Genomic DNA, 132,387 nt, shown 5'->3' with positions numbered 1-132,387 from the left:
GGGCAGTGTGGTGTGTAGGGTGAGTCATTCACACAAGGGAGAGCAGGTTTGCGTCTAGGCTGTGATAAGTTGTAAATCTGCATTTGGGATTCCACAAGTTAGGGAGGCAAAATTGGCAGAGGCTGTTTCTCCTTACTGCACTACAGCAGACCCTACTGGCTAGGTGCACGGTGAACTCAGATACCTGCAGGGCTGGCCTTTTTCCTCAAAACAAGGGTAAAATAATTGGGCATTCTAAAAGTGTAAGTTGTTTAAACTTGGAAACATAACATCGCAAAAAATAAATAAATAAATAAAATCAGTAAAATACTTTGAATTACTATGTTGTTTAAGCATTTTTTGTTTTGCTTGACTAGCTTTCAAATTGCACAGCCTTGAGCTTCATTGCTTGCTGTTATTTAGTCTTTCAGATATGGATTGCTTTGTTATGATGTTGAGGGTCATTGGGAACAAGCCTTTTCCCAGTTGATCCCACAGGTGTTCACTTAGTCCAAATGTCAAACTTCATTCTGCTGTATTTAACCATTACCACTTCAGCTCGGAGAATTGCACCTATGTGAGATTTCCATTTCCGTGTCACATAAAATGTGATGACTCCCTGTGACAAGGTAGCATCACTGTCAAGGCTGTTACCTTCAGGGAGAGAGACTCAGACATGAGGAGCTGCAGTTTCACCACTATTGCGCACTTTTAATAAAACACAACATACAAACAAAACACACTAACAAACAAAATGGCGCAATGGCCACTATAAAATGGTTTAAACAAACACAACAAAAAACACAGCTGTACCTTTACTCTTCGACATCACACAACACAGCACACACGAACTACAGCTCCTTCACCTACCCTAGCACCAACATTAACATTAATACCACAGATTTTCCCCTTTTTATACATCGGTGGCTAGAGCCTAATTAATCATCAATGATTCCATTATGGCCCCAGCCACATTCCTACATGTGTTCTGGCAGAGGGGAATTTAACCCCTTCCCTGCCAATGCAATATTCCCCACACACACATACACATTACACCAGCAGGGCCTCTACCCTGCCACACTCCCACACATTAAATGCTTTGACAGAACACAATTTATAACATAGTGCTCCTTCAAGCACGTGTGTGGCCTATACTCCAATCTTTCCTGATGGTATCTTTGGGAGAAGACCTTCTTTCATTAAGGTTGCCTAAAATATTTTAACATGGTAGTATTTCTCACACAAGCCCCATTTTCAAGGGTAAATTGCAAAGGCACATTTTCAGAGAGCAATAAAAGTATATAAAAAATATAAAACCATAATTTACACTTGCACGTGTATCAAAATAGGGTCTACCATATTGTACCATTGGGACTTCACCCACAGTTCCTGTCTAAGCATTTCTGTGGCAACAACTGCTGATTTAAATGTTTTCTACCACCACTGACTATCCCTAATACCAACTTTCAGCTTATGTCATTGCAGTTTGTATGCCAGTGGAAGTTTACAGCAGAATTAATTGTACAGGTAAACAAAAGTAGGAACTCATCCATTAGTTCCTGCAGAATTATCTTGTGTAACGGGTTCAAATTGACCCGTTATTTCCCCTTTTTTATTTTGAACTCTTATTTGTTTGTATATTTTGATTTGTACGTGTTTTCTGTGATAGCGCACTTTATGATTTATTTGTAGCACTTTATTGTTGCACCCGAAGCTGATTAATTAATTACTCGGCAATTGAAAACAATATAGTCACCTGACTAAATACCCCTTGATTTAAAATTTCTCGATGGCCATTCACCGTTTGTCTTGTCTGTACGTGTAGGAGAGAGGGGACCCGAGACGGAAAGAAATAGTAACCCTAGTGCTTGTTGCTGCTGCTGTGATGATGATGATGATGATGATGATGATGATGATGATGATGATGATGATGATGATGATGATAGTAATAATGTAGTTGGGAATAATGTTTATCGATGTCCCCTCCTCTGCTCACGCTAGCGTTTTGTGTTCTGTGTTTTGTGTTTGTTTTTAAACCGGTTGTTTTTATTTTCAGACCCTTTCATTGTGATTTTAAATAAAACCTTTCTTTGTTTGTCTTTTTGCACAAAGCACCTACGTGCTTTTGTAATGATGTGCTGCTAACTCGTTTAATTCTGTGCAATAAAACATTATTTTAATTGATAATAACTGTGTTCTGGTTGCTCTGTTCCTTGATTTTCCCTCCGAAAAAAAGAACTTAAATTCTGAGGATATAGTTCTCTCGGTGGCATAGCCAGGGCTACCTTCCAGGTGTTACATTAATTACTTTTAATGTGTCGTGTATAAGGTATCTTTTAGTTTCTAAGCTGTTCATTGTCTTTGTTAACCTAAATATCCCCCCTAATTATTCCCATAAAAAATAAGAACATAAGAAAATGTATGAATGAGAGGAGGTCATTTGGCCCATCTAACCTTGTCCAGTTCCTAGAATCTCATTGATCTCAGAACTTTGTCAAGTTTGGTCTTCAAAGATCCAAGTGTTTTTGCCGCAACTAGGTAGCCTATTCCATACACTCACCACTCTCTGTTTTAAGAATTGTCTTCCTCCCTCTGTCCTGAATCTTTCTTCACTTAATTCCCACGGTGGCTTTGATAGTATGCTTAAAGTAATAGTTTGAGTTGAATACTGTGTATCTACTTCTTTAAAGATTTTAAAGACTTCAGTCTTGTCTGCCCTGGTTTTTTTTGGTTCCAGGGTAAATGGATTAAGTTCTTTCTGACTTTCTTTGTAGCGCAGTCTTTTAAGTCCTGGCATTAGTCTGACTGCTCTTCTTTGGACTCTCTCCAGGGTCACACTGACCCTGTGGTACTGAGACAGAATTCCTAGTGTCTCACCAGTGGATTATACAACCTCATCATAACCTCCCTCGATTTGTGCTCTACATTTTTGGCAATATACCCAAGCATTCTGTTTGCTCCCTTGCACTGTGTGGTTGCTGATAGTGACTAATCTATTACAACACCAAGGTGTTTCTCTTGGTGTGCCTGTTCTAGTTCTATCCCCTCAAACTATTTGGTATTGATCTTACATTTCTGTGACCGTCGTGTACCACTTTACATTTGTTGAGGTTGAATTTAATTTGCTATATTTATGCCCAGTTCTGTATTCAGTCTAAATCTTTTTGGATTTCCTTTGTGCCTGTAGGCATGCCTGCCACTCCACCAAGCTTTGTGTTATCTGCAAATTTGACAAGTTTGCTAATTATCCCCTGATCAAAGTCGTTGATGTAGATAAGAAACATGAGTGGTCCTGGGACGGATTTCTAAATGTTTCCTAGAAATGTCAGTTTTCATTGATTTCCAAAATGACAATTTGTCAGTAGATAAGAATCATATATAGCTTCCTTACATATGCTAGCTAGTGATATTAGATCATGTGACATATGTGCAATGTCTGAAATCGCCACAAAACTGCATATAAAAATTGTTCACATCAAAGCTGCTTGGTGCAATAACAATGGATGCAAACATAGATTACAGATACTAGCTAGACATAGAAAATTAAATTAATGTATTCTTTTTCTCCAGTGAGAATTAACAAAAAGCACACCGAATGTAACCACTCTTGATCTCTTTTCATTTGTAAATGGGGGAATGGAATCATATGCTTTAGCTATTTTTGCACCAGGGTCAGACTGTCACTTTCTCAAAGCTTGGAGCTAGCTCCGTCAAAGCAGTCAAGGCTATTCTTTGTTAGAAACAATTTGATTACATTAATTTAAAAGGTCTTTTTCTAAGAACAGAATCTGGTCAAATAAATCTCTAGCCCACCTGGCTCATTGTGAACTGTTCTTCCATGTAAAGGAACATGCTCAAATGCATTTGCCAACTGATTACCTTAAATACCAACTCACTTTACAGTATGTGCATACTGGTATATGGAGATGCAGTACTTTTGAGCAAAGCTGCATAAAGCAACAGTGAACTCTGTTGAATATTTTAATGCAATATCCCTTTCTCATTGCGTTTGCAATTGGAAAATGGAAAGAATTTTACATGCCAACACCCAATACACATGAGATCAACACTCAAATACCTATTAATGAGTGCATGTTGACATAACAGGTGATTAAACCAGCAGGTTAGGAAAGACATAAAAGTAATTGTATGTGGCCATAACTGTCTAAAGAGATATTGTTTATTTTACAGCGCCTTATTGAGGAGATGCTGTTGTATGGTTGGTGAACTTCATGTTTTCTCACACCTTCTTTTGACATTATGTAACAAACCCCTATGTTTTTCCCTTTTCCTAATCATCAGGAAATGTATCCCTCACAGCCTTCATTTAGATATAAATTAACATTCTGTTTCACTGGAGAAATGAATTTGCAGTCACCTGGGGAGATATCTCTCCAAGGTTGACATGTCATGTGTTCTTAAGAACAGAACAACCTGAAAAAAAAGATGATCTTAATTCCCATGTAAACCATTCTAAAGACACATTGCACAAATTCTACAGACAAGAGCTGGGGAGAAGCACGGTTTATTACAGGTCTGAACACTACATTTTTAATGTGGTATGGAATAGAAAGGAGTTCTCTTCTCTTGTGACAGCTTACCACTGTTGTAAAATTAGGCGATCAGGGAACATAATTCTGTCATGTGAATGTTGTGATCACATGTTGAAAAACACGACTGCCTCTGCTTAGAAAGATGATGAGTGGTGGAATAATGCAATTAACAAAAGTAGTTATGGAAATTTATATATATGTTTAATGAAGCATATCCTTCTTTACATTATTTTTACAGCTGAAGTGAAGAACAGCAACTAAACTGTCTGGCACTGTATAATCACATGACTCAAATCCAAGGAAGCACAATATTGGCTGTAGCACCATCAATGTACAATTGTAGTATGCTTCTTACATTCACTTCAATACACTGCACCACCAGTGGCTGTTGGTTTGGGGATCCCATTAAGAACCCAGCAACAGTAGAATCTTAATGTATTCTGAGTAATAACACTTTTCAGATTATTATTATTTATTTATTTATTTATGTATTTATTTATTTGGCAGACACGTTTATCAAAGGTGACTTACAGTTGTTACAGGGCAATACAGGGTTACAATGTAAGATTCATCTTTAAATGAGGTATAGTTTCCAGGAAGTGTAAGTAATACTGCTAAAATACAATATAAACTAGGATGCAACCAGTTAGGATTACAACAAGTTATATCTACAATGACATATTAGTAGTGCAGTAGTGCAAGGATAGTGCATCAGCTGAGGATCCAGTAACAGGGTGCTTAGATCAGGCATTTGCCTGCGCTGGGCCTGGGGAAAATAAAGCTACAACTCCTGTAATCCACGTATGTCAACAACGCTGCTTTCTCATTTAAATCTGGATTAATGGGATAAACAGCCAAGGGGTTTTCCACACCATCAAGCAGTGACGCACTTTATTTTTTGTCTACCGTCTCAAATGTTTTTAAATGTTCCTGCTATTAGGATGGATTTCTTTTTTTTGCTGGTCAAAATCTTGTTCCACTTCACTTATAATCGTGTATACTCAGTGAAGCAGTGCTTCAGCAGGGGGACAGGAGGGTTTGAGTTGCTCCTCCAATTAAAACCAGGGATCAGAGTATGTCATGTGCGATTGCTAGACTGTAGCTTATAGCAGATAGGAGTTTGTAATTGATGCTTGTCTCCTCTGATGAAAAAAAAACAACTCTCTGGACCCCTCCAATTACAACTCATACTCACGTGATCTGCTACTGCTAGTACTGTGGTTAGTAGCAGACAGGAGTTTATAACAGAGCATTGCCTCATCTGAGGAGCCAGAGCTGCTGTTACAAATGTTGAATCGAGGATTTAGGTTAAAATGTATTTTTTTCTTGCATTTTAGACAACATTGTATTGAATAATATAATATTACAATGCTGCACAGAAATATATATATATATATATATATATATACATACATATATAAAATGTATTACACTACATTCTTAACCAGATGAATGTATCATGTATGCCTGTGTTTACAATTCAGTTTTATGTAGTTGGCATGGTTATAAAAGGTCATCTTCCTATGCCTCTTTAAAATTCTATGATGCTGAGAAACTGAATACTAACTGTTACTGTAACTGATGTGCATAAGTAAGTGCAAAACTGTCAGGACTATTTTATCTTAATGTCTCCCATGATACTGATCTTATTAATGCAAGTTTCCTGGTGAAATATTATCAATAATGAAATAAACTACCAACATACAAAATTATTGCTACTCATTTAAGAAAGAAGAAAACAAGTTATCTCTAAAACACTACCAAAGACATGGGCAATGATAAAGCTTAATATTACACAACTTACACAAACTGACACAAAGGTTAGATAAGCTTAACAAAATATTAAAACCTTGTCGATCCAAATCCTTCAAGTAATGAAATCAGGATAAGTGATTGAATATGAATGGGTGTAGTTACCACTGCCACTTATTCATTTGTTTAAAGCAAATGGCTTGTGTCATCCTGATCATCTCTCATATTTATGTACCTCATATACTCGTGATTTCAATGACTTAGCTCTTGACACTTTCTACCATTTTATTAAACATTAATGCGCAAGTTGGTGTGGACGGTTTTATGCTGAGGCAAGTGCATTCATCTACTATCGCTTGCTACCATACAGCTGATATTTTAGTATGGTATAGATGGCAATCTAAAGTCCTCTGTGCTTCAGTGTTGTACCTTCCAGACTAATACACTACACTTTTTCATGTGTGGTGTGGCATAGCATCCCAGGCAAGGCTGGTCTGTGTCCTTGAAAATAAGAGACTCAGACACAGAACTGGAGTTTAAGCACTTTTTGCTCAGTTTTAATGAATCACAAAACAAACAAAAACACAGGAACAAAATAAAGGTTTGAACCAAACTCTCCAAATAAAACTCTTCAAAATAAACACACCCCAAAACACGCAAGCTTTGCTACACCAGTGTTTGCTACCTCTCTCACTGTTTTTACACTCTACACACTCTCATCAGGCAAACCTCTTTGTTCTCATTTTATACCATGTAGCCAGGGGATGATTGACAATGAACCTTTCAATCAACCACCACCTGGCCACATTCCACATTCCACTCTCAATCAAACAATTAAACATTCAATCCAACAATCAACAACCATGTGTCTATGCAGATGGTGGTCATCTTGGTTACAGGCTGTCCCTTCACCAAGATGGCCACCAGACTCACTCACTGACAGATGCATACACACCCGTGCACCCCCATTGGTAGAGCCTCTGCTGTACCACATATCCTCTCCCTTGTGTGAAACACACATGACTACAAAGTGGCCACCCCACTTAAGAACACAACCACCACCACTCCCCCTTAAAAACACAACCACCTGCATTCAAGTCCGACATTGTCCATATTCATATTCTCTTCTTGAGGGAGGGTTGGCAGTCTGGCAGTGTGCCCCCACCCCGAGACCGAGACCCAGCGACAGGGAACCCGGGCTCAGCGGATGGGGCATCAGGAGCACAGGTTGGTTGACCGGAGGTTTGTAACAGCCGGCAGGGGTGAGAGCCCCGGTGACTGCGCAATGATGGCTGATTTACCAGGGGGAGTGGAACAGGAGACCAGACATGGTCTCCTCAACTCCTCCTCTTTCATTCCCATATGAGGGGCAGCGTCAACTCTTCCCCCTCGGATTCTAAAGATGGAAGCTGCTCCTCCCCTTCTGATTCTGGTGACGGAAGCAGCGACTCCGTTTCTGGCACGGGCAACACTGGTTTTGGGGCAGGCAACTATGGCTCCAGTGGCAGCAACAACTGGGTGATGGGAGATCCACAGCTCCCAGGCCTTCAAAGTTGCCATCAAGGCACAAGGTTGCTGTTGCTTAATCCTGGCTTGCTTCTGGAGGGGAAGACTATAAAAGGGAAACAGCATCCCAACCTTCTTGGTTGCCGGTAACCCGCTGTAGCACCCACTATTCCCCATCTACAGGACGGTCAGCAACCTCTGTAGCAGTTGCTCCATTTTCTTTCTTTTTTTTTTTTCACCTGCAGTTCCATGTTGGGTTAGTAGGGGGCACTATCCCACCTGACACCACATATGCCATAGCATCCTGGGCAAGGCTGGTCTACGTCCTTTGAAATATGAGACCCAGACACAGAAGCGCAGTTTAAGTACTTTTTGCACACTTTTAATAAACAATTAAACATTTAATAAAAGTTTGCAAAACTCTACAAATAAAACTCTTCAAAATAAACACAACCCAAAACACCCAAGCTTTGCTATCCCGGTGCTTGCTATCCCCTGCATTGTTGTTATGAAATTTGGCACTAACATTATTTAACATAAATTATTAGGACTATCAGATTGTGGGAATGTATGGAAGTGTCTCTCTCTCTCTCTCTCTCTTTATGAATCCATCTGACTGTATGTACACTTTAATGTTTACATGCTGTAAATCATAATTTTAATATACTTTGCTATGATATTAACAAACATCTAAATTTGCTTACCTAATGACATTTAGGTATTAAATACTATATATCCAATGTTTATTCATTACCATTATTCTTAACAGGTAATCATCTTTTTCACCATGCTGAGCGCTCTAATTTGGGATATGCATATTTGTTATATTATTCATACACATTTTGGTTTCCTTAAGCAAAAGCATCTGATTAGCGGGCATTACTGTCTGGCAGCTGAAGGAGAGGAAATATTCTGAGCCTTGACACATGCGAATACTCAGGGGTGTGTGGGGGTGTCCTGACATTTAAAGAGCAAGTGAGAGGGTTCAGAACAGTGAGTGCACAGGACATGAAGTACTGATGGTGTAATTGAAGAGACTCAGCAATCAAATACGCAAGTCACGCTGGGGAAATAAGGAGAGAAGCAATCATTAAATAAACTAACAGAGCACTGTTTTACAATAGGTCAGTCCAATCGAAAAAAAAAAAAACAAGCAAGTTTCAAACTAACCCTGCTAGATAATGGAATGAAAATGAAAGGGGAGCGGGAGTTTCCACCCTTGAAATGATGAGGATTAATTTTCCTCCCACCCCAAAGAACAAACGGTAACTTCATGTTTTAATCTTAAAACACTTTTGAAGGCTTTTGTCCAACTGTCCTAGTGACTTGCCTTGGGTACTTTTTAAAGGCGGATTAAATAATTGGTCCCTAATTTCTTGTTTCCAAAGACTGGGGGGCTAGCTTTCCTTTTCGACAGAGGTCCCCTATTTGGAAATATATTCCCAGGTGAGACACTGCTGATGGCTGAGGTGTTGCCTTAGGAATGTGTACAATTATACACTAGGAAGAAATTCTGGTTGACATGAGGGCTGAGATAGACAACCGCAATTTTGTTCTTAACAAAACTGTAAACAGCAGGGGTATATTGAAGCTTCAGTGCAATTTTGCAGTAAACCTATCAGAGCTTCAGAAGCTACATTATCAGTGGAATCACAGCTGTAGACATCCACGACCGCAGCACTGGGGTGTAGCTTTTGACCCACTAAAGGGATGTTGCTGTATTACTAGTTGGCACTGTATATTCTTTGTACAATGTGCAGTGCCATCTAGTGTTTAAAAAAGACAAGCTTACAGTACTTCAAGCACGGCAACTGACAAATAGGGTGTGTTTTGTTAACCTTCATATCTATGTAAATAGTCATTCACTAACTGCTTACTGGGATAAATATTAGTTTGTTATTTGGGCAATACCGTTGGGTATGTGATATTTTCAATAAATATTGTGCATATTTGACATGATGTTTTGACCTACAATGTCTTGTATATTAAACAGTAAAAGTGATAAATAAAACGTATTAAAAAGAACATGCAACTCGTTTGATTTGAAAATGATTGTGAAGACAAGAAAAACTAAATGAAGAATCCAGTTTTCTTTTCTGAAAATTGAATGAGCTTTGACAAAGCATTGGAAAAACAAGCAAATTAAGACGGGTTTTCAGACATTAAATGAACCGCTACTTGTTTGAAATGGGCTGTTACCAAAGTCGTATGTTAGATTTCTAAATTGTTAATAGGAAATTGACAGTATTGCATGGTTGCCTTTTAGCAAATGAATGTCAAATGCCACTGTGTGAAAGTAACTCAAGCATTTTGCAAGCAAGTGAAGAAGACAGTAACACTAGGCGATATCAGTGAGTGCTATAAATGCCTGATTAAACTGAGTGGGTATATCAGAACATTTTACAAGTTTGCTTAAAAAAGCTTGCCAAATCTAACACTGCAAACCAGGGGTGGTGAGCTCAACAAGTCAAGACATAATGATGAATCTGTGTACATACTTAGTGCACGCATTATCACATCACACAGAACATGGTTAATCTCCCTTGTATGACACTGCCTCGTTAAACAGTTTGAGCCACCTTGTCATGCAAGCAAGTAGCAGAAGGAAAATAACTGACTATTTATTAAAGCATCAAATACATCCAGTCAGTTTTTCTAGTATCCGAGCAAGAATCCAGAGCAATTGGAGACCTTATCAACAAGCTTGGATGGCTTCATTGTGTTCTGGAAGATGTGATTTTAGTTTACATAAAAACTACTTCATAGAACAGATTTTAAACAGTTTATTACAACATTATTCAAAGCAAAAATGTTACATTTCTGAAAATGTTTAATAGCATTGATCTTGAAATTATATTTAAAAATACAATACCCAAAACAATTCTCTCTGCGACAAATTGCAGAAATATTTAATATTGAAACACAATTATGACTGAAGACTCTTTCATTGATGCAAGACATCAAGGCAATGTTTTGAACTGCACAGTTTTTCAGTTGTATTTTACATGTTGATCAGAGACAATCTCATACAAATGTGAGACATGATTACAAGCACATAGCTAACAAAAAATATTACCTGAAATCACCATAAACAATCACAGTTATGACATCTTACAGACGATCACAATCTCTGATGCACTCCGGGGGTCATGATTGTACACATGGATAGTCTTGCTATGGTGTTATTTTAAAAGCAAGGGCGCCATCTGCTGTTGAAATAAAAATAACGCAAATATGACTGAAAAAAATAATCTGTGTTTTTGATTACATGCTCCTTCTATGCAAAATACTGGTTTGCGGGAGTGTTTTTAACAAAATAAATATTTCCAAGTAGGTATACACTGCATTTCAATACTTCGCTAGGAAAAAAAAAAAAAAAAAAAAAAAAAAACAGCAAGGCATATATTTCAGGTTTAAAATAGCATGTCTATGCTATTATAAAAATATTTACTTGTTTAGAATACAGTATAACACATGTCTAAAAAGAGAAGAATGTCAGCTGACAGTGTACTCAGTGTTAATTAGGTAAGCATGCTGACTTTGCTGTTCAGAACCCTTAACCCTATACTACAGCCTTTTTTTTTTTTTTTTAACGGGCTACGTTTACAAAAACAAGTGTGTGTAAAATTATAGAAAACGCAGAAGTGAACTATATTCTACATTGATAATATAATTTATGTTATCAGTGTAGAATATGTATATTATCAGTGTTGAGTATTGTTTGTATATTATCAGTGTAGAATATAGTTCACTTCTGCGTTTTCCATAGTTGTACTGTGTTTCTGTTTAAGTTTAGGTATTGGACACTGCAGCTTTAATGAATGTGTTTTACGTCGTCGATTTTGACATAAGTATTTGTTTTAGGCGTACGACTTCAGTAGAGAGGAAAGCCAGCTGGTTTCTAAGATGTCCAGTTTCCTGAATATGTCTATCTGTGTGTGTGTAAATCCTCCCTTTTGTAGTAGTCTGTTTTGCTCAGCTGGTGGAAATGTTTTCTGTGATGCGCCATGTGCACAGCTGACTTCATATTCCTGTTTGCTTTTGTTTTGCCCTGGACTTACGTGAGTAGATGTTAACCCAAAATCTCGACTATGTTGACCATTGTCGTCGCCTGATCCAGATCGAGATTCCAAAGAAACACGCTCCACGGTGACTTCTTTTGGAGACAATGTTTTCTGGTCCAGTGTCTGGTTAGTGCTGCCCCCTTTCGTTCTTGATACTTTTAATCTCAGTTTGTGAGGCAAAAATGACAAATGCTTCACCCAGTTTTCGACGGTGGTCATGTAGGAAGGGGGTGGGAACTCTTTCCCCGAGTTCCCTACACAGGTAGATTCCGTTCCTTTATTCTGATCGCGTTCTTGTATTGATCTATAATCGTGGTGGGTTTCTTGTGTTGGATCACCGTTCTGACAGTCAGGTGCATCGTTGATTGAACTTTTTTACCTTTATTGTAGCTTAGAGATGTACATTTTATTAAACAATGAAGTGTAAATACATCCGAGTATAGAAAGAAAATAGATACAAGTAATGTACTCGATTGTACACGTTATCTTACCAACTTTAAAGCAGCATTTTACCTTATGTCCAATTATTAAGATGAAAAGGAGCTGCACTGCAGAAAGTTATTGGGAATGTCACGCTATAGATCTTTGAAAGAGATTTCAATCAATTGTTCATTCTTACTGGCACACTGTCCAGTGATTAAAGACTAGGTAATGACTTGAGAGATTCTCCTAGTTTGCCTTTAGGGCTAAGAATCTAGGGGAACATTTAGTCAGAGAAAGATCTATCAACCACCGAAAAATTTCCTTTTAAAGGTACCACCTGGGAAATTGTAAATTGTAAATAGTGATTAAAGGTGATACTTTTTTTTTTTCATTCTACTGGCAAACAATTGAAAGTTACAGGCAGAACAACCTGTCAAACAAAATATGTGGTGTATTTATTGAAATGCTGATGTTGATTATGTTGTGTGGGTAAAACAAAAAGAGAATTAAAAAACAGAATTTGTGAATACAAAAGTACTATAAGGAATCATGACCCCGTTCACACTACTGCGCTGGCCCAGGGCCACCCCAGATTTAGGTCTGCAACTCTTTTCACCTTTGACGTTCACATATGTGACTAAAAAGCAGGCCTAAAATGTGGCAAATTGTTTTTTTTTTTTTTTTTTTTTAATGGAATGATAGCCTGCACTCAGAATGGAAGAGCTACCGGGATATACAGTAATCATTGATTATATATGCATATATATATATATATATATAATATATATATATATATATATATATATATATATATATATTATTGACTATTTTGACTTAATGTTATGGTGTGTAACGGGGTGACGGTCCAAGCTTAACCCCACCCACAATCACATTATTCTCCCAAGAACACAGAGATATTTAGAATGCAGGAAACAGCAACTTGCTAGTATCCACAGGTATAAATATTAATTTTCATAACGGATACTTCACTCAGATTGCAAATGACTATCAAGTTGTATACAATGACTGACATTCACAAGACAAGCTTATGACTGACCACATAATACAGTAATAGTACTACTGCTCCATTGTAAGGAAAGACATGACATTAAAAACACGTTTCTTCTCATTTATACATATATATATTTAATCTGCATGAAGACCGTCTTTGTTTACAAACATGATCATTAAACGGTTATATTGTTTACTCGTTATTATTATCATTGTCATTATTATTCTATACTGCCTAACCATTACCACTTCAATGAGGAAAGCACCCTAAATCCAGCAATACACCGTCATATATCAAAATACACTTTGCACAACAACATGCATGATACATAATAAACCACTGCTCTAGCGCCAGTAGAATAACATTAACAATAATAATCACAATAACAGGCATTGAAATATTACAGTGAGGGTCTCACCCTCACATGGTGCATCAACCGTCTTAATTTTTGTGGATGAGAACAGTATTTATTGTGTGTAAAGCAAGCAGCTAAAGAAATGATCGGTATTTTAATGTAAAGATGCACACTTCTGTATATTGTTGTGTGCAAAATAAACAATGGTGGCTGAATATGCCAAGTCTCCAGCACCATTATTGGTCATTATTCAGATCCACAATCCTGCAGTTTTCATATTTAATCCTTATTTATTAAATAACAGGAAGAAAATGTAACTGTGTGAAATTAAGCATAATTTTGAGTGCACTGCAGCTCATATATTACGTGAAAAAAAAAAGTGGAGCCTTCTGTGCACTCTGCTTCACCAGAAACCACACACTGCTGGCTTCGATGGTTTGTGCCTGCACCCTCAGTCTGGGGATTGTTAGGCTTCCAGTTTTTAAGCCTGTTTAAAAAGCCAGCTTTTGTTTGAATTTTATCTTTTCTTCTGCCACCTTTTTGGCAATTAATTGCCTCTTCTTTTGTAAAGCTCACAGTGTTTACATTACATTAAACTGGGGAATTCAGTTACAATGAGAACTGAAATTAGCAACAATTCTTAGATATATCAATATCACAGATACACACTCAGTAGAAACGTATATATTGTATGACTTTATTGGATACTCCATGTGGCTGGACGTACAAAATATATGGCTAAATTGTGAGCTGGATACAAAGATATTATCACTTCTGTGAGGTTTACAAAAATTATATTGAAAATGTAAGGATCCTTCTGCCAACAGTAAAAGAAAGGTAATACCATTTAATAAACTCCAACCAAAGAGGACAGAGCAAACATTTAAATTACAATATTCTCAAAAAAAAAAAAAATCAGAATACTTCAACGAGAAAGCTATTCAGATAATAAAAACATATAAATTACAAGTCTGTACAGGGTTTCCAATAATAAGAAGCAACACATCAATTTACAAATTGCATCATTATCAGTACAATCATTGGATGTTTTAGCCTTTGCACGCTCTTCAGCTGCTTGGAAACTTGTTACATTCGTCATGCAGATGGTATTGAGATTTTACTTCCAATGACTATGCTGCTCTGACATCCTCAGCAGCGATTTGTTCTTATTCCAAAACATTTCATTGTTCTTTGATGCCATTTGCTTCATAACATTCTGGAGTTTATATTATTTTATGACCTAAAATCCAGGATAAAACTAGCATTCTTCATTCCTTAAATCTGCATTTTGTTCCCATAAATTCACAGAAAAAAAAAAAGTATTTCATTTGTTTGAAATATCTTGATGTAGTTCACTTTTAACCTTCTCCACTGAGATTTTATCCATTTAACTGTTTTTTCCACAATTGAGAGATTGCAAATGCAAATGTAAAGACACTTTTAGTTCTGATATGCAGTGAATTTTCAGGTATTTTATCTTGCAACACAACTTGAAAAAAGCAGTTTTAAAAAAAGAATCATTGTATTGCTTTATGTTGCACAGCAACAGTTAAAAAAAAAAAAAAGAAAAAAAAAAACACACCTTACCCTAACGGTATGCAACATTTATGCTAGAAATACTGCCCACCATTTGGAACTGCACACATTTCTACTGGTTGTAACAACTTGGAATATCTCTTAAATCACCCACGGCCATGAATTGAAATCCAAAACAAAAAGGTCACAGACAGGTGACTGCAAATACCTAATGTCATTCAGTCCCTTCACATAAGGTATTTTGTCATCACAAAAAGGATTAGTTAGCCATGGGTAGTAGTACTTTCTATGCTTCTGATTGTATGTCTGGATCATCTGTCTGCAGAACATCAATGTCTCCCAGTAGCTCCGTTTCCGGCACTGAAACTTCTTCATCTTGAGGGCCAATCTGGGACATTCCATCTGTCACACAGTTCCCTTCTTCTGCAGCATTTAAATCATCAGGAAGCAAAGTGACCCGCTCAGTCATGGAAGTGTTTGAAGGGGCAGTTGTGACATAGCCTGTGCTGGTGGAACCGCTGCCACTGTGATGAGACCCAGGTTTGGGTATCATCTGTGGGTGCATTTGCTGCGGTGGCATCTGCATAGGGATCTGCATGGGGTAGAAGTTTTGTAGGTAGGCTCCATAGGCTGGCATAGGCTGATAACCATTCATTGGGATGTACAGCTGGGGAGGTGGATGCATGGGTCGAATCTGGCCCTTCATTGGGATGAATTGGGGTTGTGGAAAAGGTTGGTTTTTCTGCTTCGGACCAATATACCGTGCAGCGCTGACATTGCTGACAGGACTGGTGCTGATGGAGCTTGTTTGGGTGGTGTTACTGGCACCAGAGGTCTGAGCGGAGCTGTTGTAATTGGACAGGCTCTCCCATGTCCTTAGTCTGGTGTGGATATCTTTGAATCTTGGCCTTCTGGCAGGGAATTCATTCCAACACTCCAGCATCATGGTGTATATCCAGGCAGGGCAGTCATCTGGGCAGGGCAGCACCTGGCGGTTCCTGACCATTTCTATAACATCTTGGTTGGAGTAGCCACAGTATGGCTGCAGCCCGTAGCTGAAGATTTCCCATAAGACCACTCCGTAGGACCAAATATCTGAATCAACTGAGAACTGACCATACATGATAGCCTCTGGAGACATCCAGCGAATAGGGAAAGGGTTATTCCCTATCAGTTTGTTATAGTCAGCTGAGTAGACTTCACGAAACAGCCCTAAGTCTAAGATCTTCACATTGAGTTTATCACATACTAAAATGTTTCTGGTTGCAAGATCTTTGTGGACCATGTGGTGGCTGGAGAGATACTCCATCCCCGCAGCAACCTGAGTCACAATGTGTAAGAAATCTGCTGGCTCCAGAGTTGATTTCACTGTCTTGTCGTCATCACTGCTGCCTACGTCAGAATGTGGTGACCTCATCACCAGGAACTCGTGGAGGTCCCCATGGCCGGAGTAGCTGAAGATCATACTCATGGGCTGTTCCTTGGTCACCAGCCCAAGCAGACAGACTATGTTGGGGTGCTGCAGCCGTGACCTCATGAGGGCCTCATGCTTGAATTCCTCCCGCAGGTTCATCTCAGCTTTGTCTTTTACAGTTTTGATGGCAATGACTTGGGTCTGCTCCCCGGGGGCTGTGCTGTACAGGTGTCCCTTGTAGACCTTCCCGAAACGGTCTTCTCCCAGCTCTTCCATGAACCGCACAGCAGACAGATTGATTTCTTTCAGTTTTCCCTAGGGGAGCAAACAGAGAGAACATATGAACCAATTGGACTTTGGCAAAATGTTAAATAAAGTGGACTTGCTGCCTCCATCTGTATCGTCACTCGATATTTGTAAGGATGTTGAGCCACTATGAGAGCGTTCAGTGTGCTCGGTGAGTACACTCCAGTAATATCCAGGCATTACCGCTGTTTTCATGACTCATTTACCACATACAATGACCAGGAGTTTAGAAGGCGGCATCGTTTTTCCAAGAATGGTGCCAGAAAATGGATTAAGATACTTTAGCCTAGTTGGCTTTGGTTTTGTAGCAGCCCTGAGGTGAATAAATGGAACCTTTTTAAATGATGCCATGCTGGAACACACCTGATTAGATTCCTCACCTGGTAATCACACACAGCAGGAAGGCTCTTCATTAATTCATTACAATAAATACACACTACTTAAAATATACATTTACACAGAAAACCCTCTTCATGTGCTAGGCTCCTGCCCTGCCACAGTGCTGTTAGTGGGGTTACTTTTTATGGGGGGATGGTTGGTTGGGGGTTAGCTTATGTCAGTTTTCTGATTCACTGGAGTCAACTATCTGCCCCCCCCACCCCTCTTCAGTTCCTGTTTTGTAGCACGCTACAATAATGAGCTTAATCCTGAGTTCCAGACTAAAGCTGTGCATCAGCTAGTCACCAACTTTGAGATAGTACCATATTAGCTAATCCGCAACTTAGTACGGAACATCTGTACTAAATCTACAAGTTCGTTGCAATTGACCCACTGTGTCTACATGGAATTTACAAAGGCCACACCTAGTGGCAGTCTGTCAGAACTGCCACATATGGCTTTGCTTTCTGTAGTAATACTGTAGTAACAGCAGCTAATACATATTCCAGTATGGAATGGACACGCGGCCCAGTCTTCTTCAAACAGATAGAAAGAGAGATCCTTTAAAACAGCCAACAATCAGACATCTTTCCTTCTGACAGAAAAGCCCGTTCAAACCATTAAACAATATAACTTCAAATGGATTAACGCTCTGCAGCAGTGGTACTCAGCTGGCTCTCAAGATCCAGTCCAGTCTAGGATTTTACTCCAAGCGTGTTCTAATGTAGTTAACTGAAGCTGTTAAGAGGCAATTATCTAATTTAGGACCTGCTTGAAATAAAGACTAGGACTGGAATAGATCTCCAGGGCCAGGGTTGAGTACCACTGCTCTAAAGATCTAATTATTGCTAAAAGCTTTATTCTGTGCACTGTTATATCACATTAAAAAAGCATTGGAGGCTCACATTTAACGTTTCTGCCCCATAGTGGAACAATAATTAAAAATGTAGGAAACAAACCTGGGTGTACACCAGATTCAAATCAGCAGGCTATTTGGTACAAAACATGTTAATTGTTTTAAATAAGGCACAGATTATTTTAGAACATTAGATTACCAGCACTGATATAATATCAATGCAAATTTGCCACCGAGGTTTCTTTCTGTCACTTAGACATGATTATTTTACCAGTTACCACAAAAAAGCATTATTTTTCACGAGCTGATTTTTTTGGGTTCGATGAAACTGAGCAGTCTTCACAGAAGCTAGTGATTGTAGACTCGTGTTAGAATTCTCTGATGTTACCTGGTGTTTATGTTGGTTAATGAGAGGCATCTCCATATCCTGGCTGGGTGACGCAATTAGCTGGCGGCGTGGAGGAGTGTCTGTGGTTGCCTTCTGTTTGTTCCGGCACATGCAGACCAGGAAGAACAGGCAAGCGATAACCAAGGGGATGGCAATGCTAGGGATCAGGATGTAAAGGATCTCCATCTTACTGTTTTCTCTGGGATCTGAAATGCAGGGAAGAAAACTGGAACATTAGATTAAAACAATTAATTACACTTTCACATGTATGAAAACAGTGATCGGCAGTTTAATTTTCCTCTTATCATTTGTGTATGTACATGGAGAGAAAGCTGTGTCTACTTGGCATTTACAAAGTCCCCACCTAGTGGCAATGTGGAAGAATGGCCATACATGGTTTACTTGCCATTGTAATAGCAGTTAACCCATATTCCAGTACGGACTGGGCAAGCAGCCCAGTCATCTTCAAATAGATAGAAATAGAGATCCTTTGAAACAGCCAATAAACCGGCACCCTTGCTTCTGACAGGAAAGCCAGTTCAAAATCAGTGCCAATTACCCCTAAAGGCTGTTTTTGTACACCACTGTAGATTTTGTGACCTAGAAAAGTGGCCTAACTGATATCAACTGTTAAATTAGAAGGTCAGTCCTAATTAGGTTAGAGTATGACGGGCATTGCAGACATGCCAAATAAGCTCAATGAAGAAAAGCTGCCAGCTCCGTGTCTGATCTTGCGCTGCTTTTTTATCCCTGTCTACTTACTGCATGCAGGAATGTCGCATAGTTCCACTCGCACATTCTCATTCTGTGTGAAGCACCAGGGGCCCTGCATCTGACCACCAGGGTTGCGGCAGTAGTTGTGCCCTCCTCCCAGCTCTGGGAACTCCACACCAGTGTGCTGGTGACTGTGAGGGAACTGGGTGTGCCAGCGCTGGCACTTGTACCCAGACTTGGTGACGCTGACCGTACCTCTGTAATCAGCTCCGCTGCCATTGTAACACTTGTGATCTGTGGGAGGATCTTTCACAAGGATTTTTAGTGAGAGGTGTTGAATTACACAATATATATTCACAAAAACAACTTCTTTTTTAAAAACAAGCATCATGAATTCAAGAAATGACAGATAATAACCCCCCCCCAGCACAATTTAAAACATTAAATCTACTCATCCCACAAACTTTAGGAAATTTGTTTCCATCACCCTCTTCAGCTGTGGAAGGCTATACAGTTGAAAGTTGATTGCTAATCTAGTTCTTCATCTACAGTGTAATAAATCTAAATATATAACCTTTTACAGCCTGCACAAAAACAAGGCCCCCTACCTTGCACTTAGTTAGTGATGTTAATAACATTGTTGCTATAACACAGTTTTGAATTAAAAAAAACATATATTTGCAAATGTACAAGACTCAGAAGTTGGTGGCACTTACATCTGCCCAGTTTCTCCGCAGGGATGCCGATCCTCATGCAGTTGGCTGCCTCCAGGGTGTCGGGTAGTGGCAGCTCCTCACACTTTGGCAGCTGGAGCTGCATGAGGATGAGGGGGTTTGAGCGAGCGATCATGTACTCTGTCCGGCACAGGTCGTTCTCCAGCGCCTCGCACTCATCACGGCACAGCTCCCGCTGCCTGGGGGTGCGTGAGCGCTCGTCACACAGCGGGAACACGTAGTGGCAGAACGAAGGGATCGCAAACTGGGAACACTGGTCAGACAGGTGGGTCGAGGTGCCGATCATAGTGAACGCAGCTGCACAAAAAAAAGACCAGAGATAAAAAAACAAGAATAATAAATGCCTTATTTGTTTCATGTTCTGAAACCTACATCTATAAAATCTACCCGAGCCACCTTTTCATGAATTTTGAGGAATATTTATTCTAAACAACCAAAGGCTTTATGCTGGTTCAGTGTGGCTTCCAACTATATAGTATGGTAATTCCTTAGTTATCCTCAAGGTGTCTCTCTTCTCCATGTAAACCTCATATAATAATAACCAATACAGTTAATGCAAATCAAAGTACTGTAATTTAACAAAGTGAAGCATTTGATAGTTGATTCAAATGTACACTTGTGCTTTGCTATTCATTATACAAAAACATGGCTGCTATTGTCATATACTGTTGGTGTTAACAAGTGACAACACTTGAAATTTGACTTTAACCGTACATGTTAGTGTATTACACGACTGAGATATATGTGTGGGTGTGTAATATCAATAATACAAAATATGATACTGTTCATTTTACCTTACTGTAATACAACTAACCTGAATAAGGATGAAGATATGGGTGCACTCCCATAACAAACAATTATCTACAGGAATTTATCAATTACAAAACTGCAGTAGAAATAAAGTAGATACTGCCTGCATTTGCATAGGCCCAGGAAAATATGGTAATTGTTTGGCTAGAAGCATGCTCTTCCTACCAGTGATTCGGTTTTCAATTTCCCCTTGCATCTGAAGGGAGTCCACGTAAATGGTTGTGTTTCCAATGAATCGAGCACATGCGATCCCCCGGTACGGCTGACAGAAGCCTTCTTCACGGAACTCGTCGCTTTGAAAACACAAATGAATTCTATCAAACATAACTGCAGATGTCAAAGTCCCAAATTATCATGGTTCCCTCCTTTGTCAGGAGGCTGTGTGGTCCAGTGCTTAAAGAAAAGGTCTTGTAACCAGGAGGTCCCCCCGTTCAAATCCAAGCTCAGGCACTGACTCATTGTGTGACCCTGAGCAAGTCACTGAACCTCCTTGTGCTCCATCTTTTGGGTGAGACATTGTTGTAAGTGACTCTGCAACTGATGCATAGTTCACACACCCTTTGTCATGGTGGTCCACTATGAAAGGTGCTGTATAAAAATAAAGATTATTATTATTTGTATAAACTGCCCTTTATATACCGTCTTTACCGTCTTTTATATCCAAAGGAAGAGAGCAGTGGGTACATTGCCAAAGCATTCATTCACCCATATATGACAGCAATCCCAGGCTATGTTTCATAAAAGCAGGTCCATATATTTAAGTGACATTTGTTTTTAACATTTTAAATACTTCTATGTATAATATGTAGACATCAACACGGCCCAATAGCTGAAATTGAAAAGGGCTTTTTAAGTAATCTCTGTAAGGCTTTATCATGTTTTATTATATAATTGTATATGAGCCCATATATTAGCACACTGCAGAACAAATCTGATAATTTTATGTCAGACTATGTTACCATCCCACTGGGAGGAAGCCAGTGACTTTAAAAGTTAGCATGTACATTTTAAAAAAAAGTTATTTTAAAGAAATCCTAAACTATAATTGCTTAATAGGTGCAGTTTAAGTCAATTTATAAACGTTTCCAAAGGAATTTTGCAAATATGTTATACTTATGCAAAGTAAATGTTTCAGTATGGGGTGAACACGCAACTGTCACATACAAAAATCTTTTGTTCTCTCATCACATAGTATCCATCTCTGAGAGCGGCCAGTATGCCGAATCTTTGTTTTCAATCAGGCTGGCCTTGTTTTCACCACATATAAAATGTGGTTATACATAACTGTAATGTTACGGCAACTGATTTATCATGCAGATTGTAATTTAAGACTTACAATTTTTCACAGTCAGCATCAAAATTATTTGCTTTGCATTTTATTTGGAGAACCACAGTTCGCAGGATATCAGCACCCCTGTCATAGATGTGAGGAGGACTTGCGTGGATACAGCCAGTGATGAACCTAATGATCCTTGCGAACCCGGTCAGACAAACCAGCGTAAGAAAGAAAAGAACCTCAACGGGCACAAGCCTGGAGTTAAATGGCCAAGAGCTTGTGAAAAAACTGCGTGGGACACAGTAAACACGGATCTCTGTTTTACTTTGGAAAGGTTAAATGGAATAGTTGAACAGAAGCTGGATAAATTTAGGGACATCATCTACGCATATGGAAGTGAGAGGTTTGGAATTGAAAAAAGGAAGGAAAGAGTACAAACTATTCCTGTCTAGACAGCAGCAGGAGATTGAACGCTTAATTAGAAAAAGGAGGCAGTTGAGAAAGCAATGGAGAAAAGCAGAACAAAGTTCTATCAAAAGATAAGCTTGCAACATTGCGCAGAGCTGAGCGCCTACGGAAATGCTACAAAAAGAAACAGCGTGCGAGAACTAACTTTTATAAAGATCCACTCAAATTTGTAAAGAAGATATTCACCAGTGAGAAAAATGGCACACTAAAATCAACTAAGTTTGAGCTAGAGAGATATTTGGAGGAAACATGTACAGATTAAAAAAGGCAGGAGCCTATGTCAATTCCTTCAGACATCCCACCTATCAATCCTCCCGAATACCAAATGGAGGACTGTGCACCTAAGTGGAAAGAAGTAGAGCAAGCTATGAAAAAAGCAAGGGCATCATCATCTCCAGGGCCTAATGGAGTTCCATACAGAGTGTACAAGAGTGCTTCTGGAGTTCTACGAATCCTGTGGAAATTGATGAAAGTGGCATGGGAAATACAGGTTGTACCAAGAGCATGGCGCCGAGCTGGTGGAGTCTTTATACCAAAAGAAAAGGATTCTACAAACATCGGTCAGTTTCGTCCTATTTCCCTATTAAACGCAGAAGGCAAGATTTTCTTCAGCATTATTGCACAGAGATTGTCAACCTACCTATTAAAGAACTGCTTCATTGACATTTCAGTACAAAAAGCAGGCATTCCAGGTTTCCCAGGATGCTTAGAATACATCAGCGTAATCTGGCAACAAATTCAATCAGCAAAAAAGGAGAGGAAGGAGCTCTATGTGACATTCCTGGATTTGGCTGATGCATATGGTTCAGTGCCACATGAACTTCTTTGGGCAGCATTTGATTTTTTTCAGTGTACCAATGACAATAACAAATTTAGTGAAAGCCTACTTTGGAGATTTGCAATTTAGTTTTTCAACTTCAGAATTCAGCACTACATGACAATGCCTAGAAGTTGGAATAATGGCAGGATGTACCATTTCTCCACTGGCTTTTACAATGGCAATGGAAGTAATTATTATGGCATCAAAATGGGTAGTGGGAGGAGAGCGCTTGGCTACTGGAATGCGACTACCACCAATTCGAGCATACATGGATGACATGACAACAATGACTACAACAGTAGCCTGCACTAATCGGTTATTGGGCAAATTAACCAATAACATTGAATGGGCATGAATGCAATTCATGCACACTAAATCAAGGAGCATCTCTACAATTAAAGGCAAAGTAGTAGATAAAAGGTTCTACATTAATGGTGAGGCAATACCAACAGTGTCCGAGAAGCCAGTGAAAAGTCTAGGGAGATGGTACGACGGGGATCTAAAGGTCACAGTTTGTGACGTTAGACAACAAGCAGTGGAAGGGTTGAACAGCATAGACAGCAGCACTTTACCAGGCAAACAAACTCTGGTGCTTTCAGTTTGGTCTACTGCCAAGACTGCTGTGGCCACTGACTGTGTACGATGTTTCCTTGACAACAGTTGAGAACCTGGAAGCTTTAATCAGTTCATACGTCAGGAAATGGTTGGGAGTTCCACGCTGCCTGCAGCTACTAATCTCTGCTCCAACCGAGGAGTTTAAGAGCGCCAAAGTCTGACTGGAAATTACATTTGTAGATTCATGCGAGAAATGCGTAAGGGAGGAAGCACCTGTGTGGAAAACTGGAAGAAAATGGACGGCTGTGGAAACTGAAAAAATGAAGCTGTGGAAGATGCTAAGGCTGCCCTTTGAATCGGATATTATGGGGCAAGTTCAGCATGAAAAAGGATGATTTGGTCTCAGTTCAGTTCCTCCTACATGGCACAAGGCAACCCCAGCTCAACGGAGGAAGCTGGTAGTCAATGAGGTGCAAAAGCAGGAGGAAAGGATCAGGTGTGTAAAGACCATTTCCCAAGCCAAGCAGGGAGAATGGATGAGATGGGAAACAACACAAGATCAGCTGGCAAGACCTGTGGACAATGGAACAGGATCAGTTTCCTCATCACATCAGCATATGATGTTCTCCCATCACCACAGAACCTAAACCTCTGGGTGGGTGAGGATTCCTCATGTCCTTTGTGTTAATCACCTGCAACATTAAGGCACATTTTGACAGGATGTAAGGTGGGTCTTAGCCAAGGACGGTTTACTTAGCGCCATGACCATGTGCTGCGATGTTTGGCCTTAGCATTGGAATACAAGAGTAACCTGACCGATAAGTTGCCACCAGTTCCATCAAAGCATTACACACAAAAGAAAATATTCCTCCGTCCAGGAGAGCAACCACCAAGAAAAGGTTTTAAAACCAAGCCTCACCCAGGACAACTGGAAGCTGCTAGAGACTGGAAGATGCTGGGAGATGTTGGTCAACGGCTTATTTTTCCACCTGAGATTGCCACTACTAACGACCAGACATTGTCTTGTGGTCTGGATCAGCATGCCTTGTTCATCTGGTAGAGTTGACAGTGCCATGGGAAGATGCTGTGGATGAGGCGTATAAGAGGAAGAAACTTTGGTATGCTCAACTAGCTGCTGAAGTGGAACAGCGAGGATGGAGAGTCAGAGTTTACCCAGTGGAGGTGGGCTGTCGAGGATTTGTAGCAGAGACGTCGGGTTCAGTGGCCAAGAGTTGCGTCGCACAGTGAAGAACTTATTTGAAGCAGCAGAAAGGAGCAGCAACTGGCTGTGGTTGAGACAGAAAGATTCTGGATGGGGATCTCAAGCACAATAGAAAGAAAGCAACGCTGATGTACAGGTAAGTAAGCTGGGCTGAGCTGAACGGCGGATGGAGGGGGGAGATGTTGGAACGCCAGAATCACTGGTGAGCCCTCTTGAGGTGTCGTGGGCTAGTCAACGAAACACCGAGGACCGAAGGTGCCCACTCGAAAACCCCAGAGATGTACCCTACTTAGCTCAATCTAGACAGTTGTCATGCTGATAGGCTGGGGAAACCGCACTGGGTTGATCCCCGGAGCCAGCATCACAGTCGTTGTGTGTTCTGATGTGCTGGGGAGGCAAAATGAGCTGATCCCTGGAGCCAGCATTACACTTCAGCAAGCAACACCAGACAGAAGGATATCTACATCATCAGATGGAAAACAACGCAAATGGATGAAAATGCAGATGGATCACATTACTTTACTGCAAAACTACATCTTAGTTGGTGCTTATCTTGGTGAGAGCCGAGTTCAAATCAGCATGAAATTCAACATCTACTTTCATGTAATGGAAATCAACCTCTTCTCACACAACTGCCGTCAAATTGGCTCCTGCTTGGTGTTTTAATTAAACAGCTTGCCAGTGAGAAAGCAATGTCTCATTAAAAAGAGCTCCAGTGCACCACGCAGATCCACTCATATCAGTATAGGGGAGAGATAATATAAACCAGTCAAGGTCTCTGCACAGAGCCACCTGCAAGGTCAGGACTATTTACAAGCAACAACAACGCAACTACAAAATACTATTATATAAACGATTTGAGGACTAGAAATCCAGTGGTTTATCCCAAATACATACACTATACAAACACAGAAATGCCTTTTCTAATTTCATTCGTAACCAGGTGAACATTAAATGTTGCCAATGTAACAAAATAACTTGGTTACTCTTTTGCCAAACCTCAAGGTAGCAGAGAAAGGGATTTTACGTGATGCCTCAAGAAATGCACTTTAGATTACTTAACTTAATTTGTCAAGATTAATCGACAGATACTTGAGAAACAAAACTGTATATCTAATACCCCCATAATGTTGTTTAACAAAAAATATAATAAAACAATACAAAAAGGGACTAGAAATAAAAATGCAAAAAACTGCCAAAAAAGCAGTGATAATTCTCATGACCTTGTGTGGGCCATGCTAATTAAACATTTTTTATGTAGTACAACTTGAATTTGATGAACACATATTATGGTGCATATAATTGTTTACATTCACAGACTTGTTTTAGGATAAACAGAGATGCAGTGTACCAGGAATTTGTGTCTGGAAAGCAATTACAGCTTAAACAACTGAACTTCCACTGACTGGTGTGGACTGATCTTTGCCTGCCAAACAGAGGATTGTGGCTGGTTTCCTTTTGGTAGGTTGAGTATGTCAGGTTTTAAAAGGAGAACATGGCAAGGGAGAAACCTTGTGGGACAGTCCGTGCTTTGCAAAGGTGAGCTGGGGAGTATTTTCTGTGCATTCACCACATGTAGATTGTTGCACAACCACTGAATGAATATTAATAGAAGGTGTAACATAGGATAAAAATCCAACACAATGCTGCTTCTGTTTTGGGCCCAACTCTTATTGTATTATTTAATAAGATATACTTTCATACTGGGGTGATTTAACCAAACACAGCATTAACGGCTTGTTTTTCACACTTCACTTTGGGATATTATACAGATATTTGAAATGGTTGTTTTCTGCCACTTAATCATGTGTTGTAGTTCAAACTCACTCCATTGTTTAGCTACAACTAGAACGTGTGACCTGCAGCACTGTATCAGGATGCAGCAGGTACTAAATAGAGATGCATTTAAAATATTTGCATATCATGGACAAAAGAAATACAATTGTTATGATACAAAATTTTTTAATTCTGACAGAAAGGGGGCATTGACAGTGTTAATAAAGTTCTCCCTCCTAATCTCATTCTGACATCGTTCTGCTTTGCTGTATGACTCTTTGAAGGCTTGAGCTGCTTTAAAAGTCCTCTGAAAACAGAACAGGAAGACTGAGCTCACACTGTCATGAGGTATGTGAATATGTTTATTATGCTTTCTGATTGATGGATGTTTGTTCCCCAATATGCTTTTTCTTTTCTTTAATTAAAGCAGTCTGTTTTACATACAAACTTCCTCCGGGGCCACAGTGCTTTCATTTTCTTGTCTTCTTCAATCTGAGGTTCCAGCTCTCGACTCAACAGCCAGCCAGTCCTTTCAAAGCACACAATAAGTCACTGTTGTGGCGCTGAACTCAGGCTTAATTGAGGAGTAAGACCTTGTGCTTGTTACCTTGTTCTGTTAAGAAATATCTTCATAGTAAAAGGTAACAAGCACCAAGTCGCTCTCTGTCTTTATATATATATTTTAAGACACATCTGTATGTATTTTAATTATAATTATAAATTCTCTCTGCAGACGGTAAACCCAATTTACATTTTGCTGTCACCTACCCAAATCACCAGAATGTTTTATTTTGTATTGCTTTTAGGAAAAACTAGAGAAATATTAGACTAAATTTGTGACTAAATCAAACAAACAAATTGTAGCTTTACTGCCAAATGGAAATAAAAAGGAAAGTTTCCATATAAGTACAACTCAGATATTCATATGACAGCCCAAAGAATTTATAAGCTGTGAAAAAACATTCCAAATTCCATGAACTGAAACAGTGTACTGCATTATTCATTAGACAGCTTATTGGAAATCCCCAGTGGTGGCAGATTGGAGATGATCCTTTAAATGGGACATGGATTGTTTTTCCAAATGGAAGCTCAATAAAAGTAGCTGTAATCTATTTTCCACACATGTAAAAGAAAGTGTAGTATTGAGCCCAGCTGTATAATATCGTGATTTATGATATCAGATAGCATTTTGTAACAATACAGCATTGGGAATAGACGTAATTGAGAAAAATACAGTGTTCTAAATATTGCTGATGTGCAGTACTTAAAGAAGATAACATTTCAAAGCATTCTGACAAACACCAGATTATTTGTGAGCATAGCTGTTAAAATGTGACACTGGTATGTGGGTAATGTATCAACAAATTGCAATATGTTTGGTTCACAGTCAGAACAAATCAACTAAAATACAAAAAAGTTTATGAAAATGTTCTGAATACCAAAAACAAATGATTGTAAAGTACTGTGGTCATAATGAGCAAACCAGCATTTGCAAAGATATGAATCGCAACATCTACTGTATGTATCAACTTCTATATTAGAGGGATTGGCATGAACTGATGTAGCTTTGATCGACATGAAAGTATGCATGAAAGTTTGCACATATGTATGTAAATATATGCATCCTTTTTAAAATGCATACATGCATTTATGTTTTTCAGTTATGGTATGTAAAACTGGTTTCCTTCCTCTTCTGCTGCTGTCTTTAATGCTATTACTCCTTGAATTATTACACTGTCAATGTACAAGGTGAATGTCAAATTTCTTTCTGGCTAGCACCGAGCCTGATTTTTCAGTCATCTGAAGCAGGGCCATGTTTATACTGGCTAGCAGCTTGTGGAGATACACATCATGCTGCAATGTGCTAACCTCCAAGCATTTTACAAGATCAAGTGAGGGCCCTGCCACGCTGCAACGAGACAAACTGCAAAAGCCAAGGACATACAGAGCAGGGAGAACAGAAATAAATCAGATATGTTACATTGCACTTAAGTTCAAGCTGCAAAAATATTTCACACCATAAACTGGGTTCTGTAAAATCAAACATACTGTAATAATCACAGTTCTATGATAAATCAACTGTTTGGTTTTATGAGCATAAAAGGGAAATTATGATTTCACATGCCTTAATTTATCTTGCATAATATATTGATATAAACATAAATATGGATGTCCAGTTACTTTAGAAATGTAAAAACATGATTCATTTTGATCGAAATAAAACACGTGAAACCTGTTTGGTTCGTAGTGTTTTCCAAAAGCATTGTTCCACATCAAAGCTCCAACTGTTTTTGTAAGTTTTCTAGAATGTTTAACCAGTAGAATATACATTATATTTAAATGGTCTTGTCTTTCTTTCCTATATATATATATATATATATATATATATATAATATATATATATATATATATATATATATATAGGGATACACACTAAGATCTAATTTATATGTAGTTTATTAATAAAACAAATTTTAACATCAAATTGTAGTTTAAGCTGTTTCTCAATATGTGTATCACGACAAACACCAAAAGGCCAACACTGGTTAAACTCCATATTTAAGAAAAAACAACCAGATTCTTTATTATTATTATTATTATTATTATTATTATATTATTATTATTATTATTATTATTATTATTATTATTTTATTTTTTTTTTTTTTTATTTTTTTAAACTTCCATTATTTAATCTAATTAACCATAGTTGCCAAGAGAAGGTGTCACTGCCAGGCCCTCAAGTATTTTGAAGTAAATAAGACATGTGGTAACAATTTCATTGCAATTTGGAATGACTTGTTTGTTTTTTTATTCAGATTTTTCAAATCTGAAGAGACAAAATTAAAACACTTGAGGAAGCATAAAATAGTAATCAAATCCTAAGCTAAGTAATCCTAAGCCATCAAATGCACTTAGTTTACCACCTCTTGTTTACAGGCCCAGTGCCACTACAAAAAAAATACTGCAGTTTTACATACTATGATATAATATATCTTGAAATTAGAACTTATTTATAAAAACTACTATTTCATAAACTTTTCAAAGGTGGTCATTATTTCACAGCTAGCAGTTACCTACATTCATTTTTTAGTTGAGCTATTTTAATCTAGTCAGCTAAGACCACAGAAAGGAGTATCAGTAACAGTGACTGACGTTTTTGCAAGATCCTTGATAAAGAGTGATCTACCTAAACCTAGCAGCTGTAAAAATCAGATTTCTGATTTAAGTTCATTAGCTGCACCTCACATAGGTGGCACAGAAAGGAAAGCATAAAGGGCAAGGTGCTAACATTTCATTGAATGGAGCCAAGTATTTTGCTCTGGTGAACAGCTTGAACAGAGGAACATTTGTAAGACTTATTCTGCACGTAAGTAAGGCCATTTATAAAATGTGGAGAAACAGAAGAATCTATTTTGGGTTTATTTTCCTGGTAAAACCAAGCGTCTAGTACATGTTTACAGACTAAACTTTATTTTTATTTTCTTAAGTGTAATTGTGATACTACTCTATGGTATACATTTTTATACTTTTTAAAACACAAAGTTAACCTGTCTTCCGGGAAAATAAACTTAACACACAGTATCTGAATTTTTAATCGCAATGTTACAGTGTGAAAGCAGAGGAATGTCAAAAGTAACTTTTGAATTTCACACAACTATACCACAACCTATGCAATTACAATTCCAGCATTCCTCAATCAACAGCCTGTTCATTTCTTTTTTCTAAAAGAGGAAAAATAATGTATTGTTACAGCTGGAACCTAAGAAAATAGTTCACATGTTACAAACGTCTATTAGCCTGCCTCTATGGATTTTGCCAGACGGCACTCTGTTATAATAACTTGGGCTTCTTCCAAGAATAAATAAACTTTACTAAAAGTAAAGAACAACTATGTGACAAGAGATACCTGCACTGTGTCTAACAACTTTTCCAATAACTTCTGGTCTCTTATCCTAAGTATACTGTATCAGAAATTTCCACTACAACAACAACAACAACCGTAGACCCTTTATTATGGAACAGTTTAGGTCCAAAGAGGTCAACCATTTGGTGTTTAGATAAACAATAATGTATTGTTATCTGGGACACCCTGTTCTGACACCTAAACTTGTGTTTTATGTGGTACTTTCTTCCTACAAAAAGGAACATTTAAAAGGGGTGTGGAGTAAACAGCCTCTGCTCTGGCATGCAAAGGCTCTGATTCACAAAGGTTTATGGTAACAAAGAAACTCTCAGACTGGAATTTATGATGTCCAATATTTTGCAGCAATCCAAGGAGCCAGTCTGTGACCTGCAGCTGTGTGAACTACAGTACCTCCCCATGCCAATATGTAAAATAATAAAGATATTAAATAAACAAAATGAGAACAAACAATCATTATTTTTTTCAGGATATAAAAACAAGTAGCAGGTTTCAGAAAAATATAGCGTTATACGTCCCCACATGTTGCCACAACTGTTTAAATAATGTACCTGTAATTTTTCTTCATTGTTAACATCCTGAAAACGTTTTACGTTTATAAATTTAAAGTCTGTTTCAAAGCTCTATTCAAAATGGCTGCTCTGGCTTTCTGTTCTGTAACACATCACGGATATTCATTGCTGTTACCGGTTTGACAACGTGGGCAATAATCCTTACACTATCAGTGCACTGGAGTGGTCATTTTGAAAAGAGCTTTGAAACAAACTTTAAAGTTATATATAAGTGTAAAAAGTTGTCAGGATGTTAACAATGAAAATAGAAATTACAGGCACATTATTTAAACAGTTGTAGCAACAAGTGGGGACATAAAACTCTAGATTTTTCAGAACCCTGTTACTTACTCTAAGTAACGGTGTCTAATAATTGGAGTTGAAGATTGGAGTAATTATATAATCTCAGCATTACTACCGACATGTTGTATAACCCTGGATAGGCACTCAGCCTAACCTGCCTGTCTCGTTCAATTTAAAAACTGGATACATTCATTAACAGTGGCAATGTTACATTGTATCCTCTGGGTTACTATTGTGCAAATTACTCCTTTGAAACAGCAATGCAATTCTTCTTGTCATCATCTTCCCTACACAGTGATAAACTCTTTCAAGTTTGTCATTAAAAGTAGCATTAAGGCAGGGTTTCACAACCAGAATGCTGGAAGGCAAGATGTGCAGGCCCTACTTGGAAAAGTCCAGTCTCCACCCCCTCATGCCAACACCGGGCTTTAATGACAGTTATGAGCACCCTACCATATAAATCCACCTACAATCCCATTCTAGAGTTATGGAAGGAAAGAAGGGTTAATTAGAGAAAAAAGTCAAACTTGAAAGTGACCAAGTACCTTCATCAGTGTGAAACTCCTTAAGTTTTACTAAAATCTAAAGATTTAACTGAATCTCTCTTTTTGAAGTTGTGGTTAATTAATGACAATTAAAACCCATATGACATTTTAAATGTTCCTTCTTTGTGGAATCCTGCAATGCACTATTTGTTATTGCTTATGAAGGTTTAGTGCTATGTTTTCAAACAGGGACATATCGCATTCTTAGATACTGCACAGGAGATAGTTGAGAAAATGTTTTTTGTTGTTGTTGTTGTTCTTCTTCTATGCAGATACACCAATGACCCCCGAGATTAGAAAGTCCAGAGTTCTGTTCATGTCCTTATCCCTTATCCCTGCCAGCTTTGTTGAATGGAGCTGTAGCCAAAACCACCAAGTGTGCTTTAGCAGTAGGGTGGCCTCGAGAGCATTGAAAAAGTTTTGTGTGAAGCAAGAACTGCACTGAGACTTGGGAGTGCCAAGAAAATAATAAATACACAACACTGAAGGCCATTGATTTTCTGAAAAACTGAGTGCCTATGCTACAGATTTATCAGTGTCAAATTCACTTTCCAGTGGCTGCAACAGATTTTAAGTGCCTTCCTTTCCACAAAGTAGAATAAAGGCACTGTTTTACATAATTCAGATAATAAAAAATGCCCCACACCCCATATTTTTCTCATGGCATGTGGATAAATGAAAAAGCAGCCTTCACCTCTGAAACAACTATAGCACATACATGCAAACAAGACAATGCTACATGTAGAGTTCGTTCTCCAACAAGTACTGGAAATTCTTCATTGTGGACATTTGCCCGTCAAATTTGATCACTAAGTAGTAAAGGAATTAATTTCAATGCTGATAAAATCATGATCTATTGGGTCTGGTACACTGATTCTTTGCTGTGTGACAAAACAAAACCAAATAGCAATAGCATGTAAGAATATTACATTGGATCAGACAAAATACTTACTGGTCATTGTAGTTTGAACCAGCAGTGGGGGACTGCCCTGCAAAAACAAAGAAAAATGCAGGTTACCAAAGGAAGCAATCTACCAAACCATCACATAAGTCCACACAGTTTCTCGTCTCATTACTTCTTAAAAACAGCAGCCTGCACACTGAAATAGATCATTTGTACCATAAGGTTAATCTGTTCTAGTTTTTCTAAAAAGTAATATGTTCCTCTAATTCCTAATATGGATCTGGAGACAGTGAAAAGACGACTTCCACCTAGAATGGGATCAAGATTTCACTGCTGTTCTACCTGCTTTGTTCTTGGAATGGGCTTCTTGACTTAGTGGTGCACAGTAATGGGCACGCCTCCCATCACCTGGGCTCTGTAAAGCTAACTATCATAGTGCTTGTTAAATTACACATAGAAAACATTTGAGGTCACTATCCAGGGACTAATAAAGAGAAAACCCTTTGACCAGCTACTTTGGTCTATCTCTTCAGTGTATTTAGTAACAGTTCTATTTATAATTCTTAAGTAACCCCTAATAGCAATGCTCAAGTACTGCAATTTTAAAAAGCACTGCAGTGCTACTTAAGTATCACACTTAGTTGGCAACATTTCGTATGACTAGAAATAGTTAAAAAAAAAAAAAAAAGAAGTTGGCTATAAACCTGTAATGCTGACCTAATGGCAGCCAGAACATAAAAAGCTGAATTATATCTACACCTGGAGATACACATTTTCCACTGAAAGGGACTCATTTAAATTGTTAAAAGGACATACACTACTGCAGTCCTCACCTTTTCCCACAGCAGTGAGCCTGCAGATAAAACAAATAATTGATAGGCGATTTCATTGAAAAAAAAGACTGACTCTAGCAAAACAAGGTAGCAGCAATGACATGTGTAAATTAACCAGGAGGTACCTTTGCTAAAAAAAAAAAAAAAAAGTATGCAAGTCTTTGAGGGAAAACCTAATTAGGAGGAAAGCTCATGATATATACATATATTCTAATTTGAAGATTTAATTTGGATGGTTTTAATGGCTAAAAACATAACAAGCTCAGTGTTACTGGAACCTAATTTAAAATGTTCACAAGACTGCCTACAAAGAGGAGCTTTTAACAAACTACTGTCGCAAAATATTCCACATATCTAATCTTTGTAGAACTCTTAATTGGCAGACGCTGTAAACAAACAGAAGTGTATATATTTATATATCACAAGTTTGGCATTCCTCTACCATTAAAGAATTAATGTGTTATAAAAGCACTTGAATTTAATCATTTCTATACTAAATACCCTATTTATTTGTATGTGTAATTATTTTGTGCTGTGGGAGAAGTATAGGTATATATCATTGCTCATGTGCTGGCTCTTCTTTTGGAATGAAAGTACCTTTTGTGTGTGGTGTTGCTTTGCAGTGAGCTAAAAGCCTGTTACATGTTACATTTGTTAATAATATCAGTTAAGACTATGTTTTTTTATTTTGTTTTACTGTATAGAGTACTGTGCAGTCATGTGAACAGTACAGCTGTTCATAAAGGCATGCAGTGCTGCTGACAAAAGCCAGGACTTCCAAATTTGTGAACAGCCTTTAGTTTGCGGCCCACCCTTAGGCTGCGTTGTCTGCATTTCCAGCAACAGACATTTGGCTGGAACCAGCTAAGCAATAAAAACATTAAAATGTTACCGAGCTTGACAAACAGCACTCCAGTAGATGTTATGGTCTCCCGGCTGTTGGATGCCACACACTGGTAGTATCCTGTATCTGTGGTGTCCAAGTCCTGGATGCGTAATCTAGAACCAGCCTCTGTTTTCCTTATCGATATTCGCCCCTGCTCCTGAACCACTGGAGCATCGTTCTTCAGCCATTTTATGTTGGGTTGTGGGTTTCCTGCCACTTTGCAGTGCAGCGTAGCCGTCTGTCCCTGAACTATAGTGATATTGTTCACTTGTTCCAAGAAGGTCAGGGAGTCACCTGTAAGGTCAAAGGTGAGGTTAACTGAACATGAATGCATAAACGTAACAGGTCTTGCTCCAGTTACCCACGCCAACTTCTAGATTGCTTTTGTCTCTCTGGCAGCTGCCTTTTAAAAACCAAAATTAGATACACTTGCTTTCCTATTTATAGGGATTTTTAATGCTTCTTTGTGATCCAAATCTGTGTTATTTTCTGGACACAATATACTAGATCTGACTGGTAGATACCTATTGTGCCAACTCAGTGATCTCATACTTGATACCATAATCGCATTAGTGCTGTACAGTAAGGTAACAACATCTGGATTAAGTATCTACGACTTTTCTGTGAAACAAGCGCCTTCCTACAAGAGACACCTTTTGACCTGGTAAAAGCAAACATGAAATATTTAATAGAAAGCTATTTATGTTGGAACAGAACCAGTTTTATAAACACAAGGAGGCTGCTGCTTCATCCTCTTATACTTTAAATTTGCACAGTTGAGGATGCAGCAATAAGGTTATTTTTCAATTGAAATCCAGTGGTTTTATGGGCACAATAAGAATATCAAGTAGATAAACTTCCCAACTTAATCAAACTTGAAACATCTGTCCACTTTACTTAGTTTCTAAATAATAATTTTGGGGGACATGATTGAAGACTTTAACATCTTAAAAGGAGTTGACATAGTTAGCCCTAACCAGTACAGAAACCCGAGACCAGAGGATACAGTTGGAAACTCAGTGGAGACAGATTTAGGACAGAAGGAATTTGAGGGTATGGAATGGCATACCTTGTCAATTTGCTGAGGTAGAATCACTTGGTTGGATTTAAGACCCGACCTTGACAAAGTCTTAAGATTAATCAGCTACTAGGAACCGGGCAAGCTCATAAGGTCAGAATGGCCTGGCATTCGTATATTTTCTTATGTACTAATAGTTTTACCTCAAAGTTTACTATTTGGACAAGTGGGATGTTACCAAGCACCAGATTATTCATTTCCTTAGAAGTACCATTTCCTAAAGACCTACTTCAAATAGGGCTTCCTGTTTAAAAAACAAAGATTAAACACAACTGTAAATACCTGCTTTAGGATTTAAAAGCTGTGGGTTTCAGAACTGGTAAACAGAACAGCAAGGACCCCGTCACCTTGACTGTGCAGTCTAATGAATAACGGAGGACATGAAGGGATTTGACACAAGAAGGTGTTAAGTCTAACCCCCACTGTGCTTCAGACTGGACTCCTAGTGCTTGACATGAAGGCAGTGTTTGCTTTTGTTTTTTTAGAACTTAATGCGGCTTCTCTATGTTCAGATAGTCAGTGAAATGTTCAGATAGTCAGTGAAGTAAACCGGGAAATAGATCCAGTTTTTACACTAACAGATTACTACTTTTACAAGGTTTTACTGTGCTCCACAGTGTCACTCTGTTGAGCAAAAACAAATTCTACTGTAAACAGGAGGCCATTTTAAGAAGCATTTAACACCACTGCAAGGGTTATATGCATTTTAAATTGAGTTTTCCACCCTTCATTATTTATAAAAAAAAAAATTGTGAAAAAGTTGTGTTCTACATGCACATAGCCTCATTTTCTAAATGAATCACCCTGAAATGTATGACTTTGGCATACTATATAAGTATAAATTAAGTAAATTGACATTAAAAGCAGAACTTTTAGGGATTTCTAATATGCAGCATTTCACACAAGCATGAAAACATGAGGGTGGAATTCTAAAAAGTATATACTTCGCTCTTAGAAGCAGAGGACATTATAAAATGGAAAGAGGAAGTAGCTCTTTTTCTCATAAAACAGATTTGTGTTGGTATAAAGCAAGTTCTCACATGAACACCTCTGTCTTTCATCTGGCTGCAGTGGAGCATGACCTGCAGTGCAAGATCAGATCAGAGCTCACAATAGAAGCCAGCTCCATATCAAGGAATTGGGGCATGTTCAGTAAATAAGCTGGAAAACTGTGTTTATAAAGGCTTGGAATGACTTTGCATTGGATACCGATACCAGCCAAGAAAGGAACATAAAGGGATTTTTACGTTTGGATTTACAAAAGGTCTAAAATTATATATATATATATATATATATAATATATATATATATATATATATATATATATATACACACACACACACACACACACACACACACACACACACACACACACACACACACACACACACCTTTTAATAAATTAAAAGTAAGGTTGACGTAAGGTAAACCATGGAGCACTACCCGAAACATAGGTCTCCCTGACTTTATAAAATGCCACACCCCATTTATTAAGACCCTCCCATTAGAACACTGCAGCTACAAAAAAATGGCTGCCCTGATTGAACTGACATCTGTTTAAATTTACATAATAGCAGAGAGCCCTCAAATGCAGCCTCAGTGGGGAGCCCTTCTGGGATGTGGCGTACCACTGAACGGGGGGGGGGGGGGGGGGGGGGGGGGAGTCGTACATGTTTATCAGTTTCCTTAGGGAAACAACTCCAAGTCTCCGAAGACTGCCAATTTTATTTTATTTTAATTTTTAATTCACAGTGTGATGTAATTACAGCTGCCGCAGGAGCTGAGCATCAGGAGTTCTTAAGCCCATATTTATATATTTTAAATCAAAAACAAATGTAGAAGTGGCATGCAACTAGTCCCATTAGGAAATTAAATGAACAATGATAAGGCTGCATGCTTTTGGCACCATTCACTAGCTGAAGGTTAGTATGGCCTGGTTAAAGGTGAAGTAACTCAGGTTAGTCAACTTTCTTTCCATTTAAATTCCTGACCAAATAGCACCTTCTTTCATTACCTGCATTATGAAAAGTACATTCAGCTGTGTGTTACTTCACTGCTTAATGGCATTTCATCAGAAATTACATTAACCCTTACACAGTGAACAAAAAGAAACTGCACCTGTTTCATTTGGATAGCAGCAGAATGAGACTGCTGCAAAAGACCCTGTTGCTCACAGTTGGCCTTGGGGCTTCTCTGGTTTCTTTAAAAATGCTTTTTAACTCAACGGAGCAGTGAACAAATTCATTTCAAGATTCTTCTCTTTACTATAGATGGCCAAACACGTATAATCCTATTGCCAGAATCATATTTAATATTTGTTATACGCTTCTGTGTTGGAAAGTTCACAAGACTCAACTCTGAAGAACAGCTTAATTCAATTAACTTTTTAGCTGGTAGGAAATACGTTCACATAAGTAAGCAAACACGGAAAATATTGGCTTAGATAAATACATAATCAATGTGTTCTTCTCTCCTGTTCCATTTCCAATATAGGATGTACACCAATTTATGTCTGCCTCCTTAGCTATTCTCCCTCCCTAATACAAAACCTCTAAAATATACTTTTTTATGGCAACACTACTGGCTTGTGTCTTGCAATGTGTCTACTGTCTGCAAAATGAATCACAGATCAGTCATCATTAACCAATGTTTCAGTCTTGATCAAGTGGCCACTGGGAAGCCCATGACTGCTCAGGCTCTGCTCTCCCAGCAGGGGCTCCCAGTGGGGAGAAGTAAGGAATTTCCATAACAGACTAAGGAGGTAAACATTCCATCTGAAAAGGGGGGACCCAACATGGAGAGGCGAGGGCTCATTAGAGAGACTTAAGATGATAAAGGTGCATTGAAAAAGGTATAAAAAAATGAATTTTAAAACCAGCCAAGTGTCCCCTTGTCTAGTCTACTAACGAGAATTCCTAAACCAAGTTCCTGTATTTACTGCGGTTTTGTGGTTTATGTTCAGCTTGCTTTTAATGACTGCACTGCCGCAAGGACAGTTGATTCCTCATATTCACCTCTGCAGGGGAGTCAGAATTCATTGCTGTGGTGTCAGATACACAACACAACCCTGTTCTACAGAGATGTAAATCATTACCAGTTACTTTTTAAAATGTACACTGCAAGATTTCAGTGAAAAATTATGATGGTTTCCATAAGGTTTAAAAACAAGTGTTGGAAACCTCTCGTTTAAAAAAAAAAAAAAAAACTTCTAACAGGTTTTAAAAAAAGGAGATAGATAGATAGATAGATAGATAGATAGATAGATAGATAGATAGATAGATAGATAGATAGATAGACAGATAGATAGATAGACATAGACTGCTCCCCCTTATAACACTATAGCCAGGAGCCATAGTTGTGAGACCATGCTGTTTGTGTTCTGCTTGGTAAGAGGAACGACAGTGCTTGTCCGTCTGTTGGTACCCATGTACGCATGGCACACTGACATTTGTACATATTCTAGAGACACAGACACTGACAGGAGGATTGGTTGCAGGAAGACAGTCTGTACATTCCATTACAGGAGAGGAGACCAACAAGACTGGAATTATACTAAAACCCCCTCACTGAGCAGCCCAGCTTCCCAGCCATCCTGACTACTGTAAGTGAGCCAGTGGGAAAAGCAGCAGGGTACAAACCTCATCAAACAATACAGTTCATGTCCTGTACTTATCCAGTCTAGCTCTAGCCACGGCAGGATACCTGTTTGATCAGGGCTATTAGATCCAAAACAAAACAATCTTGTCTTTTAGGTGTTATCGAATTAAAAAAAAAAAAAAAAAAAGTGTTTTACAAGGGTCCTCCCTCCCTCCTCTACTCTCTATTTGCTGTGCTTGTATAAATCTGTCAGCAGAAGTGCCCCGCCCAAGGAAATTCCTCCCAGCATGCCATCTGCCTTCTAGTCTGACTGCAAATCACAAGCAGGAGGTGCCGTAGCCAAGTAACAGAAAAAAAGAAAAACAAACTTATTAGAGCTTCCATAAAACAGCACCTATTTGTTATATGCACGTGTAAATACAGTTTCTGATTATTTTTGCAGTGAGATCGAGGATGTCGGGCCAACATAAATAACTTCTGTGGTACACAGCAATATTTTCCTTTGCTGGTATTAAACAGACCTACACATGCAAGTAGATCTATAGGCAGCTGCACCGACCGGCTTCTTAGATGGATTCTACAGTAATGTGCACTCAGTTTTTGTTAATCTTTGAATGTTATGGAATATAAATATTGATTCTTACCACCATATATTTCAAAATCTGGTTTACTTCAAACAGAATGCCACGTAGCTGAAGCGATAATGGAAAAAAATAGACAAACAGTGGGGTGGGAGTGGGCTTATCCAGTGCTTGTGAGCCTTTGTGTGATACAGAGGTAGACAATGGACTGGATAATGGTTTTAATGCACTAGAACTTCCCTTGCTTCCATCTCTGAACTTAAAGCTGTGAGCCTGACAAAACTCTTAAAATCTGTACCAGTCAATGACTCTTGCTGTTCAGAACATAACTGCTTACAGAACAGATTTGTCTAAACTCTACCTGTTGCTGCCACTTTATTAGGGAGAGATCACTTCATCTGCTGGTGCCCTTTTCTGGTCTATACATTTGTAACATGTTCTTTACTTTCATTGTGTTTTAGTTATTGTGTTCATTTATGTAGTTGCTTTCTTTTGTAGTTACTTCTGTTGTTGCTTCTGCTGTATGTAGACTGATCACGTGTTGGTCTTCTGGGCTGTTTCTCATTTTTTTCACATGTGATACAGTGGTCCTAAATTTCCCATTTGGGGTACAATAAATCTTCACGTCTATCCATTACTAAACAGCTGATCACGTGGTTCAGCTTCTTTGCAACCACAAGTTTATGATCTTTCCATGCAACTTTCTTCCCATTATTTTACAGTGCAATAACTAAATAGTTAAAGAAAAAAGGCAGAGGCAGTTTTATTTTTATTTTGCCCTTTTCGATACCCGAACACCTCTTCAGCAAACTCTCTACATCTACATTTTGCCTCTCCATTTGGAAGAATAGATGTGCTAATTAAAGACCCCTGGGCTTTATGTACTAGTAAAAACAGTTATCTAGTGGAACAACCAATTGGCTTCAGGCTAAGAAATTGGGGTAGACAAACGTAAAACTACAGTAAATGTATATTTCAAAATAAGTATATTGCGCCAGTACTCTTTAATACATTATTTGCAATCAATTTTTTTTTTTTCCTTCAGGCAACAGATTTCCTTTCTCTGTGATTTAAATTAAACGCATTTGCATTACCTTTGGGCACGGACACCCCTCTGTCTTGGCCTTCAGCCAGTCCCAGTGATTGTCCTGGTTGAGGTAAGTTTGCATCTTCTGTTGATAGGGAGGAAAAAGAAACACAAAAAGATAAATGTCAGCTGCCTTTTGCAAAATTCCAGTGTTTGTATTTCTTTGCTTTGATGTAGTTTATAAAAGCTATAGAAGCAGGGTTCAGGTTAAACTCTTACCTGACCTATTGTATCATCAGTGAGAAAAGGTCCAGCTTCAATCTTCCAGTATACTAAACTGAAGTACTATTGCATTCTGGTTTACAAACATACCCATTCGTATGTGGCACTTACAGCCACTTTACATAGTAAGTAGAGCGGAGCCCTTTTTCTAACTGTGATTTTACAGACAGATTTCCATTTATTACCACAGACCCTGTGGTTGAAAAAGGGCACAAGTTAAGCCTGGTAAATAAAGGAACAACAATAGGAGATTCATACAAAACCCACATAAAATGTATCACAAAACTGTACACAAGATTTACAGCTGACCGAACAAATCCCCACATTATAGCAGACGGATTTTTTGTTATTAGGTACAGTAGAACAGTTTGATTTTGTATCATTAGCCCAGAACAGGGGCAATGGAGATATATATATATATATATATATATATATATATATATATATATATATATATATATATATATATATATATAATTAGGATATCTATATATTCTACTTACTTACCACTGAACCAAATATTCTACTTACTTACCACTGAACCAAATGTAACTGACATCTAATGACATACTTAGGAGAACTTAAAGACCTATTACTTCCTTAAAATAATAAATAGACAGAAGGGTAAAATTGAGGCCTGTCTGGATATGTTTTGGAAATGACTTGCATAACACGTTATTTGGTAGATTTTTACAAGCAAACAACAATTAAGATATATCATTTTTCTGCATCCCAGTATTATTGCTTTGAGAAATATTTGTATTTGATGTGCTTTAGTTTCTGCCTGAAACATGAATGAATGTATGTGGAAGACATGGCAGCATTGCCACAAACACAAGTCGTTTCACTAAACCTTTAAATGAAGCTGTAGCTTATCAGGACAGTATGTAATGATATACCACTGAACTTCCAAAGTGTGTGAGACTTGTGATTTTCTCTAATGCTCTAAACGATAATAGTTTACAAAAAGCTTGTTAATGCCAGAGTTTATTTCCAACTCTGGTCCTGACAAACAGTCATCTATTGTCTGATAACAGCACATGACAGTTAAAAATCTAACTTTTCAAGCTACAAATCATCACCAAATTGTTTGTTTCAATGAATTCCACATATTTATTTGATTAGAGTTTGTAGCTAAATCCACAGACTACTGTTAATGGCTGAGCACAATCTTACAATCAGTAAAAAATAACATGTACATCATCTTGAAAGATTATAAATAATAATAATAATAATAATAATAATAATAATAATAATAATAATAATAATAATAATAATAATAATAATAATAATGGTTGTTATATATTGCAACAGTTTTAAAATGCAGTTTGCTGCAGTAATGCAATTTGTTACACGAAAGCCAAGCTAAATTCACCCAACGCACGATCAACTTGTGTAGGTATGGATGTTCTGGTTGCGTTTTTCTTTTCCAGGTTAACTACCATTGTACATGCCCACAATTCAGGAAACAGATATAAGAACATAAGAAAGTTTCCAAACGAGAGGAGGCCATTTCGGCCCATCTTGCTCGTTTTTTTGTTAATAGCTTATTGATCCCAGAATCTCATCATGCAGCTTCTTGAAGGATCTCAGGGTGTCTACTTCAACAACATTACTGGGGAGTGGGTTCCAGACTCCAACAATTCTCTATGTAAAAAAGTGCCTCCTATTTTCTGTTCTGAATCCGTGGTCCTCGTTTCTTTTTTCTGGTTGGAAAAAGTCTCTTGGGAAGACATTGTCAATACCTTTTAGAATTTTGAATCCTTGAATCATATTTCAAGAGCAACAATAACCTTTTTGTAGTGAGGTGACCAGAACTAAACACAATATTCTAGATGAGGTCTTACTAATGCATTGTAAAGTTTTAACATTACTTCCCTTGACCTACATTCAACACTTTTCACAATATATCTGAGCATCTTGCTGGCCTTTTTTATAGCTTCCCCACATTGTCCAGAAGAAGACATTTCAGAGGCATCATAAACTCCTAGATCTTTTTCATTGATTCTTCTTCAATTTCAGTATCTCACATATGATACTTGTAATGCAGATTTTTATTGACTGCGTGCAGTACCTTATACATTTATATATTAAATGTCATTTGTCATGTGTCTGCCGAGTTCTGAATGCTGTTTAGATCATTTTGAATAACCTTTTCTGCTGCAAATGTGTTTGCCAAGTTTGCTTACTATACCAGAATCTAAGTCATTAATGTAGATTAGGAATAGCAGAAGATCTAATACTGATCCCTGTGGTACTCCACTTGTTACCTCGCTCCATTTTGAGGTTTCTCCTCTAATCAGTACTTTCTGTTTTCTACATATTAACCACCCCCTAATCCATATGCATGCATTTCCTTGAATCCCTACTGCACTCAGTTTGAGAGTGAATCTTTTATGTAGGGCTGTGTCAAAAACCTTTCTGGAAATCTAAATAAACCATGTCATATGCTTTGCAATTATCCATTGTTGATGTTACATACTCAAAAAAAAATCACGAGGTTAGCTAGACATGATCTCCCTTTCCTAAAACTATGCTGACTGTCTCCCAGGATATTGTTACCATACAGCTACATTTTCCATAAGTTTCCATATATAAGTCAGGTCTTATTAGTCTGTAGTTACCTGGTTCTGTTTTGTCTCCTTTTTTGTGGATAAGTATTACGTTTACAATTTTCCGGTCTGTCGGTACAACCCCTGTCTCAAGAGACTATTGCATGATCTTGGTTAGCAGTTTGTAAATAACTTCTTTCATTTCTTTGAGTACTATTGGGAGGATCTCATCCAGCCCAGGGGAACTGTTTATTTTAAGAGCTCCTAGTCCCTTTAATACTTCTGCCTCTGTTATGCTTAAGTTATTTAAAACTGGACAGGAACAGGTTGACATGTGGGTCATGTTGCCAGTATCATCCTTTGTAAAAACTTGTGAAAAGTAATCATTTAATATATTTGCTATTTTTTCTCTTCGTCTATGATGTTGTCATTTGTATCTCTTAGACATTTTACTTCCTCCTTGCATGTTCTTTTGCTGTTAAAATATTGGAAACATCTTTTAGAATTGGTTTTAGCCCCCTTGGCAATGCTCATTTCTATCTCTCTCTTGGCCTTTCTAACTTCCTTTTTGACTTGTGTTTTCAGTTCCATGTACTCTTTCTGTGTACTTTGTTCTTGGTCCCTTTTAAATGCTCTATAAAGTGCCTTTTTTCTCGGATAAAAATTGATATATTAAACCATTTTGTTTTAGATTTAGATTTGTCTACTTTTGGGATGTAATGGTTTTGCGCCACTAGTACTACATTTTTTAAAAACAACCATCCTTTTTCTGTGGATGTTTTCACTATTTTACTCCATCTACTTCTGTAAGTCTCTGCTTCATTCCCTTGTAGTAGGCCTTTTTAAAATTGTAAACCTTAGCTTTAGTTGTTACTTGTATGGAGTCATGCCAATTTACAGTGTGAATCTTGCATTCACCATGTGCACACCTTAAACAATAGTAAACCCCACATGCTGCACAGTCAACAGATATGCAACATGGACATGCCCATAGCCAAAACAAACATTGAAAAAAGAGTTTCCATGTCAAATTATCATTCCATTGTAGAAGTAATACCAGTGGGACTCAAAGCAATGATTTCAAAGCATTCTGGGTAAACAGAGTCCTCAGAGTTGGTCAAAAGCTGAGGTCGTCTGGTAACCTCTCAAACATATATTAGTTTTCATCAAGAAAAGTTGGTAAATTCTAAATGAAATGCGATGTTGTGGTCAGAGAAGGCATTTTTGTGCATGATTTGTAAACAGGGAACCGGGTGTAAATAACTAATTTCATTGTGCCTTCTTTTCCAAAGGCTAGAATAACCATTTCGTCCCTTGAGTGCCTTCGTCCCTTCAAACGCACCATTCAAAGCATCCTTTTTTTTTTTTTTTTTTAAATAAAGTCACTCCCCCCCTCCCCCTGATCTCTAGTTTGACAATCTGTCCATTCATTTACCTTAACTGTAGAATCTTGGGACAGACCTATCAATTTTAATATTATGGTTTATTGTAAAGTCAGGTGTTGCTTTGAGGCGAACACCCTGGAAATGCTGCATCAATTCTAACCTAACACTGTCATGGTTGATTCGAATGGGAGTTAAAAGACACAGGACACCTGTAAATAAATAAATAAATAAATAAATAAATGAGAGCACCTCTGAGAATTATTTGGGATAAAAAGAAATGGATGGTTCGCACGGGACTAAATTTCACGATGTTGGTAAAAATTCTGAAACCACCTGTTTATGTGGTGATTTTCTGTCCTGTTCAAATCGGCCTATTAATCAACCTTTGTATTCAAGAGAAACATTTACAAAACAAGAGAATACACAGTTTCTAATTTTCTACCATGCTTACACAGTTCATTTCACTGTGCAGGAATGAAATACACATGTTTTAAACCCTACTTTCCTAACATGCCTAAAGCAAACATGTGACAGCTTGAAACTTGACCTAGAAGGATTTCTTTAAATTTCTAAGGGACTGCAACAACCATAAATCAAGTACAATGTCACATTCTGGTCAATTAAAGGAATTAACATTAAGCCATGGTAAATCTTCCCAAAAAAATAATAATTGGCACAGTGTTAATGAACAAAGCCAGAAACATCATATGTACTTTACTTACGTCTACTTAAAACTACACTTGCCAAAAAAATAAAGGAATTGCCAAAACTAAAGGCAAGTAGTTACAGTTTGAAACTCTCTTTGCAGTGTACATTATTGTATTAGAAAATGAGTCAGTATATTCAGCCAATCAGTTTCCAGCTCTAGTGGACTTCTGAATCAGGCAGTATATAAACAACTGGTACGTCCCAGCATCAGCTGTGAATCAAACTTAAATCAATCCACGCAAGTATCAGCTTTTTCATTTTTACTTGCCATAATGAAAGCTAAGTTCATATCTATTGGATAGCAAATACTAAAAACCAAAAACCAGCCGATCAACACTTTACACTGATGAAAGCAACCAGTCCTGTACCCACAACTGCTGCGTCAACCAATCACAGCTCGACTGGAGTTCAGCATCTTTCAACAACAAACCAAGACACAGCCAGTTCATTAATATTGCTCTGTTCAGAAATTTGGCACTGTCTAGATAAACTATAAGTAACTCTGACAAATAAAAAGTTATTTGTTTTTTTTTCCTCTCCTTTTTCAGAACATTTTTGGGACACTTCTAAAAACTTCTCAGCAGAAGGTTACAAAACGAATCATTTCACGTTCAAAGTAAATCTAATTTTTAAAGTGTTTTTTTTTTTTTTTAAAAGAGAAAATCCTTTTCTATAGTGCCCTCTCAATGAAGGCTCTACCGTGTGGTAGCTGAAAACAAGATAACATTTACTGGCAAGTTGTCTACATAGATGTGGTTGCAGTTGATGATAATGCTCTTGTGGAGTCCGGTGCCACACACTGCATAAGATTAAAACCCAGGATACCTATCTCACACTGACAATCCAGGGAAAAGCACAAAAGGTGGTAACTCTACTGTAATATTTTACTTCCACATACAAGCTAATTTACAGTCAATATTTGCATACAAAGTTACACAAGACAATACAACTGGCATCAACGTGACAGAGTAGCTTCTAAATAGGCATAAATATTGGGTCTTCTTCACAAAGCTATGAATTTAAAAGAATAAAATTCATGAAACTAGACGGTTGTGGGTTTTGTTTGCTTTTTTAAAATCACTCCCGAGTTAGAGCTTGGTGAAGAGGCTCCATCGCTCCTTTCACAAATAGTCCAATGTGTATAATCTAAATTTTAAAAACACACAAACACACAATAACTAGCAGTATTATGGTAAGAAATACAGTACATACACTTTCTTAAACAGGGGTCATAGGAAGCAAACAGAATTCTTAATTGGTTCCACTACTCTTTTGTTGTTTATGAATAAGGGCATAAAAGCAAGTAAGAGGGAAACTGCAGAATTGAGCAGACAAAGATTCCCAGCCAACCAGGTGAAGTAGGGTTCACTTTTAAGCCAGAATATTCTGGAAGACATTTTAAAACAAACTGGAACAAAGAATACAAAAAACAAATTACTGTACATGTTTTTAACTTTACCTTTTAACAATATGCAAGTAAAATCCTTGGTTACCTTTTGACCTCTCTGCCAACACTTCATTTCAAAGCCCTTAAATGAACAACCCTTTCCAGTTACCACCCTATTAAATATTTTCTCCCATTCTACTCAAATTGAACATCGTTGACCCTTGCAAGAGTGGGTAACCAGGTTGATAGTGCACAACAAAGAAATCACTGTAAAGCTTTGATTCAGCTGCTAATCTGATTACTTTGGCTGTGTGAGATGTAGGGCACTTAGGCCACTGAATCACTGCCTTTCATTGAAAATTCCTTTTTTTCAACATCCGCCACTCCTGACAACCAATGTAAGCCGTTGCTCCTCAGCCTTGTAAAAAACAAAAGGGAGTGGAAAACAAGAAAGCGCAACACAATTGTCACTAGAGGGGGATATCAAACCCTCAGCGTACTGGTTACGTTTTCTAATAAATACATACATAAATAAATACATAAACTACACTGACTACAGTCTGATGTTCAGTCTAAGAGTATCCAGAAATACAGACCTTTCAATTGCATTCTAAATTGCTCCATAATAACATATATGGCACTGTGATTAAAATTCATGTGCCACTCTCCACTGGTTCTGCCCATCTAACACAGCCTGTTAGTACAGAATTTCAGCCATTTTACTCCCAAACTATACTGCAAATCTCCTCATCGACATCAGGGAAGCACATTCCCAACTCTTTCAAGATGCTACACAACCAGCATTTCTGATATTGCAATTAAATTATATATATATATATATATATATATATATATATAAAATATATATATATATATATATATATATATTATATATATATATTTGGTATCTTTAGAAATAGTCAAGAACAAATGTCGTAGATACCAACACATTTAATTCACATAAACATTTAAAAAAAAAAAGGAAAAAAGGGCCTTTAAATGAATAATTAGTTACACGTTCAGTAAAACATTTCTCATTTCGGTTCAGCGCTCCCATAACGCGTCTGTTTTATGTAGAGAGCATGTTCATGCACATAAAAAGTCCTCTCTCCCACTAGCTTATAAACTTTGTTAACAGTTCTTATTATCACCTCGTAATCCACTCATATCTGGGCTGCCAGGGCTTATCAGCTATCAGGTGAGTGGAACAGCAGACTGCTGCCCAGTCTCATTAGACAGCCTGATCCAGCTTGAAGCACGCCTCTCTCTTTCTGGTATCTCTAGTTATGAAAGCTTTCATCTCTGGCACAGCAGGCCCTTTCACTTTCCTCCTCACATAATCTCACCCCCCTTAAGGCACAGCAAAGACTGCCAGGTGGCAGCCGCTATGCTGCATCTTCCTCTTCCTCAATCCCCTCAAGAATGAGGCACCTTTTTATATTAAATAAAAAGCACTTTAACAAAAGGCCTTTGCCCCAAAGAAAGAAAAAAAACTAATCTGTAAATGATTTAGATTGTTTTTAAAACGAGAAGTACAGAACATGATGACCAGGAACCATGAATTACAGCAAACACCATAAAGTGGATCAGTTTTCAGTTTCAAGCGGACTCATGATCCCATGCTGCCTCAACACATTTTGTCTGTAATCATATTTCACACATTTTTATATTTAAGGATGGTGCTTTTGCTTATGTCCATATGTGCAATCCAATACATAACGGTTGCAGTCTGTCCACACATCATCTAAAAAGGCACCACATCAGAGCTCTTTCTAACCAAAGAATTATAGCAGCCATTAAATTAAGACATTACCCGCTTGTGGCAGAGCAAAGCTCTGCCCTTTAAATTGGCAGGGATGGGGTTAACTTCCCCTACCTGCCTGGGTTTATTATGTTCAGGTGGCTGGGGTTGATTAGGTTAATTAACGATCAATCAGCGCCCAGCCACCTGCTATAAAAGGAGGCCTCTGCTTCTCATTTGGAGAGAGGGAGCTGAGGAAGCAGGTTGGGTTTTTTTTGGTTGTTTAGAAAGTTTGAATCCAGTGAAGGCATTGCCCAGCCTGGAAACTGTTATTTTTGTAAGTTTTGCTTTTTATCTTTTTTGTGTTTAAATTGCTTTGTTTTGGCCCTTGTGCCCTTTCATTTTGTGTTTATTTATAATAAAAGTATATTTGTTTGAACTGAAGTCTGTCTCTGGGCCTCTAGGTGGCGCTATCCCACTTCTGACACCAAATGTGGCAGGCTGGCGAGTGGATAGAGGCCCAGAGACAGACTTCAGTTCAAACAAATATACTCCCTCTCTCCAAATGAGAAGCAGAGGCCTCCTTTTATATCAGGTGGCTGGGCGCTGATTGATCGTTAATTAACCTAATCAACCCCAGCCACCTGAACATAATAAACCCAGGCAGGTAGGGGAAGTTAACCCCATCCCTGCCAATTTAAAGGGCAGAGCTTTGCTCTGCCACACCGCTAAATATAAAGAACGTCTGCAAAGCACAATCGTCGTAAATTAAACTGACAAAATACTTCATTCTCTTCTTGGTAGTAAAACCATAATAAATCTCTCTTTACACAAGAAGGTCATGTCACATTGCAAATCTACTGTGTTTCCATACAAAAGAGCCGTGTAACTTACACTTGGTGAGAATGTGTCTGAAGTTTGTCTCTCCATATGAGGGATGACCTATGCCAATGTTTTCTCCTTAAATATTGAAAAAAAATTTGCACAATGCAAAAAAAAAAAAAAAAAAAAAAAAAAAGGAAAAAAAGCTAAAATCAGTAAAAACAACTGTAAAGAAACACATTTGTATTTGCCACATGAACTAGTTCTAATAGTGCATGCATGAATTAAAAATCTTAAATGCAGATTTCATCTGAGAAAAAAGTATCTGGAAAACTTTCCAAAACTATTCCCCTAGGCTTGCATAGAACAGCGGGCAAAAAGCATGCCAATAGTTAAGCTTTGTAAAACCATGAAATCTTATTAATTAAAACCACACAAAAGTTTTAGATTTCTAAAGAAAATTCTCATTCTTTCATGAAACAAAAAAAAACAAAAAAAAAAAACATGTTGAGGTAAAACAAGAGGTCTAAAAAACATGATGCCAGCACAGCTCATGGCCTGAAGTTGCACATTGGTGTTGTTATGACATGTTCAGTAGTTTAACACCATTTCCCTTCTTCACGCATTCAATACTTAGCACCTTCAACAGCGAGCTCAGGACAAAGTTCAGGTTATCATCCCTGTTACATCTCAATGAAAACCTTTTCATGGCTCCCAGCAATGCTTGCAACAAAAATGGCTTTCAGAACAGGGCACACCCACATGAAACATTAGATTACAAAAATGACCTGCATAACTTTTAATGTTATTTTATACAAACACTGCTGTTCTGGCAGAACAGTATTCCCTGTTCCTTTTTCAATAAGGGTGCATTATTCAACAGCATTACACACTTACATTTTTCCTTCTTGTTTAGCATTGGTAGAAGGTCAGTCCATTATCTATCAATCTCAAAAAGTTCAGCACGTAAATGGTTTATTGTAGTCCAAACCAGCACATCCTTTATGCAAAATAACTCACCTCTGCAAGATGCTGTGGTACCTCGTACCCAGCACTGAAAACTTTTAAAAGGCTTGCATGCTTTTGGTTACAATTCTCTGATTCTAATTATATATATATATATATATATATATATATATATATATATATATATATATATATATATATATATATATATAGACACACACACACACACACACACATCTCAAAGAGCCTAAAGCTGCAAAACTAAAAATACCACTGCAAAGTATAGATGTCTGACAGTTTCTGTTGTATGCTGTGGGCCAGAGCTAATTACATATCAGCAGGAATGTTCAATTCTTTAGATCTTGTGCACACATTATGGTCCACTGACAGTTCTATCCATATATAAACTCTGTTCCAAAGAATATTACAAGTTCTGTTTATAATGAGGAATTCTGGTAGTCATAACAAGACTGCTACATTTCTAACAGGTTATTAAACAAACAGAGTACATGGAAAGTGTAATCCAACCCCCTTTCTTCCCCAAATCCATAGTTCTTCAGGAGGTAAACCCATAAGAGAACCAGCCCATCACTTGATCTTGTGAATCTATTTCTAGAAACCCAACTGATATTATCACACCACATGTCACCATAGCAAGCTCTTGGTGACTCTGAAAGTTTTGTAACTAAGAAATAGATGCTGAAGACCTACTGTTTTTCTATACTCCTTCAATTAGATCTACAGTGCAGTAGAAAATCTGAACATTAGTTAATTTCAGTCACCATCTAGCTACATTAACCACAAGATTATCAGTTTAAAAAAAAAAAAAAAAAAAAAAAGTCTCTTCCATAGATGCACAAAATTATGATAAGATGAATGGCTTTCAAAACGTATTTTTAATGTTTCTAATTTTAGGAGGCGATAGTTTGGTAAATGTTTCACTGCTTTTGAAGTGAAGTGGAGGCGGTGGCAACACACTTATAGTGACCTTGCTTTATTATCAGTGTAAATTGAATTTAGGAGACTAAAATGAAACAGATTATTTCTGCTATGCCTCATAGAGTATAGAGTGAAGCATTCTTTGTTTAAAGAAAAAAAAAAAAAGAACCAGAATGAGACACATACAGGGGCAGGGGTGTTAGCTTGCTTAAGGCTGTGAGAGATTAGAGTGCCTGGTGATTGAACAACGCAGCAATCCATTTACTCTGTGCACCACCTCATAAACAGATTCCTTTAAAAAATGAAGGCTTTACATTTTTGCAACAGCTTTGGACCCAACTGTATTTGTTGGATTCCACTGCTAAACCAAACTAATTTTTTTTCTGCTTGTTCATCACTGACATTGCCAGTGGAGGTGGTTTGAAACGGTCGTCTCTCTTACAGGCTGGAACTGATTTCAGCCATTTCCTTTTCTCAGAAGCAGCCAATTTCCAGATCCAGCTGATTTTAATCGCGTCTCTTGTACATTCTAACAGGATTGTCTCGCTTTCAATCAGCTCTTTTTCACTAGGACCTTTTGGGTTTGAGAGCACTCGAACCACAATGGGAGTTGAAGTCTGCCAAAATAATTCCTTTTCAAGTTTCAGAAAAGATTACTATGGCTTCATATATGTTTCTTTAAAAACTATCCGACATGTTACAATTCATTAAAAAAAAAAAAAAAATGAAAAAAGAAGATTAGAAAGCTAGGTATTTGAACCAGATAGTTATCTAACTATTTGGGACAACAAAACTAAAACCACGAACATGGCATAGTGGAAAAAGCTGTCATTTAAAAATGTTTGGTTGTTGTATGTATGTAGGTGTAATTGTAATTGCAATCACAACTTCAGACATTTATTTAAGGAGGCTTTAACTATAAAAGGAACATTGACATACATACTCCTAGGTATTGTATGTTGTTACATACAATACCCAGGAGTACTGGTACATGATACATTTATGAATACAAAATAAGCCTTAAATTTTTTTTTAAATTTTTTTTAAAAAAGATAAATTATCTCTAATTCACCATAAACAAAGAAGCTGAAAATACAGAAAGCATTGTACCCTTCTGCATGTGTCACTCAGTCACGTACTGTAATGTAACACTGAAGTTAAACCTTAAATGACAAGCATTAAGAAATATTACACTATGTGGTAACTGCTGTAGACAGGGAGTTTTGTTTCAAGATGTCCTAAAAAAGGGATGATGAAAGAAAAAATGAAAGAATGAAAGCTCGGCCAATCAACATGCAGTGATTATACGGACGTTAATAGTGGCCAATAGTAGCTAACAGAAACAGAAGCAGAAGCAGTATGAGGTAACATAATGCAAGCGCATTTGAGAAACGTTGCGCTAGTGGACTGTGTGAGAGAATGGATTTCATCCACTTTGGATGAAAAACAGATTAAATAAGTCCCGGTACTCAGTACAGGCATCAAAATAAGTCCCAGTACAGAGTACCAATGAGTACCGGCAGAATTAAACCCCTGGTGTTAATCATAATTGTGGTTGTCTTCAACTGTGTTTACTGCTCGTGGCTGCTAGGCTGAAGCTCCTACGCTCCCCTTACTCCTGTTCTCAGGCTGCGTAGTTTACGCATGGTGTCTTGTCTTTTGCCGTTTCAGAATGCGAGTATCTTCCGCATATCTACAGGAATTCCTGTGTTTAGCTAAACCACGCCTACTTTTAATCCTGCACGCCCTGAAACTCTCCAGATGTGTGCATGCTTTTCTCAAACTCGTTCCACAATGAGAATAGCAGCTTCGACCCCGCATAAACCCTTCTTCACGCATGTAAATACCCTTATGAGGCACACAAGTCAATTGAGAATATGCCCCTTAGTTATAAGAACATACAGTAAACTGCTGTCTTGCCAGCTAAAACATGAAGGGCATGCAAGTTATTTTTGTTTGCTTAGAGATCAAAGTGGCAAATCAGTTCTTAATGATACTGCCAGCTTAACAGTTAACAATCAAAAACACAGCCTTGTTATTGTATGTGGTAAATCCAGGAATATGAGGGTATAAAGTCATCAGCTCTTGAGCCAAGAAGGTAACGAACAGGTCCTTGGTTCAGTCAATGGCCAAGTACCATCTCTCAATTCATAATCTCAACTAATAAAGGCTATACAAAAAAACGAACACTAACAGCTTTCATCAGCTGTACAGGCCACTTCAAGCTGCAGTTATTAATTCCTTTCTGTTTGTGTTAGCATTATGCCCTTTTTTTTTTTTTTTTTTTTTTTTAAATTAATTATTTGAGTCATTGATTTACTGGGGGAAAATTACTGCCCAACCAAGCCAGAGTATTCCTGCCCCTCCTGTTTCTGATGACTGGTAACCTGGAGTGGAGTTCTGCCAAAGGAACACTTCCAAGCCCTGAGGTGATCATGTTCATTCATGTTTCTTTACGATCTTTGTCAGTGGCAGTGGCTGCATTGCTAAATTCCCAGATGTAAAGTTTTACCGCATACCAGATTATATAATGATGCCATGAACACTGGAAAGCATACAGGCTACACTGTATTGTACATTAAAATGGATTACAGGATAACCTGTAGCAGTTAACATGCTTTTGATATTGTTTGGTGACCAAATTGGATTAAAAACACTATTGCAAACAAGGTTTCAGTTATTTAGCTGTCCCGAAGACACAAAGCCTGCCAATACATCAAAAGCTAGACACACAGTGATGTACAAGCAAATTAAATTAGGCAAGGTGGCAAAAAACTGAATAAAGCTCAAAAAAATAAAACTTGAAACAATTATGTACATACATACAAAACAGCCTAATAGCTTAAGTGGTGTAATGATTTCATTTGATTTGCTTGCTTGTCAGCCAGCTAGCATCTGAGTGTGCCTAGGAAACTGCTATCTGTTAATTCCAGAGTATTTAATAAGTGGGCAACAATTTGCAGAATGTATAAACCAATCTTTGCAAGGTATATTAGGAACAGGAATGTTAACTGCCATTAGGCCTATATCTAATTATCGGGGGAAATTAGCACTTTCACCTTGCGAAAAATGAAAATGACTGAAAAAAGTCAAATACTACGTGTGTGTGTGTGTGTGTGTGTGTGTGTGTGTGTTTGTAAAGGGGTTGGGGGTGGTGGTGTTACCGGTATTTCGAAAACAAACTGCTAAAATGTACACAGTGAATGAATAGAACAGAATTAAAAAGATAGAACTATTGGTACTAATAATACAATTACAAAACAAAATAGGATAAGCTTCTGAAAAAAAAAAAAAGTGCTAAATACAATTTCAAGATGTGCTAAAACTCTGATTACTTCAAACTGACAGATGACCACTCAGCTCTGCTGGCCGTGCAGGTGTAGCATGAAATTAGTTTATGCCCCTCGTGTATATGAATAAACACTGCAAACGCTGCCTAAATTGGTAAGCACAGAGACTTGATTACCCTCTAAACGCTGCAATGGATTGGGGCACATATGTAGAACAAAGGCCACGGCTTTTGTTTTAGTCAAGACCAGTGGAAAAGTAACACAAAAAATGCAGTTTAGTCTCCTCTATTTTAACTCAAATATATTGCTGTTCTCATCTAATTGAATGCTTTTGAGGAAAATGTGAAAATGAAATGAGGCATCTGAACCTTAAGTTGAAAAAGTCTGCACAGTGGCCTGAAGAATCAAAGCCTATTCCCCTCCCCCTCGAGGTCATGGCCAATAACAGACAGCATAAGTGTGGGTGCTTTGGTATGCAGGTGTTACATCTGTCTGTTTTGTAGCAAAGGTTTCCAACACATCAAAGTTGCTGCTTTAAATGTAGTGTGCTTTTTTATTATGCAAGCAAACGTTAACATCATTATCATTGATTCACTGCTAGTCAGTCACATACAAGTACTGGAACACAGACAGGTCCAAATCCAGGAAGCAGGGCTTCACCTTCTAAAACAGTAAAACAATTCAGAAAACTGTACTGAAAATAAAGAAAAGAAATTCAAGCACACATTCATTATCCTTTCCTGATTAGACATCATCATATAAGCAAACAGACTTGTCCCCAGGCTGACCGTCCAACAAGAAAACATATGTAACACTGGAAACTATTTATCTACAAATCTCAAATAAGATGCCATACCTTTTTTTTTTTCTTTTTAATTCAAGTTCCTGTTTCTACCTGTTTTACAGCCGGTTGGTGGGTCAAAATGAATCCGAAGCCCTAATATACTGTGCACTATTTACAGTAGTAACAGAAATACTGTGTAACCAACTTGCATGTCATCTCTTCACAATATTTCAAACTGCTGAAATATTTTGTTTTACTGTGGTGGTGGCTTAAACGTTTGGCAAAGTAAAAGCTCAGGTCAACATTCCTATATATTTTAATGACACCATTTCTCTGTCCTTTGCATTTTCAAGATAATATCCAAAAAACTGTCTGTCATGTAAAAAAAACTGATGCAAATGAAAAGAGTTTCTCTTTATTGAGAGGAATGTTAGTTCAGCAAACCACAAGACTTTTTATACAGCACAGATAGTTTACGTGTTTTCAGGGTATTGGCACAGCAAAAGTAAATCAGCTTAAAGCACCATTTCATTTTTAATTTGTAGTTCCCAGCACTCTTAGGTGAAATGTAGAAAAAAAAAACTAAATATCTATCAGGTATTTAGTAAGAGAAATAAGTTGCCAAGTAAGGTAAAAAAAAAGTCTTTCTCCTCCTCCTCCTTTCTCTCTCTGCACAGTCAGAACCCGGTTCCCTGGCAGATTTCCTGCCAACTTACTTCACTTCATAGAAGACAAGAAGTCTTCATTGAATTATCTGTGCAGGCATATATACAAACCACCAATCCCACATCTCCTGAAATTCAGACACAATGCTGGAGGAACTGGAATGTTTTTTAACCATGCTGTACACAAAGCAGCTAACCGCAAGCCACGTCCCTCTCCCCTTTAAACTAGTTCAATATTAAATGTTGCTCTCACTGGGCATCGCCTGCTTGATCACAGGGAGCCATTTAGTTGAAATGCTAGTTCTGGCTTGATTTCAAAACATACATTTACCAAATGTCAGCTTTCTGTCGTTAATATCACTTGCACACTTCAGCCTAGAAGGAGCTATAAATTACAGCTGTTGACACTTTTGCATAACCTAAACTTTCCACTCAGGAGAATGGTAATTTCTCTCAATGTATTTATGTTCATTGTGGTTGAGTAATGTAATATTTAGAATAGTCCTTTAAGCCATACAGTGCTTTCCAGATTCATATGTTTTAATTTAGGTCTGGCATACCAAATCAGAAATGCAGCAGGTCTGAGCAACTGGTTAGTGTTTGCACTTGGCAATGTAACAAAACAAAAAACAAAAAGTTAACATTTAATTTTAAACTACAAGAATGGTTGCTTTATTTGTGCGTTTATTTATTTTCTAATTTTAAGCAGTTGTGCAGTTGCCCAGGACTAATATCTAGTATCACAAACCAAAATGAAAAGGGGACTCAACAAAATAGTTGACTCATGATGAAAACAATTGCTAGCCTTCCTGCTCAGGTTGGCCTCTTCAATCCTTTGACAAATGTAATGTCTTGATTTCCAACAGCGATAAGGTGATGATGGCAAACTATTACCTTTCAGCGCTCAGACCAGAAAAAAAATACAGCCAGATTCTTACCAATGAGTCAAAAAAAAACAAACTGGCATGCTCAGAAACGTTTGTGGCCACCTTCAGGTGGGATCACACTTTCTTACTGTCTTTACATATTTTTGGATTAATTTGACAATCCATAATTTCTGAGGCCAACTGCTTTAAAACACAAATAAATACATTTTTAAAAAGCCATACGGTACCCCTCCACCATACACTGGGAATGTGTAAACATTCCAGCACTCATAACCTTACTAGAAACGAGCTGCCACATATTTCTGGACTCTGTCAGGTAAATGATGAGCTGTTAGCTTATTTCTGATCCTTCAATAAACAGAAAATTGCCAGATTGCATTTACACTACAAGATCTGGTTTTGTGCAGTCTACATTTCACAATGATAACATTACAGCAACTTTTAAATCAATCTTTCGCAGAGCTGAGTTTGGAGTGCACGAAAACCTACTTAAGCCTCCCTAATAGTTTACAACTGTGAAAAACAAATGGCTGAAGTAAAATTCTGTTCAAATACACTTACTAGCTTTCTTTAAAAATATATACATACAGGATTATAATTCTTCAGGGACCAATTATCTTATATATATACACACACACACGTTGCATTCCTACATTTGTGGGGACTTCATTGACTCACATTATATTTGTATTTACTATTTCTAACTTCAGTCAGACAAAACTCCAAACAGGCTGAAAGTCGCTAACAAACTAAATATTTTGGTACTTTTATAAAACAATTCTTAAGGAATATTTAGTTTTCAAAAACATGGTTTTACAAAGTTGGGACGTCCCCACAACGTTGTTTTTTCAGGAGTTACTATATTTGTGAGGACATTGCCTCAAATTTTGTCCGATAGTAATACCTACCCACACACACACTTTTAACAAGGTGTGAGTCTTTGGTGTTCTTACCAATGAGTTTCCTACAGTTTACCCCAATTTTTAGCATATATCTTACAGATTGAGGAGAGTGAATTTTGTTTGTATAATGAGTTTTGAACAGAGAAATAAAGCTGCCAAGCTACACGTGTCCTAATTTCAGTGTGGTTAGACACAGACTGAATACATTAAGCAACTAGGCCAGGAATACAACAGAGAAGAAAATTGTGTGGAGAAACCAACGCAAAACAACGTGGGAGGAAGCAAGAACATGATCCCAGTGTTAAAAACAAGCAAGCATATAGGCAAGTAGTGGGTGCAGTTGGGGATTCAGAATCATGAACTGGACTTCTGATGCTGGATAACAGGGAATAAATACAGTATCACCAACTGTTAGAACAGAAGTCTATTACATCAGGACCAAAACAGAAAAACAAAGTCTAGCCAATTTTACGCCTTTCGTGGTGCCAGGTTTAGTACAGAACCAAACATTCAAAGCAGAACCAAAATACAAACTAAACCCTTTCTGCTCTGCCCAATTTGAATTCATGCATCTGCTGAGGAACGTGTTTGAAGCCCATAGTCCCCCTCTTCACATAAGCTACAGTGCTCTGCAAATCTACTGACAGTTTTTAAAAGCACAATTTGTAATCTGTAAACTAACGTAAGGAGAACCCATTGTAGAGAATGTCTCCAAGAGTACGCAGACAATATTTCTTTCATGTTTCCTTTATAGACTGTGCAATCCCCTTAAGGGTTTCCAGTTCCATCCGTTTGCTGGTAATCTGTTGGGCTGTAAATTAAAACCTTTTCAAAATCCTGTCATGGTGAAAAATGGATTTGAATTAAAAAGAAAACTTCTGCTTTTGGTCCAACTCCTCCATGCTCTACAGACACTTCTCAGCAGATTCCAGAGAGCTCCTGCAGTGGGTTACTGCTTTCCTTTATGGCCAAAAAAAATAAATGTAGTTGACTGACAAAAAGAAAATAACAAGCATCAATACTGAACTAATTTCACTGCATCCCAAAAGATTAGAATACAGTGAAACTCTAACACCAATAATAATGCCTGATAAATCCAGCTGTTAGATGTTAAATCATGTAGCTCAAATAAACGACAGTTTTAAAGTACTGCTAAGAGAGCTGTTAAGTGACATTTAATGGGGTGGAATGCCTTTCTAATAGCTGCAAACGTATTTTGGATAGCCTATGCGGTTTACTTAAAACTTCATGATTAGGAGAGTTAATAAGTTTAGAGAGAAAACTTGCTTGAGACCTATAGAGGAACCTAAACCTGTCAAGAGATTTTGAGAAAGAAATGGCTGTGAAGAAGAAATAACTTTAACCGTTTATTCTTGAATGTAGGAATGAAAAAAAAAGATGTGCTAAAAAGATATGGATTTTTGTCATTTTCATGACTGAAACGGTATTCAGTATTTGAGCGAGCACGTCATTTAAATAATATCAGCATAACTGTACAATGTGTTCACTGTAATGTTTGGCCAATTTCTTGCTCATTATAAATCACCTGTCAGCCTTGGCGTTCAGTTGTGTCAAGATTTACAATGTTAGATGTTGACATAAAGTGGTTTAATTACAGCTGAGAAAATATAATTCAATATGCATAATGGTCATTAAAATACACTTTTCATTTCTTTCTGTTCAGGAGAGTTCTGCTGCAAGAGCAGGTCATTCTAACACAAACACATTTTGTTAATGTTAGCAAAAGAATCGACTTTTTGTGTATTGTATCCTTGGGTATATACAGTGTGTCTTTATTTGATGGTCTACAGCAGTAGTACTACAGGAGGCTGTGTGGTCCAGTGGTTAAAGAAACAGGCTTGCAACCAGGAGGTACCTGGTTCAAATCTCAAGCAACTGACTCACTATGTGACTCCGAGCAAGTCACTTAACCTCCTTGTGCTCTGTCTTTCGGGTGAGACGTTTTTGTAAGTGATTCTGTAGCTGATGCATAGTTCACACACCCTAGTCTCTTATCTTTTAAAGTCCTTTGTGATGGTGGTCCACTATGAAAGGTGCTATATACAAAATAAAAATTATTATTTTTATAATTGTTGTTTATAATATCCTGAGGAGATTTGGTTACAAAGATAGTTCAGTAACACAGTTTTCTGTCAGCTGGTGTTTGAGAAGTTCACTGATAGTGAACACAAAAAAAAAGTCAACAAAGCAGCATGCATTATTGACAGCTGTGCAGAGAACTGAAGTAAATTATGTTTGCAGATTACTAAACAATTGCCGATTCCAAATAAAAAAAAAAAAATAATGGGGGTGTGGGGTGACTTTCAGGTCCCTGCTTTCATGATCTATGTTTAGTCGAATTCAAAAGTACTGTGGTTGTTTTGGTTCAACAAACACCCTACAATTAGCCTAAGTCTTTAAAAAAAAGCAGCTAATGACATTAAACATGTTTTTTTTTTTTTTTTTTGTGGTATGTAAAAAAAAAAAAAAAAACATTAATACCAAGAGATACAATATGGATTTCACGTCCTACCCAGGAAGCAAGACTAATTTGTTACAGACAGTGTTGGCAAAGCCCTAAGGGGACATTAGCATTTAAGTGCCTTGGAATGACAAGCGGCCCACTGTATAGCTGTAGAAGGGGCTTGCCTTGACTGCACCAGTGCGACTCATTAAGCATTTCTCAATCACCAGAACCTTCCAAAACAATACAAAAAAACACAAAACAAAACACATGTACCTGCTAGTAGCAATGGATCAGTTCAGCTACTTTTTCAAAAGCAACAGGCACAACCACTCCAAACGAAAAAGACAATGTATTGTATTAGCACTAATATAAAGACGTGATGTAGTGAAAAAGTAACTGCATCTATTGGTTAACTATAATGATTCAGATGCCATACAGGAATAAAAAGGGTAGTTTCCAATCTCAGTATAATTTAGCAGCTGTCAAAGAAAATTTACTGTTTTTTTGCAAGGGTGATTTATTGTTGGAAAGCCGCAAGGCATCGAACTTTGATTCAAGGCATGGGAGCATTGCAATATAAGAGCCCTTACTAATTGTATGAGCAATTTTCTGTGATGTTTGTGTACAGGGTTGAGATCAAATGACAAAATGCATGTAACTTGAATCTGGAGGCGCATGGCAGGGTTCAAAATGCCACTATACAATATTACAAGTGGAATCTCCTTAGGGTTTGGTGTCTTATTTAATTTCCAAAACAAGTAAAACTATAGGCTTTCTGTATTTAACTTGCTTTTTACAAAGTGCTACCATGGGATTAACTTGATTTAATGCCTACTATTGCAATGTGCCTGATTGATTGATGCTGATATTTAATCCTTTCCTCCCCACCATGCATATCAACAACCACTTACAGTTGCATAGCAACAACAACAACAACAACAACAACAAAAAAAAAAAAATCAAGCCATCAGTTTAATCAAACACCTGCTTTGGAGAGACTCTCATGATAGTATTTTTAGCTGCGACAATCGACGACTGTAGTATTCTACAATTCGTTAACCCTCCCCCTTCCACCCCCCCCCCCCCCCCCCCCCCCCAGCCCCCCCCCCCCCCAAAAACAACCATACACACACACACACACACATATTGTAAACTGTTGTATTCCTGTTTCTTAATCCACACCAAATGAAAAAGTCTGTAGTAGAAACCACATCCAAATATAGAATAAAAGGTTGCAGGAAATAAGAAAGTTTTAATTTTCATCAAGGGGTTCTGGTGACATTATAAATAATGAGAGTGAAGTTTGAGTAGTTTATTATTGAATTACTAGAACCCAGAGGCGCATACTATAGCCTACATTAATTATCATAAAACCTTTTTTTAAAAAAAATAAATAAATAAATGGATCACCACATCATTGTTTTTATTGCGTTTCTGGGTTGCAATCTGTAGTTTAAAAAGTACACCGAGAATTCAAAGAAAATAAGTTGGCAAAGTCACTTTGCCGATTGGACAACACATCAAGGAATATTGCTTAACTTTGGTGTACGGGTTGAGACTCAATCTTTGTCCTTTTACTGCACTGACATGGATGCTCACATAAAGACTAGAACTGTACTTTACCTACACGATTGTGGTCAATAGCATTAACCTCACAAAGTCATTTGTAGCCCTCTGCTGTACTTGCTGTCAGCAGTCTTAACTAAACATGACCTGAACCAGCGCGCTTGCACAACTTACAATAGACACAGTTGGATGCTGTGAGGTCCTGGAATGAAGAGCACTGCCAAATGAACGCAGTGAAGCCAGCTCCATAGGAGGAAATAAAACATTCTGAACAAAGCATTTTTCAGTCGATTAAACAGGCATCTCCCAACACGTGAAAATCTAAACCTGGTTTTATGATGGATTGCCTTTCAATTGTGGCTTTAAAGGGCATAATATTTGCTTAAACAAATTCTTCTTTTCACGCAGATCTTTGATGCCATGTTTCTCGGACGGAAAGAAAGACAGCAATAATCCTTTTCAGCTGCTGCACTGTTAAGCCACATGGACCAATTACACACAACTATAACTGTAAAATGACAAAGGAGAGAAAGAAACACTGCATTTGAAGAAAACCTGATTTTTCTCTAGCTCTGGTGAAACAAAGAATTTAGCCTACTGTACATGTAAACTGTAATTATCGGTCCCCAGTGTCTGACAGGTGATGCCTGAACCTGAACTGTCTCTACTTGCACTTCTAGAGCACAATGCGGAGCAAGCGTTTTAAAGAAATGCAATAATAATATTTTGACATATGACAACAGGCTAATCCTAACCAAACATTACAGTATGACATATGACAAACTGTAGGACAGTAAGACAATTCACGTATACAACTTATTCTACTGGAAAAATGAACACACGTTTTCTTCTGGAATTCTAAGTGGGAACTCCTATAACAATGGTCTCAATTACTGTAACTGAACCTGAAAAAGCTTCCATGGAATCTGAGAGGTCCACTGTGCCACCTGCAGCTTGTATATCAAATGTTTTTTCAATACTGACCTTCTAGCTTGTAATCAGTAAAGAGGAAACAGCCAGTAGAAAGCATTACAACAAAAACAGTATATGTTTGTCCCTTAAAGTATAGTCAATACTAATTTGGATCTCCTCCTCCTTATCACATCAAATACTCCTTAGTACATTGGCTCTCAGGGTCCAGGTCAATTCCTCTTTCAATTTCAATTCCTTTTTAAAAATCAATTCCCAATTTCAGTGTAATCAATTCCAACATATCATTGATCAAAATTGCAATTAGCACTACTGTGTTAAAATTAGCTTCTCACAGTGGGAACAAATTGCTTAAACTGAAATCACTGCTCGTCAATTAAAATTGGCTTCAAAAGAAGTTGAACAGAAATGTCTCTGAAATATCAATTCCAATTACTCCAAAGCAATTGGAATTTAAACTGTAAATTGATTTTAAAAAGGAATTGGAATTGAAAAACAGGAATTGACCCCAACACTGTTGCCTACCTGTTTGCTATCCCTCATAAGAACTTACAAAACACACACACAAGCGCAAGGGGAGGTAGCCTGTTTTTGACACAGAAGAAAGGATTAGCACAAGTGGCTCATAAAACATAAGGAGGTCAATACAGTATCTTGCTTTTGCAGCTACACCCTGACAGATTAGCTCTGCTGGGAGATTTAACGCTGCTTATAGGAAAAAAGTGCAACATTCTCTTCCTTCTCTGATCCAGCAGCAGCTGGAAAAATGGCGAGCCCATTACTTGTATCTGTATTGGGTCAAGGAGTTTAATTATCCTTAATTATGTTTCTGAGGCATTAAATGGCATGGCTCTGTTTCCATTGCAGGTCTATACATCACACACAAAAGGTAAACCAGGCTAGGCACTTTTACATTGCAAACCCTATCATATCTGTAAAATATGAACAGCCATCCATAAATATAAAACTACTGTAAATTACAGCAGCAGAATATCCATTGGAAATACAGTACCAGCTGTTTGAAACCTGCAGAGACTCCTTTGAAGAGCCAGACTCACTATTCAAGGCTACTAAGTAGCTTGTCAGATGCTGTCACAATGGTCTCCTGCCTTGACCCCAACAGTATTAACTTTCAGCAGGCGATAAATGTTTATTGAAGTCGGGCTGATGTAATAACCATATTGCCATATTCTGGGGGATTCAACAAATACATCATCAATTACATATTATTTTGATTAAATATTGCTCTACAGTTGTTTACGTGAAATGATATGGTTCTTCCTAAACTTAATCAACTAGGTCCCTGGTCATTTGTAAAGGGATTATTCTGTTTTCTGTTACAGGGTTGATAAATAGTGCTCCAATTTTACTAAGGCTGCCATCAGTAGCCAGATATAGTGCTATTTGCCTTCTACCTTAAGAGCCGGTTCTATGGCAAGAAATAGTGGAATAGCATAATGGGGCAATCAGGAGCCATGGTATAGGTATATTATGCAGGAGCACCAACGGTTGCAAAAGTGAAGTTATATAATTTTAATATAATGGTACAGACTGATAAAAAGGTCCATCACTTTGATTCACAGAGGTTATTTTAGAAACAATCAGGAACCCTGATGCGTAGTTCAGTCTGTAACTCATTTCAAAATGTATGAAAAAAAAGAAGTGCTTAAATTACAACCCACCTATAAAAGAAGAACTAGACAAACGCAATACCTCCCAACATATTTTTATAAGCTGCCTAAGCTTTTAGACAGACAACCGTTCACCATCACAGCTAGAGGGAACATACTGGAAACCAGAGATGTTAAACAGCTCTTTTGTACCATAAACCAAATCTGACTAGCCTGCTCCTGCTGTTTAAACTAAAATCAGTTAAAAGCAGTTTCCAAAAGGAGCCAACCAAGCCTGGTTGAAAGAATCCAAGGCTCACTCGAGTGTTAACCCACAGAGTCAGAAGGGTGGAAGTTCCAGCTCTGCTCATTAGTTTGAGATTCAGACTCCTCCTAGAGATATAATGACCTTGACTTTGAACTGAAGAGTACTACCTTCCTTGGCTAATTTACTGGTGATAATCTTAAATTTAACTGTGTAGTACAGGTTGGATTTCATTTCCTTATCATTGATATTGGAGTTTGCTTTGAGGCAGTTTTGAAATACTTCCAAGAGGAATGAGAAGAATGAGTAAGCCTTCAACAAACGTTTTTTTTGAAGAATCAAAAAATCAGGCCAATCAGTTCAATCAGAATTTAACCCAACCCTGTCTTTTCAAAGTGTGTAATATAAAGCAAGCAGGCCTGTGCCTAACACCATACAGTATATAGGATTGACAAAGCAAATACAAAGCTGGACTGTGAGGACAATCATGCGCAGCAAGTTTGTGTGGAGAGACAACAAGAATATATGATGCCATCAGTACATCGAAACAACCAACAGGCCTGAACTAAAATCAGAACTCCAAAATCTATTTCAATGAGTAAAGTTACAGAGGAGGTTATAGGTCTGGTTATGGCTTTTTTTTTCTTTAACATCTTGTATGAGTAAGGTCTAACTGCTGTGTGAGACAAAGCTTTAGCAAACATTATTATTTACACGGGTGCTTTGAATTCTCTTAAAACCAACACAAATAATCCCCTCAATAAAGGCTGAGGCTCCATTCAGAAGCAGCAGCAGCTCCTAGACTGAACTCACTCTGTTTTCTAACCGGAAATGACTGCTTTCCCAGCTCTGCCCAAGAATGCAGTTCTGCCTTATGTCTGTTGGCAAAATGTTGATCATGGGTGGGATGCAAAGGGAGTACTCAAAGGGCTACGTTCAAAGGTTCAGGATAAAGGCACTGGGATAAGGATTCAATTGTAGACCTTAGTGTTGTTGACATCCCTGTTGGGCTTGGAAGTAGCTCAGTTTAAGTTTATGAAGAATGGCCACTGTTGTGGTCAGAAAGGCTTCTGTTCCACAAAATCATTCAGATATTGTACCTCTCCAAGGAAAACGTCTGTTCTTATCTCTTTCTAGGCCAGTTTATTTTAATATTACCTAATGGGCAATCCCAGATCATTCAGACAGAATGGAGTAATTTAGGAATTATGCACTTTAATTTGTTTAATCTGTGTGAGCTTTCAAAGAAAACAAAACTTCAGAAGTGATCCCGCAATTTTAAAGGGGGTTTTGGGGGGGCAAAGTCTGTGGAAGCATTTCTTTATGTGCGGCCTGCTTCATTTTATACAAGTTTACTTTGTGCAGGTGGGGGGTGGGGGGGGTCATATAATGTAAACCAGAGGCATGCTTTAAGACGTTCATTCAACAGCAGACAAGGTTTCTGCAATATCATGCAAGACACACAAGGAGATTTTGAACCCTGGTTTACCACTGGCAAATGTGACACTTTACATCACTCTACATTTCCAGCATCTTCTGTGTACAGTAATTGAAGTGGGGAAGTCCAGTCCTTTATCGTGACCTTTTGATATACCATAATACAATCAGGGCTGGTGCCAGGCAACTTGCTGCTAGACAAAGCCTAGCATGGCATCCTTATATCAATCAAGTAATGATTATTTTATTGATTTTTAAAATCAACAGGTCTTCGATTCAGCTTGCATTGAGAATACTCTGTGTGCTCGTATATAACCTGCTTTCTGTTTTGTTTGTATGGATCACGTACAGACTTTAAATAATTTTTCCACAGTATATGGAATTTTGAAATGACTTCAATAACGTCATCATTTTAAACTGTAATATTAAACAAAAAGTACTAGCTGAAAATGAATGTTTTGGCAAAAGCACTAATGTTCCTTTGATTTTGCAAATTAACCTTTTCTTATTTAACAACTGTTCTACAGAAGAACACAACACGATAGGGAAATAGCCAACCATTTTAAAGTGGTAGGTTGTGGGGCAGATACTAAAGTTGGAATAAACTAAGCAGACTGAAAATACTTTAATAGCTTTTTAACTTACATTTAGAAGTGAGTAGTTTTTTGAGATTTACGATTATACTGTATTTAAATCTCGAAAAACTACTCACTTCTAAATCTTTTGTAGTCATTTTTGTATTACTTTAATATAAATATATGTTAATCTGGATTCAGATGTTGTTTTTTACTGACTTTATGTGAACAAAAAGACACACATTTGCCCGTTTTCCCATTGGAAATGGCGATATTTTGAAATATCACTGTCCTGGTAACAAAAGCAAAGTTTGTGGGGAATAATAGCCATTTTCTATACTTTTGAGGCATAAGCAATTAGGAAATAACCCTTACTACCCAGGAACAAAAAATAAATAAAAAATTGTTGCACGGTGAATCTAATGCGTTGGGGAAACAAAAGTTTCTGAGATGAAAACAGAACTATTTACATGACAATATTATAAAAGTGTAAGCACGTAGGCTATAAACACAAAAGGCAGCAAATGCCATTGTATGCACAGCAAATACACAAACAGGAAATACAATATTTCATAAGTTTCTCATTAGTATTACTAACACATTTATCAGTTGTAATTGAGATGGCACATATTAATTAACTATACACACTAGTCTGTTAAATCCATATGACTGACCATCATGTACTATTTTGAATGATGATTGGTCTTTAGATACTATAACTGTGCAATCAATTCTAGCCTTTTTTTATTTGATGAGAAACAGAAGATACTATTTATTCATTTCACTTGTGTATGTGACTTTGAAGACATCTCCTCAGCCAGAGCATCTGTTCAGCAGATGTGGAAAACAAAGAAAATGCATTTCTTTTGTACTCTAACTCTTGACTGTGAGCCTTGGAAACATCAAACACAGTCCTGGGTATGACCTAATAAATGTTATTTAATTAGATGTATTTAAAAGCCTTTATTAACCTGGGCACAATAAAAGTCTGAAAAATACAGTGGGCAGGTAGGTAGATGACATTGTTTAGACTTTATGGCCAGGTAAATTACACTAGGATAACAAAAACATCTTAATTCAAACCAGTTTTATTAAGAGTAGCACTGATAGCAATGTTAGAAGTCACCAGGTTAATTATTATGATGTCTGGTCCACCTTTACTCCCAAAAACTGATGTACTGGGGGTTAGAATAAACCTTAGCAATTGTAATTAATTAATAAAACTTTTTTTTAACAATACTCAAAAGCATCCAATTCAAATCTACTTTAACTAACTTTCCCTCCCTCATCATGGAATTATGACTTTAGGCTTTGAGGAACATTTAAAAGAAATTGCTTGTCTTCTTTGAACCAACGTTCACATAAACTACAATTTCACAGTGTTGCTGTGCTTGCACAATATTTCTTTCAACCTGCATTTAAAAAGGGACACTAACATTACCCTTGCCACCATGGGTTTTGAGTTAACAATCTTTGATCTCTAGTCCTAATCCACAAGCATATAAAGAAAAAGTACAAAAAGAGACTATGGTGAATTCATAGCAAGAGCCAACAATGGAAATGCTGCTGCTTACACCCAACCAGTCAGCTTTATGATAAAATCCCCATAGCTACCTTAGCAGTACAAAATCCTGAATATAATAAGTACTGAGGATATCTAGCAGTCTGGTGAACATTTCTCTACCTCACAACATATTTTAGGATCACAGATCAGAGAAGCCTTTTATTTCCTCTGATTTTATCAAGCTAAAATTGTCCTAAACAGCCAGTAATTATTTTAATGACTGGATTCATAAGCTGGAAAAATTCCAAGGAAAAAGATTTAAAAAGGGACTTGTTAATGCTCAACCAGACACCAAAGGAAATGTTTGTGGAGTTTACAAAATTGAATTAACAATAGGCTAAATAAATTGCCAAACAAATTGGTTATTCATTAAAAAGTTCTGTTGATTAATTTCAACCCAATATTTGTAAGTGTAGTCTGATTACACTATGTAACACCATTTTTGTACCTGGGTAGTAAGTGTTATTTCCTAATTGCTTATGCCTCAAAGGTATAGAAAATGGCTATTATTCCCCACAAACTTTGCTTTTGTGACCAGGACAGTGATATTTTGAAATTTAACAACATATGAATCCAAATTAACATGTATTTATACTAAAGTAATACAAAAATGACAACAAAAGATTTAGAAGTGAGTAGTTTTTTGAGATTTACAATTATACTGTAAATCACTTTCACGAATCAGCCCCCAAATGTAGTCCCCCATCATGTTCTCGTTATACTGTCCTTAGTAGCGGCGTTCAAAGTCCAGTATATCCTGGTGGAAGCGCTCAAATTGCTCCTCCGAGTACGCTCCCATGTTCTCCTTGAATTTATCAAGATATGGACTTTGAGGGACATCCTACAGCCCATTGTGCCGTAGTTCTTCATCAGAGTCTCAAAAAGCTCCACATAGTTTTCGGCCTTGTGATTGCCCAGGAAGCCCCGAACCACTGCGACAAAGCTGTTCCAAGCCGCTTTCTCCTTACTAGTGAGCTTCTTGGGGAATTCATTGCGCTCCAGGATCTTCTTTATCTGTGGTCTGACGAATACATCGGCTTTGACCTTTGCCTCAGACAGCTTAGGGAAGAAGTCTTGAAGGTACTTGAAGGCTGCCGACTCCTTATCTAGAGCTCTGACAAATTGTTTCATAAGGCCCAATTTGATGTTCAGTGGTGGCATCAGCACCTTCTGGGGGTCCACCAGTGGCTCCCACTTGACGTTGTTCCTCCCCACAGAGAACTCGGTCCGCTGTGGCCAGTCCCACCTGTGGTAGTGCGCCTTGGTGTCCCTGCTGTCCCAAAGGCAAAGATAGCAGGGAAACTTGGTAAAACCGCCTTGGAGACCCATCAGGAATGCCACCATTGCAGCCTCTTGATGCCATCTCAGAAAAATGCAGATATGTATCCACTTAGGCAGCTGGAACTAAACTGAACTGGTGGGCTTAAGGCCCCTGTATTTATACTACTATTTATATCACTGGAAAGTTCTAGAAAGTTCTAGAAGTTACTCCAAGTTTACTCAGCACTGAATCTATCTGGAATGTTCTGGAAAATAGGTAAATTTCAAAATATCACTGTCCTGGTCACAAAAGCAAAGTTTGTGGGGAATAGCAGCCATTTTCTATACTTTTGAGGCATAAGCAATTAGGAAATAACACTTACTACCCAGGAACCAAAAAAAAATAAATTTGTTACACAGTGTTATTATACCAAAATGAAAAAAAAAAAAAAAAAACTTAAAATGCTGCTGCACAACATTAGAACTCCATTAAATACAGCTGTATAGAAGGTTTTAAAAGAGACCACTGAAATAAATTACATGTGTTCTACTTTAATCCTTGATCTACTGGGAACTGGGTCAGGGAGCAAAAGAAGAAAAAGAAACACATCTGATTGTGTTTGTAGGTCTGAAGCTTCTCTATATATCATAAAATAACAGGGATGCCATTAGAGAGCATTTACTACCATTCCCCAGCCATTTTCCTTCACAACTCTTACCTTGAAATCTGCACATTAAGTGAAACCCTTTAAACCACTTGGTACCTTCCCACATTTCACTTTTATCTGCCTAACCCTGTAATAAAAGTATATTGACCTCCATTGCAGATTGTGACCCCCAAGTGTATTATGGGTCTGAGTCAGCAGGATGCAAGGAACATGGTCGCAGACTCTTCAGAAATGGCTGCTACATTCCGGATTCAAAACCGAAGGAGTATGGTATAACGCTGTCACCTACTTTGAGACCTCACGATTAGCAATGATAACATTAAAACTTTAACCCCAAAAATCTTCAACTGAGCATTTACACCACTCAGCTAACAAGACAGAGTCATTATAGGCTATGAGCTTCCCATAATACAGTACCAGCGAAAGTCGTACACAGGGGCAAAAAAAGAAAAACAAAATCAGTCCTGTTTTCATGTTTTGTGGGCAAGTACTCTAAAACAAGGCATTTCTGTACCTAAAAGGATAAAAAGTGTTATTTGTAATTGCATTAAAATTGTACTTAAAATACATTTCTCTTTAAATCACCATATGGTCACTAAACATTTGTCAGCTAGTACTGGTGTATATTTCATTAAAGTAAAATGTACTTTAGAGAACAAAAACATCAAAACTGTAGCCCATATTACTGCTGAAAGGAGAAAGCAAAACATCTGTACTGCATCCCCACAGAAATAGAACAGCCTGTAATATATATATCATCCCCTTTATGACGTTCTGCTTATCCATGATTTTTTCTGCAGGATGAAAATTAGCCAGGTTGAAATCTTCATTTCAGAAGGCTGATAGCTAGTATAAATAACTTAAAGACACAAGAATTAGCTTTTCCTTTTCTTACAAATATAGAACAGCCAAATTAAGGCAGCAAGCCATAGAGTACATTGTAATCATAGAAATAACTGAATAGCTAATGCATCACTCAACAGGCAAGAATATTAAGAAACAAAGAGACCACACAGCATTGTTCTAAATTAACATATGGGTTTGCCTCCCAGTCATGGAAACTACGGAATACCCAAGCTTACTATAAACATTACTAAACACTACTGTCACTATGTGAAGAATCATGATTAATTTGGTTCCCTTACACAGTCAGTAAAATAATAAAGTCTGCTTATTGTCATTAAACTAACTTTCCTCCATGTTTTTATAACACATACCATGCCAAGCTGAAGAGGCATTGATTGTATAAATTTACAATATACCATGCCAAGTTTTTAGCTCCTTCAAAGTTTGACAATCACATGGTCCTTTTCCATTTTACTTTATCTAAACACTGCTGGAGTTGAAGTGGCAAACAGGGATTAGCACTCTGTCCCCGCCAACTACAAGCAAGTATGTTTATTTATTTATCGGAGGCCAAAATAAGAATTTTGTTTTTGCACTTACACAGAAAGATAACGTGAGATGCCACTTGTCGGTATAAGGTCAATCATGTCGCTGTGACCACATGTGCATAACAAAGGACTGAGCTCCTTTACTATACTAGGATTACAAATCCGCTGCTTTGAAACTGAAAATGAAAGCAAACTCATGAAAATATCAAATGTCATCTTTCAGAGACTAAAACTACCAAAGTTCACCTTTACTATTTGATGTTTTTGAGATTATACCCAAAACGCACACATAATATAATCATGTCACATCCTTGGAGACACAAGGAGAGCTCCAAAAAGGCTCATTTAAATTGACAACAGACTCAAACAGATCCATTGTGGTCAGGGGTGGGGTGGTCCAAGTATTTAAAAACTTCTGGTTTCAATGTTTACATTTCTTTATAATGTTACAAAGCCTCTACTGTTCAAAAGAAGCTACGTTCCACTAATAACTTTTAAAAAGTCACCTTTTAACAATGTATGTTGCAATGTTTTCTCAGCTCTCTTATTATGTACCGATAATTCTGGTTACATTTTCAAATTCTACCATTGTTTATTGTGTAGCTAGAATCTTTATGTAGTCAAAAGGACAACTCAGACTTTCTAAATGTAGTCCTGGCAAGCCCAGGTTGCTACCCTTCATAAGTAATGGAAAGTAACTTTGTTTTACCCCTTCTGGATCTGATTTCACAGCAGAGTTTTCACTTAAGGTCTGTTTCTTGGTATTAGGTTTAGTTCACTGCTTGGGTCTTGTTTGCTTAAGATACAGTATAATTTGTATAAACCTCTGAGAGTCATCAATTGCGCAGTTGTGTGCGGCTGAGAACCTTAACCTGTGAGTGTATATGTTTCCCTTCATGGCCCGAGTAAACAAGAGGACTATTCTTTGAAAAAAGATATTTGATAAATAGACCATAACCCCATAATGTACTGTAAGTCCCCGAACAGATACCATAAAAGCCTTCGTAGATGAACAGTTCTGTCTGGTTTTCTAGTCCCTTTCCCAGTAGCAGTATGCCTATCATTGAAAGAATCAATCCTCATGCTTCCTGCCCAACAATACAAAATCCAGGGAGAGTTGGGGTGTTTTTTTTTTTTTTTTATCTAGGGAGAACATGCATTTGAATGCTGCTCTGTATCTTACATCGGTCTCTGCCAGCTAGGACAGCTGAAATCTTCACCATCAATAAGTCTCAACTTCATTCGATTAATGAATAATGAAATACCTGGGCAGCGGAAGCACCAGCCTAAAATCATCAAGTCTGGTTTTCACCGGGCAGTGCGTTCCGTTACACCCAAACCCTCTTCTCTTTAATTTTGATAAAAGGTGGCAACTTATTCAAGCACAAATCCTGCTGCGTGGCAATGTGCCCCGCCCCTGTGTGTATTTGTGTGTTGTGTCAGGGTTCTGAGCACGAGTGTTTTAAAAATATACAACTCTATTTAGACACGAGGGTGGCACAAATCACTTCACGTGGAAATTAAAAATGTATTGATATGTGAGCATGGGAGTGCACAGATTAGTTCACATGCTGGGATTCAAGTTAATCATTAATTGGTAATTGAATCCCAGCACAACTGTATATATACAACAGATGCACGAAGCACTCACTAGGGGTTGTGTGTTCGAGAATGGAGAACGGGTGAAAGAGAGGAGAAACTGTAATAATATAAAATAACAATTGGTACTTGTTTGTGTGTTCGTCCACTTGTTTGTCAAATATTAGTCCGTTTTGTTTCTCTCTTTATTTTGGAGTAAAGTGCTGTGTCCTGTGTTTTGGTACAAACCTTTTATTTTCTGTTTTCATAATAAATGCACACCAGCGCCTTCATCACCAGTACTGTATGTTTTGGTTTCATTTCTTGGTTCTAAAGTCACAACTCAGCCAGCCTTGTGACATGCTGCCAAATGGAAATGATAAAAGCAAGGCGCAGTTTTCTTAAAATTCAAAAGTTACACATGGCTTTTCTTTCCATCCTATGGTGGTGTTAGTTTAAAGCAAAGGATCAGCCTGTATTTTTTAAACCTTACATTGATGTAGTTTCTTAAAGAGCAGAACCCAAAGTTCATGTTTGCCTGACTGACGTACCTGCCGTTTTTCTACAGCAGCCCCTACAGCTGTTATTAGTTACTTTATGGATTGAGTCGCTGAGCGTGCCATTACAATATAAAAAGGCAATCCTGAGGCCTGCTTATGAAAACATGTTGGATCAGATGCAAGACATTTAGTAACCCTACATCTTCTAAATAAGCTATTACTGTCATTAGGACACCATGACGTAATCTCCATCCCTCTGTTCCACGGAGACTTTGTGATTTAGGTGCTCAGTGGCATTTTTCATCATGTTTCTCTATCCATTCCTACAGGAGCAAGAAGTTCCTTTGTGTACTGAAACACATTCTAAAAAGTAACACTAACCCAGAAAGTCACTGATCGAGGTTATTGTATGGCCTTGTCAACAGACAGTACAGACCAGATTTGATACTCAGTCGGAATGTAACCATAACTAAACATTAAAATTAGCCATTGGGTCTTCTATTTTTTTTTTTTTTTTTTTCGTTTTTAACTTTCAAGGCTGTATAGTACAGAAAATGGGATTTAAATTACCTAAGTGTTTTAATAATTTATTTTGATTTATGAGAAATTATGGAGCACATCCAGCATGTTTCCAGCATGAAAATTCAAAGGATATGAAACCAAGAAAGAAAAACAGAGGTTCAGCTGCAATGGCAGCCCCTGGTATTGTTCAGCTTCTTAATGTGAAAAACATGTCTGCCTCCACCAGTAAAACATAAAAACTTAACGTTTACCTATAAGGATTTAATTATATATGTCTTAGTTTTTACAACCCCATAAGAAATTAAATAAACTGGAATATGTTTTAGAAGCTGTCAGGTCAAAAGCTGACTTGACAGCTTTTTTATTATAGTTTAGTAGTGTATGGGAATGTCAAAGGTTAGAAACATATTTTATAAAGTTATGGCAATAATCAAGTTGCCTGGTTCCTCTACATGTGGCAGTAACATAAATAAAAAGACTAAAAGTTGTTTCATTTTAAATAATTTGGACAACTGACTGTTGGTGTGAAATGAAATACAAATGTTAGGGCTAATGTCTTCATTATGGATATGATTAGAATACACCAAAACATGCTTTTGGTATAGTTTGTTAAATGGAATCTCCATTATAAAATGGCATGTGTTTGAATTAAACGACAGCTTGTTATTCCTGTTTAAATTCCTCATTGTTTCCAAAGAATTTTGAATACACATGTTATATGTAAAGAAGGGGTTGAGTAATTTAATGAAGTTAAGAAGTAAAGACATTTGAGCCCCTCCTTACCTCCAAGTTTTGACAAGGAAGCAACCTCACTCTGCCTGCAGATGCCTGTTTGATAGTCTTCCTGGATTATTTCCAGTATGTGTGCTGCAGTGTTTTATAAGCACCTGTGTATTCATAAATTACAATTACAGGCCATGCCACCAAAACCAGTCACCCTATCTGTTACCTTGGAGGCAGTTAGACCAGGTGGTATCAACAACCCAATTATTTTATTGGCACTTTAACCGGTTAAATATTAAGCTGTTTGTGCTTTAAGATTTCCACTGCATGCAACCTGCTGTCCAACCTCCACTGCCTCAAAGTGGCAGGAGAGTGACAATGGGTTCTCAAGACGAAGTACAGCGGGGTCCCCTGACAATACAGGCACTAGAGATGGACTAACAGGAGATGTTGGACTCACTGACCAAAAGAGAATCAAGAATAATGTTGTGGAGATTGACAGCGCATCAGAGAGTTCTGCAAAACTGATAGTGAAAGTTTCAAGGAAATACGAACTTCAGGTAATCCAAGTATATGCACCAAGTTATTATGAAGAAGAACTTCCTTTTATGAAGAAGTACAGGAACTACACAAAACTGGGAAGAGCCACTATAAGTTCATCAAGAGGACGAGAATTTGGTTGCCAAATTTGGACATCGCGACAGGAACGAGACAGGCAACAGGCTAGTCGAATTTGCAGAGAACAATAACTTTTTCACCATGAACACCTTCTTCCAGAAGAAACCCATCAGGAAATGGACATGGAGAGGACCCAAAGGAGTAAAGATTGAAATTGACTACATACTCACCAACAAGAAGTACACCGTACAATATGTCTCAGTACTAAACAATTTTAACACTGGAAGTGACCACAGACTTGTAAGATGCAAAATGTAGCTAAACCAGAAGCCAAACCAGATCCAGAAGCGAAGCCTGGTGTTTCAACTGGAAATGAAGAACTGATTCAGCTCTCTTCAAGATCTGCAAAAAGACGAAGCAAAATATATCGCTGGAAAAGAGCACAAAATGTGACCAGAAGATCACGCAAGAGACAAAATACCTCATGAAGAAAAGAATGGCAATTAGACAAACAGCAGCTCTGAAGTCAAAGATTGAATACGTTGAGCTCTGCAAGACAGTAAGAAAGCGCATTACTGAGGATACGCGGTCGTTCAACTGTAGGTTGGTAGAGAAAGCTATTGAAAACAACCGAAGCAAGAAGAAAGCAAAACAAAAGACTGATAGTTCGGGAAAAAACAGGATTTTAGCAATCAAACAAGAGGATGGGATTGTCAACAAGAACCGAAAATTGATTTTGAAGAGAGTCAAAGACTTTTACAGAAAATTATATCAAGATGAAAAGAGCAACGTAGCAGATGACGAAGACGAGACTGAAAAAATGCAACCCGAGGAAGAAGTTCTAGACGTTCCACCAGAAGAAGTGAAACATGCTATCAAAACACATGAAGACAGGAAAGGCACCTGGAGAAGACGGCACAACGATTGACATTGTGAAAGAAGGCAGTGAAGAAGTGACAAAAATACTGTTGTGTATTTTTACAGATTGTATTAAGCAAAGGAAAGTGCCAAACGACTGGAGCACATCAGTGATACTTTACATGAGAGAGGAGAGAAGACCTCAGGAACTACACACCTATTAGCTTACTTCCTATAAATCTACATTTTTTTTTTTACCAAGATACTCACCAACAAGATAAATTTGACTTGGCAGAATCAAATGAGCAAGCAGGATTCAAGAGTGGATTTAGCACAACGGATCATCTTCAAGTTGTACGGCAAGTGATCAAACCAGCAACGAGTACGAACTACCACTTTGCTTGGGATTCATAAACTATGATCCAAAGAAATATAAAGCAACTAAGAAGAACCTCCAGGAAGAAGGCAAGATGAAATTAGGAAACAAGCTGAAGTAACGTGGATGACGGACGTATACATAGTCCCTATAGAAAGTCTACACCCCCTTGAACTTTTTTCACATTTTGTTGTGTCAGTGCCTCAGAGTTTCATGCTTAAATGAGGGTTTTTTTCTACTTATCTACACACCATACTCCACACTGTTAAGGGGAAAAAAGATTCTATTGAAAAAAAATTATATATTAAAAATACAAAACTGAAAGATTATAATTGGATAAGTCTCCACCCCTCTGAGTTAATACGTGGTGGAAGCACCTTTGGCAGCAATTCCAGCTGTGAGTCTTTTGGGATAGGTCTCTATCAACTTTGCACACCTAGATTTGGCAATATTTGACTATTCTTCTTTACAAAAAGCTCTGTCAAGTTCCTTGGGGAGCGTTGATGGACAGCAATCTTCAAGTCATGCCACAAATCTTCGATTGGATTTAGGTCAGGGCTCTGACTGGGTCACTCAAGGACACTTTGTTCTTTAGCCACTCCAGTGTAGCTTTGGCTGTGTGCTTTGGGTCGTTGTCATGCTGAAAAGTGAACTTCCGTCCCAGTTTCAGCTTTCTTGCAGAGGGCAGCAGGTTTTCCTCAAGGGCTTCTCTGTACTTTGCTCCATTCATTTTCCCTTCTATCCTGACAAGTGCCCCTGAACCTACCGATAAGAAACATCCCCATAACATGATGCTGCCACCACCATGCTTCACAGTAGCGATGGTGTTCTTTGGGTGATGCACTGTGTTGGGTTTGCACCAAACATAACACTTTGCATTTAGGCCAGAAAGTTTCATTTTAGTTTCGTCAGACCACAAAACTTTTTTCCACATGGCTACAGAATCCGAGTTTTTTTGCATACTTCAAACAGGATTCAAGGTAGGCTTTCTTGAGCAATGGCTTCCTTCTTGCCACCCTACCATACAGGCAAGATTTGTGGAGTGCTTGGGATACTGTTGTCACATGCCAGTCTTGGCCATAAAAGCCTGTAGCTCTTGCAAAGTTGCCATTGGCCTCTTGGTAGCCTCTCTGATCAGTCTCCTTCTTGCTCGGTCATCCAGTTTGGAGGGACGGCCTGATCTAGGCAGGGTCTCGGTGGTGCCATACACCTTCCACTTCTTAATAATCGTCTTGACTGTGCTCCAAGGGATATTCAAGGCCTTTGATATTTTTTATACCCATCCCCTGATCTATGCCTTTCATCAACTTTGTCCCGTAGTTCTTTTGAAAGTGCCTTGGTGCTCATGGTTGAGTCTTTGGTTTGAAATGCACTACCCAGCAGAGGGAACCTACAGGAACTGCTGAATTTATCCTGAATCTCTACAATTTAACAGAAGTGGAGGCCACTTGGTGTGTGATTATGAAGGCGATTGGTTACACCTGAGCTAATTTAGGATTGCTGTTAGTGTTGCTGTGGACACTTATCCAACCAAGCTATTTCAGTTTTTATTTTTCATTAATTTTCTACACACTTCTAGAATAATTTTTTACTAGGATGTGTAGATAAATAATAATAAAAAAAAACTACTTTAATGCAATTTAATTCTAGGATATAAGGCAACAAAAGGTGAAAAATAGACTTTTTATAGGCGCACACACACACACACACACAAATGATAGTATATATATATATATATATATATATATATATATATATATATATATATATATATATATATATATATATATATATAAATCCTGGCCTGTGATTCATTAAAACCTTACCATAGGAGGAAGATTGAACTACTATCCTAACATCCTTACACCACCGGACAATAATCTCGGTTGACTGGTTCACATCACTGTCAGTCCTGCCCCTCTTCAAAGGAACGTCTTTCTCCCCTGTCTCTTCACAAGAGAAAATGGCTGAACACTGACTCTGAGTTAACAGAAAACAGAACTACAAAAGAAAGATGCTCCAAACTCTAAAATGGTGATTAAAACATCACTGTCGCTGTTTTCTGACTTTCTGAAATTCAAAGAAATTCAACTTGACAATGTAAACAAATATGACGGGCAGGATATAAACTGGATTATGCAGCACTCGGCTAACCAGACAGAGACAGAGAAAAACTTTGATAATTATACGGTATGAGCTTCAAAAACATTTTCATTTATTTATTTACTTGTGCTGTATCCGCTATATTTAGACAAAAGAGTCGTATTTACTATCGAAGCTTGCCTCACTTATTTTCTTGATTGATTAATATATTAAATATGTACTGCAGACTCAGCCATAGTGGAATATTAAATGCCCCCTGAGGTGCAATGGAAGACTGCGGCTTGGCGCATTACAGCACTGTTGGTAACCATAGTCTTTCCTCGGGTCAATAATTTTCTACTATAGCCCTCCTCTCCAGTCCATAATATTTGTTTATTTATTTATAAATAAAATACAGCAAGTGTGTGTGTGTGTGTGTGTGTGTGTGTGTGTGCGTTTTGTTCAAAACATTGCAATGGTAACAGTTTTCACATTTAAGAAAGAAATACATTTGAATTTTACGCAGAGTGACTCAATAAAGTACAATAAACTATCCAGTGGCTTGGTGACTTGGCAGCTTGATTTCTAGCCAAAGTCATAAACAAGCACTTAAGTACCACAAACGGACATAACATCATGATGTCTTGTTAGTACTTGACAGTTGTGCAAAGTAAATTATTTGATATAACAGCATATATAACATTAACAAGTGCCACGTAAATCCGTGGCAAAAAGTATGAAGGCTTACCCATCATATTAGTTTAACTTGGACCAGGAAGTGCATTTACAAAACATCTGTAACAACTGTGCATGAGTTAAGGTGGACTGCACAGCTGGACTAACAATGGTGAAAATGTTCAAGGCCTACCATCGCTGCTAGGCCTCCTATTCAGTTGTGCACTTCCCTCAACATTTTCATTCCAAACACTGGGTTACAGGTTGCATTATCGCTTGACAAATTGGCTACAATTTGTCGCCAGAGATAACATGACAGTTGCGCTGGTCCAGCTAGTACATTAGAGAGATTCTTTCAACCATTTACACATACATCACTGTACCATCTCCAATTACGGTCTTCTGGCAATGGTCAAGGATAGCACTTCACTTATCCCCCCCTTCAACAAAGTCACTTTAGATCCTGTTAGCAGCAGGCAATTTAAAAATTAGAGTAGGCAAGGAAGATAGCCGCTGTAAAGCACCAATAAAGGAGGCTTAACGAGTCCTCCCTACTGAAGTTACGCCCCAAGGAATTTTACAGCTTGTGTTAAAACTGCAGGAAGAAAAGCAGAGGGAACAATGGAATCTGAAAAACTCTAAACAGTATAAAAAGAGAGGCACACTGGCACTAGTGCTGGTGAAGTCATCCTATAAAAATCAGTGCAGGCCTCATGCTGCACAGGCAGTATACAGACGGCTTTTTAAAACAAACTGAATCTGACGTTCTTCGTAGAGTAGCTTCTCGCTGCGTTCCCGCATGCCTCGCAACCCAAAGCCTGCTTTGCATCAATCAAAGAAAAATTGATCAAAAAAAAATTTAGCTCATAAATTATAGGACAGGCACAGTACATGTGAGAACAGTTGCAATTCATCATTATTATTAAAATGGATCAATTAAAGTAATTTTTAGGCCTAATAAACCTGAAGGACCAGAGTTGTCAACCCCAATCTTGGATCATGAAATAATTTGCCAAGTTAAATTTAAACTTTAAAGTTATGTTAAATTTTTTTTTTAAAAAACACACAAATAAAATTTACATGATTATTTATCAAACCAATGGTAAAAATGAATGCATCCTAATACAGATTCAACAATTTATCGAAACATCCGTTATTCACCCGTCCTTAAATTTCCTTCAATACAGACTGACATGAGAGCTCAACCTGAAGTCTCCCATTGCCAGTTTGCATTAAAACACGATTATATTCGCACTAGTAGAGTAGGTAGCTAACCTTCTGGCGTCTGGACTTGCATTAGACAGGTCACATCAGTAAAAAATATTTTATTAACATTTTCCTGATTAAAAAACTATTTCATTAAGAAAAATAAAGGAAGAATCTGATAAGAAGATTGGTAATTTTGGGAGTAAAGGAAAGGGAGGACAGAAAAGCGATGTTTGGCAAATTTTTGGATTTCGTGCAGATGGCATCTTATTTTAATGAAGTAAAAAAATAATATGCAAGTAAAAAATAAAATGTTGTTGATGTATCTATTACTGATCATTAAATGCTCATGTGAGACTTAATTTAAAAATTAAGCTGCCGATTGCACCATTAACCCCAAGGTAACGTTTGCTCACTCCACAGACATTTTCAGGTACTTATTTTTGGGCTGCATGCCTTCCTCGCTTTACCAATTCATATACTGCTGTCTGTTTTTTGTTTCCTTTTATCTGAGAGCTAGACACACTGTACTGCTTCTTCCAACTATAACCAACTGCCTCGTATCTATTTGTCAGACTATGTCAATTTACTTTGACCGCCCCCACTCACATTTTCTTTTAGGTGGTGCCCTTCATCCAGGAAAGAAACTGAATTCATTTAAAATGTGTTTTCAAAAAGTAGACCAATATCTTGCAAGATCAAGTCCATGCATGTCATAGTCTTGGGATGCATGCTTGAACAGCCTGCAGTGCTGCCTTGGACGGTTTTAGGTATTAGATTTCCTCAGATTCCCTTCAGTGTCATCTGCATTGATCATTTATTTGCGTGCCATCAGCTTTTTTATTTTATTTTTTTTTTTTTTTATGCAGAAAGAGACAATAGAATGTGATATCCAAGCCATACTTATGTAAATAAATTGCAGTTGCTGACATCACATGTGCAGTTACTCAAAGACAAATTGAACAAATATTAAATAAAATCTCAACGACTACCGATCTTGAAATACAAGACCTTGGTGATAATTTTCTGTTACTATTGGGCCACCATGCAAGATCATATAGTAACCGATACAAAAGAAGAAGAAGAATCATCTTTATTTATATAGCACCTTTGGTGCTAAAGCAGCTCAAAGCACTTTACAAAGAAAACAGAGAAAATATGTATACTAAAGGAGATAATTAAAAAAGGAGTACAGAAGTGATATACAATATAATAAAAACTAAAAGAACACATTAATTTTAACCATTTGAGTCAACAGAAAAAAAAAAACACATTAAAAAGTATTCAATTTAAAAATGCTCTATTATAAAAATTTTAAAATTTGCCATTGAGGGTGCATCTCTGGCAGAGAATGGCAGTAAATTCCACAGTCTGGAAGCATTATAACAAAAAGCAGCCTCTCTTTTGCTTTTGCGCTTTACCCTCGGAACACAAAGTAATTCACTAGTCAGCTGAACTCAATGTATGAGCAGGTTGATATAGAGTTAACATAAGGCATCTTTTTTTCCCTGAGTGGATGACATGAAAAAAATGTTAATCAGGGTAGTCATGTATCAATACTGAACTACAAGCAGATTCAAGTTCACACAAGACATGCAGTAGATACAATGGAGTAGTCTAGGGTTGCAATGGCAGTAACAGGAAACCCTAATGGTGAAATTAACATGGAAGTACTGATAACACAGACCCTCAGCCAAAAGCTCTGTTCCACAGATTGCTCAACAATGAGGCCCATTTGAGAGGCCCAAGACCCTCAAGGATTTCTAGATAATTGCAGTGCATTCTGACACAGCTCAGGTTAATTGCTTAAAAGGATGCAATGCTTGCACTTGCTCTAACGGTACCAGACAAAGGGAGACATTTCAAACTGGCTGAGTTTGTGGCAGTCTACTTTAATAAAAACAAAAATATTTGGTGTAAAATACTGTATAGCCAACATATCCTACATCTTAATAAAGAAAACTGAAGACATTTCAAAGACAAATGTTGTAGCTAGAGTCATCGTCCCCCCAGTACAATTTCGAAACAGATGTTTAAACTTGTCTGAAATGTGACGATTCTTTGCATTTAATAAAAAAAAAAATCAAGTAAACTTACCAGCTTAATCTGCTATTTATTAATTTCAAAGGCATTCTGAAGACAAATGTTTCAGCTAGTGAGCCCACCCCTCCCCCCAGTTTAAAAACACAGACTTAAACTTGTTGAAATTTTGCATGACGGTTATTTGACTTTTAATTTAAAAAAGAACAAATAAACCTTGCCAACTTAACCTGCTATCTATTAAAATGTACAAACCCTATCTCAAAGACATATGCTACTTCAACTGTATTTTGTACACTCGGAATAGCTTGTGTCCTTTAATTATGGGGACTCCTCAGATTAAACCTGATGACCCCCCCCCCCCCCCCCCTTAATTATCTGAATCCACAATATCTGCAGGATATCTATCAATCTTTATTTTATATAGTGCCTTTCATAGTGGACCACCACCACAAAGTGTTTAATATACAACATGAATTACCTGAATGCAGCAGAAGTATCAGGAATATTCTGAGTGCTGTACTATCACCATAAAGTGAGCCTCCCTTGGCGAGTCTCTTTTGTTTATTTACATTTTCATTGAAGGACTTTTAAGATTTTAGATACAAGAATTTCCCCCCTCCTTTTTTGTAATCAAAAATCCAGATCAAAGTCCCCTCTTGGATCCTATTGCTGTCATTCACACCGCACAGTCAGGATGGTAAAACAACACCACTTCTAGAGCAGAAAGACAGGATAATTAGTAAGAAGTTGAGAGAGGAAAAACAAACAGCTAGCAAACAGGGTATTTACTTCATCCTTTCCTACATACATATAAAACATACAGTAGGGTTAATGTTCATTGTTAAGGTTATGCCACTAGATATATTTTCTTGAAATACAAGCAATGTACCATGCATGCCTTCTGTGGACTTATACTCTCATTTCCTTCTTGGTCACTGCAAAATGCTTAAGTTGCTCGAATAGCTTACTTCTTCACTGCTGTCAGAAAACAAGATACTGTGCAACAGCTAGAATTTCCTTCTGGTCTTAAACAGTGATGTGAGACATTATGTGTGGAAGGTAAAAACTCAAGTATGATATTTGCCTCAACGTCTAATGTAACCCTATCTATGTTTACATGCCTAAGAAAGGCAGACTCACTACATTTAGGGCCTGACAAAAAAAATTAAATAAAAATAAAAATAAAGAAATACGCCCATAAGAAACCAAAACCGTACAACACAGTATAATTTATAATATACAACTATACTGTGATACAGTGTCAGGTCAAATATGGAGGTTTGTTGACAGATATATAGATAGATAGATAGATAGATAGATAGATAGATAGATAGATAGATAGATAGATAGATAGATAGATTTATAAAAAAAAACATTTATTGCGTAGAAAAAACAGTCAAAAACAAACTATGAACACTTACATTACATTATTTTGTGAGAAAATACAAAAAACAAATAGTCATTTAAATATTTATACAGAGTTCTTCTGAATCATCCTGTACCTCACAGAGCACTCCATTCACACATCACATTTCAAAACTGAGCAAGTCATGCATCATCTTATTAAACTTGAATTCAAAAGTTATGCGAGTAACCACCAATACCCTACACAATTTTACCAGGTCTTGATGAACATTTCTGATTTAACTTTTTCTACTTTTTAGGATGGCTAATTTTGCCTGCCCTAAAATGAAATTTGCCAGTTGAATCAAATGCTTTTGGTTTCTTGTAAATTTGACACCAAAAAATAAAAACAGTCTTTGTAAAAGTTAAGTTCAGATTTGAAAATATGGTGTTTAAAAAGTTGAACAAAGGGTCCAGTCTTTTACAGTCCATGTAGCAGTGGAAGACTGTCTCTCTCTCCTTGCAGAAGGGGCAATGATCAGTCACCTCTGGATTTATAATGCTTACGAACGCACTAACAGCCAAGATTGTATGCAGGAGTCGCCATTACAAATCCCCTGATCTTTTATTAAGAGGGGGTTTATATAAAGTCCTCCAGGCTGGCTTATCCTCCTCTCCTGCTCCCAGCCGTTCCCTCCAATGGGTATCTGGAAGTACTTCAAGTAGTTTCTGCTATTTAACTTTTACACAAATTTCATAGACTTTTTTCCTCTCTAATAAATTAAACTGAAGTTTACACAAATACTTCACTTTTAAAATCTTGCCATTGTCTTCACCAAAATGACTTATCGCAGGGGTGATTAGCAAAGAAGGAAACAGAGTTTGTGAGGCACTCGACATTCATCAAAAACACTCCCCAGTGCCTCTTGCCACTCCAGAGACAGAGCTTCACGCAGCTGTGCCAGACACAGACCTGCCACATGCACAGACTGCATGGCTAGAGCACCAGCTACACATTCAGGGCTTTTCCAGATACACTGCTCTGTGTCTATCAGATCACAAATCTTTACTATTTTAGCCCTTATCAGAGAATCATTAAAATATTCTGAACTATTAAAAGAAGTATTAAGGTGTGGATTAAAAACCAAAGGCTGCTCCAGAACCCAAAAAGGATCAAGTGGGTCAACATACTCAGCCTTTAGTAGCATCCAAGCCCTCAGCACACTCCTATAAAAGAGGGGAAGACATGAAAACTGCATTTCGTCAAAATCTAAAAACAACAAATTAAAATCAAAACCAAGCCCTCCCACCTGATGAAGAAAAGAAAATGCCAGTTCCCTCCATGGCAGCTTTACTGGAGAGAAAAACAATTTCCTCAGAGCCTGAATCCTAAAGGCAGCCAGCCTACACTCAATAGTCATAAGACCTTGTTCACCCTCTTCTAGTGGTAGATACAACACACACTGCTTTAACCAATAACACCCATTCCAAAAAAACTCTAAGAGCAGAAACTGAATCTGTTTAATTAAGAATTGCGGGGGTTCCACAAAGATCAATTTATGCCAGAGACTGGAGGCAACCAAATTATTTAAAACCAAAACTCTTCCTCTGAAAGACATTTGTGGAAGAAGCCACCGCCACCTCTGCAAGCGATCTTTTTCTAGAACCCCATCCCAGTTTAACTGTTCTACTTTCTCACTCCATAAAAAGACCCCCAGGGATTTAAACCCATTCTGGCTCCATTCTAGTCCATCTGGTACAACCAGGGATCTACACCCTTGTTCCTCCCCAGTGAGCACAGCACTGCTTTTACTCCAGTTAACCCGCGCTGATGAGACTTTTTAAAATACTTTTTGCTTCTCAGTTAACGCCTTTACATCTTCTTGATTGCAAACTAACACAACTATATCATCCGCATAGGCTGAGAGCTTTAATGACTGGGCATTACAACCTGGAACAGACAAACCTGTTAAAACATTTCTTAGTTTACATAGTAGTGGTTCAATTGATAAAGCATATAACATTCCAGACAAAGGGCAACCCTGCCTGATTCTTCTCTGTACAGCAAAAGGTCCACTCAAGCTCCAATTTATTTTCAATAAACTGAACATTTTACAATAGAGTGCTTTTATTTTACTAATAAAATCAGAACCAAGACCAAATGCATCGAGGACTTACCATAAATAACGGAGGTCTACTTGATCAAAGGCCTTTTCCTGATATAAAGAAACAAGACCAGTACTAAAGCCGAACAATTTAGAGGCCGCTAAAATATCCCTAACTAAAAAAATGTTATCAAAAATGGATCTATTTGGGATGCAGTAAGTTTGATCAGGGTATACAACATTATCAATCACTGCGCTCGGTCTATTGGACAAAGCTCTGGAAAGGACCTTCTATTCAGAGCACAACAACGACACAGGTCTCCAATTTTTAACATTTTTGAGATCACCTTTCTTTGGGAGGAGCGTAATGACAGCTTTTCTGCAGCTCAGAGGTAACTCCCCTTTCTCAAAGCTCTCTTCAAACACTGTGAAAAGGTCGTGTTGAAACAGGTCCCAGAAACTTTTAAAAAACTCTATTGGTAACCTATCGATTCTGGGAGCTTTACCTTGTTTTAACCCCTGTAGGGCCTCAGTAAGCTCTTCCATCGATAGAGCTTTTCCCAGCTCCTTTTTTTGCCTCTTCAGGCAAACATGTCAAGTCCTGCAGGAAACTCTGCACCTCTTCAGGCTCAACCTCAACCTCTGCTGTGAACAGACCAGAGTAGAGCTCTGACATTGATAAAACAGAAAGACTGAACTTCTATTACCGTTTTTACCTTAATCAAGCGACCTTTGACTTCTTCTGTAATAGTTATTGATTCAGGTTTAAAATTCTCTTTAAATAAAACTGCCACCCCAGCACTGACATTAAAGCCATGGCTAAAAGCTATTTCCCCTTTCCATTCTCTTTCCAAATTGGAATGAGTTCTCAGATCGCAATGTGTTTCCTGCAGGAATGTTACATCAATCTTTATTTGCAACAAGTATTCGAAAACCGAGGCTCTCAAGATCACCTCTACACCTATTTACATTTAGATTCCCTAGTAAAAGATTCTTCACTGGGATAAATAGAGAAAACAAAAACCAAACAAACAGTATAAGAAAGTAATATAAAGAGTTTGTTCTCATTTTATTTACTTTTGGTTAAGACTACTACAAGTTTTAACAACAAAGTTCTTTAGACGCCAGCGTTCCTGCTCCGTCAAATTAGACCCTGACATCATCTTTACTAAAAAAGCAGAATTTAGAAACATTTTTATATCAGGAAAAAAATCCTCTACAGCAATTTTTCTTCTTCCTTTTGTGACTTCTGAAAACTCTCTTATATTTTGTTCTCTATACCCACTTTTTATGATAGCCAACTCTGAAGTCTGAGATGACTCAGTGAGATCTGCCTCGTCTTCACTCTCTGATTCTGAGCTGCTCTCCCTCACAGTACTGGCAATAGCTACACTCCAGCACTTCACCCCATCAGCTCCTTCACTCTTACAGGCTTTCTTTGCTACTCCTACAGCTGCAGCATCTCCTTTCTTTTGCACTTGTTTTTTTTCTTTTTTTGGGGGGTTTTAAAACCATCATTTTCATTTACAGGCTCACTCATCTCTACTTCTCCCACTACACTAGTATCAGAAACTTGCACCAATGCGGCCTCTTTCCTCAAATTCTCATCTTTATTACAGTTACACAAAGAAGGACTCTCGCCCTCTGTTTTACCAGCCTCGGTCTCCTTTACTTTACTCGTGCCAGCAACAACGTCTTTTATACTTTCTACTTCAAGGTGCACAGCTTTAGTACTCTTTTGGTTCTCCCCTGCAGCAGCACCATCACTCGACCCCGCTGATTTTCTCTCTTTAACTTCAGCCCTCTCATTCTCCCTATCAGCATTCTGATGTTCCCCTCCACCAACAACACTACTCTGCTCCTTACTTGTGGTTTCGGGCACCACAAAAGTAACATTATTTTGGTTCACTCCTGCACCAACAGCCTCACTCGGCTCTGCCACCCCTCTGTCATTAAGTAGCTTCCCGAGTCACGGACACATCTCTCTCTGCTCTTTCACCACCCCCTTCTGCTCTTTAGTTTTAGGACAGTTTTTAACTAAATGCCCATCAACACCACAATTAAAACATTTCATGGTATCTGATGTCACGAAAATAACATAATTACTGCCTTCTATTTTGAACTTGAGGACAACATTAAGTTCTTCGTTTGCTTTATTTAAAACCATAAACAACTGCCTCCTAAAGGAGACTATGTGTTTTAGCAATGGATTTGCATCCCAGTGGAATTCTTTTTGGGGCTGACACAATCTGCCCATGTTGAGAAAACTCAATCATAATTAACTCGTTCTTCAGAAAATGTGGAACATTTGATAAAATGATTTTCTTTGCAGGTACCTCTAACGGCGAAACGGCAACAAATCATTTATAACAATTTTATTTACTAGATCAGTTTGACTCAAAAAAGCCACAACTGAACCATGCATTCTTGAAGCAGACTTTATGTTTTCACATCCAACCACTTTACCAATCGCTAAAACACACTTCTCTAAAGAAACAAAGCCTTCCGTAATTACTTTGACTCCATGTTTCCGTGTCAATCTTTGAAAGGGGAAAAAAAAAATCCTGAGCCAGCTATGCTGGCTAAAAAACAATTTCAAACTTAGTTTGCTTTACTAAATCACAAAATTATACAGACAGACGGACAAACAAAACAAACACATGAAAGAGAAACATCTATCGATCGAAGACTGAGCAAAAGGAATCACCGTGAGACAAAACCAACAGTTTGGACAACACAAAAACACCAGAAGTCGGCACTAAGCTTGAACCAAATCAGCAAACTCAACAGCCAGGATCTTCAGTGTCTGAACAACAGCAAAGAAACTCCACCACAAGTATTAATTCTGTTGATTACCCTAATTGTTGGAATAAACAACAATATCTGGAAGTCAAAGAGAAATATGAATGGCAGATTTTTTTCAAAAGGTTTTCCTGGCGTTGTTGCTCTTTTGAGTGTTTCATGGCCACACTGCATGCTTTGTACAGTCAATCTCCAGACAATGTGAATCAGTTGGATCACTGTGAGAATTTATTATCGACTGAGGTAAAGAAGATCAGCAGAATATTTGGGGTTCGTTAGGTTGCCTCCTCTTACCAATGTGTTTCTGCAGCTTGGAGATTTTATACTGCTCTCAATCACCATTTCACTGCATTAGCGCAAAACCCAGTAAGGAAGTTTCCTGAGCAAAAGAAATTCAAGGCACTTGCTGATAAGTTAACAACCAGCAACTTTGTTCTTATGTTGGCCTTAATGTTTCAGAAGCTTCACAAGCACATAAATGTCACTTGGCAAAGGGGCAAGAATGCTTACAAATGTACATCAGAAGAACAGAAAGTTACAAATGGTGTCCCGGGAACACGGAGAGGAGGCCAAGACTGGACTCAACAAAGGCTTATCTAAGCAAATGGAATTAAAGGAAGGTGGAAAATGTCCATCTGTGAACAGGAATCAGCTGATCTAGTCAGTTGTGAACAGCATAAGAACGTAAGAAGAACTAAAGAGTTTACAAATGAGAGGAGGCCATTCGGCCCATCTTGCTTGCTTGGTCGTTAGTAGCTTATTGATCCCAGAATCTCATCAAGCAGCTTCTTGAAGGATCCCAGGGTATCAGCTTCAACAACATTACTGGGGAGTTGGTTGCAGACTCCCACAATTCTCTGTGTAAAAAAAAGTGTCTCCTATTTTCTGTTCTGAATGCCCCTTTGTCTAATCTCCATTTGTGACCCCTGGTCTTTGTTTCTTTTTTCGTAGTCTTCTTTGTTCAAGACTAAATAGATTCAATTATTTTAGCCTATCTGCATAAGACATGCCTTTTAAACCCGGGATAATTCTAGTCGCTCTTCTCTGCACTCTTTCTAGAGCAGCAATACCTTTCTTGTAGCAAGGTGACCAGAACTAAACACAATATTATAGATGAGGTCTTACAAATGCATTGTAAAATTTTAACATTATTTCCCTTTATTTACATTCATCACTTTTCACTACATAGCTGAGCATTTTGTTGGACTTTTTTATAGTTTCCCCACATTGTCTAGATTACATTTCTGAATCAACATAAACTCCTAGCTGTTTTTCATAGGTTCCTTCTTCAATTTTAGAATCTCCCATATGGTATTTATAATGCACATTTTTATTGCCTGTGTGCAGTACCTTACACTGTTCTCTATTAAATGTCATTTGCCATGTGTCTGTCCAGTTCTGAATGCTGTCTAGATTTTTTTGAATGACCTTTGCTGCTGCAATGGTGTTTGCCACTAATCCTATTTTTCTGTTGTCTGCAAATTTAACATGTTTGCTTACTATACCAGAATCCAAGTCATTAATGTAGATTAGAAAAAGCAGAGGAACTAATACTGATCCCTGTGGTACTCCACTGGTTACCTCACTCCATTTTGAGGTTTCTCCTCTAATCAGTACTTTCTGTTTTCTACATGTTAACCACTCCCTAATCCATGTGCATGCATTTCCTTGAATCCCTGCTGCGTTCAATCTTATATGCGGGACTTTGTCAAAAGCTTTCTGGAAATCTGAATAAACCATGTCATATGCTTTGCAATTATCCATTGTCGGAATGTTGCATCCTCAAAAAAATCAAGCAGGTTAGTTAGACACGATCTCCCTTTCCTAAAGACATGCTGACTGTCTCCCAGGACACTGTTACCATATATGTAATTTTCCATTTTGGATCTTATTATATAGTTTCCATAAGTTTACATATAATAGAAGTCAGGCTTACTGGTCTGTAGTTACCTGGTTCGGTTTTGTCTCCCTTTTTGTGGATCGGTATTACGTTTGCAATTTTCCAGTCTGTTGGTACAACCCCTGTCTCAAGAGACTGTTGCATGAGCTTGGTTAGAGGTTTATAAATAACTTCTTTCGTTTCTGTGAGTACTATTGGGAGGATCTCATCCGGCCCAGGGGATCTGTCTATTTTAAGAGCTCCTAGTTCCTTTAACACTTGTGCCTCTGTAATGCTAAAGTTATTTACTTGAGGTCGACATGTGGGTATGTTGTCCTTATCATTAAATATGTCCGTAAACCTGTGAAAAGTAATCATTTAATATATTTGTTATTTTTTTATCCGCATCTACGATTTTACCATTTGTATCTCTTAGACATTTTACTTCCTCCTTGAATGTTCTTTTGTGTGCTGTTATAATATTGGAAAAACTTCTTGGAATTGGTTTTAGCCCCCTTGGCAATGCTCATTTCTACCTGTCTCTTGGCCTCCCTAACTTCCTTTTTGACTTGGGTTTGCAGTTTCAAGTACTCTTTCTGTGTACTTTGTTCTTGGTCCCTTTTAAACATTCTGTAAAGTGCCTTTTTTCTCTGATTTTTTTAAAAAAAATTAATGCTCTATTAAACCATTTTCGCCATTTTGTTTCAGATTTTGATTTGTCTACTTTTGGGATGCAATTGTTTTATGCCTCTGGTACTACATGTTTTAAAAAAATAAATAAATAAAATAGCCATCCTTTTTCTATGGATGTTTTCTCTATTTTATTCCAATCTACTTCTGTTAGTCTCCATTTCATTCCTTCATAGTTTGCCTTTTTAAAATTGTTGATGCACAGTCAGAAAACAATCTGTTTGGTTTTCGTTGTATAACATTAAAACAATAACAAATCATTAAGAAAAAAAACAAAAACTATTAAATATTGCAGATAATGTTTAAAAACTAAACAGTCATGGCTGACTGTGGTAAAATCAAACACCCCCCCCCTCCATATAACATACCAGCACCTTTTTCAAACCACTTTAAACACTGTCAGCAGGTTTAGTGCCATCTTGTGATCAGTCTTAACAACTTCGAAGGAGACTTAAAAAAAGGGATACAACTGGATTTGAATCTAGTTTAATTATATAGACATGCCTTCTAATCTGAAAATGTGCTTTAACTCAAAAGATGATTACACAGGTATGAGTTAGGGCTGTCAGTTAAGCCTCCAAATAGCAATCGAATCGTTCGAATAAATATCGATGATTGTACTGCCCACATACATTTTTGCTCCATTCCTCTCCTCCTGATGTGATTATTTTAATATCATTGTTGTTATAAGCTTGTGCACAACAATTGAATGTGAGGGGCAATTACACCTTGGTAGCATCAGGAGAAGAAAAAAAATACACACCATTCCCAACAAGCCTAAAACAAGTTATTAATACATATTACTAAAATATTTTTTCCAAACAGATTACAGTACTTTGGAATGTAATCTATAACTAGACACGAGTTTATGAAAACCATCTTTCTTTTTTTTATTCAGTGACAGCTGCAGCATCACGCATTGCATCATGCTAATTCTGTACGACCTAACCTTCACTGTCTGTGAAAAGCACAATGTGTAAATCTCTGCCCAAAGCAGAAGACGACGACGACATTGATTTACTTACCACAACATGCATACATCACTGATTGTTTAAAAAAAAAAAAAACATGTTTTTGAATATTCTTAAATATTCATTATATAACAGTTCATTTTGAAACTCCAAAGAAGCGCAAACTATATACATTTCTTCAATGTGCACAATTTATTTACAGGCTGTTTGCTGTTTGCCAGGAATACAAGGCTGTCGTCCTGTTCTGGGTTCAAAGTGGCATGCTTTTGAAAACACAGAGGGGCATAGTTACAAAGCATTTTCAAAACTGATTCGCTGGTAGGGTGGGACCAGCAAATAAGATGCTAGTTAACATGAGCAGGAGAAAAAGAGCACGCCAACTGCTTCGCTTGCAGAAATACTGTAAATAGCAAGGCAAGGTTTTCGTGCATTTGTTGATAAACTTAAATAATATTAACTATGCACGTTACAAAAATGTAATTATTGAATCAATTGTCCAGTATTTATATCGATGAATATAATTAGGAATGGAATCGATTGAAAAATCTATTTTCGATTTAATCATAGCAGCTCTAGTATGAATTTAGCCTATATAGACATTTTCCTGCTGCAGCCCAAACTCTTATTACAGAGTTGTAAAGGATTTGAGTACCAACACTGCAGATTATAAACTAATAGGCCAATTTAGTAATACAGTGCATGAATCATTTTCACAGTCATCTAAAATATATTCGCTAGACTGCTAGAATGAAATAACACTTCCCACATCACTTGATGGCAGTTTAAACAGAGAACACATCATGGAATTCAGGGAAGCACAGTGAAGGAAAATAGAGAAATACTTTTTTATCAAAATGTGAAAAGCTTGATCTGCTTCAGTATGCCCTTCGTATTGCATCAGTTTAGACTGTATTCAGGTTTAAACAAAGGGGAATGTAGCAACAACCACTGAAAGGTGAGCAAAATAAACGATGCATGGCATGCTGGCCCTGCGTGGTTTTATTCATAATACAGTAAATAACTTTAGTAAAATTGCCATGGAGACAGGCCTAATCTTTAGGGGATTTCTATCCTCACTGCTTATCAGCTGCACTGCATTAATAGGCATGCGCTGGAATGTTGAGTAATTGTGATCTTATTCTTCATGTGGTCTTGATGTACTGTAATCAGAGCACAGCCAAACTCTCTGCTGAAGCAAACACTAGCACAGCCCTCTGTATTTCACTGGACCATTCAGAACACCTTTTCCGGCCCCAAAGTATGTTCAAAAGAAACATTGTGTACTGTAATATACGTAATAACAATAACAAAATATGGTCAGTGGCTGTAATTTTACTGTGAGGATTTGGCAGCTATCAATGGAAACATTTGACCATGCCTATTCAACATCCAAACACTGATTTTAATCAGCAAGAAAATGAAAACTCCATCATGGAGGAAATAGGGAAAAACACCAGGAAATAGGCAGTTATGAGCTGCTAATCAGCATTATTATGTACAATTATTTACAGATGGTTGAACATCAAGATGATCCATTTTAATGAAAGGGGATTTTATTTTACTTTGTATATGACAATGGATACTTTATTGATTGTTTTAATATTTATGTGGATACTATGGAATCACAATAAACCAGAAAGCCCTGTGTGACCTGAAAAAATTACTAACTGATCACTATGCAAAGAATTGTATGGATACCTCAAGGGGCACTGGGTAATCTTTTAAGCCTTGTTCCACAGAATCTGATACACAACAGATTTTTTTTTTTTTTCTTTTGCAAATCTAGGCTAAAATGCTATATTAGTTGCTCAAATTATAGCATGAAAAAAGGTTATCTCCGTTATTTTTAAGGTATAACAAATGTATTGGTTTGTCAAGTTCCATATTTAGAAAGCCATCCAAGTTGCCCTTCACGTTGAGGTTACCAGTGTCACGTAACTTTATCCAAGTTAAAACAGCACAGTTAAGCATATAAACAGGGGCCTTGCTGTTTGAGGGTTCTTCCAAATCACATAAATTGAAAAAGACAAAGAAGATAACAAAATTAAATAAATGACAATTACTGGACCAAGGCATGAAAAAGCTGCTAGAAAAAATAAGCCCTTTGCTTTGTCCATTTCCAAATGAGTATTTAAAGATTAACTGCTCCTGATGTATACGTTAGGACCCTAACCCGAAATATACCCTATACCCCCCAATGTAGATCAGGTCGGCCCCATCGGGTTGGGTTTAATTAATTTTAGAACGCCGAAATCTTTTCGTGTTCAGGGTGGGGTTGTCTTGTCGTGATGCAGAAAATTCACTAACCCGAACCTGACCTGAAGATTATCCAAAGACACACCCTAAATCAAGCAGTGAGCAGCAACGTTACAGTGCGCGTCTGTCTTAAACAAATGTAGAATATTTAGGTTGCTATTTGATGTGTTACTTTATTCTGTTGTGCTGCATACTGCGCATGTACTGTGGTATTGTAGCTTTAATTAGAAGACCAACTCGCACTGTGACATTGCTGCTCACTGCTTGTGTGTTTGAATGATCTTCAGATCGGGTTCAGGTTAGGTGAGTGTTCTGAATTGAGAAGGGGTGTCACAGAGACGGCAGAAGTGGGTGGCGTCAGAACCAGGAAAAGAAATGAAATACACAAAACACAGGACGGATGAAATGAAATGATGATGGCGCTGGCTGGCGCCGGTTTATTGTAAAATAAAAGGGTTTAACAAACAAAAAAGACAGGACACGGCACTTCACGCCAAAATAAACAGACAAACAAAACGAATAGACACGGACAAAACACAGAGTGGACGAACGCTACACAAACAATTTAAATCTATATTTACACTTATCTATCTCTTTCTCTCTCTCTCCCGTTCTCCACTCCTGAACACACAACCATGAGTATGTGACAACGTGCATCTATATATACTGTTGTGCTGGGATTCAATTACCAATTAACTATTCACTTGAATCCCACCACGTGAATTAATAAAGTGCAATTCCCCGTGCTCACATATTACTACATTTTACTTGCACGTGAAGTGCTGTGCAATCCTCGTGCCTAAATACACATATACATTTTAAACACTTGTGTTACACAGACCCGTGTATATCCCGTGTACCAATGTCTAGACACCAAAATTTAAACACACCACACGCAACACATAACAGATAATATACACAGGGGCGGGCACTTTGTCACAAGGGGTCATTCGCAAGACAACCCCACCCGAACACAAAGATTTTGGGGTTCTAAAAATTTTAATTAACCCCAACCCAATGTGGTCGACCCGATCTAGATGGGGATGTATTTCGGGTTGGGGTCTTAACATATACAGTATTTGATCTTTCTGCAGCTAAACCCCACATTCAGTAGATATCCCTCTTAAGCTACAACACATGATTTATTTATTTTGTATTGCCTATGCATAAACCTACCATGCAATTGCAGCACAAGGAAGTAGGAAGGAGTCTGCAAGCAAGCCCCCTCTGGTGCTGCAATTTAGATGCTATCACCTCATTCTGAATGACAATCTTCACCATATATAGATTGCATCATGTTCCACCCTACCTAGAGGTACCTGCTCTGTGGTTATTAGTCTGAGGGATAAATAGTGGCCACCTGCATGAAAATATCATTTTAGCCTGTATGGTTAGCTCCTGTAAACTACAGTAGTAGACTTAGTTGATATGGTCTCAAGTACATAGTATACCAAATTAAAAAGTACAGTAGAAGTCTGTACATAAGTGAGTATGCACATAGATGTGGGTGTGTATAAGTCTGCATCAAATCCAAAATATATACGTCTAGAATACACACACACACACACACACACACACGCACACACGCACACACGCACACACGCACACACGCAAGTGCACACACACACACACAGATTTAAGCACACCTTCAATACTGTCTCTGTACCTTACAATTTGTTCATCTTCTTAATGAAAAGCAGTTAGCCATTTCAGATCATTCCAATACAGCTAATTAATTATAAAAGGTCATTAGTTTCATCCTCGATTTGGCGTTTTGGAAGAACTGCAGCAAATTCTTAAACACAAAAAAAAAAAAAATTAAAAACTGAAAATGCACTGCTGGTGAGGTATTTAAAAAAAAAAAAAAAAAAAAGGCAACAGAAACCACAGTACAACAACTCCACAACCAGAGCCAGTAACTCCAAGACACAAGCATCGTTATGGCATGAAGACACAATCCCACTAAGTGGAATTTTTAAAAATAGCACACGAGAATGCTACTTCATTTTTAAAGGAAACTCATGATGCATTTGGTTAGAAAATGAATAGCTAGGCAGCATGCCACACCACAGAATGAATTGCCTGTTGGTCATCATTTCCATCTTGATAGAAATACGTTATTTTTGCATCTCCCTGCCTCTCTGGTAGGAAAAAGACCCTTTGGAAGAGACCGGATGGTGTGTCTCGCATCATTAAACTCCTTTACAAAAAAGAAAAGCACTGTTCTATGTTATTTATTTTTTCTTTAAGTGACAAAACATTAGACATTTTATCATCATGAAAAAAGGTAAGAAAGAAAGCAAGTTAAATGCATATTGGTTCAAGGTGTCAACAACGGCCCTGCCAAGAACTGTTACCCTGTAGATTACGGACTACAGCTAATTACATTTAAGTATGCAATCATTAAACTCAATGAACATTTTTTTTGGCAGCTCACGCATACTAAAGGGACCTTTCTTTGACTACAAATGCTTTTTTACAGAGTGGATATAGAAGACACCTCACCAGTATGTCTTGCTGACAGTTTCCAGTTTCCTGGGCAATGACATTTTAAAATGCTAAAAAAAAACAGCTCATGCAATCTGCCTGTTAATTAGAACCTTCTGCACAAATCCAACTTGTTTTCACCCTTCAACCCTTGTCAGAAATACACTTTAGTATTATTATTATTAAGTCATTTAGCAGACACTTTTATCTAATGACTTTGAGACTAGGGGGTGAACTATGTTTTATAAGCTGCTGCACAGTCACTTACAACAGTACCCCGGTTTTAAGTCTGATCAAAAGGACAGCGAATCAGTTGATTGAACTGGGAACCTCCTGGTAACAAGCCCCTTTCTTTAACCACTGGACCACCAAGACTCCATAGACTACAAACCATAAAAAATAGATAGACTATGTCAGAAAATAATGACTGTAGAAGAAACAGATACACCGCATAAACTGCACTACCCATTTAAACACAGTGGAAGAATGCCTCCATATGTTTGCATTAATGTTGTCATAATATTTAACAGGATTGTCCACAGCTGGAATGCAGTACTCCCCAGGACTGTTTGATATCTAACAAACTCTGCCCCATTAACTTGCTAAGTCAAAGCGTTTTTAAACAATTTTCTAGGTTTTAACAATATTCTCGGTGTGCGTGCAGCTTGGTTTATCTATGTTGCTTTTAAATGACTTCAATGCTCTATTTTAAATTGACTAGGACAGATCCTGATATTGTATGGAACGTTGTACAGTATTCGCTGTATGTCTGAAGGCAACATCCCTAAATGCTACTTCTCGCACAAGGTTACTAAATATTTACTGCGAAGATGATGCAACACTAACTGCTGTTTGATTGACACTGTTGGCTCACTTCACTGGAATTTGTTTTGACACTTTTGTGCCCATGTGCCACTCACAATAAAGTTTAAAGAGCAACCAGCTGAAAATATATTTGTTTCAAGATCAAAGTAAAGCAATAAATAAATATTGTAGCAATTGCAATGCAAACCAGACAGAATTGTCATAAAAAGGCCAGGGGGTCAGTAATTTTTTATTTTTTAAATGGAATGCTTCTTAAAAGCATTCAAATAATGTGGCCCTAATGATTTAGTTGTAAAGACTTCAATCAACAGTGGGAAACATCATCTTCACACCTCCTCTCCCATCCCCTCTAAGATAATTGAAACCAGCCTGCCTGAAACAAGGTACAGTAGACTACAGCCATCATTCTTTAATATTGATATTTATTACTGGTTGGCTCACACCCACAAAACCGAGCACTTAAAGTAAAGTAAAATCTATTTTTGGTTACAAAAACAATCATTTATATATGTCACTGTTGGATTTATACATTATACGGATGGGTTAACACCTCTTCGTGCCACAGGAAACCATAAAGTTTTAAAATCAGCAAATTCCACCTCATCCATCAGGCCCTAAAAAATATCTATATCTAATATATAATATATCTAGCGCTGGTGCCTCCCCTCTAATTCCAGCAGAAGGGGAAGCACAAGCTCAGCTGCAGTGTTTAGGAGCATCCAATGCGGCAGCAACACATCCAGTGATTTGTGGGTTTATAGAAGTTAGTAGATGTCCCTACATGTTTTTACTTCAGATGAGTATGTATATAAACAACTTGAAGTGAAGAAACTTGCCAAATATGCCAAAAGGCCACATAAATCAGAGATGCACACATGCATGGAGTGGAAACAAAGGAACAAGATCACTCTACATTTTTTATATCCGAAAACGCTGGAATCTGAACACTTTAGCAGCAATCAACTAGGATGTGCATTCCTAGCATCTGGATGTCATCAATGGAGATCTAAGCAAGAGAATGAGCTATATCACAGAGAAATAAAAAGGACAGGATTAGCAAGGTTCAGTCTTCATTCATTAGCCCTCATCTATGTATAAAAGCAGACTTTGCTACTGTACTCCAAATGTTACCTTCCCTTGGGAATTTTCTCCCAACAAAGAGCTGAATTTCATAAAAAGAAAAGTTTTCATATTAGTTAAAACAAGTCTCTTTCACCCTTTATGTGCTCTGAAAAAAACAACAACAAAAAACAGTCACAGCTTTGTTTCAAAAGCTTGGTGTTATTGGAGTTGTCACCTTAGCTGTCCCTGATAGCTTCCTGACACAGGGGAGTCTTGTTCACATATTTCTGCCCCACAAGGACATCATTGTGCTTGTCTTCTTAACGCTTGTTTAGAGGCTTCAACAGTTTGTTGATAAATCTCACATTGTTGGGCAATTGTTTGTATCTAAAAAAAATGCTGATATTGCAACAGGCTGAGAGATCAGTTCAGAGCTAAAGAGATTCAATGTGCCATTACATTGATAGCACACTGTGCTTTTCCTGTGTATATTCTACAAATCAAATGTGTCTGACATGTCTTAGGTTTTATTTAGCTTAACAAGGGGCAGCCTAACTAAGAATGATGTGCTGTGTCGGCAGATCTCTGACCCCAAGACTGTTTTGAATTATTTACCCAGCAAGTAACTTCAATAACAGAATAGTAGAATAGAGAATACCACGCAGGGGATAAATAGCTTCACTGTTTACATTCCTAACATAGGACCCTTCAAGCAGTTCATAAAAACCTATTTTACCATCAGAAATACACCATGTCTGAGCCAAGAGCATTGTCACAGTGTTTACTACAAGCACTGTTGTTGTTTTCAAACTTTGGAAGAAAACTCTCTCTCTCTCTGAACCTGCTGTCAAAGGTTACTATTTCCTTTCATGCCATTTGTGCCTCCAAATATATAAAAATGATTGCTATTTATGCCACCATCCAGAAATGCCCCAAGGTAAGGGTACAGTCAGATCACCTGCTGGCTGTACTGTTTTTTTTTTTAAGTATTTCACTGATGATGACCCCATGGACTGGTCTCCCAAACACAAGGTACAGGGTGAGCTATATTATTGTAGTCACATTAAAGCCTGATCAGTTTACATAACACTTTGTAATTAACTATTGGGTACAAAGAACCAAATCTGTGAACTCCAGGAGCGCTTCTTATTAAATACTCAGTACAGAGTTCGGGGAAACTGTATTAAAACTGCACTAGGATGCGAGCCCCTGTTGATTTAGAGTCTGTCGTTTTCATTCTCACCCCATATGTTTATATCACGCCAAACAGATTAAAGGCAGGTGGCCGATGTATCATTATCTGTTTCTCTGTGTAGTTGTAAACAACTAGTAATTACCTTCATGACTGTGAACAAAGAAACATGATATCTTACTAGAAAAAAAAATCTTAGTCTATAAATATGTTCAAATAAATAAAAAACATTTAAAAACATTGTTATTTTCTACTCTTTAGATTGAAAAGAACTTATGAATAGGAAAATGTATGTAATCTTCGTATGGTCAGTCTTTCAATGTTAGTTTTGTGTTCCCATAAAAAAGGAGAAGGGTCTGCAATGAATTATTAATACTTCTAAAGACCCTTATCAACCCTCAATTACAAGGGAAGGTAGCTATAGAAAGCATCCCCTACAAAGGAGGGTTCAAGAGGCTACTTAAATTAAACAATTGTATTTTAATGATCCATTTGAAAACAATGGCAATGTTAGCTTGGGTAAGCTGCCAGCACCCTCTCTTACAGTGTAAAACAGAATTAGGAAATAGCCCCTGTCCTTCCAAGGACACCAATGTCTTTGAAGATGTTCTTTTGTCTAACTGTTAACAAAGGATTCAATCTGAACTTTGGCCAACTCTTAAGCCACTTCTGATAACTTCTCATCCATTAAACATCACTTTGGAACACACCTGATTGAGACGTCATCCTATTAAATCTGAAACTGCCAAACTCATAGTTTTACCTTTCCGTTGTCATCAGTGTGTGTGTGTGTCTGTCTATATATATATATATATATATATATATATATATATATATATATATATATATATATATATATATATATATATATATATATATGTGTGTGTGTGTGTGTGTGTACATATATATGTATGCATGTGTATATATTACTTTACATAATTTGGAATGTGAATTTACTTACAGCCACAGACCATATGAAAATCTACAGCCACTAGAGTAATTAGGTCCCCATCTGTGTTTTATAAGTAAGATAATATATTTCAACACTTAAAGCTTGAATATTCACTTGGAAGTAACATGTGGCCCATGCGCTAGGGTAGGCAACCTCCACTTCTTCAGGGTGAGGCTTTTCACTTGTTCCATCTCCAGTAAATTAAAATGTATTGGAAATGAATGACCTACGAACTGAAATAATTACTGTTTAGTTTACTGAAACATTACAAAAAATCAGCTTTGAGTTCCACTCCATTTCCAATGAACAAAAAAATATTATCAACATTTCTAACTACAGCTTCTCCTTGACTGTTTCTTTAAAACTCCTTGGCTATTGGTATAGAACATATGGTAACCTCGATCTTTCTCCAAAACCCATGTTTTGTTTAAGTAAAAAGCCATATTGTGGTTTCAATGTGTTCTTAAAAAACTAAAAAGTTGCCTGGTCATGAAAAACAACCTTACACAGGCTATATATGACGTAATGAATGGAGGGTTGAATTCCACTGTTTCATATGATCATTATACACCTGTCAAAACTCACTGAATGGATGTGAAATGCCACAATATATATCTATTAAAAGCAGCTCTATAGTGTTGATACATGCCTCTGTGGATTAAGGCCTACTTTTTGTTGGCTTCAGTCTTACACAATACACTATAGCTTTAAGATGTGTCATTAGCAACTGAATAAATTACCATGTAAATGCCTACATTGAATATCACCAACACCTTTTGCCTCGGGTGCCTGTGCAAAAGCCCCCCTGTGTAAAACCAAAAAATAAAGTATGCTACCTAAATGAATCCTGCAAGTTACGTAAAGTTACATAAACATATAGATGGAGATAATTTCAGTTATGGAGGCTTACATTACACTGTGGGTAATTATTTCGCACACATAAGCCTAGAGTTTAAGCACGTAGGCCTATGTTTACAAAAAAATATTTTGTTAGCTCCTGTAGGACTGAAATATTAGTAAGTTCAAAAACGTTCCTCTAAAATGATTATTTGTTTAGACCAGGAGGAAAAACATACCACAAGGCGATTTCAAAGGCTTGCTGGGTTATAAATGGCAGTGGAAAATAGACTTGAATGAAACTGAATAAACTCTACAACCCCCCCCCCCCCCAAGCAATGATACCAAATGGCAGCAGGATTCAGAATCCCGGAGTTAAACAACAGGAAATTTAGGCATCTGTCACCTCCTGGAGAGAGGTAAATGGATTAGCAAAACAACAAAGGACAGACAGCACTTTCAAATATTCAGTTGATTAACACATTCTCTCTAATCTGCACCATCATAGCCATTCCCCACAGAGATCACTCGGGGTGCATTTTGTATACTAGAGGGCAACTGGACAAAAATCCTAAGGAACTAAGGATTTAATGAACTAATGGCTAATGAATTAGGAACTGCTTTAGGGTGCTGTTGAAATAAAAAAAAAAAAAAACAAAAAAAAACAAACGTTCTCCCATTCTCCTTCTCCCCTCGCAGATGGCAATGAGACAGGGCTGAGACTAATAACAATGAGGACTTCTAGTAACATAACTTCTATTTAGCTGCCCAGAACACCATACAAAACTAGTGTTCATGCACAAGCCTGCAATCCTGTCTTGCCTCTAAGTTCCTTGGACCCCTTTCAAAGAGATGCTAGCGATGAGGCACTGAAATGGCCCTGGGTCACATATGTTAACAACCTGAGTTTACCCAGCTCTGAAAACAATCGCGGTGCTTGTTGAAGCGAATCTTAATGTTTCCTGGATATATGAGAGAGAGAGAGAGAGAGAGAGAGAGAGAGAGAGAGAGAGAGAGAGAGAGAGAGAGAGAGAGAGAGAGAGAGAGAGAGAGAGAGAGAGAGAGAGAGAGAGAGAGAGAGAGAGAGAGAGAGAGAGAGAGAGAGAGAGAGAGAGAGAGAGAGAGAGAGAGAGAGAGAGAGAGAGAGAGAGAGAGAGAGAGAGGAGAATTCTGTCTGTCAGCCAGACAGACAACAAACAGGACCCTCTAAAAACTCATCTAAACCTTAGCTCTACTACAGAGTGATGGCAATAAATAAATAAATAAATAAATAAATGTTAAGGACTCAATACTACGACTATTTTTTCAATTAGATTTTTTAGTAGATTTGGAATCGAGATGATGTCTCACTACCGTTATTTATTTATTATTTATTTATTTACCAATTCCTGAGTTATGATGCTGATAAAAAAGTTAATCTGGGTAGGTAATATTATTATTATTATTATTATTATTATTATTATTATTATTATTATTATTATTTTATGTACTTCAAACACGAAACACATGTGTAAATGGTTACCCAACAATTACATTTATACTGTGGTCTACATTTTACACTGTGTAAAATCAGTCAGTAAATAAATAAATATCTCGCAACCACACGACCAACAGATACAAAGTCCCACCAACGAGGTCTGTTGCTTACTTATCATTAAAAATGCTCACTATAGAAATTTATCGATATAGACGTTAAAAGCGATATAACTTTGAAGAAGTTAATTGAAAATATGTTCTTACCTGCACAGTTCATCTCCAGTAGCGGCAAAGCCACCACTACCAGGATTTTGAAGAAACTGACAAAAGTCCCCGGCCTTAGCCTTCTTCTGGACATCACTCTGCAAAATCGCAAACTCCAGTACAGACGAAAAAGAGATACTGTAATTGCATCCAACCTGGGCAAGTTACTGGAAGAGTTCAACTTTCTTTAACCCCCTTGTTATCTAAATTTAATGACTAAAATGAGAGATTCACCTTTGCAATCAGTTCCGTTTCAAAGTTTTGTTCAGTGATGAATTGCGCTAGCAATAATGTTTTGCTTTTGATAAAATGCTATGGATCATACAAGCACCACGCATCTTATTCTCTATCCCTCTCCTCTGTTTGGCGAAGTGTCCCAAAAAGAGTGAGCAAGAAACTCTCAAACCACAGTGACGTCACCTTGGTACTCACAGGGGAGGGCAGTGAGCAGGGATAGTTTCGTCCACTGCACCCCCTGCTGGACACAGAGGCACGGGTTTAACACAATGCTGAGATTATATCACGTGGATTCGTTCCAATATTTTATTAAATATGCATCAACCACAAATTACTTAAACAAATCGCATTTCTGATGACGTCGATTAAATAGGTTGCTAATTTTAAAACTTTACTAAGCCTTTGTAGTAGCCTACTGAATAAAATTACATCAAATAAGATAGATATTTTAATTTTGTGAGACAAATACAGTAAAAAATAAAAAATAAATAAAATAAAAAAAAACACTGGTATGGTATTCATGTTAATTTATTTTTGTTCCAAACTTTTTCTTTCTAAACTTTATGTTCTTACCATCCACAGTGTGCTCACATTGTAGCAGCTACCTTATTTTTAAATTCCATTTGACAGCCATTTCTGATAAGGGGCATTCAACATTTATAGAAATCTCTGATTGAAGATACACAGAAAAACAGTCAAATGCAACCCTCTGTCTGCCATATAACTGTAGCAGCAGCTACTTCTCCTTCATGGTGTTATTTATAAATCACCTGAATATTCAAAACAGAAGCATAAGAAACAAGCAAGGAACCAAAATATGTTTCGCATGAGAAAGCAGGGGGAGTAATGATGTTGCTAGTGCTAATAAGAGGTAAACTTTGGAAACCTGTATGTACATTTAAGTAGATTTACATGCATTATTAAGTCTCGCCACTTGGCTATTTAAGAAACCTGTACTAGTCAAGAAAAACCCACAGCTGCATTTCACTGGAGCATTTGAAAGCACTGCGGAATCATTCTGGATCGTATCACCCATCTATTCTCTGTAATCCAGGATTGCTCCTGAAAAAGGGTCTTCCCAAGAGGATACAGTTTAATTAAACTGGCCCCATCGTTAGCTATCTGAAAACGTGCTTCCAAATGTGCACAAGTTAGGTCCAAACAGTATTTATTGCACTTTCAATCCACTTTACAAAGACCTTGTTGTATCTGTAATTTAATTATAAAGATAATTGGTTTGCTTTGCCAACAGTTCTAACAGGAGATATTTAGCCAGTGCACAAGATCAGCTCTTTCAAAATAGAGCTTATTAATAATTATAGTTTTTTTAAAATAAAAATCCAATACAGTATAAAACAAATCACACATAGCAAAAACAAGCAGAAATGTATAACCAACAACACCAATCTAGGACAAAGGTCAAACAATCAAATGTCAGCTGCATAAAACAAGCCCCTAAAACGGAGCAGGAAAATGTGTTCATCTGAAAATGATGGGAACAGGAAGCTAACCACATAAAGAATTCAATGAAACCGAATACATTTCCAAACTGGTTAGCAAAGAAGGGGACGATGAAAGCATATTAAAAACGCCAACCAGCTGAAAATGCCCAGATAATTGCAGCTGCATGTATTTATACCATATGCAGCAGGAACCAAAAGGATATTCAACATCCTCAAGAAAGGACAAGTGTCTGGAGCAGAGTTGTGTATGTTCCTGGTATTTTATTCACTGAGGAACAAAATAAAACACAGTGGGCAAACTGCTTTTTCCTTAAACAAGATGACACAAGTATTAACTTTTACTTTCACAGATATTAAAGACAATAATATTAAAAAAAAAAAAAAAAACTGTTAAAAGCTAAATTGATCCTGATGTGTACATAGAAGAACATTAACTTTAGACTTCTAATAAGACCCACAATTAAATAAAATATGCATTTATTTTGGTTATGTAGCTTTATTAGGTGTGTTTTTCCTTTATGGTGATTTGGAGGAAAACACTTTGCGAATCTAGCCCACTGTGCATAATTCACTTCTCTCAGCTCACACTAGATGGCAACATCAAACAACATCACTCCCTCTAGTGGGTGCAGAACAAGGTGTTTTTGCCAGGGAGCATTTTAGTTTTTGGCCCTTATTTCCTGTGAAGTTGTTCATTTCAAAATAAGCCAAAACATTGATTTTGCCATTACTTTTGACACTACAAATTGTTATTTTTTAATCACACTGCACTCTGCAATTTTTCTTCATGGAAATGGGCTGCCTTGATTTCCTTTGAAAATCTGGTTGTAAACTGTATGGCCTTGAAGATAGATTCTCTCAGACAGCTTAAAATAATAAGAACCATTTTTTTTAAGTGTAGATCATATTACAAACATCCAAATACTTACACTTTATCCATTTAAGTTTTTGTTACTAAATACAGTGCGGTGTAAAGTGAAAATGTTGCTGCTTTTTCATCTTACTGTTTGAGCTTATCTAAGAGAGGCACAATGAGAATGTAAAAACCTAAAGGAACAAGTGTTCCGAGTCTAAAGAGAATTATAAAGCAACCCAGTGGTTTATGTAATCTGAAGTTAGCTGCTTATGTACAAATTCAAAACATTTCAATCTAATAAACTGTGTCTGAACCTTGTCTGTTTTATCAAAATCACAGTGCAGACAAGCTGCGCCATTATAGACAATATCATCTTTCAATATGTATCACATCTCACAATACTGAACACTAAGGTGGTTTAAAGATGGGTTCACATTTAAAAGAAAATGTGTACCTTAATATGATCAAAAAGTGTGGCGATGGACAAGTTTATTTCTGTAAATATATCCTATTTAGGAGATGAAACTACTTCCATGGTAAATATTATATTCTGGGGACAACACTTTAGGCAGAATTCACATTCTGCAGACCCTTTTCTTTTTGTTTATTTAATATTAATGCAGAATGAATCTGCTAAACATTATTCTTTATCCCCCTCTGAAATTAGTTTTTGCAAAGAGGATGTTCCCACCCCTGGTCATTCTGCATTTATTTGTGTCCCAATATGTGGTGGAGGACAGTGTACTGGTATATGTAATTAAACACAACACAAATGAAACCACTCTTTTTAATATAATACAATTTGTATTTAAAAGAACAGTCAAACACATAGTACTGTCAGCAGCAACAGAAAAAGGCACATTGCTTTATACATCTTGTTATTTAAGGAAAAAACAGTTTGCCCACCATGTTTTATTTTGTTCCTCAGTGAATAAATTTATTTCAGACTAAAGTTTCTTGTAAATATGTATAAAGCATTGTCTCTCATATATTAGGTATATATATATATATATATATAATATATATAGATATATATAATATATATATATATTATATATATATAATATATATATGAGAGACAATGCTTTATACATATTTACAAGAAACTTATTTCAGACTAATTTGTAATTTGTTTGTGCTAATAGAGAGCCAACTGTTTTAATCTTTCATTGTAGTATAAATGCAGCGGTTTGCTTATTAAATGAATTGTACTGCTCTCATACAATGTAAAAGCCATTTACCTATCAGGCGATTCAATGATAATTATTAATAATCAAACAAGTAATTTATGATGTGTGTTCCTTAATTGTAAATGTGCATAAAAAAGTAACAAGTGAATGTTGATTTTAATTCCCCACACCCCACCCCAATCTAAAAATAAAACTTTCTGTGGTCTGAACAACCTGTATAGTGTTATCTAACTAGGACTATAGCTTATTAAGATTAGTACAAAAGCATTGCCTCATCCAAATCCATTCATAAAATAAAATTGTACATTTGAATTGGTCACACTATGCAACAATAAGTATAATAAAAATAACATTTTCTGGTAGTTTCAGTAAAAGTAATAGAACTGCAGCACAAATAACAGTTAGTGTTAATGCATTTCTTGAACATATCTGGGAAGAAGACTTCATTTATTTTGTATTTTAGAACAGTAGTGTGGTATTTACCAGCATTTGCCACACCTTGCTAAAAGTACAGTAGCATTTACATGCAAAGACTGCTTGACCAATATTGTTACCATCAGTTTTATAACCATACCACAGGCTTGCTGATCTGTGGCTTCATCACTTAGCATCTAATGGCAACATCTTTGCATAGAACGGTACTATGAAGAAAAGCAGTATGAAGCAGGGACAGTGGCAACGCTAATGGTACTTTTGATATAGTTCTTTTCACCCTACTGAATAATGATAGTAAAAAAAAAATAAAAAGATGTTTAAATAGATTTATTTTTATTCATAACCAAGAATCGATGATATAGACAAAATAGAACTTTAGTTCAAAAACTTCTTAAGAGCAGAACAGCAGGGTTGGATATGTAAACTAGTTATATATATATATATATATATATATATATATATATATATATATATATATATATATATATATATATATAGTTATATATATATATATATATATATATATATATATATATATATATATTATAATATATATATATATATATATGTGAGGGGTTAAATACTTGTTCATACAAAAGACAATGTTAGAGAAAATTGAAAATGTCTATATATTAAAAGAAAAAAAACATTTTACATAAAAAGAAAAAACAGGACTGAGGACTTGCCATCTATCCAAAATAGACTTCATCTGGCTTCTCACCACTACTTGATAAAATTGAGAACCTCAGCACAACCCTAAATAACATAATGTCATCTATTGGTCCTTTACACATTAAGTGAAACAAGCTGGGTTTCAAACAACTGGTGCAACCCAAAGCAACAAAATAGAATTATTGGTGCAATCGTATTACTTTCATAATTGTCAAATAAAAAATGTGTTTGGATCCCCAAAAGTCTGATATTATTGAACAAATTCACAAGAGTCTTCATTTTGCCACTGGTCATTTTAACAGATTCTCATTGGCATGCTCTTGACATTTCATTGAACAGACCTGCTATGTGCTGTGATAAGAATCCAACTGCTTCTAAAGTAGAGGTCTTAATGCACACCGCAATCCTACGCACTGTAAACCAGGTCTTTGGCATCAATGTCCGAGGACAGTTTGCGGCAAAATGTGTTGCGCAGCTTCCTTAATCAGAGATGCTGCTTTTTCCAGCTCCTCTTCCGTCTGTTCAATTGTAACCACTACTCGAATACTGTGGAAACACGTAAACATATGGGTGAATGACACGCTGCACTAGTTTCGGTTATCTGTTACAGCTGGTTCCACTTGTGTTTAAAAATGAGATACTACGAAATATGATACACTAGAACAGAACCAAAATCTGAATGAATGCCTTTATCGTTAAAAAGAAAAATATTGTACAATAGCAAAAGTCTCAAACTGAAGTTCAACTAAGAAAAAGACAAATCTTTGTGTGTGTGTGTAAAACAGGCATTTGTCTAATGTGGTTAATTTGAATAAGAAATACAATTTATGCCATATCTTTAAATAAAGCACAAGCTATACACTAATCTAAGGGGTATGTCACATCAGATCAAACGGTTTGTTAACATAAAGTAAAATTTATTTAAATTTGCATAAAGTTATTTTCTGTGGAGCACTAAAGGATACAAGATATCTGATAATCAATATAAATCATATAATGCATTTGAAGTTGGCAAATCCAACTGCTAATCTGAAGTGAAAACGCTGGTAGAGATCTTCCCCACGTTCTGAGTTTCTAGCTAACACTAAGAAGGTTTAAAAAGTGCCCTTACCTTGGTGGTGGCAGAAATCTCTCCTCTTTGTCCAGGTAATGGGCTTGGGTAAGTGCAATTTGTCTGTTCATACACTAAATACAAATATACATTGTTGAAAAGACCTAACAACATTGTTTTTCAACAAGCATGTAGAATTCACATTAATCTTTGTGGATTAAGCAATTGCAGTGGTTAGTATATATTTAACACTTTTGTAGCTGTGCTGGACCAAGGACTGTGTGCTTTTTATTTTTTCAGATTGTAAAAGTAGCATCAGCAGCAGGTATATTTATCAAATTATTTAAATTGACACAAATTGCACATTAATAACATATTTTAAATAGTATAACCCAAACCTTCAGGGATAAACCATTTTTCTATACTTTACAGGAAAAAGTCTGGTCTGACATTTGAATTTAAAATGTTCTTCTTACTTACATAATCTATGATACCCCGGAGCAACTTGACATCCAACTCCCTGGACCCAGTACTCTTCTCCAGCTGCAGATGAAAAGCTGGTGAGATAGATTCACCAACCACCTTGAGGCCAGAAATGCTACAGAAACCCAAACATATGATTAAAGTTTTTCAGATACCATCTGAAAGCATTTACTATCATACCTAAAGCATTGAACTCACTTGGCTATACAGTGGGCCCTTATTACAGGGCAGTCCACTTAATTGCTTGCCTCCCACGTACAGTAAATGCCAATAAAAACAGAGTGGTTCACTTTGGTACATGAAAGCTCTTTATGTTAAAAATAAAAGGGGAAGGCTCCAAATACAACAATGTAGCTAAATATTAGATCCAAGGACATCAACTATAATTATGTAGGCCCTCTTTCATAAAACCATTAGATTTATTTTAGTGCTGGTTCAACATCAAAGTATTGTTTATGGTCTATCAGAACCCCCATTTTTTTCTAAATTATAGCCGATTCCTGGGTTGTTTCTATTTTATTATTTCTGAAATGCAAACCACACAGTTGATAGACTAGTTGTGTTATTTGATATGCAAACACTCAAAGAAAGTTGCATTTTTAAAGTACTTAGTGCATACTTTGCTCCCTTTCCAATAAATACATTTTAAAAAGGCCTAGAACTGAGGTGGCCAAACCGCGGCTCATGAGCCACATGCAGCTCCTGGTGAAATGCTGGGTGACGCACACTTTGCGGCTTGAATGAACTGAAGAAAAAATAATAAACACAAAGAGGAAAAACAAAACAACAAGTTTATTATTTTGTGCTCAGATTCATTCATGTTTATATTCTTCTCTCTCCTTTCTTTCAGCCTGCATTTTCACTGCAAGGACATTACGTCAGTTAGGACTGCCTGCTGGTCCATGCATACTGTGATCACCTGGAGTGAATGCTGGTGTTCTGAAAACTGTCTTCCCCGTAGCAAAGATTAACAGACTAATCTGAAAAATAGCGCTTCACCTCAAAATGTTTTGGTCAGTATTAATAGGAAGAATAAAACCAACTGTGCATAATAAAGTATAAGTTAATGAATTTACCCAAAATGATGCTTATACCAAAAAAATTTGTAACAGGGTTACAAAAACAAAACTAAAAAAATTAATCACACATGCATAGTTTGTGCAAGTTGCTCAGATTTCTAGGTAGCACAGAACACCTGTTGTGCAATTGAAAGTAAATTTCATAATCGAGTAAAGTGCTCGCTCGTTTAGTGGAGACAATGGCATTGAGTAAACCCTCTACGAGTCATAAACGAAAGTATGAGGGTGACAACAGAGGCTTTAGTCAGAATGAGAGGATGAGTTTGCTTTCACTGAAAACAGTGGTAAACCAGGTTTCTCATCTGCAACAAACTGCTTACACTCTACAAGGTGAGCTGGTGTAATGACTCAAGCGAGTTTTGTATGGCATGGACTATCGCTCGTGACAAATATCCTTATTCAGATGCATTAATCTTTTTATAAAATTGTAGTGCTGGCGCTAGACTAGAGAATGCATGTTTAAATGTTATATTGCAGATCTAAAATTATTATATTTACGTATCTTGCGTCTTGTCATGAACAGGTACTGTAATCCCCTTTTAAATAAATACAGTGCATTTGCCATTCACAAAGCTCTCAAAAGTACTTAATACAGAAGTAAAAAAAAAAAAAAAAATGTTTTGTTTTGTTGTTTTTTTTATTACCAAGTATAACGGGGGTGACACGTCCAAGCCTCGTACGTCAGGATCATAGAAACACTCGGAGCTTTCCTTCTTTTGTTTTTAAGGTAAAGCATTAATTTTCTTTTAAGTAATATTAAGCATTGATTCACATACTTGCCAACCCTCTCCATGTTTTCCCTTACAGACAGACAGCCTTTTAAAGATCTAGCCATGCCCACATTAACGCCTTATTTAAACAATTTAGTACCGTTTCTTTTTATAACAAAAATATATATCTTTAATAGTTACATATATAAATCACATATAAAACCTTATTTAAATCATCACACACCGTATTTAACGATGCATAATAGTACCCACAAACATGCATTGTTTTCTCGATGTTAAATTTTGGGGGTTTTAGTTACTGTTATTATGCAATATACCGTTATTGACATAAAACATGGCTAAGCTGCACACGGAATTAAACTAACACGGCTTCATACTGCAACAATAAAAACACCATCCCAGAGTCAGTTACATATAACATACATGACTCATTATAAACATCATGTCCCAGTGAGGGTGCTCCCTCACACTGAGCATTCAAATCTTTAAGGGAAAAGCTAGTCAAAAAGAATCATTTATGTAGAATTATTTATGTTCTATTTTTGGCAAAATTCAAGAGTTATTACATTTTCCTTCAATATAACTGAATGTAATGTAACACATACAGTATAAACAGAAAGAATGAAAAAACATCAATGTTCCATTTAATAAACTGTAGATCTATATTACAATAAACATTACACAGAAATTGGACAGGCTCTGCAATGTTCTATCCCTTGTTCTTGTGTATTGTGATGCCATCAAGAGATATCAATTACTGCACAGAGTAAGTGCAAGATTCCATTATAATCTTGGAGAAACTAAAAAAAAAAAAAAAAAAAAAAAACAAAAAGTTTAAACAAAAAGCATTGTTTGTGTCTTCGTCTTGCGGCTCTCAGCCATATGAACATTTTGATATGCGGTCCATAGGGTCAGGAAGTTTGGCCACCACTGGTGTAGAAAGACACAATCCAAATTCTGAACTGTGAGTCAACTGTTTACAAAAATATATTTTAAAGCCTTTTTTAAAATTATTTTTCACTATATTTTGGAGGTGTCCTGACATACAGCAAAAGATTTCACTTCTGAAAGTCAGTAAGACTTATACTCCAGACTTATCAAAAATCTAAACAAAGCTAATGTCCCCCGAGATTTTGTAGTTGCTGTATATGTAGCTTCAGCCAATCAGGGACTAGTTACCCGGGAAATGTAGTGTACATGTGCAAAGCCAGTATTAACTACAAAAGGTAAAGCTACTGTAGGTCGGTGCTAGTAAACACACAGTATTTTAATATACAGCATATTGTAAAAACAAGGTTTACGTTTCAATGGCTGCATCAACCTGAAAGAATTCAGAAAATACAATTCTTCACCGTATTGATCATGGTGACAGTCAAAGCAAGAGCACTGATGATTTCTTGCCTTCTACATTTAATAGGGAAACTGTCTGATGCTTGTAGAATCTTTTTCTTTTGGTATAAAGGCTCCACCTGCTTGGCGCCATGCTCTTGGTACAACCTGTTTTTCCCATGCCACTTTCATCAATTTCCACAGGATTCGTAGAACTCCAGAAGCACTCTTGTACACTCTGTACGGAACTCAATTAGGCCCTGGAGATGACTATGCCCTTGCTTTTTTCACAGCTTGCTCTACTTCTTTCCACTTAGGTGCACAGTCCTCCATTTGGTATTATGGTGGATTGATATCTGGGACAACTGAACAAACTGACATAAGCTCCTGCCTTTTTTAATCTTTATGCATTTCCTCCAAATATCACTCCAACTCAAACTTAGATGATTTTTGTGTGCCATTTTTCTCACTGGTGAATATCTTCTTTACAAATTTGAATGGATCTTTATAAAAGTTAGTTCTCGCACGCTCCTCCTTTTTGTTGCATTTCCATAGGCGCTCAGCTCTGTGCAATGTTGCAAGCTTATCTTTTATGACCCTTTGTAACAGATTGAGTCCCTCCTTCTGACTTTGTTCTGCTCTTCTCCACTGCTTCCTTAACTGCCTCCTTTCTCTAACTAAGCGTTCAATCTCCTGCTGCCGTCTAGACTTTCCAGGAATAGTTTGTACTTTTTCCTTCCTTTTTTAAACTCCAAACCTCTCACTTCCATATGCATAGATGATGTCCCCAAATTTATCCAGCTGCTTTTCAACTGTTCCACTTAACCTTTCCAAAGTAAAACAGAGATCCTTATTTACTGTGTCCCACACAGTTCTCACAAGTGTTGGCCATTTAACTCCAGGCTTGTGCTTTGTTCTTTTCTCTCTTATGCTGGCTCGTCTGACTTGGTTCACAAGGATCAGTAGGTTCATCACTAGTTGTATCCACACAAGTCCTCCTCACGTCTGTGACAGGGGTGCAGATATCCTGCGAACTGTGGTTTGCTTCCTGTCGCTGGATTTCATTCGACTGACTTGACTGACTTTGTAAGATGTACTGATCAATGGAAGGCCCTTGTCCATTCTCCCTTGATGAATCTTCAAACCAGACCACTGTCGTCCTGCTCCAGCCACAGACACAAACCTGAAGTTCCATGTCTTTGCTAACTGCAGATCTATAGCTAGTCTTTTGTGAAGTACTCTCCATTCTCATATCTGTTTCCGTTCCTAGTAGAAAATGTTGCTTAATTCACAATTTCCTCCAGTTAAATATGTTACACAGCCAGCCGTAGAAAATGACTCCAGTGATGAAGAGACCACTCAGCATCACACCCCAATCTGCAGCACAATGCTGCCTCAAAGAAAAGGTCGTCGCTGACATTAAAAAACAAGGTATGTGTTGCAGCGTTATTTTTCTAGCGTATTATACTCTATATTAAATAAGGTACCGACAGGGTTTTTTTTTTTTTTTTAGTGCTCAAAGAAATATCACAAATCCGAACTGAACTTGAAGGCTATAAAATAACTAGACAGACTTCAAATATGAACTTACCCATGTAGTGCATTGTGGATGTGTTTGCATTTATCCTGCAACAGTCTGAAAATGTCTAGAAAATTCAGGAAAAAATCAGTTGTTCAATTTAACATACAAAAAAAGTCTCTTGGTCAAAACAAAAATCAGCCTTCCAATAAAAACAGATTTCTACATAAATCTTGCACACAGTGCATATCAACTACATTTAAAGAGTAAGCAGAGGGGTTAAAAAACATATAGCGCTATACCCCCCCCCCCCACATTGCTACAGCTGTTTAAATAACGTACCTGTAATTTTTCTTTTCATTGTTAACAACCCGAACTCTTTTTACACTTATAACTTTAAAGTCTGTTTCAAAGCTCTTTTCAAAATCACTGCAGGAAGACCGTATCATCAAGGATCATCATTGCTTTGCTATCTGTTTGACAATGTGGGTAATAATCCTTACACTATCAGTGCACTAGAGCAGACATTCTTTTGACGAGAGCTTTGAAAAAGACTTTAAAATAATAAGTGTAACAAGTTGTCAGGATGTTAACAATGAAAAGAAAAAGTATAGGTACGATATTTATACGTGAGGAATTGCAACGCTATATTTTTCGGAACACCGCTACTTACTCTAAGATACGTTCAATGTAAACGTTTCAATAATTATATCGGATTTAAATTAAAACCTATATACCTGAAACCAGGATAAATAAATTATGAATGGTGATGATCATATTCAGAAATTCAATGTCATAAATACTGTAAAGTAGTAAAGTCAATTACTGTCAACCTGAAAGCCAAACTCACTGTGTTATCGCCAATAAACTACAACTTGTGTAGTGAAAGTTCCCTATTCAAATATCACATGCATTATGTCCAAAATGTTTACAGATGTGGCCACAACCTTTGCATCATCCTGTAGAATTAACAAATTTTGCTTCATAAAGTCTAATGAAACCTGCTGAATAAGTTACGTTAAGTTAAGCATACTGCTTTGCATATACTGAAAGAAAAACTGACATTTCGAAATCTAACATGAAATACTATAATACTAGTATGGCTTCTGGTGATATTTTGGCCATAGCTGTACATTATATATATATACACACACACACACACACATATACAGTACTGTGCAAAAGTTTTAGGCAAGTGTGAAAAAATGCTGTAAAGTAAGAATGCTTTCAAAAATAGACATGTTAATAGTTTATATTTATCAATTAACAAAATGCAAAGTGAGTGAACAGAAGAAAAATCTACATCAAATCAATATTTGATGTGACCACCCTTTGCCTTAAAAACAGCCTTACACTTGCACACAGTTTTTGAAGGAACTCGGCAGGTAGGTTGGCCCAAACATCTTGGAGAACTAACCACAGTTCTGTGGATTTAGGCAGCCTCAGTTGCTTCTCTCTCTACATGTAATCCCAGACAGACTCGATGTTGAGATCAGGGCTCTGTGGGGGCCATACCATCACTTCCAGGACTCCTTGTTCTTCTTTACGCTGAAGATAGTTCTTAATGACTTTCGCTGTATGTTTGGGGTCGTTGTCATGCTGCAGAATAAATTTGGGGCCAATCAGATGCCTCCCTGATGGTACTACATGATGGATAAGTATCTGCCTGTACTTCTCAGAATTGAGGAAACCATTAATTCTGACCAAATCCCCAACTCCATTAGCAGAAATGCAGCCCCAAACTTGCAAGGAACCTCCACCATGCTTCACTGTTGCCTGCAGACACTCATTCGTGTATCGCCTTTCGGCGAACAAACTGCCTTCTGCTACATCCAAATATTTCAAATTTGGACTCATCAGTCCAGAGCGCCTGCTGCCATTTTTCTGCACCCCAGTTCCTGTGTTTTCATACATAGTTGAGTCGCTTGGCCTTGTTTCCATGTCGGAGGTATGGCTTTTTGGCCGCAAGTCTTCCATGAAGGCCACTTCTGACCAGACTTCTCTAGGGTCCCACAGTTTTCTGCCAATTCTGAGCTGATGGCACTGCTGGACATCTTCTGATTGCGAAGGGAAGTAAGCATGATGCGTTTTTCATCTGCTGCAGTAAGTTTCCTTGGCCGACCACTGCGTCTTCAGTCCTCAATGTTGCCCGTTACTTTGTGCTTCTTCAAAAGAGCTTGAACAGCACATCTGGAAACACCTGTCTGCCTTGAAATTTCTGCCTGGGAGAGACCTTGTTGATGCAGTATAACTACCTTGTGTCTTGTTGCTGTGCTCAGTCTTGCCATGGTGTATGACTTTTGACAATAAACTGTCTTCAGCAACCTCACCTTGTTAGCTGAGTTTGGCTGTTCCTCACCCAGTTTTATTCCTCCTACACAGCTGTTTCTGTTTCAGTTAATGATTGTGTTTCAAGCTATATATTGAATTGATAATCATTAGCACCTGTTTGGTATAATTGTTTAATCATACACCTGACTATATGCCTATAAAATCCCTGACTTTGTGCAAGTGTACCTAGAAGAATTCATGCTGTTTTGAAGGCAAAGGGTGGTCACACCAAATATGGATTTGATGTAGATTTTTATTCTGTTCACTCACTTTGCATTTTGTTAATTGATAAATATAATCTATTAACATGTCTATTTTTGAAAGCATTCTTACTTTACAGAATTTTTTCACACCTGCCTAAAAGTTTTGCACAGTACTGTACATACACACACATTTTATATATATATATATATATTATATATATATATATATATATATATATATATATATATATATATATATATTATATATATAATATATATATATATATAAATTACCTATATCTTCCTCCATAATATTAAGAGCCTCTATTGCTGCTGCTGCAAGCATGGGTGGCAGAGAGGCTGAAAAGCAGTAACCCTGTCCTGAAAGTCTCTGAAAAAGAAAGAAGTGTAATTAACTAGAAATCAAACTATTGTAAAATCAGAGGGGGTGATAGAGATGAGTGAATCTTTTGTTGGGTATCCCTCTTGTAAACATACTTAAGTGCAGAGGTGTACTGGTAAATAAATAAGTGGGAAAAATGCCCATTTGGCAGAGTTGAACATAGAGATTGAAAAAATAAACATGAACAGATACATTGTTATTAGCCCTCAGCCAACCAGAGCCCCTCCACACAGTTATTTCCCTTCTCATGTACTGTTCACATGAACAGTCACAGACCCGAAGGTGCGCTTCACATGAACAGCTCTGCGAGTGTCATTTCATGGGTTAGGATGAAGGCTACTAGCACCGCCCTGCAGGTCCAGTGTGCCTAACAGATCACAGAACACACACACACACAGAGAGAACACAGTATAATGGCCACACACACCCTGCTCATGCCACAGTTCTGATAGAGCTCTCAGCTGTCACTCTCACATGCAGCAACACAACACAGATGTTAAAATATCTTGTCACAGTAGAGTAGAAATAAGTAAACTCTGTATCCCTTATATGGAAGGGAGTAAAAGCTATATTGCCCAAATTAAAAGTGGGTAAACGCCGTTTACCTGAATATACCTTCGACTACACCACTGCGTAAGAGCATGTGGCAGGCATAGTTTTTATGAGTGTCATTTTGGATCTACTGCCAGCCTGCAAAATGCTATACATTCATATGGATGTATGGAACAGTTTAATCCAAAAGAAAATTCCGGATGAAGTTCCTATATAGCTTTGTGCTCAGCTGCCTCAGATATAGATGAGGCATACCACCTTGATATACTCAAGTTTTTAATAAATATACAAATACATCCTGAATTACCTGATGGTCAATAACAAATGACCTTCCACAGCAAAATCCACCAATTGATGCCAGGGAATTCTCCATGTTTGCACTGATCAGATCAATGTCATCAATCTAAAACAGTTACAGATAAAAAGCAATTAAAGAAAGTGCAAGACACCAGTAAGGTTCTTAGTCTTTTAAGGCTGCAAGACTCAAAGTTTTGAGTAAGCTTTTCAGTTGGTACAGCGGTGCACTGTGATATAAGGGACAAACAACGTTAACTATTGAATAGTTAAAACTAATTCACTGGTTTGTGTACTGCGAGGCATGAGAGACTGCTTTATTTTCTTACTGATTCAACACTGAGTTGTTTAGGCCACTTTAAACATTACTTCCTAATTGATACTTGTTAGATAAAAAAAGATGTTGGTTATCTAATTTCTGAAAGATATTAAATTCCAGTTCTATTTTAGAGTATGCTCATGTATAAAAATTAAGAAATACTGTCATATTTTGATGTATTTTCCAAATACTTACATTCACGCCAAAATGCTCAGTGACACCTCGTCCATGTTCTCCCAGAACGCCGAAGGATAGGCTTTCTTCAAGAAGAATCCGCACCTTGTACTTGTATTTTAGCTGCACCTAATTAAAAAAAAAAAAGGTTTAAGACTTTACATTTATTTTGATACCAAAACAGATTTTACTCATTCATAACTATAAAACACTCAAAACTTGAAGAAATCAAAGAATACAAGTTCAAATTATAAAACGGCCTGCAGTTTGTACATGTTTGTACAGTCACCTTAAAGTATATACAAACGAGCAATCTTACCAGTTCTGGGAGTGGACAAATGTCTCCGCTGTTTATGTAGAGCCCCTCAACGACGATAAATCTGCGAGTCACACTTGCTTTGCGAGGATTCTTGAGAATTAAATGGAACAAATGTAATTACGGACATTCATCCCTGGTACTGTTAGAATCAATACTTCTGAAGACTATTATACAACTATGGATTACAGTAAAAGGTTATGTTTGAAATCCAACTGGAAAAGTTAGTAGAGGTGTGTACTTGTGATACACAGCCCTCTTACAATGTTAGTGAGATTTATTGTTTATTTAACCAAACATGCTTAGTGTTCCAAACCCGGTACAATTGGGAGCTCTTAAATCAAGTGTTTCAAATAAATAACAACAGACATGTGTTTTTCTCTCAAGTCAGTTAGAACTAACCTCCTTATCTTCCATTTCTAGTTCTTTCAAAAGACGCTCCAAGTCATCCATATCATTGTGTTTGAAGTATTTGATATTACTGCGGGAGGCTTGTAAACCCTTCTGAATCGAGAAACATGCAGCTTCATCCCTAAGAGTACATTTTTAATTATAATTATTTTTTAATCAACATTTGATGCAAATATTGTCTATGTGCCCAGTTGTTGTTCTGTGTGCACCAGTTTCTGACAAGGACAAAAAACAATGTAAAGGTTTTAAAACTTGTAAGAAACAACACAAATGGAATTGCAAGTATCTCAGCACAAGTTGCTTCTTACTAGTTTTATAACAAAGGAAAAACAGACGCTTCTACCACGCAAATTCTAAACATGTTATATTATAATAACAATAACTATTTTTGGAAGAGGTTTTTTAACCTTTGTATTTCAATACAAAAGCCAAAAAGAAAAAAAAAATTGCCCTTAATCCTCCAATTGTAGTTGATGGTAACCCAATAAGCCAATTTGTTTCTAAATACTTACACAAACACAATATCCCCCCTCTTTGAGTATGCAGGTATAGCGCTGGCAATGGTTGCAAAGCCATATGAATAAATAATGGCCTCTTCCGTTCTCATGAACTTAGCTAGACGTTCTTCTAACTCCAAGTGAACATCTGAAAAGAAAGAAAAAAAAAAAACATCAATACTCCTCAAAAATGAGACCTTGGAATTTCAACAAGCATTCAATAATTTAGCTACATCATAACAAAACATTTATTATGAACTCTTCAGGAGCATACTGTATGTGTTACAATGCACTGTTCTAAGGTTAAAGTAAACTTGATAACGTACTGTATTTATTACTTTATTTAATATGTAATTATCCTAAAATGTGACAATATAATAGCCCTGCCCATACTTTGTAGAGAATTTAAAATATGTGAACTTACCAAATGTTCCATAAAAACCTCTGGGACCACAAGTACCAACGCCATACTTCCTGAGAGATGTTAAAGCTTTGTTCTGAACAGGGATATAGGGATAGTATTAATATTACTACTACATACTTATTGAAATAAGTGGTTCACTTTTAGTTTGTTTCATTACTGTTAAACTTTTTCAATGGAGGTTTAAAAGTGCTCAATTCCTATTATGCATGAAATGTTACATAACGGCTGCTCCAATTAACAAATTAATCGGAACGGACCAATTAATCGACTAAAGAGTTGATCGCAGATACTTTATTTATTTATTTGTTATTTTAATTTTGCAAAATTTATATTATATATATAAATTAAAGAAATGGCTTGGAAAAGTTAAGTGATGTGATTGGCAGAGCAAGATCACATGACCGTGCGGTAATAGTCTTACCACACGACTATGACATCATAGACCAACTTACTTACCTGATCTATTAATGTTTCTACGCTTTAATAGTAACAATTATCTAACAGTGTTTCTGTAGGTAAAAATGTCAACATACAACTGAAACAGCATTTAAATCACTCAACAATCTTTTTTTTTCCCCCATCGGTATAGAATTCTATTTGTAAGAAATGATCCTTTCAGGCTTTGCGGTCTTCAAGAGAAGCTGACCAATAATTTCAGAGGCTGTTATCACATCGATTGTGGTAACAGGCACAATTTCCCTAGACTGTAAACCAGCATTAGATGATATGTGGACTAAACGACTTCGGTGTCAGTTTGCGCAGTGCCGCAGTCCTTCCCGTCCGCGGAGAGCAAAATAGAATTCTATACCGAACCCGACCTTGTTTAAAAGCCCAACGGTTGTGTCAGCAGAGATTATAATTTTGTTTTAAATATGTTTCTGAAATCGGAGGATAGTGGCGAGATGTATCTGTTGTTTTAAGTTTAATATTGCATACTCGCTAGGCAGTTTTATAAGGCGTTATTTTGTTTAATAAGTAGATGCAGCTGCTGCATATACAGTATATTACATACCGAGTGACGCTTGCATGGTGATTTCTCAGATGGCTTTTGAATAGTGTAACTGCTACTGCTTGCCTCAGTTTTCTTTGTTCTGTTCTCTGACTAAATAAATACCACAGTATATTTGCCAATTTCTGTAATTCTTAGTGACAGAGATGAAAAAAAAAAAAAAAAAAGATTGTTGAGTGATTTAAATGCTGTTTCAGTTGTATGTTGACATTTTTACCTACAGAAACACTGTTTAGATAATTGTTACTATTAAGGCGTAGTAATATTAACAGATGAGGTAAGTAAGTTGGTCTATGATATCATAGTCGTGTGGTAAGACTATTACCGCACGGTCATGTGATCTTGTTTAGCCAATCACAGCACTTAACTTATCCAAGCCATTTCTAAAAAATTTTATATATATATATATATATATATATATATATATATATATATATATATATATATATATATATATATATATATATATATATATATACACACACACACGTCTTGTGAAGGGTATTTTAGTTTTTCAGTGAAGAAAGAATTCTGTTTAATTTAAAACATGTCAAATACCAACATTTTTTTTTTCCCTATGGTGCACTGAATGAATAATAAAATACTAATAAATTAGACTAAGTGCCATGTTATAATGTTATAAACAATACCCACCTTAACTCGCTCATTATCAAGCAGTCCCAGGAAATTAAATGAGGCAAAGTTAATGCACTGCTTCCCATTTACAATAATCTTATGGCTTGTAGGTCTACAATAAGAAAAGAAAAAATTAGCTACACATGCAAAGTATACTGTATACATTTCCAGGATTTCAATTATAAACTCATCAAACATGCACTATAAATACTTAAGGTACAAAAGGATTGTTATTTACATTTCCACTTCTGTGACGGAAGTCGGTTTAAGATAAAATAGGGGGAAAATATTTGGACTTCAAATGGAAAACACTAATGAAAACATGTTTAAAGATGCCAAAGCCAAAAAGTTTCATGATCACAAACAGAAGAACTTTTATGTAGGCAAAGAAAAGGTAAATTTAGAAAGAAACAACTGAGGCCAATCACAGAACTGCTTATTTGGTTTTATGTGTCTTTTAAGTTGTCTTCCTACATGCTTGAATGTAGGGACCTTGGAAACAACTCATTGAAACCTGGGTAACAATGAACAATCAAAAAGATAAATGTACCCTGAAACAATGTCATATTTGGGTGCAGAATGGTCCTTTGATACAAGAGGGACCAACGGTTCTGGCTGCCAATCTTCAATCAATTCCTCTTTTTCCTGAAAGTCCAAAATGTGAGATTTAAAAGAGTATCCTTTTTTAAAAACTAAGAAGTTCAAAGAAGATCTGTGGTCTCAACAGAGCTCCCAGAGTCTTGTCTGAACTCAGGTACACAAGAGTGTAACCCTGAACTTGCCCGCTGCAACATTCTCCCCCAGTTGTAAGAATAATTGCCACTTAAATTGTTCTTTAACTTCTGACGTTTAAAGATATGATGACAAACAGAAGTAGTGTAAAAAAATCTAAAGTAGAAAACATTGTTTAAGACTTCGCTATTTACTATGGGATGTGACGAAAGTCCCTTGTTTACACAATTATTGAGTATCAATCAATAACAATCTGCCAGTGTTACTTAATATAGAATAAACAATTAATCGTCTTATCTTTATTTTATCCATTTGAAAAGCAATATATACCTCACTGTCTACAGCTGTAGCTTGAATTAGGTTTAACAAAAGGTCACGTTTACTTGACAAATCAGTTGATTTGCCAGTTTCGTAACATATTTTCACTGTCAGTTTAAGGCCTCGGTACTGCAGTAAAAATGACACCGTGTAACACTTTTTTTTTTTTTTTTTTGGTTCCTGGGTAGTAAGTGTTATTTCCTAATTGCTTATGCCCCAAAAGTATAGAAAATGGCTATTATTCCCCACAAACTTTGCTTTTGTGACCAGGACAGTGATATTTTGAAATTTACCTATTTTCCAGAACATTCCAGATAGATTCAGTGCTGAGTAAACTTGGAGTAACTTCTAGAACTTTCTAGTAATATAAATAGTAGTATAAATACAGGGGCCTTAAGCCCACCAGTTCAGTTTATTTCCAGCTGCCTAAGTGGATACATATCTGCATTTTTCTGAGATGGCATCAAGAAGCTGCAAGCACCCGGCAGATGCATTTTGCTATGTCTGCGGCCAATTTATCAAGACAAGAGTGAAAAAGTACTCCATGGAAGCATCTGCTAAGATGTGTGAGGCCTACAAGGCATATTTTGATATGCCTGTCGGGGATCAAGACAAACCCTGGGCACCTCATTTCACCTGCGAGCACTGCAAAAAAACTCTGGAAGGTAAGATGGACAATTGTTGCTCGGAATTTTATGTTATAAAATTTGTTAATTTTTAAAATTGTAAAAGTTTTTAATTTTAAAATGTTTTACAATTTTCAATGTTATTGAAAAAATATATCATATATGAAAAATGTTGTGAGAATCTCTTACACATTAGTCATGGGTGAAATAAATGTATTTTTGTAGGATGGTACATAGGGGAAAAGAGAGCCATGAAGTTCGCTATCCCAAGAATTTGGCGGGAACCCACTGACCACTCAAGCAACTGCTACTTCTGCATGGTGGACCCTTCCAAACGTCTGACTGGCAAGAATGCACCTGCTATCACGTATCCGGACCTTCCTTCATCCATCGCCCCAGTGCCACACTGCTATGAGCTCCCCGTAAGGTGGAGCTGAGGAGAGAAACCCATACTACCCCAACCAAAAAGACCTCAACGACTTGATTAGAGATCTTGGTCTCACCAAGTCCAGTGCCAAGCTTTTGACATCTAGGCTCAAGCAGTGGAACTTGTTGGATGAAAATGTGCAAGTCTCAGTTCAGAGGAAGCGTCACCAACCTTTTTCCAGCTTCTTCACCCGTCAAGATGGGCTCTGCTTCTGCCACAATGTGACCAGTCTGTTCGAGGCAATCGGAATCGCCTGTAACCAGAATGAGTGGCGCCTCTTCATTGACAGCTCATCCAGGAGCCTCAAAGCCGTGCTGCTCCATAATGGTAACAAGTACCCGTCTCTTCCCCTGGCTCACTTGGTGCACCTCAAAGAGGATTACAACAGCATCAAGACCTTGCTGGACGCCTTGAAGTATGATGAGTACGGCTGGGAGGTCATAGGAGACTTCAAAATGGTGGCATTCCTGATGGGTCTCCAAGGCGGTTTTACCAAGTTTCCCTGCTATCTTTGCCTTTGGGACAGCAGGGACACCAAGGCGCACTACCACAGGCGGGACTGGCCACAGCGGACCGAGTTCTCTGTGGGGAGGAACAACGTCAAGTGGGAGCCACTGGTGGACCCCTGGAAGGTGCTGATGCCACCACTGCACATCAAATTGGGCCTTATGAAACAATTTGTCAGAGCTCTAGATAAGGAGTCCGCAGCCTTCAAGTACCTTCAAGACTTCTTCCCTAAGCTGTCTGAGGCAAAGGTCAAAGCCGGTGTCTTCGTCGGACCACAGATAAAGAAGATCCTGGAGTGCAATGAATTCCCCAAGAAGCTCACTAGTAAGGAGGAAGCGGCTTGGAACAGCTTTGTCGCAGTGGTTCGGGGCTTCCTGGGCAATCACAAGGCCGAAAACTGTGTGGAGCTGGTTGAGAACTACGGCACAATGGGATGTAGGATGTCCCTCAAAGTCCGTATCTTGATAAATTCAAGGAGAACATGGGAGTGTACTCGGAGGAGCAAGGCGAGCGCTTCCACCAGGATATACTGGACTTTGAACGCCGCTACCAAGGACAGTATAACGAGAACATGATGGGAGACTACATTTGGGGGCTGATTCGTGAAAGTGATTTACAGTATAATCGTAAATCCCGAAAAACTACTCACTTCTAAATCTTTTGTTGTCATTTTTGTATTACTTTAGTATAAATACATGTTAATTTGGATTCATATGTTGTTTTCTCATTGGAAATAGGTACATTTCAAAATATCACTTTCCTGGTCACAAAAGCAAAGTTTGTGGGGAATAATAGCCATTTTCTATATTTTTGAGGCATAAGCAATTAGGAAATAACACTTACTACCCAGGAACAAAAATTGTGTTACATAGTGTTATCAGCTCCTAGATGAGAGGAAAATTTGCTTCCAATCAGCTTTTAAAATATTCAATGAAATCCACACATTAATATAAATAGGTGCTTTCCTAAATACATGTATTAAATACCCTGACAGCACCTGAAAGGCAGGATCACAAAAATAACAGTTATAATCCCACCCACCTAGAACCGCCAAAGCTGTCAAATTGACTGCCTTTTACAATAACATGTTTTTATTGTGAACACACACACACAAACAAGTAGGCGAGAATTCATCAGAAGCTAACCTCAACGCTTTGGTATTTTAACCTGGATTATGCACTGCACCAAGTGACACACACACAAGAGAGAAAACATGTTACTTTCATTTTAAATTAAAAACGACTTTGTTTTTACAGTTTTGTATGTACATATCTGTTTACACACTAGTTTCTTTTGAAATGTTTATTTTATTATAGTTTTTCATTTTCTCAAGTAGTGTTTTATATGTCGCAAGTTAGTGCAGATGTTTGATATGATGTGCTTAAGTTGTATCCGATAGTTTGTCTTTTGTTTTAATATTGATGCTGTTTAAAATGTAACTGTCATAATAACTGCCAGCGGTGGTTTAGGTATGAATATAACCACTGCAGTTCTAGTGTTAAAGGTACTCAGAAAATACAAGTATCAGCACTCCCCTAATATTTACTACACAAACAAGCTGCTTTTTAAGTTTTGAATTTTAACAAAAATAGTGGGGTTGCATTATTAATATAATAAGTCATCCAAAAAGGAATGTATTATAAAATGTTACATTTATTTTACAAAATATATAAAAGTAAATGTTTTTATTACCTTCTCTGTGAGATCAGAGCGTTCTTGAAGTTTGTATGTTTTTGAAAACAAAAGTCTGACAATCCACAAGATAAGGAATCCTTCCAAAATCAAATGGTAAGCAGGTGCCTGGGTAAAGAAATATTAATCTTTTCAAAAATTAATTTTTGTGATATAAATTCCAATTTCATACATACATTTAATCATGTTTAAAATATAAGCTTTCCTTAAACATACAAGGAACCAAGACATTGTGATATATGACAAGCCAACCAACGGTTATAAAAAAATGAATATTGTAGCCATAAATACAAATTATGACAATAGTTGTTTAGTATAAAATGAAAAATTGATAAATTGAATACACATTTTTCAAAATTAGTTTTTTCAACATTTCAGTGGGCCTGTCGCTCACCTTCTCATCCTTTCTTGATAATTAATTCACACCCTTTCTAGGTCAATAAACTTCCTTGATCAATTAACACCTAATGAGGCAACGCTGATGTTTGGCCTAAAACTATACACTCAGTAAACTGATTTAGGGAGCATTTAGTAAAACAAAAAAGAACAGCAATGTTTGTAATTATACTGGTAATATGTTTTGCACTTGTACCAAAAGTAAAAAAAAAAAAAGACAATTATAATAAACAAGAACGAGATTACATTATAGTAAGTAACTAAGGTAACTAAACGTGTACTTGCTCAAAGGGCGTAGCGAAAATGACAGGCTGTAGGGTGTAATACAACTTATTTTATTTTAAGTGAATCCGATTAATCAAAACGTTGTTGATATGGAGACATTGGATTAATACTGAAAATCCTGAAATTAACTATCGTGCACATGTCATCTGACAACATATATCCAGGATAAACATTATTTAGTAACATGAAATGACCAATGTTACAGAAAATAGACATTAGACAAGTATATCGAATTATTTTAAACAATGTACACAAAATGTGTGTATAAAGCAATAAGAATCCAGGTCATCTCTCCTCAGCAATTACACCTTGACAAGGTACTTTGGGCAGGTCACAGAACCTCTTGCCCGCCCCTGCGCTGAGCTGATTAGCTCCTACCTCCTATTTCAAAACGTTAATTGGCTCTCCATACTGTCAAGTACAAGCGGCAGCCTCGACACTTCCTGAAGTGGCAATCCAGTTCAACAGTTTTATTTGGAGTTATCAACAACCTATAAACCTATTCAATAAAAAAATTAAGTCCATCCAAAACACAATCTGAAACGTCTGAAATGAACAGCTTCGGAAAACACAGGCTTAAATAAAACAAGTGTTGAGACTTTAGTTTATTACCTCGTAAAAAGCTTGCACCATCTCCACTAACACCCACTGCTGACCAGACGCCATCTTGCTTCGTTTACACAATCGTCACCCTGACGTCATCATTGCTGCTGCTGCTGCAGTGGAACAGCGCAAGCGTAGTTATCAAAGTGTGAGAGCAAGCTATGGGCAGGAAACACTTTTAAATACTAAACGTGATTCAGACAATAGTGGCATTTCTCCAAAGATGTAACAGGCACAAGGTGAACGAGGTAATGCGACCTAATGTAATATTAGAATGTAACAGTTTTTTTTTTTTTTTTTTGTAGCTGACAAAATACACAACTTCTTAACGTCACTTAAGTATTTCAGTATTTCATCAAATATATATATATATATATATATATATATATATATATATATATATATATATATATATATATATATATATAATTTGTATTATTTATTTATTTTGCAGACACCTTTCTCCAAGGTGATTTAAAGGTGATACAGGGCAGTACACGGTTACAATGCAAAATTAATGTTTAAATACAATATAGTTTACAAACAATTATTGTCAGCAAACAATGTACCAAAACAACAACGTGCTGAAAAAATTGGGGCATCTAGAAAATGTTTGATGGAGGTACAGAATGTTGTCATAAAATCAGTGCTTTATTTGTCAGACCACCTACTCTGTCATGATCTAGGTCTAAGACTACAAAGTTGCATTTTAAATAGAAAATTGAGCTTTGAATTTGTACACAACGGCACTGGCTGATCATTCTGATCAATGAGTAGTTCCCATGAGGGGAGCAGATGTAATTGTCATGCCACCACCACCCCCCCTGCTACTTCAGCTTTCATAAACAGTTTGAGATGCCAACTTGTTTTGTTATGGAAATATAACAGAACCCTTCACATTGAACTGGGATCCTAAGATGGGTGACTGATTATAATAAAGACCAAATTAGATATTGGCTTCATAATTTGTACACACAACTGTATTTAATGTATTATTATTATTATTATTATTATTATTATTTATTTCTTAGCAGACACCCTTATCAAGGGCACCTTACAATTGTACACAAAATATCACGGTACAACGTATCAGATTACAAAATATCACATTTCACAATATCACATTACAGATAAGAGCAGTTGTAAGGTACAATAAAATCAAAAGCAAAACATCAAATTCAAGTTTTTTAGAGAGGAACTGGAGAAGGAAAACTGGACGGTTCTGGGTTTTTTTTTTAAGATGGAGTGATGCAGGCCTGTTAGAGGAGAAACAGCCAGAGAGGTGTTGAGAGGAGATGAAAAGGAGTAGAGCAGGGGTAGCAGCCTGGAAGAGGTGAGTTGGGAGGGGATCCAGAGCACACAGGCTGGATCAGCCAGTGTCTTTATATGTGAGAGCAGCGCCATCTAGTAATCAGCTGGTAATCAGGCATTAGATGATACTGGTGTTTACTGATATAAATTCCATTGATCTAGTTTACATAACATATGATTAGAAACTTGAGCTGAATAGCAGCCCTTGAAATCACAGTCAAAACACCTTAGCACAATATTTGAGTAGTTGAAATCATTAGAACTCAGAATTGAAACAAAGATATTTTCTACTTTCACTTTTTAACCCTCAACTGTCTTTCCAATATGGCTATAGCAGTATTTTAAATAAAGTTGAACTTTTAGTGAGCTGCTTCATGATGTAGTACATTGCTTTGATTAAGAGCAGGTGTCTCTGTTGTATGTGAGCTTGATTTCCCTTGACATTCTTTCTAATATGACCTAGATTAAAGCCAGTCATTCTACCATGTGTGCTGAAATCTGGAGCCATTCATTATTGCAGTTAAGGCATATTGCAGTTAGTGCCTTAAATCACAATTAAACTGACAAGCTACCAGTATGAATATCACATATTGTGGCTAGACAGTATGCAGTTTTTTACTGCTTGATTGACAAACACATTGTTAACTCATTTTTTGGATGACAGTTAATGTTTTGTTCATTTTACAACCAATCACATATAGTGGAAACTAATAAATCTGTTACTTAATACAGTTGAAGCTTTCACGTGAAGAACATTTTTGAGATATTGTTTTTCTTTTAAAATTTTAAGTGCTTGAACCAGACATCCACCAGGTGATGAAAAAAAGGATCTCTCTTAGGAACCCAGATTCATGGCATTACACAATCTCTGCTAAAATTGCATATAGATATATATATATATATATATATATATATTATATATATATATATATATATATATATATATAATTATATTATATAAATATATATGGTTACATAACAATTGCCACTTTCAGTGTGATTTTAGCAACAGTAAGAGGTGCCAAAAGTGTAACTATAAAAGGGTCCCATCATCAATCAACATCATCTGCATGACCAAAACACAGGTACTTATGTGCATAGGGATATGAGGCAACCTACATTACATACATACAAAACTACAAACAGCCACAAAATCTCTCTTTTTTCCTGATGTGACACTTTTCTTCCTTGATGCCATCTTTGGTAACCTAAGCGAAGTAGACATGGTCCTAATAAAGAGTTGACCCTGATAAAGGGAGATCTTCCATCTGTTTTCAAAGGGAAAAGTGACTGACAGAGGGCGGTCTTAATGGTGGGCTGGTCTTTATATGGATCTGGTCACAGTTTACTGTATACAGTTCACATTACACTGATCAAAGAACTAACCCAGGTGGGTTAATCACAGTCTTGGGGGAACATTCCACCACAGGTTTGCCAGGTAAAATGATATCTTTAACTATGGTCCAGATGAGAGTTTAAATGGTTCAATATAACAATTTAAAACGGCTGGAACAAAGACTAGGACTGGAAGAACCAATTGTGGCCACCCTTGCACTAGCCACAACATATGTACACCAGCTTACATTGAGCTATATCTTTCTGGACTATCATGGTTTAAAATATACAATATTAGCACATATTGACAGTTCAGTGGGGACTGATGAGTATCATTTTCTTAAAGTATGCATACCTAGGGGAACAAAATAATTTAAAATCTGTAGGGAATAGATTAAGTCAATGTCAATTTTGTCAATCTTATTCTTAATAATGATTGAAATAGTGGGTGTGTTCTGAAAAATGCAGCAAGGGACTTCACTGCACATATTCTATTAGCATGAGAGCCATTGAACTGCATAACTGAAGTGCCCTCATTCTATATCTCTTGGTAATTGTTGACAGTAATGGATAAAACAGCACCAGTGGGTCACATTTACAAAACCTCATACATTAAGGTTTTCAGGTAAACCTAGAAAGGAAACTAAAGAAGTCAAGTAATCACACGTTTTGTCCAGTGCCTATATGTTATTAGATGATGTGGAGTTTTTGAAATGATGGGTGTTTCAACGAGTGTTATTGCATCACTTTTTAATTATAAAACAAAGACTTTATTGAAGTATTATCAGTGTATATCCATGATTGAAAGTCAAAATGTTTTGTCAATTAAAAATGCATTTAATATATCAAAACATCATGCTGTTATATTTAACCTTTTGCCAATCAATTGGCTGCATTGATATAGAGTGCTCCTTCATTACTTCACAATTTGATCAAATTAGATTTATAAATTACTAGGCCTTGTTGACAGCAAATTGCACCTGTACTTACATTACTGTGGAAGGATCCTTCATCAATTCACTTTTTTGTGCTGTGTAACGAGTGGGCA

General features: G+C 37.2%; 2 protein-coding genes across 3 annotated transcripts; both read right to left on the bottom strand.

The window, feature by feature from the left end:
* Window positions 1–13,279: 13,279 nt before the first annotated feature.
* LOC121315688 (tyrosine-protein kinase transmembrane receptor ROR2-like) lies at window positions 13,280–104,857 on the bottom strand. 2 transcript variants are annotated; one of them, XM_041250004.1, is made up of 9 exons: window positions 104,494–104,857; window positions 41,192–41,269; window positions 34,848–35,135; window positions 33,171–33,207; window positions 20,946–21,073; window positions 19,953–20,267; window positions 19,285–19,542; window positions 18,523–18,728; window positions 13,280–16,909 (listed from the first exon to the last, which is right to left on the bottom strand). In XM_041250004.1, the coding sequence occupies exons 1-9, from the start codon at window positions 104,585–104,587 to the stop codon at window positions 15,467–15,469; spliced, it is 2,847 nt and encodes a 948-aa protein (XP_041105938.1). In that variant the 5' UTR covers window positions 104,588–104,857; the 3' UTR covers window positions 13,280–15,466. The 2 variants fall into 2 exon arrangements, with proteins under 2 accessions (XP_041105938.1, XP_041105948.1); XM_041250014.1 differs by having other exon boundaries at window positions 19,285–19,530.
* A 4,380-nt stretch (window positions 104,858–109,237) lies between these two features.
* Window positions 109,238–128,771, bottom strand: LOC121315682 (serine palmitoyltransferase 1-like). The gene is made up of 15 exons (XM_041249991.1): window positions 128,703–128,771; window positions 127,410–127,517; window positions 123,658–123,752; window positions 123,126–123,219; window positions 121,463–121,535; window positions 121,054–121,186; window positions 120,533–120,662; window positions 120,134–120,223; window positions 119,836–119,943; window positions 119,335–119,430; window positions 118,367–118,463; window positions 115,611–115,665; window positions 110,878–110,995; window positions 110,458–110,531; window positions 109,238–109,892 (listed from the first exon to the last, which is right to left on the bottom strand). The coding sequence occupies exons 1-15, from the start codon at window positions 128,754–128,756 to the stop codon at window positions 109,781–109,783; spliced, it is 1,437 nt and encodes a 478-aa protein (XP_041105925.1). The 5' UTR covers window positions 128,757–128,771; the 3' UTR covers window positions 109,238–109,780.
* Between the last annotated feature and the right edge of the window lie 3,616 nt (window positions 128,772–132,387).

The sequence above is a fragment of the Polyodon spathula genome, chromosome 1 (genome assembly GCF_017654505.1).
Source record: "Polyodon spathula isolate WHYD16114869_AA chromosome 1, ASM1765450v1, whole genome shotgun sequence".
Taxonomy (NCBI): Eukaryota; Metazoa; Chordata; class Actinopteri; order Acipenseriformes; family Polyodontidae; genus Polyodon; species Polyodon spathula.
Note: the sequence above shows the minus strand (reverse complement) of the source record. Positions and strands in the feature narration are given on the sequence as shown.

Excerpts from the sequence above, each read along its gene's own strand:
- LOC121315688 (XM_041250004.1), bottom strand. The coding sequence starts at position 104,587 with ATGTCCAGAAGAAGGCTAAGGCCGGGGACTTTTGTCAGTTTCTTCAAA. Across the intron at positions 41,270-104,493 it reads ACTGGAGATGAACTGTGCAG|AAGATGCAAACTTACCTCAA; the intron begins GTAAGAACATAT and ends CCCTATCAACAG. Across the intron at positions 33,208-34,847 it reads AGTGCTGTTTGTCAAGCTCG|GGCAGTCCCCCACTGCTGGT; the intron begins GTAACATTTTAA and ends TTGTTTTTGCAG.
- LOC121315682 (XM_041249991.1), bottom strand. The coding sequence starts at position 128,756 with ATGGCGTCTGGTCAGCAGTGGGTGTTAGTGGAGATGGTGCAAGCTTTT. Across the intron at positions 123,220-123,657 it reads AAATATGACATTGTTTCAGG|ACCTACAAGCCATAAGATTA; the intron begins GTACATTTATCT and ends TTCTTATTGTAG. Across the intron at positions 110,532-110,877 it reads TCCGGGGTATCATAGATTAT|TGTATGAACAGACAAATTGC; the intron begins GTAAGTAAGAAG and ends ATTTGTATTTAG.